The sequence below is a fragment of the Balaenoptera ricei genome, chromosome 10, assembly GCF_028023285.1.
Source record: "Balaenoptera ricei isolate mBalRic1 chromosome 10, mBalRic1.hap2, whole genome shotgun sequence".
NCBI classification, from domain to species: Eukaryota; Metazoa; Chordata; class Mammalia; order Artiodactyla; family Balaenopteridae; genus Balaenoptera; species Balaenoptera ricei.
In genome coordinates, this window is record NC_082648.1 from 85,056,882 (window position 1) to 85,178,777 (window position 121,896).

A 121,896-nucleotide genomic window follows, 5' to 3' on the forward strand; every position below is an offset into this window, starting at 1 on the left:
AGAAAAAATAAATAAAAGAAAAAAATAAATAAAAATGCAGAAACCATTCTTAGTTTACTGGCCATATAGGCCATGGGTAGGTTTTGGTCCATGAGCCATAAGCCTACAGATTTAGGAGTGACTTATTCTAAAGCCCTTTTGGGGGATACTTCTTTGCTTGGCCTGATTGTTTAGAGGGGGGAGGAGGGCAGGAGCCTGGAATCAAATTATCCCATCAGGCAGCCAAATATGCCCAGCCTGGGCAGAAAGGAATGCTTCCCATCAGCAAATCATCTCTAACTCTCTCATATCTCAAGAAAGATCCTTTCTTGAGATGAGCAGAAGACTTGTCTCCAGAGGAGATACTTAAACTGAGACTTGAGAGATATATGGCAAAGGGAAGCAGGAGGTGGAAAAAGAGTATTCCATGAAGAACACTGTTTGGAAGTCTGTACACTTTGCTCTTTAGAAGGCAGTTGGGAATTATACTCTCAGAACTAAATCCCTATGTTACCTCCTGCCATCTTTTGCTTTACCTCTGCTCCTATCTTGTAATAATTCACTCACATCTCCCAATCATGTTTGTATTGTTTATGGACTTTAAGTGTATTATTGTTATTGAATGTTCTTAATTTCAAAATTATATAAAGTATTATACAAATACTTTTTCTAAAAATGAAGTTGCTTTTTCACTTGCATATGTTCTCTGATTCTTTTTTTTTTTTTTAATAGGAGTTCTTTTCCCATTTTTTTTAAAAGTCTTTATTGAATTTGTTACAATATTGCTTCTGGGTTTTTTTATGCTTTGGTTTTTAGGCTGTGAGGCATGTGGGATCTTAGCTCCCCCACCAGGGATTGAACCCACACCACCTGCATTGGAAGGTGAAGTCTTAACCACTGAACCGCCAGGGAAGTTCTTCTGATTCCTTTTTTAATTGGTGATATTTGCCCACTTCAAAGGAGCTTCCCTCTTTATTCATATGAAAAAAAAAACAAAATAAATAAATCATGGCTTGTACGTTTTTTAATGTCTATGTATACTTTATGGATCAGTGAAAAGGAATGGGAGTTAGCTGCATGAAACAACTTGAAAATAAAGCTAAGCCGAATGAGAAAATATGAATAGTTAATTCTAACTATAATCGTCCAGCATACATATGCTTTTTAATTCTCTTACACTAACAAAGAAACATGTGCAACTAATTCTCTATTTATTTACCACAATCCAAAGTCCTCCCACCTTCCATATTCATGGACCATCTTCTTCCTATTACCCAGCTGAGGTCCAAGCCTGCCAACTGGGGGACCAAGCTGGGCTGGATTTGCAGCCAAGAACAGAAGGGGAGTAATTGTGAGATTTTCCTGGACTCAGTAGCTAACATTATCTGACTAAATGTGTCTTCTTCTACATTGGTACCTAAATGCTTTCCAAAGCACTTTTTCTGTTATACCACAGATTACAGTTTTGTAATTTAAACACACACACATACCTAGAACTGTGGTCAGAAGACCTGGGTTTCAATCCTGGTGTGACCTCTTCTTAGCTTAGAAAACTTCTAGAGCCATCAGTCCATAGAGAAGTATAATACATACCTTTACAAGTATATCAGTTTGCTATGGCTGCCATAACAAAGTACCACAGACTGGGTGGCTTAAACAACAGAAATTTATTTCTTCACAATTCTGGAGACTAGGGTCTTCAAGTTGAAGGCAGGTTTGGTTTCTTTTGAGGCATCTTTCTTTGGCTTATAGATGGCCACCTTCTCCCTATGCTTCACATAGTCTTCCCTCTATGTGCATATGTCCTAATCTCTTCTTATAAAGACACCAGTCTTATTGGATTAAGGCCCATTCTAATAACCTCATTTTAACTTATAACTACTTCTTTAAAAACCATATCTCCAAATACAGTCACATTCTGAGGTACTGGGGGTTAGGACCTCAATATATGAATTTAGAGGGGACACAATACAGTCCATAAGAGGGTTGATGGATGTTTTGTGGATCAGATTAAATGAGATTTAAAAAATGAAGGCACTTGACTCTTAGTAGATATGTGATAAATGCCAGTTAAATCTAAACAAGTAATTTTTAAAATATCCATTTTATATTATTATTTACTATAATTTTTATAGTATCCATATCTAATGTAATGTTATCCAGAAACATTTGATGTTGAAGGTAAATTTTAAATAAGAAATCTGTACTTCCTATAGGGATACACAATTACAATTCTGTAATAAAGTAATCCAAAATGCTTGAGTTAATTCCTTCACCGCCTTTGAGAGTCAACAGTAATCAGGGAGAAATTACTTCCCTTCAGTATCCGTGTGATCATATTGCTTATGAGAATCATAAAAATTTTCTCTTTGGGGGAATTCTGAGTATTTTAAACATCCTAGTAATTGGAATTAATTTTACTCAAGGCTTTGTTTCTAAACTAGAGTCAAACTTTTAAGTTTCATAGCTTGACATAGAAATCCAAAATGTGTATAAACGTGTATGTGTATGTATGTGTTTCCCACGCATGTAGAAAAACAGTAAAGTTAGAAAAATACTGTGGTAGTATTAATAAATACATTAATAATCAATAAATACTACATCAATAAATGCATTATTACTATAATTCATACATAAAAGTATATGAAACTCTCAGTACTTTTGCAGGGACCTAGTCTAAACAGGAAAGAGGAAAGATAAGGACCTCCCCAATACTCTCAATCATTGAATTGCTTTTCTTAAAAACTATCAGCCCAGTTTTTTTTGTTTTTTGTTTTTTGTTTTTTTCTTGTGAAACATAAGCATTTAAAATATGTTATAATTTTGTAACTATGGTACAATATTTCTTCATTTTCAACACTCTTGAGAGCTGCAAACCAAAAACCAAATACATACGGCTTAGCCTTCTCTTTTCTCTGAAAGACCATGACAAGTGGCAATTTCTATGTGTTCAGAAACTTAGAAGGCACCTGAGAAGTCTGTGGCAGCCCAGTTTTATGATGATTTTCAGTAGCTGTGAAGTGTCCATTTAATAAACAGGATCACATGCACTAATAGAAAAGTACAGATATTACTTGACTCAAATAAGTTTGCTCTAAGAATATGAATGAAGGAGAACAAAGAATTAAACCATTTACAGAATATGCGACCTGAAAGAAGTATTTCACTTGTATGTTTCCTGGTTGGAATATGTTGTTTTAGGTGAAGGAACCTATAAGCAAAGATGATTACTGCAGCCCAAGTTGATAAGAAAAACATTGTAAACACCTAGAGTCTAGAAAAAAGAAAAAAATGAAATTATTTTCTAGTATCTATAATTATGGAAGCAGCATAGAGAAAATTCCAGAGAGTCCAGGGAATTTGGGAAGGATGGGGAAAGAAAATACTGAGACATTCAAACTGCTAGGGTAGGTAGGGACTCAGCAAACTACTTCTCTTAAAACACTATGAAATGGGCTTCCTTGGTGGCACAGTGGTTAAGAATCCACCTGCCAATGCAGGGGACATGGGTTCGAGCCCTGGTCTGGGAAGATCCCACATGCCACAGAGCAACTAAGCCTGTGTGCCACAAATACTGAGCCTGCGCTCTAGAGCCTGTGAGCCACAACTACGGAAGCCCACACGCCACAACTACTGAAGCCCGCATGCCTAGAGCTCGTGCTCCTCATTGAGAAGCCTGTGCACTGCAACGAAGCCCCAAAGCAGCCAAAAATTAATTAATTAATTTTAAAAATAATTATCAAAATAATTAATTTTTAAAATAATTATCAACATAATTAATTTTAAAAATTATTTTAATAATTATTTATTATTTTTAAAATAATAATTATTAAAATAGTTAATTTTAAAAAACACTATGAAAGAGATCAACACATTAAAAACACCCCCCACATAAAACATTTAAAACTCACTCCACTGTATAACCTTCTTCTCTAGATATACATCACTTTATACTTGTAAGAATGTGGTAAGATAAACAAACAAAAAATCCTCCTCTCCCATTCCCTTTTCCCTTTGTTCCTCACCTTCAGCAACCCATCTCCCACGATAAATAAATAAATAAATAAATCAAGTATCCCATTGCTCAAAGGAGGTACCTGGTAAATAACCTCAAGTTCTCTTCCTGGCTTTTGGCTTCCAAAATCTTAGGCCCTTAAGAGAAGGATGAGGCATTTCAAATATGAAGAGAGGGGGAATTGACGATAACAGGGTTCCTCACCTCACCCCCATCCTGGAATAGAAAATTGAGACCACCCACACCCATATAGCTTAACTACTGGTACTGAGAACTGAGGTCACCTGTGTCAACATGACTTTTAAATTTACTCCAGGAAATTCTTTCCCAGGAAGACAATTCTATTAACCAATAAATAATTTCACTGTTTCCTTCAGGAACTTCCTTAAAATGAATTTATCTTAACAAAATCTTTGCTCATCTGGGTAAATAGCCCCTTTTTAGGATTGTAGAGGGGGGAATGTGCTTTAATGGAGAACTTTGCACTGTTTAGAGCACACTCTTCTGGGTTATGTGATTCTGATTATGTGGAGGTTCTGTGCCTTTCGTTGCCTGTAAGCTACTTCAGAACTCTGTAAGTTCTAGATAACTGATAGCAATGCAGAATAATTCTTGCCTATATACCTGCAAGTAAATTGTCCAATGAATGTCCACTAATGTTTTGGAGTAAAGATCTAGCAGAGGTGCCATCTTATAGGACTAAGGAGGTGTAGTATTTCATCTTCCCATTTTCCTATATTCCTCCTAATTCTTTTTTTAAATTAATTTTTATTGGAGAATAGTTGCTTTACAATGTTGTGTTAGTTTCTACTGTACAGCAAAATGAATCAGCTATACATATACATATATACTCTCTTTTTTGGATTTCCTTCCCATTTAGGTCACCACAGTGCATTAAGAAGAGCTCCCTGTTACTATACAGTATGTTCTCATTAGTTATCTATTTTATACATAGTATCAATAGTGTATATATGTTAATCCCAATTTCCCAATTCCTCCCAACTCCCCATTCCCCCCTTGGTATCCATACATTTGTTTTCTACATCTGTATCTCTATTTCTGCTTTGCAAATAAGATGATCTATACCATTTTTCTAGATTCCACATATAATAAATGCTGGAGAGGGTGGGGAGAAAAGGGAACCCTCATGTACTGTTGATGGGAATGTAAATTGATACAGCCACTATGGAAAACAGTATGGAGGTTCCTTAAAAAACTAAAAATAGAACTATCATATAACCCAGCAATCCCATTACTGAGCATATACCGAGAGAAAACCATAATTCCAAAAGACACATGCACCGCAGTGTTCATAGCAGCACTATTTACAATAGCCAGGACATGGAAGCAACCTAAATGTCCATCAACAGAGGAATGGATAAAGAAGATGTGGTACATACATACGATAGAATATTACTCAGCCATAAAAAGGAATGAAATTGGGTCATTTGTAGAGATGTGGAAGGACATAGAGAAGTTTTGGTCCAGAACAAGAAGTAAATTAAAAAATGTATTCTTCTTCTAATAGTAGATGAAGATAGGTAGAGGAGACAAAGATGATGAAAAGTAATAAATAACTAAATATAGATTTATTCATTTATACATTTTTATTCCATGTGTAAATTATTCTATTAATTTGGTCAAATAATGTACTATATTTTTCAGGTGACTTAACCAACACTTCCCTTAAAAATATACCTATAATTTTAAAGTATAGACATTGTGATCTCAAAATTAGCTGTACAGGCTTCCCTGGTGGCACAGTGGTTGTGAATCTGCCTGCTAATGCAGGGGACATGGGTTCGAGCCCTGGTCTGGGAAGATCCCACATGCCGCAGAGCAACTAGGCCCGTGAGCCACAACTACTGAGCCTGCGCGTCTGGAGCCTGTGCTCCGCAACAAGAGAGGCCACAATAGTGAGAGGCCCGCGCACCGCGATGAAGAGTGGTCCCTGCTCGCCGCAACTAGAGAAAGCCCTCGCACAGAAACGAAGACCCAACACAGCCAAAAATTAAATTAATTAATTAAAAAAAAATTAGCTGTACAAATACATTTTTGATTACTTACACATTCCTGAATTTGTTATAGACATTTGAGATAAAGAGACAACTAAACTCCAAATAAATGAGTTTTACTGGAAACTTTACTGTTATATTAAATTCATAATCCCACAATTCATTGTCTGTTACTCAAATCATGATAGGTATCAAATTATTTACAATATGATTAAGATTTTTAAATATTAAAACTGTACTGCACAGAGATAATTATGTTTTGTAGAATATGGATTGTTAGGCATTTTTAATTGATGCTTATCAGCAACAAGTTATTTGCTGAATAGCAATCCTTTGTTTTTAAGAGAACCCCCCTTAAGGTTTAATGTATACACGTTTAAGATCATTTTGAAGCATATTTATATAGCATAAAATTCACCCATTTTAAGTGTAAAGTAGTATGGTTTTAGTGAGTGTATAGAGTTGTGCAACCACAACTAGAAATAAGTTTTAGAACACTTTAATCAACCCTCCAAATTCCATTATGCCCTTTTGTGGTCAAGCTGTCCCTCACCCCCAGCCACAAGGCAAGCACTGATCTGCTTTCTGCTGTTATGTTTTTGCTTTTTCCAGAATTTCATGTTCATATTTCATATGTGTTTTGTGTCATTTACTTTTTTACTTATCATTATGTTTTTGAGATTCTTCTACATTGTTCTGTATATCAGTAGTTTATTCTGCTTTGCTTGCAGTTGTATTCTGTTGAATGTATATGCCACATTTTGTTTATACATGGACCAGCTGATAGATATTTGAGTTGTTTCTATTGTTTGGTTATTATGAATAATGATGCCATGAACATTTGTGTACAAATCTTTGTGTGGACATATATTTTCACTTCATTTAGGTAAACCCGTAGGAGTAGAATTGCTGGGTCATGTAGTAGGTGTACATTTCAATTTTTAAGACACTGACAAACTGTTTTCCAGTACCTGCACCACTTTGCAATTCCACTAGCAATGTATGAACGTTCCAGTTGTACCATATCTTCACCAACACTTGACGTTTCGGTCTTTTTAAATTAAGAAATTCTAACATGTGTATAGTAGTATCTTACTGTGGTTATAATTTGCATTTCCCTAATGACCAATCAAGTTGGGCATCTTTTTTTGTTAAGTACCTGTACAGATCTTTTTCCTGTTTCTTAAAACTGTGTTATTTATATCATTATTGAGTTGTAAAAATTCTTAATTAGATGTGGACACAAGTCCTTTGTCAGATATATGCTTTACAAATATTTTTTCCCAAGCTGTAGTTTGTCTTTTCATTTTCTTAACAATTTCAACAAGCAAAAGATTTTAATTTTTTTGAAGTCTACTTATCAGTTTTTAAATTTATGGTTCATGCTATTTGTGTGTTGTCCCAAGGTCATGAAGGGTTTTCTCCTATGCTTTGTTCTGTTGGATGTATGTGTTTGCCCTTACATTTAGGTCTGTGATCTATTTTGAATTAATATTGGTTTATGGTGTGAAGTAAGATCAAAGTTCATTTCTTTTCCATGTGGATATACAGTTATTCCAAAAACATTTCTTGAAAAGCCTATTCTTTTCCAATTGACTTTCTTTGATACCTTTACTGAAAATCAATTGACCACATAAGTGTGGGTCCATATCTGGATTCTCAGTTCTGTTTCATTGATCTATATGTCTATCCTTATGAATTCCTTCATTTTTAATCTTGAAGAATGGGATAATGTTTAGAGAAAAATAATCATGTTTGATACCTTCCATTGAAACATACAATTTATCTAAATTTAAATAAAATAATAGGCAAAAAAGGATGATTAATCTTTCTTTAAAATGTATTCTTTACTACAGTTTAAAACAAAAATGATAATTAGATCATTTTGGATATTTTTACTGGATGTGGAAAAAAATAGATGGAAAAGCCTATTGTCTGAGGCAGTAAACTATTATTAACTACTGTGCTGCTTATATTCATTAAGAAAAAATTTCAAATTTAAGAGGGTTATATAAACATGATTATGAGACAGTTGAAGCATAGTAAGAACACACATAGTTCCTTTAAACTGGTTAAAGTCTTCAGCCATGGATGAATTACATCCATGGGTATAAAACATAGTACTAGCTGTGAAAGATAGAAGCTGCAGTTAAATTATTATCACTTAATTGACCCTTTAATCCTGAGGTTGATATCCTATTTCAAGGTGTTTTTTTCACTTTGCCTCTTTAAATCAGAAAATAAAAATAAGATTTCTATGTAAGCAGTTGACATTTTTGTTAACTTAGGCACTTCCTCTCCTTAAAAAAAAATGAGCTACATGTTAAACACTCTTCAGTAGTTTTTATTTGACTTCTAGGATACTACTTTATACTATTGGCCAGATTTCTTTTTAATGATTATTCTTCATTTATTTTTAATAATTTCAGTATTCTCTCATTAGCAATGAATTTTGTGATATGTCCCCCATTACCCTCATATTTATGAGAATTAAAGAGTTTTATTTATACTTGCAAGAAAGTACTTTTAAAAACTTTTAAACAATGCATATTACTTTAAAATCATGAATCCTCTGTTGACTGTCTTCTTTTTGTTTTTGAAGGCTGAAATTAACTTTATGTATTGTTTATACTTTCAGTGCTAAGACTGTTAAGGTCGAGGTGTAAAATTTTTAAGTGATGTGTCTTGTTTACAATGTCCTGTGGTCCATTACCAAAGCATTTGAGAGGAACCACATAATTATGGTCTTAGGGGTTGTCCTATAAATGTACCAATTTTGTTCCATTTCCCTACTATCCTTGTCAATAGAATGGCTAAATATCATCTTTCTCTTTTCGTTTTTATTTCTTTTAAAGGACTTATAAGGCTGTCAACAAAAATGGATTAATTTTGTACTTCTGTCATCATAAAATGTTCAGTCATAACAGAATTATCCTTGAATTGTAACTCATACTTTCACTGTGCAAAAAATTTACTGAGAGATAATGTGCCAACAAATTATTCTAGTCTTAGCAAATCTTTAAAAGTAAATTTCCTGGTTCATGTGGAGTGCTACAGAGCACTGAAGAAGTATGTATATGGTAAAGTAACTTGCCCAGATGCAACTTTTAATGTGTATTACGTGTCTCAATCTAATAATCTGTACTTAGAGTATCAAATCACTCTAACACTGAATCATCTCCAAGTATTATTACCCAATAAAAGCAGTAGTCTGTAAAAAAAAAAACAACATAGTACTAGGTGATGTAATGACAGAATCATTGTCAGTAATTTTGAGAAATGGAGAAGAACACAAGACTTGCCAGAAGACTGAAGATGCACAGATGTTTCCATTTTCAAAACATAAAAAAATAGATTGCAGAAGCTAAAGGCTAATAAGCATGATACTGAAAGCTGGTAAAATTATAGAAGAGATAAAGCATATATTTTATCAACATCTTTTCAAATGACCACTAGAAGAAAAAATAATTTTTTCACCAAAATTATTAAATTACACACCTGAAAATGGCTAACATAGATCCTGAATGACTGGGACTAGAAAATATCTTTTTTAAAGTAAAACAACCTCATACCTTTCTCTGGGAAATCATACAATGGGAAGAAAGAAAATAAATGAAGTAAAAAATAATGGCATCCAAACAAAATTATTTTTAAAATATCATATGTAATTCTACACTTAAAAAATGGAAAATCTTGATGAAAGGTACTAATCTCAAATTATAAAAATTGATGTCTCCTCTGTGCATGGTAAGTCTAGTGACGCCAAGTATAGACTAAGAAATACCCAGAAGTTGAATATATGAGTTTGGAGACCAGGGAAGAGTTAGGGCTAGTTATATGAATCTGGGACTAGTCAGTGCATTTGTGGTATTTAAATCCATGAGACTGGAAGAGATCACCTAGGAAGTGAGTATGGACAGAGAAGACCAACAACTGTAGAAATTCTCTTTTTATTATTTCCATCTTCACAGTGAAATAATAATCAAAGTCATGGGCTTGAGTGGAAGGAGAGGAGAAGGAGTGTTGGAGGTTTGTGGAAAGAGGAGGGAAGCATAAAATAGTTGAAGAGTAGACCTGTGAATATAGAGGGATTAGGAGGCAGCCCTGATGGCTTAGGAGTGATCGGTGGCCATAAATTTAAAGCAAAATCAGCAGAAGGATCAGGAAAAGAAACAAGAATTATTGAAATAACTGAGGAAAACTTTCAGTGTTAGAATTGAATCTGCCAAGTTAAAATGCCAAAGGCCAAGAAAAATAGAGACCAACGTCTATACATGCTGTCGGGACATTTTAAAATTTTAGATATTTAAAAAAATATTGCTAGCAGGACTTCCCTGGTGGTGCAGTGAATAGGACTACTCTGCCCTCCCAATGCAGGGGGCCTGGGTTCGACCCCTGGTCAGGGAACTAGATCCCACATGCATGCCGCAACTAAGAGTTCACATGCCACAACTAAGGAGGCGGCAAGCCGCAACAAAGGAGCGCACATGCCGCAACTAAGACCTGGCACAACCAAATAAATAAATAAATAAATATTTTAAAAAAGTATTTCTAGTAATCAGTCAACAAAACAAGTTATATTTCAAGGAACAAGAATCATGCTGACCTCATATTTCCCTGAAGAAGCAATGGAATAACATATAGAGTTAAAGTTGTATACCAGAAAATTTTTAGTTCCAAGAAATAGAAAATGCAACACAACTAATATAAACAATAAAGCAGATTTATTATCTAACATAAGAATTTCTAAATTGGCTCTGAGATTGGTTCATTTAGTAGTTTAAGGATCTAAGTTCTTTCCATCATTCTTTGCCAAGCTCAGGGGGATCAGTCTTGCCCTGAGTTAATCATCCTCTTGTTCATAAGGTGGTCCTGAAGTTCCAGGCATTACATGTAGACATGACAACATCAAGCAGAAGAAGAATCTCACTGGTTAGTGTTGTGTCACATACCCATTCCTAAGCCAATCACTTATAAGGGCAATGCAGTTGGCTTAGTATCGTGCGTGACTGGGTGGAGAACGATAGATTACCCAAACAAAACCAGAGTTCTCTTAACAAGGAAGAAGGAGAAATGGCTATTGGGTAGGCAACGAACAGTGCCTCTTTCATGAGAGGGAGAAAATATTGAAAATATTTTGAATATATGAAAATATTTCATGAGAGGGAGAAAAACCCGAAAATAAAAAACCCACTTAAAAGGCACTAAAAGGCTTCCCTGGTGGCACAGTGGTTAAGAATCCATCTGTCATTGCAGCAGACATGGGTTCAAGCCCTGGTCCGGGAAGATCCCACATGCCACGGAGCAACTAAGCCCGTGTGCCACAACTACTGAGCCTGTGCTCTAGAGCCCGTGAGCCACAACTACTGAAGCCCGCGCGCCTAGAGCCCGTGCTCCGCAACAAGAGAAGCCACCGCAATGAGAAGCCCGCACACCGCAACAAAGAGTAGTCCCCACTCACCACAACTAGAGAAAGCCCACGCACAGCAACGAAGACCCAACGCAGCCAAAAATAAATAAATAAATAAATTAAAAAACCCAACCCACTAAACTATGAGTTTTTATGAGGACATATTCTCAGACATAAAAATACTTCGAAAAACTATACTACCCATATACCTGTCCTGAAATTTTTTCTTGAAAATATTGCAGATGACTGAGAGAAGAATCAAAACAACTCAAAAAGGGGAAATCATGTTATGAAAGAGCTGGTAATCAAGTAAAACAAAGTTAAGTCTAATTACTTGTTTTTGATAAGTATCTCTGCAAATTATATTAAAAACCAAAGGCTTAAATGACATTTAAGCTGCTACCTGAAAACAATATTTAGACAGGTGAAGAATTGGGAGAAGAGCATTACAGAGAGAAGGAACAACATGGGAACATTTCTTTAAGGCTGGAGATAAACACAAGTTAGATGAGGCAGGAGTCAGATTGTGCTGAGTCTCATGAGCCATGTTAGGGATTTGGAGTTTTATTTTAAGTATATTGAAAATCGGTGATATATTTTAAGTAGAGGAATGACATATCTGCATTCTATTTTAAGAAGATCATTCTGGTTGCTCTTTAAAACAGCAGATGGGAGGCAGGGCAAGGATGGAAACTGAGAGGCTATTGAAGGTAAGAAATCATATTGCTTGGACTGGGAAGAAGTGTAAATAAAAATGGTAAGCAATTGATAAATTGGAAATATGTGTAGAGAGACTCAATAGGACAAGCTGATGGATTGCATGTATATGAGGATAAGTTGAGGGAGATTGGAGAAACAAAGATCCAAACTTTTGGCTGAGTGGGTGGTAGTGCCATTTACTAAAATGAGAGATACCAAAAGATTATCATGTTGCATCTTAACGTGGGGAGAAGAGAAAGGGAAAGGGGGACCAAGAGCTCTATTTTGAACATTGTAAGTGTGAGATGCCTATGAAACATCCAAGTGAAGATGTTAAGAAGTTCAGAATAGTGGTCTGAGCGGGAGATATATTTTTGGAAGTCTTGGCATATAGAGATATTTAAAACTACAGTAAATGAATGACATTACCTAAGAAAAGAAAAATGAAATTCCAGCACACAAAGGTTGGATAGAGAATAAGAAAATAAAGGAGATATAAAAGAAACAAGCAATGAATTAAGAGGAAAACCAAGACAGTGTTGGAATCATGGAAGCCAAGAGCAAGAAGGGAGTATTCAGTTGTGTCAAAAATTGCAAAAAGTCTCATAAGTTGAAGACATGCACATTTTCATTAGATATAGCAACATAGATGCTAATGATAACAAAAACAGTTTCAGTTGACTAGTGTTGGTGGGGGTGGAACTTCAGGTTGCAGTGGAATTGAGAATAAAGAGAATGTGAGGAAGTGGAGACAGCTTGTTTTAGATAACTCTTCTGAGAAGTCTGGCCATGAAGAAGATTGGAACAATATCTTGGAGATAGACTGGAGAGACACAAAGGCTCAAGAGAAGTTTTTTGTTTTTTAATTTAAGGATGGGAGATACAAGTATATATTTTTTTAAAGATGTATTATTTATTTATTTTTGGCTGCATTGGGTCTTAGTTGCTGGCACGCGGGATCTTCATTGAGGCATGTGGGCAGGATCTTTCGTTGTGGCCCACAGGCTCTTTGTTGCTACGTGCGGGCTTCTATCTAGTTGTGGCATGTGCTGTCTCTCTTCTCTAGTTGTGGCGTGCGGGTTTTCTCTTCTCTAGTTGTGGCGCGCAGGCTCCAGGGCACGTGGGCTTAGTAGTCGTGGTGTGCGGGCTTAGTTGCCCCATGACATGTGGGATCTTAGTTCCCTGACCAGGGATTGAACCCTTGTCCCCTGCATTGTAAGGAGGATTTTTTTTTACCACTGGACCACCAGGGAAGTCCCCACAAGTATATGTTTGAATGCTGATAAATGATCTGATAGTAAGAGTTTGAAGATGTGAGGGAGATGGGGTTTAATTGAAGGAGTGTCTTCAGAAGACTTTAAACCCATCATTAGATTGAGAGAATGGAATTTTGGTATTTTCACCAGTCAACATAGTTATTGAGTGCTATGTGCCAAGCTCGGTTCCAGGCACCAGTGCTGTGAGAATGAAGAAGACAGCCAATAAACCTTCCCTCAAAGATTGTAATTTCTAGTGTGGAAGAATGAAAACATGTAAACAAGCAAATGAATATACAAGATTATTTTGAATATTGATAATTGCTATAAAGCAGTCAAGAGAGAGTCCATGTGTTAGAGCCAGACCATGCTCTGCAAGCCTCCGTATATTATCCATCAGCCAAAATCAAATGGGGGCTTCCAAGTCTTATGGGATCCAGGCAAGACTCCACTTCTCTTTCCTTTAAGACTCATAGCCTCACCACTGCCTTTATCTCTGGGACCAAAAGAACAAACATCCTTATACCCTTGATCCCTATTTATGTCATTCATCACAAGCCATGGTCTCCTTACACATCCCTCACTCTCCAGCCATTAATCCCTGTACTGATCTGTACATCACCTTTCCTGATTGAATCTTCCATCCCTCTCCAGCACCCAAAACCTTTCCCCCGTGAGTCCTTCTGGAACTCAATTATCAGCAAAATCACATTTCCTTAATGTCTCCTTTAAATATTCCTTTTACTGACTTTATCTTACTGAAACCCGTCTCTCTCCTAAGTCCCCTGCTTCAGGTAGTGGCAGTTTTTCCTTCCACAGTCTTCATATCACAGAACCTGGAGGTGGGGTAGGTGTTCTGTAATTTATTAATGTTTCCAGAACATTTTCCCTCCCTCCTCTTTTGAAAAACAGTCACCTTTGAATCTTGTACCATCAGACCACAGCATCCATTACCCACTCTTGTTGACGTTACCTTCCAACCCCACAGTTTACTCCTCCTTGATCCTTGAACATTTTAGCTCCTGGATCACTTCACTCTCTCTAAGACTCCTCCTGTCATTAATCTTGGGGATTTTAAGATTCTCACTGATGAATCATCCAACGCCCTGCCCTCTCAGTTCTTTGGTCTCCCCACTTCCAATGACATTGCTTTTCACTCTTTGTTAGCTATGCATTCCTAAAATCATTTTATTAATAGATCTTTCATTACCATTAATTAACCTCTACATAATCTCAATTTCAAACATCCTATCCTCCAATCTCTACCTTATTTCTAGAATCCCAACTCCAAACACCCTTCAGTACTATTGGGATCTACAATCCATTGATCCTACCACTATTTTATCATATCTTACCCTCTCATATCCTTACTTCTCTCTCTCTACTCAGGTATTATGGGTTGAATTGTGTCCTTTCTAAAGATATGTTGAAGTCCTAGTACTCCCCAGTACCTGTGAATGTGATCTTATTTTAATATAGGGGCTTTGCAGATGTAATCAAGTTAAGATGAGGTCATTAGCGTGGGCCTTAATCCAATATGACTGTTGTACTTATAAAAAGAGGAAAATCTGAACACTGACACACAAAGGGAAGACAGCCATGCAACAACAGAGGTAGAGATCTGAATTATGCTACCGCAAACCAAGGAATGCCTGGAGCTACCAGAAGCTAGAAGAGGTGCATGGCCCTGCCAACACCTTGATTGCACACTTCTAACCTCCAGAACTGTGAGACAATACATTTCTGTTATTTTAAAGCACTCAGTTTGTGGTGTTTTGTTACAGAAGCCCTATGAAACCAATACCCCGGGTTAAACTATTGATATATATGGTCAGATGATGACATCATGATAAAAGTTATTAAATGGCCTAATGATGAAATCATTCCCGTGCATACACTCTGAGTTCCCTTGCCTTTCTCTTACTTTATTGTACTTGGCTAAACAATAAACCCTGGTTAAATCCCATTTTCAGCTTTCTTCATGACCACAGTTGCACAGTAAAACGTGGCTTAAGAAAAACACGCAACCATGTTGATCGATCTTACTTAAAACACATGGTGATTAAATGCAACTGGACCTGAATGGTGCTTGCAATCATATTGTCTTTCTCTACTCCATTCATTCTTTCTCCTATAAAACTATTTCAGGGACTTCCCTGGTGGTCCAGTGGTTAAGAATCTGCCTTCCAATGCAGGGGATGTGGGTTCGATCCCTGGTCGGGGAACTAAGATCCCACATGCCGCAGGGCAACTAAACCTGTGGGCCACAACTAGAGAGCCTGCATGCCGCAACTACTGAGCCCTCGCACTCTGGAGCCCGCACACCACAACTAGAGAGAAGCCCAAGAGCCGCAATGAAGACCCGACGCAGCCAAATAAATAAATAAATCTTAAAAAAAATTAAAAAAAAAAACTATTTCATATCTCTCTCTCAAAATCTCCAATAACTTCTCCCTAATCCTCATTCTTAGTAAATGTCCTCGCTATTACAATAACCTTCATAAGAAAATTTCCACAAGCTCCCATGACATCATCTCATCTATGTGAGTTTGTCCCCATGTTCTTTGCCTTCTATCCATGCTCTTGGCTAAAACCAGCCTTTCCCTTTACACAATATACTATCCCCTCTTCCCTAATTAAAGAAATTGCTCTAAAAATGTCCTTTCCCTCCTCTATCATAAAACTTTCCCTCCCTACCAGATCATTTCTATTAGCTATTATTTCTCCCTTCTTAAAAAAACTAATCAACCACCACTTTTTCTTCCACTTCTCTTCCAGCCATAGCCCTCTCTATCTCCTTTTCTCCACAAAATAACATTTATTTCAGTTTGCCATGACAGTTGCAGTTTACACTTAATTATTTAATTAAATCTTGGTTTAATTATTAATAGTGCCCTTTTCAAATGTGTTCCAGTTTGGATTGTAAATTACATAGCTAGCTTACCTTTTGATGTAAAACTCCTTGAAAGTGTTGTCTGTGCTCATTCTATCCAATGTTTCACCTTTCATTCTCTCTTGTGCCCCATTTCAAAAAGGTCTTGTCCACACTACTCCACTGAAACTGTTTTCAAGGTCACCAGACATGTCCTTATCCTTAAATCTGATTGTCAGTTTTCACTCCTCACCTTTTTGAGCTTTGAGCAGCATTTAACATAGCCAACCATTCCCTCCTTCTTAAACAATTTCTTCATTTGGCTTTTAGGGCACCACTTTCCGGTTTTCCTTCTGTCACTGCTTCTTGGTCTCCTGTCCTGGTTCTTCCTCACCTCTATGAACTCTGAACAGTGGATTGGCAAACAGCTCAGTCTTTAAACTTCTTCTGCTTTTTATCTATAATCATACCCTCCTTACTCTTCTCCCAAGCTACTTAGGGAAGGAACTAAAACCCATCTCACGTCCCCCACAACACACACTCAGAGTAAAGAGATGATCAAGCCACAGTAGGTGGTTCTTAACTTTGTGTAAGGAAGAGAGTTATCTTCAGGGATTGCATTTTGCTGAATATGGGTGTGCATCACAGCTGAATGGTTCAGGAGCAGAGAAGCTGAACACTCCACTAGGCATCTTGTTGTTGTTATTTGTGGGCGACAGTTACTTTATTATAGAAGAAACAGATGTAATAAAACAATAAGTTATTATACAATGACAACATCACCATTTTAAAATCTCTAATGAAATAATGGATATAGGCAGGGACCACCAATCACTACTAAAGCCATTAGGTGAAAAGTCGATAAGAAAGTATAAATTTGAGAGATTAGGCTAAGAGAATTTGAATCCACTAAGGAAAGTAAGTATCACTAAAAGTGGGGTAAACAGGCTTTATGTGCATTTGCTGTGATATAATATGAAGTATACAGGGCCACCTATAAAACATTCTTGCCAAAAAGAAAAAGAAAAGAAAAAAAATAAAAACAAGGACCTGAATTCAAGCAAGACTCTAGCTCTGACTTCCAGTTTTCTGGTTTATTTTTTTAAATCTTTATTGGACTATAATTGCTTCACAATGGTGTGTTAGTTTCCACTGTATAGCAAAGTGAATCAGCTATACATACACATATATCCCCATATCTCCTCCCTCTTGTGTCTCCCTCGCACCCTCCCTATCCCACCCCTCTGGGTGGTCACAAAGCACTGAGCTGATCTCCATGTGCTATGCGGCCGCCTCCCACAGCTATCCATTCCACACTTGGTAGTGTACATATGTCCATGCCACACTATCACTTCATCCCAGCCTACACTTCCCCCTCCCCGTGTACTCAAGTCCATTCTCTACATCTGTGTTTTTATTCCTGTTCAGCCCCAAGGTTCTTCAGCACCATTTTTTTTTAGATTCCATATATATGTGTTAGCATATGGTGTTTGTTTTTCTCTTTCTGACTTACTTCACTCTGTATGACAGACTCTAGGTCCATCCACCTCACTACAAATAACTCAATTTTGTTTCTTTTTATGGCTGAGTAATATTCCATTGTATATATGTGCCACATCTTCTTTATCCATTCATCTGTTGATGGACACTGAGGTTGCTTCCATGTCCTGGTTATTGTAAACAGAGCTGCAATGAACACTGTGGTACATGACTCTTTTTGAATTACAGTTTTCTCAGGCTATACGCCCAGTAGTGGTATTGCTGGGTCGTATGGTAGTTCTATCTTTAGTTTTTTAAGGAACCGCCATAATGTTCTCCATAGTGGCTGTATCAATTTACATTCCCACCAACAGTGCAAGAGGGTTCCCTTTTCTCCACACCCTCTCCAGCATTTATTCTTTGTAGATTTTTTGATGATAGCCATTCTGACTGGTGTGAGGTGATACCTCATTGTAGTTTTGATTTGCATTTCTCTAATGATTAGTGATGTTGAGCAATCTTTCATGTGTTTGTTGGCAATCTGTATGTCTTCTTTGGAGAAATGTCTATTTAGCTCTTCTGTCCATTTTTCAATCGGGCTGTTTTTTTTTTTTTTTTTTTTGATATTGAGCTGCATGAGACGCTTGTAAATTTTGGAGATTAATCCTTTGTCTGTTGCTTCATTTGCAAATATTTTCTCCCATTCTGAGGGCTGTCTTTTCATCTTGCTTATGGTTTCCTTTGCTGCACAAAAGCTTTTAAGTTTCATTAGGTCCCATTTGTTTATTTTTGTTTTTATTTCCATTTCTCTAGGAGGTGGGTCAAAAAGGATCTTGCTGTGATTTATGTCATAGAGTGTTCTGCCTATGTTTTCCTCTAAGAGTTTGATGGTGTCTGGCCTTACATTTAGGTCTTTAATCCATTTTGAGTTTATTTTTGTGTATGGTGTTAGGGAGTGTTGTAACTTCATTCTTTTACATGTAGCTGTCCAGTTTTCCCAGCACCACTTATTGAATAGGCTGTCCTTTCTCCTTTGTATACTCTTGCCTCCTTTATCAAAGATAAGGTGACCATAGGTGCGTGGGTTTATCTCTGGGCTTTCTATCCTGTTCCATTGATCTATATTTCTGTTTTTGTGCCAGTACCATACTGTCTTGATTACTGTAGCTTTGTAGTATAGTCTGAAGTCTGGGAGCCTGATTCCTCCAGCTCCGTTTTTCTTTCTCAAGATTGCTTTGGCTATTCGAGGTCTATTGTGTTTCCATACAAACTGTGACATTTTTGTTCTAGTTCTGTGAAAAATGTCATTGGTTGTTTGATAGGGCTTGCATTGAATATGCAGATTACTCTGGGTAGTATAGTCTTTTTTACAATGTTGATTCTTCCGATCCAGAACATGATATATCTCTCCATCTGTTTGTATCATCTTTAATCTCTTTCATCAGTGTCTTATAGTTGTCTGCATACAGGTCTTTTGTCTCCTTAGGTAGGTTTATTCCTATGTATTTTATTCTTTTTGTTGCAGTGGTAAATGGGAGTGTTTCCTTAATTTCTCTTTCAGATTTTTCATCATCAGTGTATAGGAATGCAAGAGATTTCTCTGCATTAATTTGTATCCTGGTACTTTACTAAATTCATTGATTAGCTCTAGTAGTTTTCTGGTAACATCTTTAGGATTCTCTATGTATGGTATCATGTCATCTGCCGACAGTGACAGTTTTACTTCTTCTTTTGCAATTTGGATTCCTTTTATTTCTTTTTCTTCTCTGACTGCTGTGACTAAAACTTCCGAAACTATGTTGAATAATAGTGGTGAGAGTGGACAACCTTGTCTTGTTCCTGATCTTAGAGGAAATGGTTTCAGTTTTTCACCATTGAGAACGATGTTGGCTGTGGGTTTCTCATATATGGCCTTTATTATGTTGAGGTAAGTTCCCTCTATGCCTACTTTCTGGAGGGTTTTTATCATAAATGGTGTTGAATTTTGTCGAAAGCTTTTTCTGCATCTATTGAGATGATCCTATGGTTTTTCTCCTTCAATTTGTTAATATGGTGTGTATCACATTGATTGATTTGCATATATTGAAGAATCCCTGCATTCCTGGGATAAACCCCACTTTATCATGGTGTATGATCCTTTTAATGTGCTGTTGGATTCTGTTTGCTAGTATTTTGTTGAGGATTTTTGCATCTATGTTCATCAGTGATATTGGCCTGTACTTTTCTTTCTTTGTGACATCTTTGTCTGGTTTTGATATCAGGGTGATGGTGGCCTCAGAGAATGAGTTTGGGAGTTTTCCTCCCTCTGCTATATTTTGGAAGAGTTTGAGAAGGACAGGTGTTAGCTCTTCTCTAAATGTTGGGTAGAATTCGCCTGTGAAGCCATCTGGTCCTGTGCTTTTGTTTGCTGGAATATTTTTAATCACAGTTTCGATTTCAGTGCTTGTGATTGGTCTGTTTATATTTTCTATTTCGTCCTGGTTCAGTCTTGGAAGGTTGTGGTTTTCTAAGAATTTGTTCATTTCTTCCAGGTTGTCCATTTTACAGGCATATAGTTGCTTGTAGTAATCTCTCATGATCCTTTGTATTTCTGCAGTGTCAGTTGTTACTTCTCCTTTTTCATTTCTAATTCTATTGATTTGAGTCTTCTCCCTTTTTTTCTTGAAGAGTCTGGCTAATGGTTTATCAAAATTTTTAATCTTCTACAAGAAGGAGCTTTTAGTTTTATTTATCTTTGCTATTGTATCCTTAATTTTTTTTCATTTATTTCTGATCTGGTCTTTGATTTCTTTCCTTCTGCTAACTTTGGGGGTTTTTTGTTCTTCTTTAATTGCTCTACGTATAAGGTTAGGTTATTTGAGATGTTTCTTATTTCTGAAGGTAGGATTGTATTGCTATAAACTTCCCTCTTAGAACTGCTTTTGCTGCATCCCATAGGTTTTGGTTCGTCATGTTTTCATAGTCATTTGTTTCTAGGTATTTTTTGATTTACTCTGATTTTTTCGGTGATCTCTTGGTTATTAAGTAGTGTATTGTTTAGCCTCCATGTGCTTTTATTTTTTACAAATATTTTCCGGTAATTGATATCTAGTCTCATAGCGTTGGGGTCGGAAAAGATACTTGATACGATTTCAATTTTCTTAAATTTACCAAGGCTTGATTTGTGTCCCAAGATATGATCTATCCTGGAGAATGTTCCATGAGCACTTGAGAAGAAAGTGTATTCTGTTGTTTTTGGATGGAATAGCCTATAAATATCTATTGAGTCCATCTTGTTTAATGTATCATTTAAAGCTTGTGTTTCCTTATTTATTTTCATTTTGGATGATCTGTCCATTGGTGAAAGTGGCGTGTTAAAGTCCCCTACTATGATTGTGATAACTGTCGATTTTCCCTTTTATGGCTGTTAGCATTTCCCTTATGTATTGAGGTGCTCCTATGTTGGGTGCATAAATATTTACAATTGTTATATCTTCTTCTTGGATTGATCCCTTGATCATTATGTAGTGTCCTTCTTTGTCTCTTGTAGTAGTCTTTATTTTAAAGTCTATTTTGTCTGATATAAGAATTCCTACTCCAGCTTTCTTTTGATTTCCATTTGCATGGAATATCTTATTCCATCCCCTCACTTTCAGTCTGTATGTGTCCCTAAGTCTGAAGTGGGTCTCTTGTAGACAGAATATATACAGGTCTTGTTTTTGTATCCATTCAGTCAGTCTATGTCTTTTGGTTGGAGCATTTAATCCATCTACATTTAAGGTAATTATCAGTATGTATGTTCCTATTACCATTTTCTTAATTGTTTTGGGTTTGTTTTGTAGGTCTTTTCCTTCTCTTGTGTTTCCTGCCTAGAGAAGTTCCTTTAGCATTTGTTGTAAATCTGGTTTGTCAGTGCTGAATTGTCTTAGCTTTTGCTTGTCTGTAAAGGTTTTAATTTCTCCATCAAATCTGAATGAGATCCTTGCTGTGTAGAGTCATCTTGGTTGTAGGTTTTTCGCTTTCATCACTTTAAATATGTCCTGCCACTGCCTTCTGGCTTGCAGACTTTCTGCTGAAAGATCAGCTGTTAACCTATGGGGATTCCATTGTATGTTATTTGTTGTTTTTCCCTTGTTGCTTTTAATATTTTTTCTTTGTATTTAATTTTTGATAGCTTAATATGTGTCTTGGCATGTTTCTCCTTGGATTTATCCTGTATGGCACTCTCTGTGCTTCCTGAACTTGATTGACTCTTTCTTTTCCCGTATTAGGTAAGTTTTCACCTATAACCTCTTCAAATATTTTCTCAGTCCCTTTTTCTCTTCTTCTTCTGGGATTCCTATAATTCAAATGTTGGTCTGTTTAATGTTGTGCCAGAGGTCTCTGAGACTGTTCTCAATTCTTTTCTTTCTTTTTTCTTTATTCTGCTCTGCTGTAGTTATTTCCACTATTTTATCTTCCAGGTCACTTATCTGTTCTTCTGCCTCAGTTATTCTATTGATTCCTTCTAGAGAATTTTTAATTTCATTTATTGTGTTGTTCATCAGTTTGTTTGCTCTTTAGTTCTTGTAGGTCCTTGTTAAACGTTTCTTGTATTTTTTCCATTCTATTTCCAAGATTTTGGATCTTTACTATCATTACTCTGAATTCTTTTTCAGGCAGACTGCCTATTTCCTCCTCATTTGTTTGGTATGGTGGGTTTTACCTTGCTCCTTCAACTGCTGCATATTTCTCTGCCTTCCCATTTTGCTTAACTTACTGTGTTTGGGGTCTCCTTTTCACAGGCTGCAGGTTTGTAGTTCCCATTGTTTTTGGTGTCTGTCCCCAGTGGCTAAGGTTGGTTCATTGGGTTGTGTACGCTTCCTGGTGGAGGGGACTAGTGCCTGTGTTCTGGTGGATGAGGCTGGATCTTGCCTTTCTGGTGGGCAGGTCTGCGTCTGGTGGTGTGTTTTTGGGTGTCTGTGACCTTATTATGATTTTAGGCAGCCTCTCTGCTAATGGGTGGGGCTGTGTTCCTGTCTTACTAGTTGTTTGGCATAGGGTGTTCAGTACTGTAGCAGCTGGTCGTTGAGTGGAGCTGCGTCTTAGCGTTGAGATGGAGGTCTCTGTGAGAGCTTTCACTGTTTGACATTACATGGAGCTGGGAGGTCTCTGGTAGACCAATATCCTGAGCTCGGCTCTCCCACCTCAGAGGCACAGGCCTGACACCCGGCTGGAGCAGCAAGTCCCTGTCAGCCACATGGCTCAGAAGAAAAAGGAGAAAAATAGGAAGAAAGAAAGAAAAAAACAAAAGAAAATAAAATAATTAAAATAAAAGATAAAAAAATTATTAAAAAGTAATAAGAAAAAGGAAAAGAAAAAAAAAAAAAGCATGAAGACAGCAGCCAAACCAAACAACAACAAATCCACCAATGATAGCAAGGGCTGAAAACTATACTAAAAAAAAAAGAACAAAAAACGAACAGACAGAACCCTAGGACAAATGGTAAAAGCAAAGTTATACAGACAAAATCCCACAAAGAAGCATATACACACACACTCAGAAAAAGAGAAAAAGGAAAAAAAATATATATATATATAGAAAGGAAGAGAGCAACCAAATCAATAAACAAATCTACCCATGATAATAAACTCTAAATACTAAGATAAACATAAAACCAGAAACACATTAGATGCAGAAAGCAAACCACAAGTCTACAGTTGCTCCCAAGCTCGGAGAAATTTCCCTTTCTCTTCTTTGTTCTCACAGCTCCTGGGGTTCAGCTCTGGATTTGGCCCCGCCTCTGCATGTAGGTCACCTGAGGGCATCTGTTCTTCGCTCAGACAGGATGGGGTTAAAGAAGCAGCTGCTTCGGGGGCTCTGGCTCACTCAGGCCGGGGGGAAGAAGGGGTATGGAATGCAGGGCAAGCCTGCAGCAGCAGAGGCCAACATGACATTGCAACAGCCTGAGGTGCGCTGTGTGTTCTGCCGGGGAAGTTGTCCCTGGATCATGGGAACCTGGCAGTGTCGGGCTGCACAGGCTCCCGGAAGCGGAGGTGTGGAGAGTGACCTGTGCTTGCACACAGGCTTTTTGATGGCTGCAGCAGCAGCCTTAGCATTTCATGCCCATCTCTGGCATCCGTGCTGATAGCCACAGCTCGAGCCCATCTCTGGAGCTCATTTAGGTGGTGCTCTGAATCCCCTCCCCTCCCACACCCTGGATCAGTGGTCTCTTGTCTCTTGGGCAGATCCAGACTTTTTCCCAGACTCCCTCCCGGCTACCTGTGGCGCACTAGCCCCCTTCAGGCTGTGTTCACACAGCCAACCCAAGTCCTTTCCTTGGGATCTGACCTCCGAAGCCCAAGCCTCAGCTCCCAGCCCTCACCCGCCCTAGTGGGTGAGCAGACAAGCCTTTCAGGCTGGTGAGTGCTGGTCGGCACCAGTCCTCTGTGAGGGAATCTCTCCACTTTGCCCTCTGCACCCCTGTTGCTGCACTCTCCTCCATGGCTCCGAAGCTTCCCCCGCCACCCCCCATCTCCACCAGTGAAGGGGCTTCCTAGTGTGTGGAAACTTTTCCTTCTTCACAGCTCCCTCCCAGAGGTGCAGGTCCCATCCCTATTCTTTTGTCTCTGTTTTCTCTTTTTTCTTTTGCCCTACCCAGGTACGTGGGGAGTTTCTTGCCTTTTGGGAAGTCTGAGGTCTTCTGCCAGCGTTCCGTAGATTTACTGTAGCAGTTTTTCCACATGTAGATGTATTTCTGATGTATTTGTGGGGAGGAAGGTGATCTCCACGTCTTACTCCTCTGCCATCTTGAAGGTCTCTCTCTTTTTTATTTTTAAAATTCTCAGTCTTGATGGTTGTAATTCAGTATTTTGAGTTTTTTGTTACATCAATAAAACAGTTCTCCTAAGTGGTTGCAAGAAGAAGGTTAATCACTTCACTGTACTCTCTTAAACTCCAAAACGCTCAGGTATATTTCTTCACCTAAACAATCAAATATGTCTTCACATAAAAGTGAAGAATTAAAGTCAAGAATGAGAAATTTTACTTACCATTCAATCAGCTTAATATAAGTTATTGGAAAGAATGAATTGACTTTTGATTGGTGACACAAGCAAAATGAAAATAAATCCTAATGTATAAATTATTTACTATTGCCTTTTAATCTAAACGGTTTCAAAATCTTTTAAAACCCCGATTACGCCTCTTGGTGATTTAGTGATACATTTTTTTTTTCTAAGACTAGAAAAAACTATCCTACTATACAAATAGAAAAAAAAGACATTTAGTTGATTTCATATTTCTTAAAATTTTTCTCGTAAAAGAGTTTCAAATCCTCAGTCCTACCAGCCCAGTAGTGTGGGCAGCACTTATATTGAATTTCAATATTGTAATATTAACATGAATTTCCCTCCAGTGTACAATGATCTATTAGATAATATCTAATGGTTTATAAAAATCATCATGCTTACATTTTTGCTTCATGTTACCTTAATTTTTGTGCTTCTCAAAAAAGCAGCAAAAATTTTTTTTAAATGTCAAGTATTATAGTTTAATGAAGAAATCAGTGTTTAAAAACATTACTTCTTTAATGTTTCTATATATATCCTGCATAATTCCAACTTTGAGTATTTTATTCTAAAAGGAAATTGAAACATAGCTCAAAATTTATTCTCTTTAGCATCCCTGGGTGCAAGGTAAAATGAGACTGTTAACACCTTAAGGATTTAGGCACAACTGATCCTGTGTATCAATTTCTCAAAATTGAAAACTATTTCAGCCGCTACATTTTTGGCCTTATTTCCACTCTGTTTAGCTGACAGGACTGGCAGATCTCAACAGCCACAACACCATATGTTACAATCAAAGCCAGATGACATTCTGGCACTGCAGTGGCTGTATGAATCAATGTGCTAATTTTCTCTTTTGTGATGATTTGTGATAAATCACCTAGAATTTCAGGTATTTAAAATTCAGAAGGACATAATATGGCAAATTTCTCCATTCTCCATCTTTTTCTTTCCCTATGGACTCAAGGAGTCTGCCACTTTTAATAACTACGACCTCCTACTTTTATGCCTATGTTCCATTTCCCCTCAATCCAACTGAGAGGAAGAACTCAATACCTGAAAGACATCTTTGATACCTCATCCATTCATTTTATTCTTTCAACAAATTTATTGAGAACCTACTATGTGCCAGGCACTGTATGAGGCACAAGGAATGCAAAGTTGAACAGTGACAACAAAAACACACACAATTCCTGTCCTCATGGAGTTTACAATGTAGAGGGTCTACATTAATCAAAAACATATTAAATTACAAAGGTGTTCAATGCTAAGTAGTGGTATGTGTTCGTGTGATAATGTATAACAGTGGGTCTTACTCTGGTGAAAGAAATTAGGGAATGCTTCCCTGAGGAAGTGATGAATGAGCTGAGATCCAAAAGACAAATAGGAATTAACTAAGTGATGAAAGTACTTCAAGCCAAAGGAATAGCATGAACAAAGGTTCCTATGGTGGAAGAGGCACCTTGATTCTCACTTATTCCAGACAGTTAAAGTGCAATGAGGGTAGAACACAAAGAAAGTGAAACATGGTGCAAAATGAAACTAAGAAGTAATAATAATAACTAACCTCTATTAAATGCTTTTTAAGGTGATGTGCCAGTCATTGTTTTAATGTTTTGAGACATTAACTTTTTCAACGTTCAGAATTATAATATAAATAGTGGTCCTAATACATAATCTCATAGGCAACATAAAATATTTTTGTTTTAATCATAAGAGCAATGAAACGCCATTAATGTGTTTTAAGCTAGAGGTGAAACTGGGGGTAGGTGGGTTGCCTTGATTAAAACTGCACTTCAAAAAAGAGAATTCTCCCTGCCTATAAAAATGAATCAGGAAGGACAGAGCAGCTTAGGAAGACCAGTTAGGAGTCGACTGCAGTAATGCAGGTAAAAAGTGCTGATGGTAGCTTAGATTAGGAAGGTGGTAAGTGAAGAGAAGTAGACAAATTTACAAGGTAAAATAACAGGACGCAGTAGTGAACTGATTTGGGGGTGGGGGGTTGCAGTTAGGGAGAGGAAGGTGTCTAAGAGGAGTTCTAGGTTACCAGCTTGGAAACCAGGGTGATGGTGGTACCTTAGATTGGATACGTTAATAAAAACTTAAAGAGGAAGTTTTAACCCCTGTATTGACAAGTACTGAATAACAATAACTACAATAAAAATCCAAAAGGAGTTTCTGGTTAATTTTTTCACATATATTTGCCTGCAATCTTATATAGCCATTCTTACATGGCTTAAATAAAAATAATGTTTCATTACAACTAGTGTCACATGGTGATCTTTTGAATTCTAGGATAAAATGAGAAAAGAAAAAAAATACAAGATGCCAAGAAAATGTTGTTCACATACGTAAAATTAAAAAGGAAAACACAAATATCATTTTCTTCCCCTGATTATTAACATCTCTGCTAGGGACTTAGCAAAGACATGGCAACTTTATATCTAATTTGTGGTCATTTAAAAACTCTGGTAAGTTTATTACAAGTTGATTCCTATATTTCTCACACAGCTAAAAAGGTTGAGGTTAACTTAAAAAAAATTCTCCCCTTATCTTTTAAATAGTTTGAATAATACACACATCATACACACACACACTTTAAAAGTATTATTATTTATGTTTAAAAGAAAAACAGATAAAAGACCAACAAGTGATTCCTTTCTCCACCTCAGGAAAAATCTGTGAAATAAGGAATAAGATAAAATAAAAGCATATAATTGGGATTTAAGTAAAAAGAGCAGGTTATTGTGGTTTCAGTCAAGTCAGTTGTTCTGTCTGAGCCTTAAGTTTTTTATTTAACTTTTAAAATGTGAATAATACCTACCTCCCAGGTTTGCTGTGGGAATTACATAATGCTTTTGGAAGTGTTTTATTAATTTTAAATCTCTATAAAAATAGTAATCACTATAAATTTTTAAAAGTCTAACAAAGCATACAGAATATTCAGATCCACATTAATTATCATCTCTACTGTTTATATCATTTTCTTGAGAAGGCCAAGTAAATTGAAAATAAGAAAAACATTCAGCATCTGTAACACTAAATAATTATAACACATAAATTTAAAATTCATATAGAGCAAATAGCTCAAGTCTGAGAAACACTGCAAGCTCTGAAGAAGTTAATGTACCATCAATCCTGCTTTTCTATAATAGAGACTGCTTTTGTTGACTATATACCTACAGATCAAAAGTACTCTACTAAGGATATAAGCTATACATTTAAAATATTTAATTAGACCTTTGCTTTTAATCTAAAACTATATAATAGTCTTAGATTAAAATGGTTTAACAGGATTTTTAAAACACTCTGAGGTAAAATAATAACAATTTAACTTGTTCTTTGCTGTATCCTTAGCTCCCAAAACAGGGTCTGTATTTTAAATAATGTTAATTAAAATGGACATTACAGAAAAAAAAAAAAAGGCCAGTACCATTTTCAATAAAATCTAAAATCACTCCAACACTTAATGTAAAATGAAACATGTATTTCCTTCCAAGTACTTAGATAGAGGGATGGCTATATAAGTCATGCCAAACAAGCAAAGCACCATAAAGTGTCCGAACATGGTTGAAAATTTGAAAATTTTCAAGTATCTTAAAGAAAGAGCAGTCCAGCTGTTTCATGTTCTATCTTGGTTATATTTATGTTTAAGAATGTGAATTTTAAAATAGACCCCACTTAGTTTAATTCTATCAGAAATATATTTTAAATTGTTAAAAGCCTCTGTTTCTTAAATACTCAAACTTTTATTTCATAATGCATGATTGAGATTCTCTCTCGTGTTGGTTTCAAACTTAAAAATCCCTAGAAAATAGAATTCAAAATTTACCAGTTTTTCTTATTATAGAAGATAATATATATAAGTCACATAGAACTTTAATCAAAACTAGCATTATAAATTTGACATGTGCAAACATCCACCTGTTGTGATACTACAGGAATGGTATGAAATTGTTTTATGTACGTGAAAAGAAAATTCTCTGAAAACATTCCCTTCTTTAAATAGAGGAAAGATGAAGGTAAAGAACTAATATAAATAGTATTAGTTAAAATTCTTACAGTTACAAATGCTGCTAAATTTAGCAGGATAGTTAAATTACTCTTTTACTTCTAATGATAAACGTTTAAAGGAATGTACAAATAATGCTTTTTAAATCAGTTGGCCATATACTCTAATGTCTTGCTTTTTTACAGTTTGTGCTTTTTATTTTAACATTTGTGCCATCTTCTTTGTTGAAAATTATAGCTTCAACTTACACAGTTTACCCATTACTTAAAATGATTCTTTTTCACATTTTCAAGTTACTTCATAAGCGCAGTAGGGTGATGATTTTCTAGAATTTTCAAACCCAGCCATTAGATATTTATTAATTTGATTGGATTTTTTACAGTAATTATAGATTTAAGTACATAATTTTAATAACATTTAAAATGTAAGCCTCCTTTTATTTTACATTAGCCCTAAAAGCATCTGAATCTTTGTAAATAATAGTAAATTATTAACAAATAGTGATAAATAGTGGGAACACATAGATTTTAATTTTTCTTTTTAAAAAATGCCTATAATGTAATATCAAAATTAGGAAATGACATCTTCTATTCATTAGGCAGGTAATTATCTTACAGTATGCGTTGACTTCCCTATATCACACCAGTTTAAAAGAGGGTTAAACCCCAAAACACAAAACAACCAAAAGACTGTAATGCCCGTACCTAGTATTTTCTAAACTGGCTTTGGAATAGTCACCACTTCATCACATTCTATTTCATTTTATTGTCTTTTCATGAAAAGGAAAGTCTTCCACTAATTGGTAACATCACATTATAAATATAACCACCATACTCCAGAGCTATAATTTAAGTTTCTGACTGCCACTCCTGCTATTCAACTGTCATCTTCTTTATGTGATGGAGAAGAGCATCTTTTTCCAAGTGAGCCTCTGCAAGAGCTGTTTTAGCTTTAGCCAATTCCTGTTTAAGAGATTCATTCTCTTCCATGAGCTGAAATGATAAATTTGGAAAATAAGAAAACTTAACCATTTTCAGAAAACACAAACTCTTTATATAGTATCAAAGGTATGACACATGAGTCAGTAAAATTACCCAATGCTGGTGGGGATGCACTTAAGCTGAAAACTGCTTTGAGAAGTTATTTGGAAACACATACCAAGCACTTAAAAATGTCCATAAGTTTTGACCCAGCAATTCAAAACACTAATTAACTTCTAATTTCCAAATCTAATAGTGATTTTGTTTAATTTCAATTTCTCTTAAGATGCTGCTGACCTCACCACTCCTTGTTAAGCCTCTCTCCTCTTTTGCCTTTTATGCTACAGTTCCTTCTTGTTTATCCCTCTCTACCTATGGACTTTTCATCTCTTCCTCAGCTGTTTAAGAACCCTTAAATTTTTCATATTCTATTAAATTCCATAATTGGTCGCCTTCTCTTACCACTGGAGCCACTCTCTTAGATGCTCTCATCTACTCCTGTGGTTCCAATAACTATAGATAGCCTGATCCAGCACAAGCCTCTATCTTGAGCCCCAGACCCACATTCTGAATATCTCATTAGACATTTTCATCTAGATATCAATAGGTCTCCCCTCATTAAGACTTGGTTCAAGCATTTTATCCTCTTAGAACCATTCCCTAACCCCTAACCAGGAAGATGTGATAAAACTTTCTCCACAGGAAAACACATTTACACAGATATATTAAAATAAATTCGTTCAATTTCAAAGAGTTCTCAGACCTTTTAGTACCAGCTTATGAATGCTTGCCTTACAGACCAAGTTGGGTATTTCACTATATTTCCCAAACTCTAGTACATATAACACATGAAACAGTATGTTCTGACTACCATTTACATGCTCCTGTCTTTCCCACTAAACTTTGAGTTTCTTAATAGATAGGGAGTGGTATACTGTTACAATTCTATATCCTTAGCTTAGAGTTGACATCCAACAAATCCTGTTAAACAGGTGAATGAACTCATTCTGTGGTTCTATCATAGAGAATTAAAATTCTGCTGGACAGAATTTTATAACAGCAAAAAATAAGAAGCAACTCAAATATTAACAAATGTTAAGAGGAACCTTTAGAAATGACAATACATCCACACCCATATTAATCTGCCACTAACAACAAATATGAAGCATCGACTATACTTGAATTAAAAAAACAAATAAAATACATATATGAAGCATACGTAGCAATATGGAAAATATCTGTTAAACAATGTTAAGTAAAAAAAAAATACAGTTATATACACTAGAATAGTAATTGTTTAGAAAAATTATGGAAAGAGCCTGGGAGGAAAAATTAAAAAATACTGATAACACTGTAGGAGGTTACAATATGTTAGAGTTGTTTTAAAATATTTTTCCAAAGTTCTGAAATATAACAATACTTTTGCAACTTAAAAATAAGACAACAAAATGAATATATCTTCCAAGAAGCCTTCATAGATTCCAGAAACTGGCACTGTCCCACAGTTACTCCTTTATCTTCCATCAGACTACAACCTCTGTGAAGGCTGGGAATGTCCATACCTTGCTCAACACTGTATCAACAGCATCTAACACAGTGCCTGGCATATAACAAGCACTCAACAAATGTTAAATAAGTAAATAATGTCTGAACTATTTAATATTTATTTTAATTGCTGAAACTGAATGAGAATGAACTAGTTTTTCCATTACCTGTTCCCTAGTAAAGTCAAAGGAGCACTCAGGAAAGTTGACTGACCGAGAAGGCCAAGGAACCTCTGGGCTCGTCTGAGTGGCTTGAGTGACACTGCGTTGTTTTTTCAGATCACACTTTCCACTGGTAAGCAGCACTGAATCACTTTTGACATCTTCTTTCAAATCATTTCTAGAGTTAAGCATCTGAGAATCTAATACAACAAATAAATACTCAGATAACATTTCTAAATACTTGATAAATCTTAAGTTCTCTTGTGAAAAACTAATTTAAAAATGAGTATCTCTATTAGTAGGAAGACATTATGAAACAGAAAAACAATAAAGTCAATAAAAGAAAAAAGCTCATTCATTGAAAAGATGAACAAAATCAAAACCAAAAGCTCATCTGTTGAAAACATGAATAAAATTGATAAAACCTTAGACGGACCAAAAAATAAAAAAGGAAACAAATTACTAGAATCAGAAATGGAAGAGGGGACGTTACTATCAACCTAACAGAAATAAAAATAATTGTAAAGGAAGACAGTGAAGAACTGTATACCAATAAATTAGATAACTTAGATGAAACAGAAAAATTCCTACAAAGACACAAGCTACCAAAATAGACTCAGTAAGAAATAGACGCAAATACAACAGGTAAAGAGATTAAATCAGTAATCAAAAACAATTGATGGTGCTTCAGGTATAGCCAGATACTGGAATTCATATGATGTCCTCAGGAGTGTCAATTTAGGAACCTGACTCTCTCTACTTCTCAGGTCCACTTTTCTTCTCTTCTGGATTAGTTCAGTCATATGATGGCAAAGGTAGCCTCTGGTGACCCCAAACAAGTAAGTTTTACAGCCTGTGACCCCTTCTCTCTCAGTGACCTTTTCAATTCACAAAAAAAGACTCAGAATGCTTGGGTCACAGTCCATTCATGTATCACTCAGTGTCCCAAGGGCTGAAATCTTTTGATCGGCCCTGCTGGGTCCCATCTCCATTTTTGTGATAGGGTCATATGATTGCTAAGTCCACCAAAATCATGTGCAACAGTCATGATAGAAAGGCAGTTCACCATATCAAATTATATTGAGCAGACAAAAGAGTAATACTGCTCAAAATAATTTTTCCCCTTAAAAAGATTTCCAGAAGGGGTTAGCTAAGTCAAAGAACAAAAATATTTTTTAAAGCTTTTGTTCATATTGCCAAATTACCCTCCATAATGGTTCTATCAATTTTACCCCTATTCTGTATGTATAAAAATGGAGTAGTTCCATCATCATGGATAAATGACATCAAGTTGAGTTTTAGTCTGTTCTTGGGTTCATTATATTACAGTGGTCTCAAATCAGAAACTACTTTTTACAATATTGTCCTGTACTGATTATGTTTTTAGTAGTATTAACTAGGAAAAAAACTACAAAAACTGTTGTATTGGTTCAGACTAGCATACGATTCAGCTTGGCAGTGACTATAAGAGAAATCCTAAAGTACTATGCCATGGAAAAGCCAAATTCTCCACTCTTTCAACCTCAAAAAATTAGTAACACCCCTAAAATTCTACTTGTTTACAAATTTATAACATACTTTTGGTTTTCAAACTTTTAGAGGAGCAAAACTCTTCTTTTAAATGAAATCTGACATAGAATGCTAATATGAACTAAAAAAAAAAAAGCTGAGTTATATAGGCTGTAGTGACGAAAATAGAGGGCCCAAGGCCCATTCTATTTAGCCTATATCTCACTACTCATGGGATTCTAAGAATAATGAAAAAAACACTGACCAAACAATTCTGAAACCCATTTTATTTCAATCACTGGGAAGTGGAATGAGGAGAGAAAAGGGAAGGAGAGGAAAAGAAGAGAAGAGGAAGAAATATGGGAAGAGAAAAAGAAGGAATGAAATAGAGGAGGGAGGAGAGAGAGCTAGAGAGTGGAGGAGACAGAGGAGTGAGGATGGGAAAAGAGGAAGAGGGATGTAGCTGTAACTGGAGATAAAGATGGAGAGTTAGCTGTGAGTCTGTTTTGCATATACACTCATTGGTAGTACCTTTTAGATTCCACATATAAGTGAAATCATCAGTATTTCTTTTTCTCTGACTTATTTCGCTAAGCTTAATATTCTCTAGGTCTACTCATGTTGCTGTAAATGGCAGAATTCATTCTTTTTTATGGTTGAGTAATATTCCACAGTGTGTGTGTTTTTATATATATATATATCTCATATCTTCTTTATCCATTTGGGTTGCTTCCATATCTTGGCTACTGTAAACAGTGCTGCTCTGAACAGAAACAGACTCACAGATACAGAAAACAAACTAGTGGTTACCAAAAGGGAGAAGAAAGCAGGCAGGGGCAAATGAGGAATATGAGACTAAAAGATACAAACTACTAGGTATAAAATAGATTAAAATAGATAAACAACAAGGATATATTGTATAGCACAGAGAAGTATAGGCATTATCTTGTAATAACTTTTAATGGAGTATAATCTATAAAAATACTGAATCACTATACTGTACACCTGAAACTAATATAATATTGTGAATCAACAATACTTCAATTAGGAAACAAAAAGAGGGAGAGATAAGTAGGGAGGAGCAGGTAGGAAGGGAAAAGGAAGAGATAAGAAGGGGAGGAAGGGGGAGGAAGAGGCAGGAAGAAGCAAGTGTAAAGATGGGAGGGACTGGAAAGGGATAGGAAAGGAGAGAACCTGTAACTGACAAGGGTAATTGGAGTCTATTACTATAGAAAGACATATTTCCTTTTATTTACTTTAAAAGAACTTCTTTCTAGTTTTTAAGACAAATTTTGATGAACAAATCCATGCCCCTCATGGATGAAATGTGCATCTTATGACAATGTACATTTTTCCCCTAGCATAGGCTCTGCTAGTTATTTTCTAGATCTTGTACCTTGGACAAGCCATTCAACTTACCTAAACTTTAATTTCTTCATTTGCAAAAAGGAGATGATAAGAATACTTGCCTTAATTATCTCAAAGGGTTATGGTAAGAATTAAGTGTTAATATTTAATGTAAAAAACTTCACAAACTGGAAAGTATTATTCAAATATTAATTGCTGTTAGTACCACAGTTGGTGTTCAAAAAATATCTGACTTTAAATCTAGGTTTTAACAGTTCTCTGTTTATTCAGACAGAAGATGTCTATTCATTTATCTTCTCTGAGTGTCATACAGGCACTCTTCCGAGTTTAGGTTTTACACTTTTCTTTAGGTTTAGTAATTTAAAAATTCTTCCCTCATTCCCAGTGAGGAAGTATTATGGCAATGATTCTAAGGCTGTATATGGCAAAGAGCTGTTCATCACAGACCTTTAAATATACAATGCCCCATCCTACCCCCAACATTCCAATATAATCTATTGGGAGGTACTCCCTCACAACACTTTTGCTGAGAGTCAATGTCACAATGGCCACTGTCTCAGATGGGAGTATGCCAGGTCCTAGGTGTGTTGGGTGCAAGACATGTTGAGAGACAGGACACTACTATTAAAAGTAATTAACAATAGATGGCATAGGATATACACACATACCATATATACACACACACACACACACACACACAACAAACATTTTCCGTCTTTTTCTCTTATAATAGTGTTATTAAGTTACTCAATTAGTCATATTTCACTGGAGCAACAAGAAACTGTAGTATACCTTTTTAATTTTCTGAAAAATTATTTTAACTTTCTCTTTACTGAAAAACTAGTCTTTCCCAAGAAGTGAGGAGTACTATGATAAGTGGCAATAAATAAATAAATAAATAACAAAAAAACACCTATTCCTTCATGATGAACTTTTTTTTAATCACATCCAGAGCAGCTGCAAGTATACTTCATAGTACACTAAAAGAACAGGAAGGAGTAAAGAAAAATATTAGGTAAGCTGCTATTATCACAGCAACAAACACCTAAAACTAATTTTTGAAACACCTACTAGTCAGATTATTCTGAATGCTCCTGTTTCCTAAATAAATTTGTTTTAAGGGAGAAAAACTCAGCATACCTTAAAATTTCTTTCCTTATTTTTCTTTTTTGGCTGTGCCACGTGGCTTGCAGGATCTCAGTTCCCCGACCAGGGATTGAACCTGGGCCATGCAGTGAAAGCACCGAATCCTAATCACTAGACCACCAGGGAACTCCCATACCTGAAAATTTCTTAAAGAGCTATTTGAGAAAGTAGGGCCATTCAAATTATTAACCCAAAGTGCTTCAAAATTCTAAGAAGCAAATAAAACTGTTAAATACTTGTTTATCATGGCTAATATATTAATTTGAGTCGTATTTATGATACATTATCATACAAGCTTTATGTGCGGTACATTAGACTATGTTATATTACGTACATCATACACTAAAGACCCTCATACAATTCATTTCCACATGATAAGAAAAATAACATAATGTAATCTGCTTCATGATATTGCTCTTAGGAATACACTGAAATAAAACATGAGACACTCTGTATAAAACAAAGCATACTTGCTTATGCTTAAAACATGTTGTTCTTTCCAGAGACAATGGAAAACTACTTTAAAATAAATTGTCTTAAATTTTGTACAATGCTAATATCCTGAATAACACAACAAACTTTTCCATCGTCTCAATGAGCTTTTGAAAGGTACATCAACAATTTACAGGACTTCCCTGGTGGCGCAGTGGTTAAGAAACCACCTGCCAATGCAGGGGACACAGGTTCAAGCCCTGGTCCGGGAAAATCCCACATGCCACAGAGCAACGAGGCCCGTGCACCACAACTACTGAGCCTGTGCTCTAGAGCCTGCGAGCCACAACTACTGAGCCTGCGTGCCACAGCTACTGAAGGCTGCACGCCTAGAGCCTGTGGTCTGCAACAAGAGAAGCCACTGCAATGAGAAGCCCATGCACAGCAATGAAGAGTAGCCCCCACTGGCCACAACTAGAAAAAGCCTGTGCACAGCAACGAAGAGCCAACACAGCCAAAAATAAATAAATAATTTTTTTTAAAAAGTAATGCTTAAAAAGAAAAATTTACATACATGAGTACTGCTGCTAAATTTAAATAATACCCTGAGTTTTGATTCCCACTTAAAGAAAATCTAGGATATGCTTTTCTCTAACATTTCATCACTACCTAAATGGCTTTGCTGAAAAGATCCAAGTGTCACTGTAAAAACATGAAATAAGAAAAATTATATTCCTAAAATGTAAAACATTTGATAAGGAGCAAGAGTTTTCAAAAATGTAAGAAATGAAGTGTATAAAAATGTGACATATTCTGAAAAGATAAATATGTGATTTTTTTTTTTTTTTTTTTTTTTGGCCACACCGCGGGACATGTGGGATCTTAGTTCCCCGACCAGGGATCGAACCTGTGCCCCCTGCAATGGAAGCGCAGAGTCTTAACCAATGGACCGCCAGGGAAGTCCCTCATATGTGACTTTTTTTTAACCCATACAACTTTAAAGACAAATCCAAATGGAGTTTCCATATTGAAATGATCTTCATGCAAATATATGCCCTTGCTGGACCAGTGATTCACTTTTGCCTTAGCTACTACATTAAAATACAATTCACAATTGGTAAAATATGTATTGATATTTGACTAATTATAAAATATAGATAAGAAATATAGGGGAAAATACAGAGAAAATTTTTTCAAAGCACCTTGATTTTAAATTAGTTTTTACTCATTAAATTGATGTCTGTGTAATTCTTTATTTCTCCATTATGTGTATGCAAGTGGATATTTTTCTTCAGATATTATAAACCTCTCATTTAAAACAAATATTTGTTTTTGCTTTCTTTAGCAAATAGTAATCAATCTCACTCAGTTGCCAATAAATCCCCAAGAATTAGAGCAAGGATTGTTTTAAATTTTGTCAAGTATAGATATTTTATTTGGGACTTCCCTGGTGGCGCAGTGGTTAAGAATCCACCTGCCAATGCAGAGGACACAGATTAGAGCCCTGGTCTGGGAAGATCTCACATGCTGTGGAGCAACTAAGCCCGTGCGCCACAACTACTGAGCCTGTGTGTCACAACTACTGAAGCCCGTGAGCTTAGAGCCCGTGCTCTGCAACAAGAAGCCCACGCACTGCAACGAAGAGTAGCCCCCACACCGCAACGAACACCCAACGCAGCCAAAAATAAAATAAATTAATTAATTTTAAAAATATTTTATTTTCTGCTACATTTTTATGTCAATGACAAACTTTATTGCACTGATATCAGAGAAATGGCCTGCATGAACTCTATGTTTTGGAATCTGTTGATATTTTCTTTGAGACTGAATTAATAGAGAAGTTTTATGGGTATTTGAAATTACCCGTTTGTTGAATTCAAATATATATATATATATATATATATATATATATATATATATATATATATATACATACACACACACACATATTTATATTTATGTATCTATATTTGTACTCTGAGAGGCATGTAAAAGTTTCTCTATGATTGTAGCATCTCAATATGATATGATTCCATTTCTCTTTACTTCAAATAGGTTTGCTTTATATTTTTTAGTTATGTTGTTAGATGGATAAAGGTTTATGACTGAGGTATGTTTTGGGGGATCTTTTATCAATATGAAATCTCTCTCTGAGGCCAATGACTTTAAGAGCACCTCAATAAAGAAGATATATAGATGGCAAATCAGCATATGAAAAGATGCATACATCATATGTCATCAGGGAAATGCAAATTAAAACAATAGCATGCCACTACACACCTATGTAGAATGGCCAAAATCCAGAACACTGACAACACCAAATGTTAGTGAGAACATAGAGCAACAAGAAATCTCATCCACAGCTGGTAAGAATGTAAAATAGTACAGTCATTTTCTTACAAAACTAAACGTACTCTTAACCATAAGATCCAGCAATCACACTCCTTGGTATTTACCCAAAGGAGCTGAAAACTTATGTCCACACAAACACCTGCATGTGAATGTGTACAGCAGTTTTATTCATAACTGCCAAAATATGGAAGCAACCAAGATGTCCTTCAGTAGGTGAAATAAACTGTGGAATATTCAGACAATGGAATATTATTTGGCTCTAAAAGGAAATGAGCTATTAAGCCTTGAAAAGATATGGAGAAACCTTAAATCATATAACTAAGTGAAAGACGCCAATCTGGGACAGCTACATACTGTATGATTCAGGTCTGACTCTGGATATCTCTTGAAGGTAGAGCTGATAGATTTTAGGTGACCTACTATTTTTTACTTCAAAGATCAGGTTTTTAATTTTCAAGGATTTCTAACTGGTTATTTTCCATAAAAGCTTGTTCTTGTTTTGAGTTCAAAATCCTATCATCTGTCTGAGGATATTAATTATATTTCTTTAAAAGTCTCAACTTTTCTTCAGCACTCTGGAGCACTGGAGCACTCTGCTCTGCTTTTTGTGTAAGACAGACCTGCAGTTTTGGGATCTAAAGCATCTGGGAGCAAGAGCCATACAGCAAACCTAACTTCTCACACCTGAGCTATCTTCACCTGAGCTTTTACCATTAATGAAAATGACATTTTGATCTTTCTTGACCTGACTTCTATGTTTGCTGTAGCTGTTCCCCAGCTCCAGAGAGGAAGGACTCTTCAGTCAAGAGTGCCCCACAAACTGCTTCTACCTCAGCAATAGTCTTCTCTTTCATGGTTTCTGGCTACAGATTTTTCTGGTTCGCCTCTTATCAGTCCCTCACATTTCACCCTCAAGTAGCTACTAACAAAGTGAGGACTAGAACACCTAGGTCTACCAACTCAAGCTCTTTCCACTACTCCACACTACCTTAGAAGACACAGTCCTTACATGAGGAACCTTAGAAATCTTGCTAGAATGGAGATACAAGCACTAAAACAGAACTAAATACATAGCAATATACTATAAGTAACTAATGTATGGAGAATAAGTACTCAAGAATTTTAAGAAGTCACATCAAGTTATAGAGAAGGGTTCGTTGAAAAGGAGAAGCTTGAGATAAACCTGGAAGGACTTCATTCAAAACACATTTGTAGAATAGATACTAAATCAATTGTAGATGAGTTATTCCTGAGCTAGAGGTTCATACATGGATATTTTAACACAATGTCCTCAAAGTGTCCCTAAATCATCTACTACTACATATGCACACACATATAAAATAGTATATAAAAAGTATGAGTGAAAAAAAAAACAATCGGCATACTAATAATGTCAAATTTCAGTTAAATGTTCACTTAAACTGTTTTCATATATACCTCTGATATGAAAAGAGCCATCATCATTTCTCTCTACCACAAGATGATCAATATGAACAGTTACAGGAGCTGGTTCAAGGGATACTGTACTACTACGAGGACTGTCATCCTACGGGAAAGAGAAATAGTATTGGCATGTTGTTATTAAAGTAAAAGATAAAATTAATCATCTTCAATTAATCATTTTCTTAAACACTACTTCAGCCAATAATATTCTTAATGAGTTCGAAATATATCTTTAACATGCTTTAGTTCATACAGTGAGAAAACTGCTCATTTTATTTTGATATTTTCTAATTTCTATGAAAAATCTCTACATTATCACCACAAAGACCAACAAGTTCATATTTCTAGACATGAATCAAAGTCCAGGTAGGCAAAGTGAACATTTGTAACATGAAAATATAAAAATATTTGTTAACATACTTTTAAATTTATTTTTGTGTTAGAAACTTGTATCTTCATTGGCATCACTGTTGCAACAGTTTCATCTTCCAAAAAATGTTGAATATTCATAAGAGAAGATATAAGAAACTCAGTGCTAAAGTTTTCTATATGGCACTGCAGAAAGCCATTCTTTTCTGCAAGCAAAGAGTGTATTACAGCACCAGGCCCACTTTCAAATCTCAGAGTAATCTCAGGAGAGGATTTAGAATGAATTACAGCTTTATGATCTGAAACTGTGAAAAAAGAACAAATAAAAATTATAACTTTGTAGCACTACTCAAAAATGTCACTCTCAATTATTTGTCATTAAGAGGTACTGTCACTTTGTACAATGTTAAAGCAATAATAAACTTTTAATATTTACACTTAATTTATATTTACAGTACATATACCACATGTACCCAACCCTAATTTTCCCAATTTCCATTTTTATAGACAATCTTTCTACTGTAATGATGCTGCCTTGTCTATACTTTTCTAAAATATTTATTTATTTATTTATTTATTTTTGTCTGCGTTGGGTCTTCGATGGTGTGCATGAGCTTTCTCTAGCTGCGGCGAGCAGGGAGCAGGGGCTACTCTTCGTTGTGCTGCGCGGGTTTCTCACTGCAGTGGCTTCTCTTGTTGCGGAGCACGGGCTCTAGGCGTGCAGGCTTCAGTAGCTGTGGCACACAGGCTTAGTTGCTCCACGGCTTGTGGGATCTTCCTGGAGCAGGGCTCGAACCCGTGTCCCCTGCATTGGCAGGCAGATTCTTAACCACTGTGCCACCAGGAAAGCCCTGTCTTGTCTATACTTTTATATATATTTTTATTTTTTGGTAACATGGAAAAACAAGCCATGATATAAATCTGATGATGCATAACTCAGATATTTTGAGTGTGTCTGAGTGTGTACATATCTATACATTTATAATGGACAACTGTCATGAAGAAACAGTCACGGCATTTAAAGTGACTCAAGTCATTTCTCAAGTAGTGACAAAAGCCTAACGTTTTGTACATTCTTCACTAAAATTGGGCCCTTAAATAACTGGAAAAGCAAATAGAGAAGACACTATTAAAATGTTACTACTAGAAGACAATCTTGAAACTAAAATAATAGCAAAGGAAATATATATATGTTTATGTTTATATTTATATTTACATTTATTTATGCCTTGGCCTTGTTCCAAAAAAGAATTTGAGGTGGCTTACAGAGCTATAAATACTTGAGTTCAAAACAAATTTCTTTAATTTCAATAAACACCCATAGAATATCTTTAAAAATAAAAGTTCCTAGTGGAACTACTAAAGTGAATTGGCCCTCATGGTAACTATTTTGTTTATTTTACATTACCTAGCTCCAAAAAGAATAGGAGAAAACATGCACATGGTATAATCAGATTAAAAAAATAAGTAGGGAATGGAAAAGTAAAGATAGGTGGTAAGATTATTAACTCAAAATACATTATTTAAATTTCTGTGCCAAAGGTAGACCAAAAATAACTTCCTAGCAGCAAAAAGAAAAATACGATCCGTTTCACAATTCATAGAACCCGTGAGTTAAAAACAAACTGTTCTGGAAAGGTGAAGCTGTTTCAGTTATTGAGGGTCAAAGTTATCTGTCCCATGGGCCCTCATAAGAAGACCCCATTTATCAAATTCATGATGGAAAGATGTTTAATTTTCCTCAGTATGCATGTGAATACTCTAGTCTTACAGAAGTCAAATGTATATATATTTATGAAGGGGAGAAAGGTGCAAGAAATTAAAGATACGTATATTTATGCACCAGGGATACATCTCCACATGCAACATAAAGTGGAGAGTTGTTTTTAAAACTTTTATTTCAGGTAAAAAATGATATTTAATTAATGTTAGCACTATTTATTAACAATTCAAAATAAATAAATAGTATAGATACTAGAAAAGATCAAAAATACTCCTAGGGAATCCCCTGGTGGTCCAGTGGTTAGGACTCAGTGCTCTCACTTCTGGGGCCTGGGTTCAGTCCCTGGTCGGGGAACTAAGATCCCACAAGCCGCGTGGGACTTAGCTGCCAAAAAAAAAAAGACTCCCAAAGAATTCTTTAAACAATTAAGAACTCGATATTTTAATTTTTTAAAATAGAAGGTAAAAGAAATGGTCACAAACTGATCATGGTTAGTGTTCTTTCCTGTACCAAGAAAAACAAGAGTTAACTAACTTGTCTATTTAACAGTAAGAGCAATTGAAAACAAACAATTTGGTAAATGTGATTTTATTTTGCCTTTTATCTATCTATATATCTACATATGTCTATCTACACACACACACACACACACACACACACACACACACACACACACACTACTCACTCCAGGGAGCTGAGAGCCATAAATAATTTCAAACAAAAAAGAGTATTTAGAACAGAGATAAAACAAAACAAAATTCTCATTAGTCAAAAATCACTCCTGCTTATTACCTTTTATGCCATGAAACTTATATTAAGGTCTTCCTATTAAAGGAATCCAAAGTCCACCCATTATAGAAAAACAAAAACAAACAAAAGCAAAAACAACTTTGCAGTTTTAACTGTTCATGTCAGAGTGACAGTGTATATAAACTGTAGATCAAATACAATCTTTGTTCATATGGCTTATTAATGTTTTAAATGTTCAAGCTAAACTATTTTTTTCTCCTTTTCCCTTTATTCTCTTTCCCTTTCCTTTCTTTCTTGTTATTTTGTTTATTTTTAAACAACCAAGACAGCTGTGAAAAAACAAGGTATTAGACAGCACTGACTGTATAACCCATACATATAAGGCATTTCAAAATGATTTCTTCCGTTAGGAACAATATGAAACAAAGTAATAAGTGGGACATGGTAATAAGTGGGCTATAAAGAGAAGTAAAAAACTGTGCAAAAAAGTGTTTGTGTTGGGTATAGAATAGGGTCTAGCTTTTGAAATTTTACGTTCAATCTTTTTTTGTTGATCTTTCATTGACTACAAAACCTTTCCAACTATATACTTATCTTCCTCCATTTTGTATGCTATTGGGATTTACACTTGCTAATATGAAATTCTTGAATTTTTTTTTAGGAGATACATTGTAAACTGCAAGGCCTACACATAGAAAAAAGCCAGGAGCCAATTTTTTTCTATGATGCTGGTTTATAGACAAATGGCACATTTACTTGCAACTCCAAGGATGTGAGGTGATAGCATACTTATTTAATATCATGCAGGACTATATGTATTTCAACATGTTATATATCAGATATAGCATTCTGTGTATATAGCAAAGAAAAATATTCCAGCTCAGTGACTTTTCAAAAGAACACTGTCATTTAAATTTCTTAGTATAACTATTTTAATAAATTCATTTCTTTAAATAACTGAAAATCGTGAGTGATAATTCCATATAAAGTTTGAGAAAGGGACAGTTTAATGTGGTATTCCTCATCATACACTGTGTATTTTGTCACTTATATCCCTCTATGTCTAAGTGAATGTGTTGATCTTAGAATGAAAAACCATAAGAACAGGATACGTGATTTTACCAAATATCAAGTAACATGCCAGACTCAGGAAATGTTTGCTTATAAGCAAGATAATGGAATACAAAAACTGACACTTATTCTATTGTGGAACTAACTTTGACCTTTTAGGATTACTTTATCACTCTTTTAATACAGAAAAGATTTTAGTTTTCTCAGACCTATCATCTCAAAGAATGGGACGACTGAAAAAGTAAAAGATGAACTTAACAGCAGAAACAGAAAGAAATGAGGGAGTACCTCTTCAACAGGTTATGTTTCTAATAACTTAAAGTACTTTAGTGAAATATGGTAATCTGAAAGAACAAATCTCTTGCATTATTATAAATAAATGTCATTTTCCTTGAATTCATTTATATCAAAGACAGAATTGCTGATGAGTCATATGGATAAAAAACAAAACAAGTTTAGGCTTCCTTGGTGGCGCAGTGGTTAGGAATCCGCCTGCCAATGCAGGGGACACGGGTTCAAGCCCTGGTCCAGGAAGATCCCACATGCCGCGGAGCAACTAAGACCATGCTCCACTACTGAGCCTGTGAGCCACAACTACTGAAGCCCGCATGCCTAGAGCCCATGCTCCACAACGAGAAGCCACCGCAATGAGAAGCCTGCGCACCACAACGAAGAGTAGCCCCTGCTCGCCACAACTAGAGAAAGCCCCCGCACAGCAACAAAGACTCAACTCAGCCAAAAATTAATTAATTGATTAATTTTTAAAAATTAAATTAAAAAAAAAAGTTTAAATCACATTAAAGTCTTACCTACTGGACGATTACAAAGGTAATGCCGTAGACTGATATTGCCTAACTGATCTGGTGTCACTTGGTCCACTTGAAGACAGATTTCCATATCTTCCCCTCGGATGTCAATTTCTCCATTAACACCAATAATTTTAAACACCACAACTGACATCTAATAAGGATTGCATAAATAATATTAGAATACCAAATAATTCAAAACAAAATTTAGGAAATAACACAGGACACTACTATAACCTCTAAAAATACAACTGTGACTTAATAAACCAAAAATATATTTGTGATCAACAGAAAGCAGTTATTGCACTACAGTGATAAACTTCTACTTCCTTTCTTCCTACTTAGTCAAGAGAATATTTTTTGGTCACAAAGATTAATTATATGACATTTCTGTGTGAAATTATTTTCACTAAAAGCTTAACTTATTTTCTAAGTCATCCATAAGAATATTTCGCTGGGTGAAGATGGCTTAAAATAAACCAGTAACATTTCTTTTGTAGACAGCCCTTCATAAGGACTGACCACCATCTTTACTATCAAACTTTTTCAAAGTGTATTTAAATTGAACTAAAATAAAGATCAAAATATAAAGAATTGAAAAAAGAAACATAGAACCTTCCCTCCTCAATACAAAAAAAAAAAATTAGAAGAGTGAAATTCAGAGAAAAACAATTCAGTAAGAGCAAAGGAAAAATTTCAAGAGTAGAAAGAGCAAAGTAAATCACCCACAATCTAAGTCAATTCATTTTACATATTAATGTCTTTAAATGTGTACATATTGATATGAGATAAAGTTGGTGGCATTTCTCTTCATAGAATGTCTCAAAAGATTACCAGGTCATCATGATTTTCTTGAGCACCCTCTGAATTTGTACTGATGGCATCTGGAGAGGTTTCACCATAATTCTGTAGGTTTGCACTGGCATTTGCCCGATCTGCTGGGCTCTGGTAATTTGTAGTTGAGTTCTTTTTAATACCTGAAATAATACAGAAATAAACTACTAAATTAAAATCAGTTTACACATGGTCCAACAATGTTACATTTATCTAACCAAAACAGACTATTTCTTCAACACTTTGTCAAGCACAGCCATGTTTAAAAGACAATAAGCAAAGAAAAATTAAACTGTGGTTAGTTAGCAAATAATAAGAAATAACTTCCCACAATAAAATGTTAGAGATACTAAACCCTAAACTTAGACGGTATGAAATCTACCACAGCCGACCACAATCTGTGTTCTTCCCATTGCAGGTGTGGTGCTGGTGTTACTAGCAGGTTCCTGGTCAGCCAGTTTTGCCTCCTCTATTCTACCCGACATTCAGTGGTCCCAGTCTGACCACTTCATTTCCCTTTTCAGTATCCTACGGTTCTTCATCTACATGAAGTTAATGCTACTACTGTCAATGTGATTGTTCTCCATCCTTATCAACCTGCCTTAATTTCTCAACATGCTATATTTCAATATTTCTCAAACTGTCTGTGGTAAAGGGCAATTAAAAAAATTTTTTGTGTCCATAACACATCAATACTTTTTAAAAATACCATAAAAATAATTATTGAAAATGAATCGAGAGAAATCAGAAGAACCAAAGACACAAAACAAAGCCTCAATTTTTTTTCACGTCAATCTTGCATGGATTCTGACCTTATTTTTTAAAAAAAGCTAATAATTCTGAATATGATTTCAAGGATTAATTCACTGAATGATACAAGCAATCAAGTTACTCTTTCACTAAATCCTTTTGCTTAAGCGATAGTATTTCACAAAGCTTTACTTTGTTGTTGTTGTTGTTGTTAGAAACATCTTTATTATAAGTCTTCATAACACTTCAGTGCATGCATTATAGAATGAGTATCACTTCCATTCACTGAAACAACACTCTGCTGAATGCAGCCTGCAAGTAGCTGGTTAAAAATTTCTTTTTTTTTAGATGTACATTATAATTTGATATCTGTATACACTACAAACTGATCACCACCAAAAGCCTAGTTTACCATCCATAACCATACAATTGATCCCCTTCATCCATTCTGACCATTCCCCTACCCCCTTACCCTCTGGTAACCACCAATCTGTCTTCTGTATCTATAAGCTTGTTTTTGTTCTGTTTTCATTTGGGTTTTTTAAAAAATATATCTCACATATGAGTGATATCATATAGTATTTGTCTTTCTTTGTAATAATTTCTTATTATATTTACTGCTATATAATTAGGTTCTAACCCAGTGCCTGACAAAACAGTAGGTGCTCAATAAATTATTTATTGAATGGATGAATAAAATGATTTTTAGGGCCAGGGAAAATGCATAAATACAACTGTGGTATGAGGAGATAATAAACTCCCATTTCACAGGGAGTTCCTAACATTGCCAGAGGTTAAGATTTCACAGATAAAATAATATTTAAGCTAAAGTAAACAGAAAGAAAAAAGAGCACTCTAGGCACAGGTACAAAGGCTAAGGAAGTTTGTCATAGTGAAGAGATTGACAGAAAGACTGAAATATACTATTGTATAATTAAAGTGTAGTAAGCATGTGGGAAAACAGCAGAAAAGGTAAGCTGGGGCCATATCACATGGAGCAACTATCAGTAATGTTAAGTTTTTTAAACTTAATAGTCTTATAGTTGTTAGAAGTTATCAGGACTAAAATGGAAATTGACATGATAGTATATACATTTTTAAAAGAATATTCTGCCTGTGGAATGAAGTATGAACAAGAAATTGACAAGAAGAGAATTGGGGAGACTAGTTAGAAGCCTGTGGTGGAGTGGTACTCCAGCTACGCATCTGTTCGTTTATAAATATGTATGTATATTCAAAAATATGTACTCACAATATACCTATGTATGTATATGTGTATGTGTATATATATGTGTGCATTAGTGTGCATATGTATAAACATACATGTATATAAAAACACATAGAAAAAGGTCTGGAATTATGTCAATATATACCAAAAGACAGTGGTAATTACTTCCGGAATGGGGAATGGTATCAGGGCAGAGTAAGGGTGGTATTAAAGTGATATTCTAGATATTCCCATGACATCTGATTTTTTTTTAAAGAGAAAGTATTCATATATTTCTTGTAAAATTAAAACAAAACAAAAGAGAACTCAGAAAAAACAAGTCTTTTCCCAATGAAAATCAATTCCTTTGACAGAAAATTATTACAGTTCAGAGAATAACGAATGTACAGTCACATATCGTCCAAGTGTTACACATAAAATTAATGCCCTTGTATTTTTCAAGACCCTAAAAACAGCCTACTGCTGGAATCTATTCTAAGACAGTTATTAGAAATGAAGACAAAAATTTATGAACAGTGATATAATTATAGCATTTTATAGCTGTGAAAAAACTATAAACAATCTAAACATCCAGTATCAGGGAAACAATTAAAAGGTCAGGGTACATTCTTATGACAATTTAATATAGACAAGTGATAAAAAGCAGGTGGAAAAACCATATATGTGATGTAATACCAAATATACATATATGTGAATATATATATATATATACATTTATAAGATAAATTATAATTGATATCTCTAGATTGTGGGACTTTTGGGTTATTTTATTTTCCAAATTGTAGTTGTTTATATTTTCCAAGTTTTCCACATTGAGTGGTAGTCACTTTTATTAATTATTTAATTTTCAGAAACAAGAAAATCACTGATGCTTTTTAAGAGTAAGTAGAGATATTTTCTACAGGAACACTGTTTTTGAAGCATCATTTGATCATAAAACAGAAATCCTCTATTAAAGTAGAATTTTAAGCCATAAGGGGGCAAGGGAACTAGGCAATAGAGCTATCTGTGAATCTAGAATAGATTTTTATGACCCATATCAGTAACTTGTCTACATTTAACTGGTAAAGTATGCTGGAAAGGGGATTGCTATGAATTGCCTATAAAAGTGTTGGGTTAAGGCTTTTAGTTTACATATAGTAATCATTTCCCAAGTCTGGGGTACTAGCATAGCATACTGGTTGGTTAAAAGCTGAGGTTCCTGAGTCAGACTAGCTGAGTTCCAAATCTGCCTCTATTACTTCCTGACTGTATATTCATTTCTCTAAGCTTCAGTTTCTAAAGCTATGAGCCTTTCCTTACCTAAGCTGTTTTCAACTACATCAATAGGTTTATTACTCTTCATACACAAAGTAATTCACATTTGCCTCTGGTCTCTTAAGCTTCAGGGTCTGTGGCAACTATTCTCTGGCTTTGGTCCATGGTTTTATTCCTGTTCACAAAGTCCCCAATGCCTTAGTGATGGGGATGCATCTAATACTAAGTCATTCCTAGTGGTCTGTACTAGGGCATTAGTTGCTTCTGAATAAAATAGGGGAATCATGTAGTTCCATCATACACTATCATGTATGAAAGAGAATTCTGGTTATGGGAATTAACAGATCCAGTCTGGAAAAATTCCAGTCATAGGAGCACATAGTTGAGAATTCATCATGCAAATTAAGCCTACCTAATCAAAATTCCAGATATAGGAGTCCCTGTGATAGAGGCTAGTAGAATTAATGTTGTCTGCTTTACGATCTAAATGACTGTATATAAATAATTGCTGGATGTCGTCCATAAAAAGGAAGGGAGTATCTGGTCAAAAGAAGCAACGAAACAACCATTAGAAAGTTAGGTACAATGCTCTTTGTATTGTGCATGTATGTGTGTATAAATAAATAAGTCTTTTTGGGCTGTGATTGATTATTGAATATAAATTAAAAAACTTAAACACCACTTCTAAGATTTGTGTATATATAATATGAATTCTTAAACTGTATTGCTTTACCTTTTTCCAAAAATATATGACTATCACTTCCATCACTTTCTAACAACTGTTCTTCCAATATCATGCTGTCAAGTGAAATGGTATCCAGTGAGGTTTGTGAGGGGCTTCTTCTCATGTTCTTATAAGAAACAGAGAGTGGAGCCATGTTGGGTGGGTAACGTTCCTTAGGCTTTCTGCTGTTAACAAACAAAATTATCAGAAAATCATCATGTAAAAAGAAAAGAATTCTTTCTAAAGAATACTTCAAACAAAATAAATATATATTTATATAGTATACACAATTTTTAAAATTATATAAACTTAAAGTATTTTCATATTTTGAAAAACCTACTCTTCCATGTGTTAACTCTAACAATGCCATATTTATCATGGTTTTCTGTCTAAAGCCAAAATATACTCATAAGTACATGCACATGTGTGTGCGCGCATGCATGCACACACACACACACACACACAAATAAAACCCCCCACCCCAAATTCTACACACACACACACACACACACACACACATATACACACACAAATAAAACAAACCTCCCACCCCAAATTCTAACAGTCAGTTGTTACCTTAAAGATGACTGTGATTTAAGTGTTCTGACTGTGGGTGCTTCTTCTTTACTGATTTCCATGTTCTCAGAGAGTGAAACTGTTTCTGGAAGCAAATCTTCAGCTTTAAAGATTGACTCTATGGTTTCATTTCCTTTACTAGTTAAACTATTTGAAAGTATGTTCTGATTACCACCATTATCAAATGACAGCATACTTGAGTCTTCTCTGTAGTTTAAGACACTATTTGAATCTGTATAAGACGAATCCTTTTTGCCACTTGTTTCTGATCCAATTTCTCCTGAGCCACTTTTGCAAACAATTCCACTACTTCCATCTTCGCTTATTTTCCCTAAATTTTTATCTGATAAATAATCCAGAAAAGAAATACCTTTTTGCAGATTTGTATCACTAGCTGATTTAAAAAGCAAAGAATCCTTCAAAGGGACATGGCTAAGGTCAATACTCATAGATCTGTTGTCTGACATATGATTAACAGTTACACTTCTAATTTGTTTTATACCACTATTAACTTGTTTTCTTTTTGAAGACAAAAATTCTCCATTTTCTGTAGGCAAATAATCAGGAACCACTGGACTCACACTTTCAGAAACAGGAGACTTAAGACTATTTGCTTTATCTACTGGATGAAGCAAAAGAGCCACTTCCGCACTTTTAAGTAAAATTCCAATGCAAATGGATGTCTGACTAGCTGGATTGCCAGTCACAGCTTCTACATCTTTCCTTAAATTCTCTGAAAGCAAAATAAGTGACTCGTGGAGGAAAAGCAGGAGCAGATACTGGTAGTGATTGATCTGCATACTGACATGTTTATGAATGTGAACCAGGACATGAATATCTGCATCTGATGATGAAGAGGAAAATCTTAAAAATGTATCTGAAGGTTTCTGACTACCATTTGTCAAGGGATCAGACTCTGTACTATAATACTCCTTCAAGAGCTTTTTCCGCTTCCATCGGCCAGTCAGATCACTGGACTCACTTTGTGATGTATTTAGAGATATCTGATTACAAGTCTGCAGCAATTTTTGTGACAATGCATACCTTTTTGGTTGACAAATCCAGATGGAAAGAGGGAAAGAATCTACAAAATTTATTGGTCGTCCTTTTCCACTTTTCATCCCTTCATAATCTATCCAAAATTGAGAAAAGTACACAGCCCAAACATCCGTGGCAGCAGAAGTTTTAAGAGTGTATTTATTCAACTTAGGAGTAACATTTCCTTTATAAACTTCATGCAGTTTGGTATCTTGTTCATGAGCATGTCTCTGGAAGATTGGATGCAGAAGATTAAAATTGTCACCAGATTTGGGGAAACTGGTATATGTTTTACTGAAAAAATCACAATCTTTGAAGTCTTGAAACAAAGCTTCTAAATCAGAATGTCGACAGTTTGAACAGTATCTTGTATTTGTAGCAATCATTTCTGAACTCTGAATAGAAATTGCATGTGGTTGATCTTGATGACATTCAGAAGATTTCATTTCAGAAGGAATGACAAACTAGAAGAGAAAAAACATTAATCTAGTCTGACTTACAAATCCATATATCTTGAAGATAAAACAATCAAGAGCATGACTTGGTTCAGGAATTCTTTTTGACATTTCACCCCAAAACACTAATTTTCTATCTTCACATAAAATACTCTCCCTCCCAAATCTTATTAAACCAAATGAAAAAGGCTTAAATGATTAACAACTAAGAAAAGAAACAAAGGAAAAAACCCCATAAATAATGAATAAAGTACATAACACACATATACATATTTGTAGACAATATATCACAAAATAAAAGGAACAAAACTGAATTAAATCAATTATTAAATGCTTACTATGCCCTGTGTATATATACGCCCTGAGTAAATAAGAAAGCACAAAGTTTGGAAAAGAGAATTTTTTGTTATGATATTTTAAATCCAAGTGATTTGGAGGATGACTAGATAAGTAAATGGAATGACTGGATAACTGTCATTAGAATCACTTATCTGGGAGAAAACTATTAATAAAATGAACTTAGGAGTATAGGTCAAACTATTTAGTAAAATTATTTTCTACAGATAATTAAGCCCAGTCCTCAAAATATTCACAACAAAGAGTTCAAAGTGACTGATTTTAAAACTCAAACTGCCCATATTCACAAAATGTAAAGATCATTATGTAATTGTGTTTTAAATTATAATTATAAATGTTATAAAGTGTGTCTCTTTATATTGAATATTTTAAGGTCTTTGAAACGATCTTTAAAACATTTCTGCAATGCAACTGTTGAGTATTATTAATCTCATTTTACAGAGAAGAAATTAAGGGTATGTAAATTTAGTCTACCAGCAACAGAGATAGAAACTGAAATATCCATCCATGCCCAAATCTTACTCTATTTACTACACTATACTGTTTTTTTTTTTTAATTTTAGCTTCCTTCCTTTAAAGTTTAAATATCCATGGAATTCTGATTATCAACTACTTGGCTATAATGAAACACAACCTTCTATTATCTTTGGATATTAATAACAATAAATGTAACAAATAAAACCCAGATATAACTTAAAAGCGTCACTGTATTATTTACCCTTCTTAAAAAATTTCTATCAGCTCCAGTAAGAAGTAGAAAAAAAAAGATATTTAAATTTATTTCTACTGCTTACCTCCAAATGGATGAGCTCCACTAAGAAGTAGAAAAAAAAAAGACATTTAAATTTATTTCTACTGCTTACCTCCAAATGGATGAGCAGGGGGGAAAAAAAAAGAAGAAAAGTAGAAAACAAAGAAAAAAAACAAAAAAAAAAAAAGAAAAAAAAAAAAGAAGAAAAGTAGAGAAAGAAGGGGTGGGGAAGGGCGGGGAAGCAGTCTCTTAAAGCTTCCATAATTGAAAACTGAAATTAAAATTCAAATTTCAAAAACAAAATTAATATTGCAATGAAGTTGACTTATATTTGAGCACCCATCTTAAATCCTGGAAATAACTTTTCTTCTGTAAAAATGGTTTTGTTCTCACAGCCACTTGTTTATATGGTACCTTTAGCATTAAGCCATCAACTCGAATATCAACATGCTCATCAGATTTTGAATTGTCATTCAACTTGTACACAGCCATAAACTGATTAAGACTCTGTTTTAAATCCAACAGAAACTGATTTAACCATAGAATACTTCTTTCATCCACAGTAAACTGTAGTGCATTCAGCTGGCTATAAAGGTTGGGAGATGGAACTGTGGAGAAAAAAAATTTTTAAAGATTTTTAATAAACTGATAGTTCTAAATCTTCCCTGAGAACACAAAATACATTTTAACCAAGTTTTATTCTCCTTAAATTAAGATTAAAAGGTTTTGCAATGTTATTTACAAGATTAAAGTGATACTACCTGTAGATGATAGCAAACACATTTGGAGAGACAGAAAACATCTTTCATTGCTTCACTAATGGAAAAATATGCAGTTTAAATGCAAATCAATTAAGAAAATGGTAATAGGAACATACATATCGATAACTACCTTAAATGTAAATGGATTAAATGCTCCAACCAAAAGACATAGACTGGCTGAATGGATACAAAAACAAGACCCGCATATATGCTGTCTACAAGAGACCCACTTGCGACCTAGGGACACACACAGACTGAAAGTGAGGGGATGGAAAAAGATATTCCATGCAAATGGAAATCAAAAGAAAGCTAGAGTAGCAATTCTCATATCAGACAAAATAGACTTTAAAATAAAGACTATTACAAGGGACAAAGAAGGTCACTACATAATGATCAAGGGATCAATCCAAGAAGAAGATACAACAATTGTAAATATGTATGCACCCAACACAGGAGCACCTCAATACATAAGGTAAATGCTAACAGTCATAAAAGGGGAAATCGACAGTAACACAATCATAGTAGGGGACTTTAACAACCCACTTTCACCAATGGACAGATATCCAAAATGAAAATAAATAAGGAAACACAGCTTTAAATGATACATTAAACAAGATGGACTTAATTGATACTTAAAGGACATTCCATCCAAAACCAACAGAATACACTTTCTTCTCAAGCACTCATGGAACATTCTCCAGGACAGATCATATCTTGGGTCACAAATCAAGCCTTGGTAAATTTAAGAAAATTGAAATCGTATCAAGTATCTTTCCTGACCACAATGCTATGAGACTAGATATCAATTACAGGAAAAAGTCTGTAAAAATACAAACACATGAAGGTTAAACAATACACTACTAAATAACCAAGAGATCACTAGAGAAAAGAAAGAGGAAATCAAAAAATACCTAGAAACAAACGACAATGAAAACACGACAACCCAAAACCTATGAGATGCAGCAAAAGCAGTTCTAAGAGGGAAGTCTATAGCAATAAAAACCTAACTCAAGAAACACCTCAAATAAACAACCTAACCTTACACCTAAAGCAATTAGAGAAAGAAGAACAAAAAAAACCCCAAAGTTAGCAGAAGGAAAGAAATCATAAAGATCAGATCAGAAATAAATGAAAAAGACATGAAGGAGACAATAGCAAACGTCAATAAAACTAAAAGCTGGTTCTTTGAGAAGATAAATAAAGTTGATAAAGCATTAGCCAGACTCATCAAGAAAAAAAGGGAGAAGACTCAAATCAATAGAATTAGAAATGAAAAAGGAGAAGTAACAACTGACACTGCAGAAATACAAAGGATCATGAGAGATTACTACAAGCAACTATATGCCAATAAAACGGACAATCCAGAAGAAATGGACAAATTCTTAGAAAAGCACAACCTTCCAAGACTGAACCAGGAAGAAACAGAAAATATAAACAGACCAATCACAAGCACTGAAATTGAGACTGTGATTAAAAATCTTCCAACAAACAAAAGCCCAGGACCAGATGGCTTCACAAGCAAATTCTATCAAACATTTAGAGAAGAGCTAACACCTAACCTTCTCAAACTCTTCCACAATATAGCAGAGGGAGGAACACTCCCAAACTCATTCTACGAGGCCACCATCACCCTGATACCAAAACCAGACAAAGATGGCACAAAGAAAGAAAACTACAGGCCAATATCACTGATGAACATAGATGCAAAAAACCTCAAAAAAATACTAGCAAACAGAATCCAACAGCACATTAAAAGGATCATAAACCACGATCAAGTGGGGTTTATCCCAGGAATGCAAGGATTCTTTGATAAATGGAAATCAATCACTGTGATACACCATATAAACAAACTGAAGGAGAAAAACCATAGGATCATCTCAATAGATGCAGAAAAAAGCTGTCAACAAAATACAACACCCATTTATGATAAAAACCCTCCAGAAAGTAGGCATAGAGGGAACTTACCTCAACATAATACAGGCCATATATGACAAACCCACAGCCAACATCGTTCTCAATGGTGAAAAACTGAAACCATTTCCTCTAAGATCAGGAACAAGACACAGTTGCCCACTCTCACCACTATTATTCAACATAGTTTTGGAAGTTTTAGCCACAGCAATCAGAGAAGAAAAAGAAATAAAAGGTATCCAAATCAGAAAAGGAGAAGTAAAACTGTCACTGTTTGCAGATGACATGATACCTTACATAGAGAATCCTAAAGATGCTACCAGAAAACTACTAGAGCTAATCAATGAATTTGGTAAAGTAGCAGGATGCAAAATTAATGCACAGAAATCTCTGGCATTCCTATACACTAATGATGAAAAACGTGAAAGAGAAATTAAGGAAACACTCCCATTTACCACTGCAACAAAAAGAATAAAATACATAGGAATAAACCTACCTAAGGAGACAAAAGACCTGTATGCAGACAACTATAAGACACTGATGAAAGAGATTAAAGATGATACAAACAGATGGAGATATATACCATGTTTCTGGATTGGAAGAATCAACACTGTGAAAATGACTATATTACCCAAAGCAATCTACAGATTCAATGCAATCCCTATCAAACTACCAAGGGCATTTTTCACAGAACTAGAGAAAAAATGTCACAATTCGTATGGAAACACAAAATACCGCAAATAGCCAAAGCAATCTTGAGAAAGAAAAACGGAGCTGGAGGAATCAGGCTCCTGGACTTCAGACTATACTACAAAGCTACAGTAATCAAGACAGTATGGTACTGGCACAAAAATAGAAATATAGATCAATGGAACAGAATAGAAAGCCCAGAGATAAACCCACACACATATGGTCACCTTATTTTTGATAAAGGAGGGAAGAATATACAAAGGAGAAAGGACAGCCTCTTCAATAAGTGGTGCTGGGAAAACTGGACAGCTACATGTAAAAGAATGAAATTAAAACACTCCCTAACACCATACACAAAAATAAACTCAAAATGGATTAAAGACCTAAATGTAAGGGCAGACACTATAAAACTCTTAGAGGAAATCATAGGCAGAACACTCTATGACATAAATCACAGCAAGATCCTTTTTGACCCAACTCCTAGAGAAATGGAAATAAAAACAAAAATAAACAAATGGGACCTAATGAAACTTACAAGCTTTCGGAGAGCAAAGGAAAACATAAACAAGACGACAAGACAACCCTCAGAATGGGAGAAAATAGTTGTAAATGAAGCAACTGACAAAGGATTAATCTCCAAAATATACAAGCAGCTCATGCAGCTCAATATCAAAAAAACAAACAACCCAATTCAAAAATGGGCAGAAGACCTAAATAGACATTTCTCCAAAGAAGATATACAGATTGCCAACAAACACATGAAAGGATGCTCAACATCACTAATCATTAGAGAAATGCAAATCCAAACTACAATGAGGTATCACCTCACACCAGTCAGAAGGGCTATCATTAAAAAATCTACAAAGAATAAATGCTGGAGAGGGTGTGGAGAAAAGGGAACCCTCTGGCACTGCTGGTGGGAATGTAAATTGATACAGCCACTATGGAGAACAGTATGGAGGTTCCTTAAAAAACTAAAACTAGAACTACCATACGACCTAGCAATCCCACTACTGGGCATATACCCTGAGAAAACCATAATTCAAAAAGGGTCATGTACCACAATGTTCACTGCAGCTCTATTTACAATAGTCAGGGCATGGAAGCAACCTAAGTGTCCATCGACAGATGAATGGCTAAAGAAGATGTGGTACATGTATACAATGGAATATTACTCAGCCATAAAAAGAAATGAAATTGAGTTATTTGTAGTGAGGTGGATGGACCTAGAGTCTGTCATACAGAGTGAAGTAAGTCAGAAAGAGAAAAACAAATAACATATGCTAACACATATGTATGGAATCTAAAAAAAAAAAAAATGATTCTGAAGAACCTAGGGGCAGGACAGAAATAAAGACACAGATATAGAGAATGGACTTGAGGACAGAGGGAGGGGGAAGGGTAAGCTGGGATGAAGTGAGAGAGTGGCATGGACATATATACACTCCCAAATGTAAATTAGATAGCTAGTGGGAAGCAGCCGCATAGCACAGGGAGATCAGCTCAGTGCTCTGTGACCACCTAGAGGGGTGGGATAGGGAGGATGGGAGGGAGACACAAGAGGGAGGAGATATGGGGATATATGTATATGTATAGCTGATTTACTTTGTTATACAGCAGAAACTAACACACCATTGTAAGGCAATTATACTCCAATTAAGATGTTAAAAAAAAAGGATGCAGTTTAATCTAAAACTAACTGTATAAATAAGAGGTATTGTTTTGATTTCTTTTCCTATTGTTACAGTCACCAAGAAGCAAACTTCAAAAACTTTACCTTCTTGGGACTTCCCTGGTGGCACACTGGTTAAGAATCTGCCTGCCAATGCAGGCGACCCAGGTTCGATCCCTGGTCCGGGAAGCTCCCATGTGCCATGGACCAACTAAGCCCATGCACCACAACTATTGAGCCTGTGCTCTAGAGCCTGCGAGCCCCAACTACTGAGCCTGTGTGCCGCAACTACTGAAGCCCACGCACCTAGAGCCCGTGCTCTGCAACAAGAGAAGCCAACGCAATAAGAAGCCCTCACACTGCAACGAAGAGTAACCCCTGCTCGCCGCAACTAAAGAAAGCCCGCGCACGGCAATGAAGACCCAATGCAGCCAAAAATAAATAAATAAATTTATATATATATAAATTTATATATATTTATATATATAAATATATATATTTATATATATAAACAGAAACATCTTATTGGGATGTGGAGGTGCTTATCTCTGAGGATAGTAAGGAAGTGGGTTGCTGAAGCGATCATGTCAAGGGAAGAAAGGGGAGGGAATCTCAAATACAGATTGAGTGATGATGGCAGCCACAGAGAGAACTAGAGAGCAAATGTAGTCCAGGATAGAAGAACCCTGACTGCATATCTGGGATAGAGGAAGAAACCTGGTACACTAAGCAGTAGAGAGATCTAGTTGCAGTTTCTAACAGGGGTCTACTTATGAAATAGATTACTACATAGCTATTAAAGATATTTAAAATGAACTTGTAGAAACTAGGATCATTAAGGGAAAAGGACACGATGTAAATCAAATATGTTAAAGAAACGCATACATTAAAAACAGGACTAACAACACTGTACTTAATGTTGTGGTCTGAAATGCATCCCCTCAAAATTGATATGCTGAAGTTCTAACCCCTAATACCTCAGAATTAACTGTATTTGGAGATAGGGCTTTTAAAGAGGCAATTATGGTAAAAATGAGTTCATGTGGGTGGGCTCTAGTCCAATATGACAGGTGTCATTAGAAGAGCTTAAAAAATGGACACACACAGAGGAAAAACCATGTGAGAAGACAGCCATCTACAAGCCAAGGAAAGAGGTCTCTGAGGAAACAACACTGTCAACACTCTGACCTAGAACTTCTAGCCTCCAGAACTGTGAGGAAATAAATTTGTTGTTTAAACCACCCAGTCTGTGGTATTTTATTATGGCAGCCTTAGCAAACTGATACACTTATGTTAGTAGAAGTTGTCTCTAAATTGTAGGCTCACAGGCATTTTTCAAATTTTTGGCATTTTCTCTTTTTTTTTTTAATATAATGAATGCATGTTACAATTATAAAAAAAGGTTATATATTTTTAAAGTTGGATCACTTAACAGAAAGACGAAATGTGAGGACTGAAAATGGATCCCTATACACGGGGATTCAGTATACTATGTTCTTTACTTTTGTATCTGTTTGAAAATTTCCATAATAAAAAGTTGAAAACAGTTAAATGTAAGCAACCAATTTCACTCCTAGGTGGCTAAGATTTAAATTGCTGGGAAGGAGTTTTATATTTTTATCAGAAAAAAACATATAGATTATAGAATGGGATTATAATTCCCTTGGAGCATGTTAACAAAACTGATAGAAATAAACCTAGATTAGAAGTCTGAAATCCTGGAAACTATAGGCTTTAGTCTGAAGAAAAGTTACTAGTTCAATGAATGAGACATTATTTAAGGAAAACAATTTGGGGGGTGGGTGTTGGAAACAATGGGATTATCCAATTACAGGTAAATAGTTGTGAATAACCTGGGGAGGCAGTGAAATATAGTTGGGGGGAAGGGTAGGAAGAATTTCTATTTAAAAGACCTATACTTGAGTTTCAGCTGCGCCATTTTATTCTTCACAAGGTGCTGAGCAAATGCCTTAACCTATCTTAATTTTCTCATTGTTTCAGTCAAGGAGGTAGAAGAGAAAACAAATTTGAAATACACAAGAGAATACTGAAAAGCATGAAGATGGTGAGGAGATTAGATCCTAAAAGGTCGTTACAAATGAGGATTAAAATGTTAAAATAGTTTGACATCTCTTTCTCCAAAGTAATTTCTTTCTCCAAAGGATATCTTTTTTTTTATTTAACAACAAAGGCATGAGCATCAGAAATTCCCTTTGAAACTAAAAACCTATATTAAGTGAATATTAAACAAACGACCTAAGTAGGTCAAAGAATCTGGAGTTCCACTTTAAAAAAATTTTTTTCCTCAAATAATATAACCTATTTCGTTTAAACACTTTTTCTCAACTATGATTTTCAAACAAAATAATGAAAAGGTACCACATAAACAAAGGCAAATTTTAGTTTGAAGAATTAGATGAACTGAGACAATAGCAAAGAATACAAATGTAGAATCATAAAGTAGCTTACAAATGAAAATTCATGTAATTCAATGTTTCTAACAAAAGACAAGTGCCAAAAGTTGTCTAAGGTATACATCTGGGTATCAAAACCTAGCCTCCCAAATTCTCTATAACTAAAAGGATAACTTCACTATTCATTTTTTAATGAAATAGTTTTATGTAGCTGAAATATAAATGAAGTTTTACTAAAGAAAAAAAAATGACCTTATTCTACAATAACCTCTCATTCATTCTTTCATTTAACAACAGCTACTAAGAACAAAAATGAGTCAAACCTCAGGGATAAAATGAAGCATGAATACTACATGGTTCCTGATATCAAGGATGCTACAAGCTAGTAAGGGAAAAGAACATATGAACAAATAATAAGTAAAAATGCTATACTAGAGTTATATACTAAACACAATGATTACAAGGGTAAAGAACAGTGGACTTTTTTCTTTTTTCACATTTATAATACTCGAAAACTTAGCAAGAAAAAATCAACTTCCCAAGTAATGGACAAACAATAACAAAAAAGGAAACTCTCTTACTTGGAAAATCCTTTCCATCTGGATAGTAATATTCTGTGAATTCTATATAGACAGCTGACATTTCTTGTGGAAGATACAGGGATTTTTTATTGCAAGAAATCATACTTTTGGGGGAGGAACGACATTGTTCTGCTGTAGAGACCTGAAAAAATAATTAAGTGTATTGAAGTAACACTAAACAAAGCCCTTTCCAAAGAATTTATGCAACATGGACAGTACTTCAAACTCTTAAAACTACTTCCAATAATTAATTAATTGCCAATGTAATCTTTATCATATATTTAATTTCATATTAAATTATTTTAAAATAATACCAATTAACTTATTCATAAAACTATAACCTCTTTGGATTCTTATTAATTACAAAGTCAATTCTGTACAATTTTCTTTGCAAACTTACTACTTTGAGCCTTACAATAACAGATAGAAAATTTCTGTAAGACAATACAAATAAGTTAAGTGGCAGAGTCAGGACACAGATCCAAGTCCTCAAGACTAAACTGCTTCCCAACTATGTACTTTATAATAGTTCTTTACCATAATTCATTATTATGAAAAATAATATAATTATATACAGAGCTTTAGTTTAGAATAACAAAAAAATTACAGACAGTGGTGATGGTTGTACAGCAATGTGAATATACTTAATGTCAATGAACTGTACACTTAAAAATGGTTAAAATGATAAATGTTATATCATGTATATTTTACCACAATAAAAATTAATTTAAAAATAACAGTACAACTATAAATGCTCCTGTCAAATAGTTCGAGCTCTTAAATTATTTTTCCAATAGACTATTAGTTTTAAGATTCATGTTACACATTTTTCACTCTCTGCCCAAAACAGTTAATTTATAATCACATCAAAAACTTGTATACTAATTTCTCCAAAGTTCAACCAATAGCATTTTATCAGTTTCATTTATTTATGCTTGTTAAGCAGACCCAGGGATACATCTCAAGGTTATTTTTTTTCATTCATTCAACAAACATGTATATTTCTCATGTGAAGTGGAATGACTCTTCAATGTTTTATTTGTTTCCCCTTGTATAAATTGCTAATCAAACCTTTGATTATTTGTACAGTCTTCATAAATTTAAGTCAGTTCCTTACATTGTCTAATAAGAAGCTTTTCTCTGCATACATGGAAACAAATTCTTTTCAAATCCAGAGTGTCAAGTTATTTTATATAGTAGACAATAGCCTTTTTCCCTTTTCTTTTAATAGTTAAAAAGTTATTCAAATTGGGATGAACATACTATCTTATTTTCTTCCAGTTACTTTTGTTTGTTTTGTTCTGGTGTATTCGTGTATGTGGGATTTCTTTACTGTATTTCATTCTCAATCATATGGGATTATGGGTGATTCCCCTTCCCCATTTCCATATGAATTTATTCAAATATAATGCATTATATAGAGAACATTAAGAAAGAAGCAATTGCGCAATAAGAAAGTAACTCTTAAATCAGGGTATCTCAAAATTGGCACTACTGATATTTGGGGCCAGATAACTTTGTTATGGGGGCTGTCCAGTGCATTGTAGAATGTTCAGCAGCAACACTGATCTCTACCCACTAGATGTCAGCAGCAACCCCCTCCAGCTGTGACAACAAAAATTGTCCTCAGACATTGCCAAATGTCCTCTGGAGGGCAAAACTGGCCCTAGTTGAAAACTACTGAGTAAAATGAAAACTTTCCAGATAAAACTAAGTCTCAAAGACATAGACTTATCAAAATATACAAGAACAATTCACAAATGATAATACATACTTGAAATCCTTTATTTAAAAAAAAAAAAAAAGGGTCATAGTTTTACTGTGTTGGTCTCAAGGGTTGTGATGTTAGACCATGTTGTACCGATTATAGCCTGAATAAGAATGTTAGTATAAATAGGACAGAGTTCTTAGCTATAAAATTATGTTCACAGTATAGTCAATACTTAGTAGTTAATTAAGGAAAAATCGTATTTTAGTTTATTCCACTAAGACCTTTGTGTAATAAGTAATCTGGCCTACAAAGAGAGGTCTGGCCTTTGTCCCTACTCTTGGGAGGTAATTCTCTTTTTTCTAATGTTTTCTTTTTAATTTTTTTTTTTTGGCCGTATCGCATGGCAAGTGGGATCTTAGTTCCCCGACCAGGGATCGAACCTGCGCCCCCTGAACTGGAAGGCAGAGTCTTAACCACTGGACCGCTGGGAAAGTCCTGGGAGGTAATTCTAAAGTCTTGGAATTTCCTATTCATGGTAGACCCCTGAGACCACAACTGATAGTTTATGCTCACAAGATGACTCAGAATGGGACTGACCACACTTGATAGTCTTAGTAGTGTTTAAGTCCACTTGTAGAGACTAAGTTCAACTATGTGGGCAATATTTCATACATACTGTTACATGTTCATCCTGGGAGGTTAATGTGTCCTAGGGACAAGGAAATACTGAATTTGGAGCCCTCTGAAACTCCACTCTATGCTCTCTTCCTATGGCTGGTTCTAATTCGTATTCCTGCCTTGTAATAAATGTGACTGAGTATAACTGATTTCGGCGAGTTCTGTGAGTTTTTCTAGTAAATTCTCGAATCTAAGCATAGTTTAGGGAAACCCCAGAAACTACAGTTGGTGTCATTAGTCTTGTGCAGACTTGGCAGTCTGGCAAACTGTGCCCTTAACCTCACAGTTTGCCTAATTCTGGGTAACCATATAAATGAAAATTAATGAACTGGTATTTTCTATTCTGTCTAATTTAGTCATTTCATAAAACTGGTCAAGATGTTTTTAAATAAAATGGTGGCACTGGTTTATAAGAGTTGTTTGCAGGAGATACTAAAGGTGTTTATCAGAAGATTTAATTTAAGAAATAAAACATACCTGGTATATATTGAAATCTGCAAGTCTAACCACAACAGAACTAGACATTAACTTAACTTTGGATTGTTGAGGTAACACTGTAGGCGTTTTGGAAGTCCCTTTCAGAGTTGAGTCTTTCTCTGTGGGAAACAAAAATTCCTTTTAATTTATAGTAAAATTATTTTTTACCAGTCACTCTTTTATTACTAAGGCAGCTACTAGAAATATAGATGAACCCTAATTTCTCAAACAAGGTAACATATGTGGAAATACTTTATATATAAACTGATATAAGAACATAAGTTATTATGATGATTACTCTTTTATTTTGTGATAATTATTCTTTAAATGGGAATCATACTTATATCACATTGAAGAAACTCTCATACAATAACTTTTGGGTGGAATTCTTGTTAAAAAGAGGAATCTACCTGTCATTTAAGAGTCTGAAATATTCTACGTGGGTATTACTTTTACTAGTCATATTAATTTAAAAAGTGCTTTGATCTATAAGCCTATGATCCAAATGAGGTACAGGCTTTTTAGACATTAATTAAACACCATATTTATTTACAGAAAATATCATATGGTGAACATACACACACATTCACACAGATACACACACCCAATTAATATTAGGGGAATGACATAATGTTGTTAGAGGTAAAATACCTGTTTGTGTGTGCTGGGGAGAGGCATGTGTTGGGGATTCAGGAGGTGAACCTACATCATGATCCTTTACAGCCTGTTTAAGCATTTCAACGTTGCACTCAAATTCATGTAACAACTCGTTGGCCCAACCATTTTTTATTTTGGTTGCATCACTAAAATACATCCAATGATTACAACTATCTCCTGTAAAATGAATAACAAGTATTTCACTGAAAAATGCACACTTTTCATTTATTCCATTATAGCAAAGCTTCTAATGATAAATATTCATTTTCTCAAGAGATTCTTTAATCTTCCAATAAATTTGCAGCTTTCACCTACTACAGACATTAATCTTCCTAGAAAATATGAGTAAAACATTTAGAATGGAGGGAGTGTCAAAAGCAAATAACCTGGGAGGGTTTCTCTCTAGAACTCATCCTTGGTAGAACATCACTCAAAGTTTCAATAAGAAGCAGCATTGCTGGTCAACCTTCACTGAATGCTCAATCCCTGGCATGCCTCCATTGAATAGAATCCCAGTAAACACCATACAGGAAAAAGTCTCTTCATCAGAGATTTGTTGTAAACTGCAGCCATATATATATATATATATATATACACACACACATATATATATGTATGTATATGTGTATATATATATATCACATATAGGATTTTTGGAGGAAAAATTTTAAATCAGGATTATTAGGTTTATCTGTAGCAATTAAGAAAAGTAGTATCTACATAAAAGGGTTAAGAAAATAAAACCTACTTTATGACTAAAAGTTTTACCTTCTAAATAGGAATGATTTCTATGGTAAAAATTATTTTCAGTATATGTAAGTCACTTATGAATCAGGAGGTCAGACTGTAAGACAAAGCCCTTCAAACAAAACTCTAAACAAATAGTACAACCTTTAAATTCTACCAGGTACTGACACACAAATGACAAACACTGGGAAATTGAAATTTGTGAAGAGAAAATTTTTTATCACATTTTAAAAGTTCTAGAAAACTCATTACAGTTATTTGTTTTTTCTTATTTGTATGAATTAAAAAATAAAAAGCCACATATCACCAAAATGCTGAGATGGGTATAAGGTCAAATTACTTAATTTGGCCATAAACATACATATTTTTGTTTTTATTATTTGGGGGGAATGTGCCTATCAATATGTGATTATTAAAGAACCTATTAACTCTTATCTATTGATGAAATTTAGAAAATACAAAAAAGTTTTTAAAAAAAGGTTCCTGGAATCCTACAATTTAACTAAAATCACTGTTATCCTTTTGCTTTATTTTCTTTTTTGATTTTTGAATATATATAATTAAAAAATTCAAAACAGATTAATAACTTGCTTTTGTCATAATTAAGAAAATAGCACAAATATGTCTTCTATATTCTAATTTTTTTAAGTTTTAAATCAGTTTACAATATTTCCAATTTCCAACAATTATATTTACTAATAATCTACATAAACCTCAATATAAGATTCATGAATATTTTCTATGGCAATTATATTTTCTTGGTAAGATACTGCCGGGGGGGAAATAATAAATGCCTTGATCTCTTTTCTCCTTAAAAAATTAAATTAAAACAAAATAATAAAATAACAACAAAATGAAATAAATTGGCTATATAATTTAAAAGCAAGATTTACATCTTTTAAAGAAATTGTTATACGAACCTGCTTTGTGATAAGGATAATAATCTATAGTTAGCTGTGTAAAAGACAGTTGCATAGCCCCTCCAGTAATACGTCTGTTTGACTCTGGGAAAAGAAAAAGATGAAATTGAAAGAGAGACAGAGAAAGAAGTATTAAGCAAATATAAGAAACATTTCACTTACCATACCTGCAGTCCAAGCAGTGATAACTGTCTCTCTGTTACCAAGGTTAATACAATAAGGATTTTAAGAAATGCAATCCAGGGACTTCCCTGGTGGTCCAGTGGTTAAGAATCCACCTTGCAATGCAAGGGACGCCGGTTCGATACCTGGTCCAGGAACTAGGTTCCCACATGTCGCAGGGCAACTAAGCCCTCATGCCACAACTAGAGAGCCTGTGTGCCACAACTACAGAGCCCATGCGCTCTGGAGCCTGCACGCCACAACTAGAGAGAAGCCTGTGCACCACAACGAAAGATCCTGCATGCCACACTAAGACCCAATGCAGACAAAAAATAAATAAATAAATATTTTTTTAAAAAAGAAAGAAATGCAATTCAATCTAGTAAGTATTTATTGAGCCCCTATCCCCTGCAAGGTACTAAGCTAAAAGGTGAGGATACAAGAATAGCAGAACTTTTATATTTACAGACCTAACCATATGCCAAACATTGTTTTAAATTTTTTAAGTGTACTTATTCATTTGCTCTTCATGGCAACCCTATGAAATAGATACCATTAATATTATGCCTATTTTCTAGATAAGAAAATTAAGTAAATAGGCCAAGGTCATACAATCAGTTAGTGTAGAGCTGGTTTTGAAACCAGGAAATCCTAACCACTACCTTATATCATCCTGCCTCTTGTTGAAGAAGCAAGTGAATCTACTAGGTTAGGTAAGTTTTCTAAAGTCACACAGCTATGTTAAGATTGGAAGTATCTAAAACTCTGTTTCTGTTTTGTTATGTCTGTTCATTTACTTTGTTTTTTAGATTCCACATATAAGTGAAATCATACAGTATTTGTCAATAGGTGATTGCCAGAGGACAGGGAGATAGGGGAAGAAGAAAAATAGGTGAGGGAGATTAAGTGGTACAAACTTCCAGTTGTGAAATAAATGAGTCATGGGTATGAAATGTACAGTGTGGGGAATATAGTCAATAATTACATAGTATCTTTGAATGGGGACAGATCATAACTAGACTTATCATGGTGATCATTTTGAAATGTATAGAAATAACGAATCACTATGATGTGTAATAGGAACTAACATAGCACTGTAGGTAAACTAGACTTCAAAAGCAAACAAACTCATAGAAAAAGAGATCAGATTTGTGGTTACAAGAGGCAAGGGGTGGGGGAAGGGAGAATGCGATGAAGGCAGTAAAAAGGTACAAACTTTCAGTTATAAGATAAATAAGTACTAGGAATATAATGTACAACATGATAAATATAATTAACACTGCTGTATGTTGTACATGAAAGTTAAGAGAATAAATCCTAAGAGTTCTCATCACAAGGAAAATTTTTTTTTATTTCTTTAATTTTGTATCTATATGAGATGATGATGGTCACTAAACTTACTGTGATAATCATTTCATGATGTATGTAAGTCAAATCATTATGCTGTATGCCTTAAACTTATACAGTGCTGTATGTCAATTATATCTCAATAAAACTAGAAGAAAAAACAAAAATAAAAACTAAAAAGGTAAAAAAGAAATCCGAAGTAGATGAAAAGTCAGTTTAACTCCAACATAAAAATCAAACATTAAAACAGCATAGACAAGTCAAATACAAATTAGTATAGAGCTATGTACACACTCTCTATATTAATTTGTTAACTGCAATTTATCTCAACTGGCAGAATTTCTAGTACAGATCTACAATCCCTTATTTAAAATCCTTGGAGCCAAATGTTTCAGAATTCAGAACTGTTTTAGATCTTATTAAAGTAATGTACGTATATCTGTGTATACATACATATATATGTATGTATATAAACACAAAACTGCCAGCAGGTTCTGAGGCAGCACTAAGTAACAAAAGATAGTAATTCTGCAGCAAAACTCAAGTATTTACACTAAGTGGGTATAAGAAAGATGATAAATAGCAACGTGCTCATTTAGATGAAGTTTTGCCAGCAAATGAATTCTTTACAAACTTGTGAAAAAGCATTTCAGACCCTTCTGGATTTCAGAATAGCAGAGAACTGATTACAGATCTTTAAGATGAGGAAGCTATTTTGGTGGAGGGGTTTTCTCCTTAAATAACATCATTTAGCTTATTCTATGAGGGAATATAGAGGGAGGAACGTAAAAGAGCTGAGAAAACACTTTTCTCTGTTTTTTTGCTGATGACTTAACCTTGACCCCTCATTTTGTTATTTTGGTTTGTTTTAACTTTTTCTGATTTTCCTTTCAAATCACTAAAGCAGAAGATGCCAACTACAAGCCAAATGACACAAAAGGCAGACAAACAAAAGACAGCAAATCTCTCTCCAAACTCCAAATCTTCCTTACCTTTTCTGCTCCACCCTTTTATCTGGTAGCTGATATCTGGCTGCCCTTTCTGAAAAGGCAAGGTAACTTCTATTGCTAAGTATAGGAGCAATAGAAGTTACAGGGGTTGGTCTCAATATTCACTCTCTCAGCTTTAAAAATTCAAAGCAACAACTTTCAAAGACATAGATTCTGATTCAGGTCTGAGGCCCCACGTTGGATGTCTCCATTTAAAAAAGATTCTCGGGCTTCCCTGGTGGCGCAGTGGTTGACAATCTGCCTGCCAATGCAGAGGACACGGGTTCGAGCCCTGGTCTGCGAAGATCCCACATGCCGCAGAGCAGCTGGGCCCGTGAGCCACGGCTACTGAGCCTGCGCGTCTGGAGCCTGTGCTCCGCAACAAGAGAGGCCGCGATAGTGAGAGGCCCGTGCACCGCGATGAAGAGTGGCCCCCGCTTGCCGCAACTGGACAAAGCCCTCGCACAGAAACGAAGACCCAACACAGCCAAAAATAAATAATTATTTTTTAAAAAATTAAAAAAAAAAAAGATTCTCAGCTTGATTCTCATGCTCACCAAGGTGTGAGAAACACTGTCCTAGAGGCAGGACTACCTGATGAATCCTTCCAACACTTATGGGCCAGAGACACTCTCTGGAGGAGAAACAGAAATGCCCAGCACCTAGAGTATGGAACCACAGATTTTCCAAGTGACCAAGAGCAGCTCCCTGTTAACCCCATTACCTGTGTTTACTAAATAGGGAAAAATAAGAGAAGCAAAAGCTAAAAGGAAAGAAAAAACCCTCCTAACTGGGATTTAGCTTCCTGACCAAATTTAGGGAGGATCTGGAGTAAGGAGACACAAGAAATGTTAAACAGCCACATAGTTGTGTTTATATGCCCATAGGGTCAGAAAAATGTAGATAAACCATCATGCTGAAAATACATGTGCATCGCTTTTCGGCCTTTTGGCTAAGATCAAGTGAAAATACATGTGCAAATAATTATGAATTGAGTGTGGACTAAAATTTAATTTACAGACAATTTCAAAATTATGAAAAAGTTAATTCCAAGGCAAGTCTAATTTTTCATCAACCTCTAAGGATGTCAGTCGTGAAAAAAAAAATTTAATTTTACCATTAGCATTGACAGCTGACAATTAATTATGCTGAGGTACTAACTATTAAAGCAAAATAAAATTTTATACCAATATACAATGCTTAAAATTACACCTTTCATCTACATACCTCAATGAATGATAAAATTATGACTAGTTATCTTAAGGGTACAGACTACATATTGCATACAATAAACAATCCAGATGTGTAGTAAATTCTAGAAAAACCAAAAATAGTTTCAAATAGCAGCTTTTATTATTTATTACCTTTTTCTTTAGCATGAATATCATCACATATGTGTAGATCTAGATGAGAAATCACTAAATGATGGGAGGTTTCTTTAACATCAAAGTCATTGAATAGTTTCACAATTGCATCATTTAGATCAGGAGCATTTGAAGTCTGTGGTGTCTTCACTTGCTGGGTAGATGGGGCTACTGTAGAGCTCTAAAAGATTCAAAACTGCCTTAGCACTGCAAGTTAAATATTTGACATTCCCCACTCAAAAAAACTTAAATATTTTTAGTAATAAAGTCATAAAAAAAAAAGCAAATACATTTTCTTTTGTATCAGTAACTCAGTTTACTAAAATATTTTCTGAATTATGTAGGAATAAAACTAAAACCTAAAAACTGGAGAACTGTAAATAGTTTGAATATGAACCCAATATGTTTTAGTAAATATTTGAATAGCTATATTTATAGCCCTTCCTGTTTTAGAAAATATATTTTTAACTATTAAAGGCAGCTTACTTAAATATTATTAGTTTTATATATTGAAAAAGAAAACAAATGTGAGCCCTGTATACAACAGCTATATACACTATTGTATGTCCTGTAGAAATAAATCATTACTTTGTAAAAGCATTGGTGATATTATTTAGTACTATACGTGTTCTCATGCCTCTTAAGAGGTGTGGTATGTGCTCTGAACTTGGATATCTGAAGAAGCCAGAAAGCAGAAAAGATTCATAACAGATTGTGAGTTCACATTCTTTTCTCCCCAAAGAGAAAAAACAGAATACTGTTGAAGTATAAAGACATCTGTGAACCTCCAACAGCCTAAAATAACTCTGCATACATAAGAATACTGTGAGATGATATGTACATGTTAGCCATAGAACTATACATGAAACTCTGGTAACAATTAACAAAATGAAAACCAGATTTTTTATTAAAAATATTTTAAAATTTTCTAATTAAGAACAGTTTATTAAAAGTATAGTTATTTACAGAAAATTAAAGTACTATATACATATAGCTTGTATACAATATACATATTCTTAATAGTAAGAACTATGGTCATACTGTAAAAGAATTTCAAAGTGTACTTGGTAAATGAGAATCTCTCAGTGAAAATGATTGGGGCCCACAGTATTTAAAGAAAAGCAAAGATGAAATATAGTTGTGAAGGCTTAAATTCTAGGGGCTCAAGTAAGCTTTTTTACTAATTAACTGTTAAACTGATTTCCATCAGAAAAATCACTTTTTCTTATGTTTTCCCCCATCTACTTTCAAAGTCTTACAGACTATTATTTATGTCTATGATGGTACTGTTTTGAAAGAAAACACTCTCCTGTATTTCTTTAATCATGTATCCTCTTTTTCATCAAGACGAATACTGATACAAATAAAAACATAAGCATTAATCTCCCTACAAACACTTTTCTTCATACTGAGGTAATTTAGGTTTTTGGATGCCATTTGTGGGGGAAAAAGTGGGCCACAATAAACTCTTTTGCCTCATGAATAATCTTAAAAAACTCTTAATTTCCAAGTTTGTAAAGCTCTCAAGTTATAAAGTTGAGCAAAGGAAAACTGTCACCTACTTCACTCTCTAATGCACTCTCTTGGTACCTCAAGTGATCAGGACATTCTGTATGATAACTAAAGTAGTGACGTGACAACTACTACCCAAGAAAGAAACTCCAAAGTAATGTGAATGGTTAAGTACATCTACTATAAAATATTATGGTGTGACAAAAAATACTAATTACAAATACTAATGACATGGAAGAAAACTATAGCCATTTGCTACGACATCCTTACTAAAACTAGGGAAAAATGCAGATGCTTAGGCAAAAAATCTGTAAGGAAATACCCCAAAATGCTAACACTGGTTTTGTTATGGTGGTAGGATTACAGAATTTTGTCCTTGTTTCTAGTTTCCTAATCTGTATCTTTATCTAGCTTCCTAATCTACATTCTATTTTATATAAACATATCCACATATTGCACAAGTAAGAGCTACAGTAACATCAACACATTGTCTATTGGTCTTTAATTTCAATTACCATCTCTGTTAATGACATCCTAAGCTACATAAATCCTTACTGCAAGCCTTAACAGACTAGTGTTTATGTCTATGATGGTAATATTGTAAAATATTATCTCCTGTACTTCTTTAATTATTTTTCCCACTCCAAAATGGAACTCATTATTACCTTTTCTCAGCCTTACCTCCCCTAATCAAACCTGCTTCCTTCTGCATTTACTCTATTGGCTAATGGAATTACCAATTATTTGAAAAGTTCTCAACTCTTCTGTCTTCTTTATCCTCAACTGGTGAAAGACTCAGATATCTCTCCCCAATTTGGCTTGTTTTTTCTTCTTTCAAACCATTACCAGAGGTCCAAGTCCACCCCTCCCCTAGAATCACAATCTTCCTACTCTTCAGTCTACCCTCTATAATACCACTATGTCATACTTGACTTTTGTTTCCTATTTAAAAACTTCCACTGGCTTCTGCATGCCTATAGGAAAAGTAAACATATAATGCTCATCATGTCTAGTTGCCACTTACTTCTGCTTAAGCTCAGGCTACCTGCCTAGGAAAACTCTATTCTACGCTATGGTCCAGTATTCTGTTCATCAAACTTTTAAAATTAGGTTCCCTTGAAGAATTATGAAGACATCTTATTGGATAAATATTAATTATTGGTAGAATGATACAGGGTTCACCATCAATTCTCTGTTTGTTTTTATCATTTAAAGCTCTGGGAAACTTTGTTCACATAAATAAGTAGATTAGAATGAAATGAATTTTGTTTTAGCAATGTGACACAATTCTTTGAACTCTTTCAAGTTACATGCCAGGATTCACAAAGTGATCTATTGCAAAAAATTTTTAATAGTCTAGCAGCTGACATTTATTAAACTTCCTTCAACTGTGTTGAAAGCAAAGAAGTGGGAATCACCTAATTTGTTAGTCTGTCATGGGTCATTCACTTCCAACATGGACAGCAATATTTCAAATTGCCTGTCTTATTTTCCAGAAGTTTTTGAGTTAAAACCCTCCCTTCCCCACCCCCCACCCCCAACAAATCCATCAGAGTAAGAAAGAGGATGAGTAAGAACGCCTTTCATTTGTAAAGTAGGATACTAGGATACGAGTAATTATGGAAAGGGAGAACCAGTCTGACATCTTAATACAGAACATTCTCACGTAGCCCAAATTTAAGAAAGAGTACAAATCAAAATGGAAGATGTGAAACAATTTCTTTAAAACTTGGAAAGTTGTCATATATTCACAAGGCATGTGTACCTCACTCTCAGAAATAATGCTCTAGGAACACCAAACCCCTTATCTTTATCAGAAAATACCGGGCTCTTTAACACCATCATACTTTGGCAGATTCTATTTCCTCATCCAAAATACCCTTTCCCTCACCTGGAAACTTCTACTCGTTTTTAAGACTTAATTTCATTATCCTCTTCGTGAAACCTTTCCAAACTCCCCAAGCAGTTGATTAAAACTTCTCTGTGCTTCTCTAATCTCCTCATCCCCATTTTTAATTCTGCACTCTAGCATTTACGTTGAACTGCAATGATTTGTTTTATATTTGATTCCCTATTACACTGAGATCCTTGAGGGCAGGATCAGACAATATTTATTTTTACATCCACAGCATGTAGCCCTGCACCTTATGACAAAGCAGACAGGCAGTAAACAATGTCAATTTGATAGTCACAGGAAAGCCCATGCACCAGCCAGATCACCAACAAGCTATATATCTAAGATGTAATTACTCTGTTTCTAATGAAATAATTCATAGAAGTATGATTTCACAATACCCTTTAAGTCTTTATTGGATAGATATAAAAAGTCAATCGTACTTATAAAATTATCAAAAGACGCTACACTTTGGGATTTTCAATGTCCCTTCTACAAAAATCTTCATGTCAAAGTCTCAGAATTTACTACTAGGAAAGATTAGAAAACCTTTCTCTTTTAAGAAAAAACTAGTACTGCGTCTGATTTTAAGAAAGTGATCAATAAATAGCTTCCCCCATTTTCGTCCCAGCCATCAGACAATTCTAACAGTTTTGTGTTCAACTTCAGCAATTCCCTAGGGCTTTAGTTTCCTATTTTAATATTAATCCTTACATTCTTTCCCTTGACTATAATTACCCAGGTTTTTTCCTTTTGCACTTACTTTAGTAATTTTTAAATTGTATTTTTTTAACTTCCTGAAAAGAAGTATTTATAACATTAAAATACTTTTATGTTATCAGTAACTCTGATGCCAAGCACAGACCTCCAAACAAGGTAAGCACTATATAGATAGAAATACATTTAATATATGCTTTCATATAGATACCATGTAGGTAAAACTAATATAGTAAGATATATAAGAAGATTCCTGGACTCAAAGTATTATAAAGTATTTTGCATAAAGAAAACAACCAACCATTCTGATTTTTAAACCATTTACATGTAAAGTGAAGTGTTTTTCCTATTAACATATGATAGCATACCTGTGTAGGTTCAGGAGCCATACTCTTCCTTTGTTCTGTTGATTTTTCTATTGCTTCACTAAGAGATTTTGCATATTGTACCATAGCCTTCAACTGGGAATCCGTTAAAACCCATAATAAGTCATCCAGCATTAGAACTAACTTTGTTGCAATGACATTGCAGTCCTTTAACTGTCAGGAAAAAATGATTCATAAAATTAAGCCAAGTAATTAAACTTATAATGCACTTGTATCTTTTAAAAATTTAAAATTTTTCAATGGTTTAAATATGGATCCTTCCTTATTCACCAAATATTTATTGAGTTCCTATAATATGGAAGGAATACCTCCTAGCATAGGAGATACAGCGGTAAAAAAGACTGACAGATTCCTGTACTTTAACAGGAACAAGTTATATAGGTACAAGTATTTATATAATTTAATTTTTCATTTATAGCTAATAAATCATGTAATTACCTATGTTAATTCAACCCCAGTTGACCCTTGAACAATACGGGGGTTAATGCATATAACTTATAGTCCGCCCTCTGTATCCAAGGTTCCTCCACATCCACAGATTCAACCAACCTCAGACCATGTAGTACTGTAGTATTTACTATTGAAAAATATCCACATATAAGTGGACCCATGCAGTTCAAACCTGTGTTGTTCAAGGGTCAACTGCAATTCTAGTAGAAAAAGGGGCATTAAAATTAATTAAAGGGACTTCCCTGGTGGTCCAGTGGTAAAGAATCTGCCTTACAATGAAGGGGATGCTGGTTCGATCCCTGGGCGGGGAACTAAGATCCTACATGCGTGGGGCAACTAAGCCCACGCACCACAGCTACCGGGCTCGCACGTCTCAACTAGAGCCCACGTGCCACAAACTACAGAGCCCACGTGCTCTGGAACTCACGGGCCACAAATACAGAGCCCACGCACCCTGGAGCCTGCGCGCCACAACTAGAGAAGAGAAAACCCGCATGTCACAACTAGAGAGAAGCCTGTGCGCCGCAACGAAAGATCCCACATGCCTCAACTAAGACCCGATGCAGCCAGAAATAAATAAATAATAAATAAATAAATCTTAAAAAAAAATTTAATTAAAAACTGAAATGCTATTTTAACCACATTTCACATTTTAGAATATCTGTATTAAGTGTCATACTCTGAAAAATTCTTTTCAATTTAATTTAGTACAGTGATTTGTGTCTAGTACTAGAAAACATATTGCTGAGATTTTAACTGAGCCAAGTTTTTAAAAAAGTCATTACTCCCCCTCATTAAATTTCATCACAATCCACAGTGGACTCTCAAATACTGACATCCTTAAGTAGCTATCTTCCTTATTTATCTAAATTACCAGTCATACCTTAACCTTCTAAAACTAGTCGTTTTGGTTACTAATAGTGAAGACTTTACCGTTTACCCACTCCTGAGCAAGATTCAATAAGGAGAAATAAAATTATAAAACAGTTAATGTTCAATAAATATTTGGTAACTGAGAAATCTATTCAATTTATCAAAAATAAAAATCTGCGGGCTTCCCTGGTGGCACAGTGGTTAAGAATCTGCCTGCCAATGTAGGGGACATGGGTTCGAGCCCTGGTCTGGGAAGATCCCACATGCCATGGAGCAACTAAGCCCTTGTGCCACAACTACTGAAGCCTGTGCGCCTAGAGCCCATGCTCTGCAACAAGAGAAACCACCGCAATGAGAAGCCCGCGCACCACAACGAAGAGTAGCGTCCCACTCGCGGCAACTGGAGAAAGCCCACGTGCAGCAACGAAGACCCAACGCAGCCAAAAATAAATAAATTAAATAAATAATTTTTTTAAAAAGACCCTATTTCCACATAAAGTCACATTAAAAAAAAAATCTAAATATTAAACTTAGAAACCTGAAAAAATGTTATCATTACACTAGATTTCTTCAAATATTGCTTGAGGCACTATATTTCCTTTTATTTTGCACTGTTTTAATATGCCAATATTTCAGCTAAAAAATAATTTTAAATTTCCCATCAATTCTAATAGTTATCACATAAATCAAAAAGGTAACCCTGTTGACTTACTCTTCTTTTAAGTGTGACTCTGATTTTTGATTGGTTGGTTATTAATCGAACAGGAGCACACATAATTTCAAGATGTGAGCTTTGGGTAGCATCTGCCTCTATTCGAATCATCTGCCAATTTATTTCCTTAAAGGTCAAAACCTAAAGAGAATATAGAGATTAGCTTCACTTACACAAAATAGAATAAGAAAAATGTAGATTTGTAAAAACAAAAAAAAAGTTATTATAAAAATGTACTCTTCACTAATTTTCATATGACATTCTAGATCTATCCACTATGCTTTAATTTTTTTTAATTGTAGAATTCCAAATTCAGTAACACATCTTCATAATTATATTCATCATCTGTAAAGCTGTTAACAGTTTTATTCTAAGTAATTTAATTTTAATATAAAGCACAAAGAACATTTGAATTATGTAACCAAGAAGAATTTAAAAAACATATTTTAGTTATGTAAATTTAAAATTCAATTCTGAGAAGCTAAGAAGTTAAAATAGGACTCATTAACTCTGTAAGTTGAAAAATTACAGTAAAAACAATAAAATATGCACATTATATAATTAAATAATTAAAAGTAGTACAGAGAAAAGTATAAAGGGCAAAAGTAAATCTAGTAGTATGTGAATATAGGCAACCATAAAAGTAATTATTTTAAATATACTTTTTTAAAATTTATTTATTAAAAAAAATTTTTTTTTTAACATCTTTATTGGAGAGAGTGGCATGGACATATATACACTACCAAATGTAAAACCGATAGCTACTGGGCAGCCGCATAGCACAGGGAGATCAGCTTGGTGCTTTGTGACCACCTAGAGGGGTGGGATAGGGAGGGTGGGAGGGAGACCCAAGAGGGAGGAGATATGGGGATATATGTATATGTATAGCTGATTTACTTTGTTATAAAGCGGAAACTAACACACCATTGTAAATATACTTTTGTATTAATCAATGACTAAAACATTTTTTAAACAAAGAGAGAAAAGGAAAAAATCTTTACCTCTCCTCTCTGTGGATCTTGAATACGAGCAAATCTTAAATCTCCATGTTCCCAGTTCGCATTTACACTATAGATCCGTAGCTGGGAAAGTTCAAAGGATGCATTGAAGGCTTTTGCTCCAATGCGGATGACAATGGAATTTACAGAAACAGTAATTCCCTCAACTACTTTTTCAGCAAAGCCGTATTCACTGGGAAAACAAAGCAGAACAAAATATAATGCACTAAAACCAAAATAAAATCATTAGAAGTGAAAAGGTTTTGTTAATATTCTCACACAAGTACACAAACTGCCATAATAGTGTTCATTTTTGTTTAACAAAACACATTTTGGTTAAAACAATAATCTAGTCTGGTTACATGTAAGTTACAAAAAAAAATGTTCTTCTCAAAATGATAAAAGGTTTTTAAAATTGGAAGTTACTCTCTAAATTATTATAATCACCTTCCAAAGTTGCCTATTCTCAAAAAGCATTAGTGCACACACTGGCATCAATGAAGTAAGTAAGAGGGCTAAATTCTTAACACAAAGAAGGTTGCAGAGGCCAAGTGGAATCTCATAATTTAGAAATAAGGTCAGAAAAAGTTCACATTCTCTAATTCAATTCAGCAAATATTGAGCATCTACGATGGGAACGATGCTAGGACATAAAGAAAACCAAAGTAGAGTTGTGGCATTACAGGGTTTGCAAGTTACCTGGGTAGGAAAAAAAACACATATCCTAGCAACTGAAACATGAGGCAGTCTGTAATTAAGTGTTTTTAAAAAGGAATCATCAGTACACTTGGTAGAGGAAGAAACTGTTCATAGTTAATGAGAAATATATCCAGGAAAGAAAGATGAACTTTCCTCAAGGAGGGATGAAAAGGAAGGGAAATCTTAGAATAGGGAAAAGCATGAGCAAAGACATGGAGAATAATAAAGTAAAGGTCACATTTCAAGAATGATAAGTACAGTATGACCTGAATATAGACTATCAGTATATTTTGACAGGGGGGTGGTGAAAGTTTGCCAAATTGGCACCTTACTTCAATTATGACCATTATTCCTAAATCTATATCACTATCCAGATCTCTTGCTGTAACTTCAGATGGTAAAATTCAAATGTCCACCAGATAGCTCTACCTGGCTGCCTCTCACACATTTCAAAGCCAACATGCATAAAAGTGAGGCCATCATTTTTAATGATCATGCACATTGCTCCTCTATACCTATGCTATGCTTCTTGATTTACTATCTTAATGAATAAATAAAATTACTCATCTTTTCTAAAATTTAGATGACTTATCTTTTAAATCAGGATATACTTTGTAGGTTACATGTAGATTGCATGAAATAATGCGTATGAACCACATCGCCCATCTCTGGACTCATGATACTGAAAAAGATATAACTGTTATTTATAGTATTATAAATAGCAGTATATTATTATTAATACTATTGGAAGTCTCTGAGCCTCCGTTTCATCATTTGTAAAATGAAAATCATACCTACTTCAAAAGGTTGCTGTGGTCCTTAAGTGAAATGGTATATGTGTAGTAATTTATACAGTCCTTGGCTTGACTGAGGTAATTTTGTTATAAAAAAAGGTGGTTGTCTACCTGGGGTTTAGAAGATTGAGAACTGAAGAGGAAGAGCTCATCAGCATCCTAGGGAGGAGTTGCTGTGATCCTAAGGACAAATACTGGTCACTTAGACAGAAATATTCCTGGAGTTGGAAGAATATTTCTATTAATATTATCTGAGAATACCCTTTGGAATATCCAAATCCATCTACTCTAATCTATGCACATTAAAAAGTGCTACAATTGTATTGGACGATTTACCATCAGAAGGGTGAAGGCTGACTCACTGACTAATGTCTACATGTTTCTGGTTTATGTCATCCATTATAAACTAAATTTCAGTTTACAAATGAGTCTCTTCTGAGTTTGGTTAATCTTCACATAGATGTTTATCTCCTTCTGTGAAGTGATAAAATCAAATTTCTGAACTTACGAAGTTTACTAGACCATCAATCTGTGGGAGCATTGTTAGCCTACAGGTTCTGCACAGAAGGAAGGGCCACCCTGTTAATTGTTAATTTCCCTCTATTTTAATCTCTTAGCTAGAGATAAAATCAAATAGATCAGTGTTTCCTTAAATTGCATGACTATAAAGAATTGTTGAAAATACATATTCATATTCTTGATAACCATTCTAGACCTGATGAATCATAACTTTAAAAGAGGAGCCTAAACAACTCTGAATTTCATAAGCACCCTAAATGATTGCTACAATTAGTCAAGTCTGGAAAACACAGAAATAGATTAACATACTACCACACAATATAAGGACTACCATCATGTGATTACAAAGCCAAAATTATAAAGCTTGTTGATACCATAAAAACATGAATTGGGAAGAAAACTATCAACTACACTTAGCATACAATAAGAAAATACCTAATTTCTGCCACACCTAATTAAAATAAATCATTTGTTTATAGCAACTTTCCTGATCTTCTTTTGCCCTTTTAATAGTCTTATAAACATCTCAAATTTTTCTGAGTCTAGCCAATTTTAAGATCAACTGCTCCAACCTACTCTATCTAACCTGAAATCATAATCTAAACTTTAAAATCTCAAATTGCTAGAAAATACATAAACTACAAAGAAGTTCATGTGAAAGCTCTTCTCCCCATCACTATTACATATAGTCCAAATATAAACTGTATATCTGATAAATCTGGCCTTCAGTCAACTCTCAGCAGTGGATGGATCACCATTTGATTCCCACGTGAAAAGCCACTGATCAGACTGCAGGTATTCTCACAGAATGCATTAATAAATGGTGGCTCAACCTTGGTGAAAGAGGAGGAAAATATGAGAGTGCAAGAAAGAGAGTATGTGTGTGTATCTGTATGTGCATGTTCATTCTCAAGAAGAGTTTATCACTGGTTTTATACAGCAGCTAGAATACTGTAAATGTTCAGGGCTGCTATGTTGTACAACTTGAGGAGGCACTAATCACATTAAAATCAATGTAAACTTTTTACGTGAATAGCTGCACCATCCAAAAATAGTGCAGAAAACCTGTTTTGAGGAAATGATATATAATACAAGATCCAAATTTACTGAATGCAAAGATAAATAGGCAAGTTTTTGAAGATCTATTTTTTAAGAACTATTCTAACTTCTCAAGGCAGCTTTGTGAAATGCTCCCCATGCTCCTACTTTATTAACATCTGATTTTTATCTATCAAAATTCAATCTGTGTAAAGTGTGAGCATTCTATATTTAATGAATTTTAGAGTAATCCGAAAGGTCTATAATTTTTTAAGGCATCAACTTAACTCTTAAGAGTCATAAAAGTTCCACTGATGCATAGAACAAATGTTATACAGAGAATGTATTCAGAGACCAAGTAAGAGACTATCTGGTTTAGAATGCCTAAGCTCTTCTTTCATTTTCTGCTACTGCTCTGCATTTGATTGATCATTAGTATTTAATATCAAGGAAAGCAAGATGAATAAAAGAGGCTAAAAATCAATTCTGCTACTTTTGCAATGTATTTACTGAAACTGTAAAATGTTTGATGGGAGAAGTGACTAAAATAGAGACTGAAGTTAGGAAATTTTACTTTATGTCCCATTACTGCAGATAACGGAAAAAAAAATTCCCTTTGCCAGTCATACAGACTAATGGAAATAGCTTACCTTTGTCCTGAAGCAGTTGCAATTGGTGATGGGCCATTTGGGTTTCGTGGTTCTTCACATGTACTCATTTCCATTATTACTTTATCCAAGGACTAATAAAAATATATTAAAAATGTAAACATTAGATATTTTATTTTATGTATATTATGTAGATATTATTTAAGACTATTTTCTCTTTCATTTCTTTAGGAGCAAAGAAAACAGTAAGTAAGCAGAGTCATTTTAAATGTTTCTCTAGAGGTCTAAAAAGAGAAATACTAAAAAAAAAAGTGCTTAGTCCTTTCTCAAGGCACTTATTATCTGGTGGAAAAGCTTATTACAGGAGTATAGGAGAAAAAAACTATAAGAAGTAGCCATATACTGCTGAGATCATCAGGTTTTACAGACGTATAATCGCTAATCCAAGAGTGTACTACATTATTAATTGATAAATTAGGTTATTTATTAATAAATAGGACTAAACCACCTCTAAAAGCTTAAACCTGAGCTTTAATTAAAACCTGGGCTAAATAAAATAAATAGAACTAATCTAAAACCTGAGATTTAAGATGTGTAACTACGAAAAAATGAAATATGCAAGAAATATGAAAAAGTAAATACTCTCATAGTAAAAAACTTTCTTTCTCAGTCTAAGTTTTTTCTTGAAGGAAGATCAAATGTCCTTAGTAGTCACTAACACATCTCCAGTCATTCTTCATTCTCTATTTAATATTGCACTTATTATCTGAAACTGTCTTGTTTTGTTTACTTGTTCGTTGTCAGTCACCTTGTAAAAATATGTTCTCTCAGGGCAGAGGGGAGGTGCTCAGTAAATATTTGTGGTATGAATGAATCAATAAATGACCAAGTGATCAGTTTTCCTTAAAAAGTGAAGTATATTAAAGAACGTATTATATTAGATCAGTAAAAGCAGAAACACAGAAAGTCTGGACCAAACTTTATTAAAAGAAGAATCCCATAAATAAAGTATAATATACCAATAAAAAGTTAAAAGATGCAATAAAACATACCAACTTACAATATAATATTCTAGACCTGAAAAACTTTAAAGACCCTCTCATTTTAAAGTTCAAACTTCTCATTTAAGGACTGAGAAAACTAAGTACCATCAAAATAGAATGAAAGTTAACTAGCAGAGAAGCCATGAGATTATGTTTCTATGAGACAAAATATTAATATTAGCAGAGTTGTTAGATTATATGCATATATAAGTGTTTACTTCTGAAGCAATTCAGAACTTACCAAACAGATGGGATGTGTTTTCAGTTTTGTCCATGGTATCTACAAAAGAAAATTTTTCTTTCTTTAAAATAAATCATTAAAAAAATAATGTAAAACAGTAATCGACACAGATGCTCTCTTAACATAGTGATAGACATACCAAATTATATCAGATGACTTTTTTCTTAAATTGCAAAATAATAAACTGAGCAATTCATTCATACTCTTGAAATCAGCTGCACCTATTTTATATTAAAAAAGACTACTAGCCTTATTTTCTTGGTCATCTTTTTAAATAAAAATTTGGGGTTCTCTTAATATCTTTTTTCCCCAGTTCTGAAAACACATTTTAATTTTGTAGTTGAAGAATTCCCAGCAAAGCATAATCAGTGTTTTGTTCATTTAACAATTTTTTTAAATTCTAGAATTCCAACCAATCTCCTTGTAGGTATTCAAGACAAATACAAAAGTGAGACCATTAATGTTAAATGCAAGTAACGTCAAATAAATAATGTTCAAATATATCCTGCACTAAAAATGTCATATTTTTGTAGACATTTGGGTTTATGGAGGATAGAACAAAAATTAAAGGTTACCATCAAAGGATACAGCAACCTTTCCACAGTCTTTTCTTTGGAGCCCAATTTTAATTTTATGAAAAGTTAGCATGCAGTATTTCTACTGAGTAGGCTCTCAAACTCTCTAAGTAGGCTCTCAGGCTCTCTAAGCCTAATCTTTAAGAGAAGGAAATGATACGACGTACGATTAGAGCCAAAGATAATAAGAAAGCTTAAGTTTTAATAAGCAGAAATAATATTAAAAGAAAACTTTAGAAACCTCAAAATAAAAAACAAATGAGGAAAAGAGACAGAATTTCAAATAAAAGTATAATGTCCAGAATAAGATAACTTATCAGTCCTTATGTGTTCATTTGAAGTAGTGTTTACTTACTACAAATTTAAATTGTCCCTTTTGACAACAAATCGTGTGAAAAAAATTTTAAATATGTACCAAATTTAACAAATTATTTTATTAGTAAAGCATCAACAATTTTATTTAGATATTAATATTAAATTTTAATAAAAATTAAAATCTATAAATTAATAAATATATATTAGCATTCAATTAAATTCAAAAGGCACACATTCATGCAATTATTTATACAAGGTATCTGTCTTTTAAAATTATGTTAATAAAAATGCTTCTTTTCAGAATTACCTAAAACAAAATATTTATTTTAAAAGATAGGGATGAAAAAAAAAAAAAAAAAAAAAAAAAGATAGGGATGAAATAAATAAAATGAAAACAGAAAATGCCTTGCACAGATATCAAAGTCTCACCCTAATTGATGCTTTATTACAAAAAACTTTGTTGATAGCAAGCCATGTTGGCAAATCCAACATATTCTGGAGCACCTCTTCATCCAACTCCAAATTCTTCAGTTCACCTTCTCCTTTAAGGGTACTTAGATTTATCTTGTCAGGAGATAAATTTTTGGTAAATCTGAAAGAGAATATATATTGACATTTATTTTAGTGTTAGTTACTGTACCCCTGAGTTGTTCTTGCAAATATACAGAGCATTAAGAATGTAACAGCAGCACTAAGAAACACAAAACCACAATGATAGGCTCTACTCTAATCCATGTTTTTCAATGTGGTTTTGTTATTATTGTTTTGATCTCCCTTGTCCATAGCTCTCTTACACAAAGTCTACAGTATTTTTGGTACACATTTAAATATCTTATAACCAGATACAACCAAGCTCTAGTTCTTACTGTCTTTCAAATTTATGAATACTTAGTTAGTATCCACTATTTTTCAGGAACTATGCGAGGCTTTGAGCCATCCCCTACAACATTTTGTTCACTTCGCTACAGGCAATATCACAGAAGTGGATATTCCTATTTTGCTAACCAATCTACAAGTAAGGTAAGGAAATGAGGTGGCCCTTTAGAAGTAGTAGCAGCAGCAGCTGCCACCACTGCCATTTGTCATGCCAAGAGCTTAATGAAAGTGCCAAAAGTCACCTAGGAGACGGGACCCTGAATTCTAATTAAAGAACTCAAATTCTCTATAATGATTTAAAAAGAAAAGTTCTTAAACTCAAAAGAAAAGATTGAAAATAATAATAGTTAAAATAACAGTGAACATTTTCCAAGGGTTTATTGGATACCAAGCTCTTCTCTTTGAGTGCATGCGTTACTAATTTTCATGATAACCCATTAGGGTCAATACTATTTTCATTCCCACTTTTTTTTTTTTTTAATATTTATTTATTTATTTGGCTGCACCAGGTCTTAGTTATGGCAAGCGGGATCTTCATTGCTGCGTGCGGGATCTTTAGTTGCGTCGTGCGGGATCTTTTAGTTGCAGTATGCGGGCTCTTAGTTGCAGCATGTGGGATCTAGTTCCCTGACCAGGGATCGAACCTGGGCCCCCTGCGTTGGGAGTGTGGAGTCTTAACTGCCGGACCACCAGGGAAGTCCTTATTCCCACTTTTTACAAGAGTAAATATAAAGAGAAACTAACTTATTTGCCCAATGTCACAACTAATAATGATGATAATAGTAATAACAATAAATTACACATGCACTTTAAAGAACTTTCGTATATATTAATTCTTAACACAACCCTACAAAATAAAAAATTGCTAACTTTACCCAGCCTTACTTTTTCAAAAGTGAAACTATTGACAAAGTTAACTACTGGCTAACAAAGGAGTTATTACCCAGTCTTCTACCATTTTTCTGATATTAAATATTAAAGTAACAAAATGTACCGGGTTATTTACATGCCCTACACATCAACAAGAATCAATATGCATATGCTTCTGCACTGACTCTCAACCAGAATTTCTTGAGCCAGATCTTATCTGGATTCATATCTTCTCACAAAATGTCAACACATTGACTTTGTCAAGATAAAGTTCATATTTAACCCATATTTGACCAAAGATGCTGAGTTGTTTCACACTTACCACCAATCATGTTTCATTAAATAATATGAAGTTTCCTGAGAGGCTGCCATTTCTAATCATATAGGAATGACCTGCCACCGCCTCAAGGCAGAATATTAGTGCAGAAGGGAGCATTCAGTAAGTACTTATTGAGGATTCACTATTCCGACACATACACTGGCAAGCAGTATACTGAAGGTTTTTGCCTTTCTGAAATGTTCAGTTTAGTTGGTGAAGAGTGAACACAGTAGGGGTTCTTAATCCAGATCTTCATTGAAATAGGGACTTTTGAGCTGATATCTAAAGGATGAGTAATAGAAGTTAACTAGGCAAGGAAAAGAAGGGGGCAGGAAAGAAAGCGTATTCCAAGTAGAGGGAATAAAACATATAAAGGTTCTGAGGCAGGAGGGAGCATGGTATAAAGTGGAAGTGAAAAAAGATCAGCATCTGGAATGTAGCAAGAGAGCCAAGGGAGCAGTAGATAACACTGGAAGGACAAAGAGAGGACTGATTACACAAGGCCTTGACTATTTTATTCATTCATTCATTCATTCAATAAATTTTAACTGATATCTATAATTTAAAAGGCACTAGGCAGGGTGGGCTTCCCTGGTGGCACAGTGGTTAAGAATCCACCTGCCAGTGCAGGGCACACGGGTTCGATCCCTGGTCAGGGAAGATCCCACATGCCACAGAGCAACAAAGCCCGTGCGCCACAACTACTGAGCCTGCGCTCTAGAGCCCACAAGCCACAGCTACTGAGCACACGTGCCTAGAGCCTGTGCTCCGCAACGAAGAGTAGCCCCCGCTCACCACAACTAGAGAAAGCCCGCGCGCAGCAATGAAGACCCAATGGAGCCAAAAATAAATAAATAAATAAAATAATTTTTTTAAATAAATAGATAAATAAAAGGCACTGGGGATTTGACAATAAACAAAATAGATAAAAGTCTCTTCCTTCATGGAGCTTAACTGGGGGGTGGAACACAGAGAATTAAGAAATAAGTTAAACATATAATAAGTCAGATTCACAGTGAAGAGGTACTTCTTATAGTTGAAATAAGAAATACAAATTTAAGTATATTATTTAACCTCACAAATGTAAGCAATGGAAAAGCTAACAATAGTGATATAATTTATTAGGTATTGTAGGTCGGGAAAATTTGGAGTGGTTAATTTAGTAAAATCCTTACCTATCTTGGCAGAAAGTGAGTATGCAAGATCTAACACTGATACATCTAGAATGAACAGCATAAATATATAATTTAGAGCTAGTAGGGTAACAATGAGGTAAATGCGACTGCCACTGGGGAACAAGATTGGAGGGATCAGGAAAGGATGGGTTGGAGGCTTGTTGCTTTTTGTGTTCAGCCTGCTTGAATTCATTCATTCATTTATATAACAAATATTTGTTGTGTGCCAAAAATGTGCCAGACACATAAATGAAACAGATGAGTGGGGGAGACAGGGTATTTTCTAACACAACAATGCCAAAATTTGAAACTGAATATTAGGCAGCCTTGTTCTTAAAATTTTTTTATTAGGTAATTGAGGCCAACATTTTGCTCCCCTCTTCTCTTACCCTTCCTCTTACATTGTCATTCTGTAACACAAACTTTTCAGTCAGCTGGTGGCCACACCCAGTCTTGTTTTTTGGTGTTGTGGGGAACTTATGAATGGGGCAGTAAAGGAGAACTCTTACCTGTCCTACCTTTCCCCTCCAATGGCATGGCTAGGAGAGGCCCCAGGATTTCTGTGGAGGGGATTTGTGGTTGTGGAGTTCCAGGTAGCTATGAGACACTGCAGTGAGCTGAAGCAGCAAGGATGATAAGCACACTGAGCAGACTACTTTGGAGCCGGAATGAGAAAAGCTGTCTCTTCTGTATATATGCAGGTACCAGAGTAGTGCATACAGAACCACCTGGGAGCACTTAAAACACTCAATGCCCAGGCACAACCCCCTCCCTTCCCACCCTCACCACTACCAATTAAATTTAAAAGTCTCTGGCAAAGGGACCTCAGGCACATGATTTAAATCATTAACATACAGTTCACAAGCGATTTCTGCACAAATGATTGAGTTAAAAAATTAGAGCTTCAAACCACTTTTCATTCTGATATTCATAATATAAAGTCCAAGAAAGAACAACACTCACTTCCTTGACCTTATAATACATAGTTATAGTGTAAATAGAAAATGTATGGCTTTTATTTCATTAATAAGGTTAATTCTGTGGTCAAAAGGCCCCCCGCCACCAGCAAACATACTAGTTTACAGTTCTAATCTCACCTCTTACCCTCAGTGTCCCCATGCTGTTCTCCAAACATACCAGGCAAGCTCTCCTCCTTAGTATTTTTCACTGGCTGCTCCTACTGCCTGCAACACCATTTCCACCATATCCATAAGGCTAAGTCCCTCACCACCTTAGAGTCTACTCAAATATTACCTCCTCAATGAGGCTGCTGATGAAACAAAATTATTTTAAGGCAGGAAAAAAAATTTAACGTGTAATTTTCTCTGCTGTTTGAGCCACTATACCTTCTCCTTAGTGTGCATTGTGCATCTGCATTATACATTAACTAGATTCCCTAAGAAGATGTAGGAATGCCTGCACACACACACACACACACACACACACACACACACACATCAATTTCCTGTTGGCACCAGCAAGGAAATTCCTTAGGAGATAGCATTCCCTCCTTAATCATGTAAGGGGTTATGATGACCCACTACTCACTTTGTTGAACTATGTAAACTGTCAATGTCACCTTGATGTTTAACCCTTTGATGTATAACCCTTTGTCTCAAAAACTTATATAACTGTGCTTTGACTTCTCATGGGCAGAACAGTCCTCAGAGCTTTCTGAAAGACTATCTCCCTAGTTATAATTTTCAGATTGGCTTGAATAAAATTTTCCATTTCTTTCTTAAAAAAAAAAAATTAAGTCAGATTCTGATAACTATGGAAAAAACAAAGCAAAAGTAAGATAGGAGGTGCAAGCAGAGGACCTTTTAATTTTTAAAAGAGTAGACAGGAAAAGCCTCATTAAAAAGATGACATTTGGGCAAAGATCTGAAGAAAGCCAAGGAGCTAGCTATGCAAATATCTGGAGGAAGAATGCTCTAGGCAGAGGAAAAGCTAAGGGCAAAAACTGAGGTAGGAACATGCTTGGCAGGTCTGAGGAATAGCAAGAAGGCCAATGTGAGTGGAGGAAATGAACAAGGGCAAAAATGAAAGGAGATGAGATTAGAGAAATAACAAGGGCCAGATCATGTGAGGCCTTTTAAGCCACTCTAAGGACTCTCTGGCTTTTACTCTGAGTAAAAATGAGAGTGATTGGAGATGGTTTTTGACAGGAACAGGGATTTTTAAAGGATCGCTCTATTGAGAACAGATGAAAGAAGGACAGGGACAGAAGCAGGGAGCCCAGACAGAAGGTTACTGCAATACGACAGGTAAGAGAAGATGCTGCCTTGGACCAAGATGGAACAGTAGCAAGTGGTGAGAAGGGAACAATTCTAAACATATTCTGAAGGTAAAGGCAACGGGATTTGATAATACAGATTGAACTCAAGGATGGCTCCAAGGTTTTTGATCTAAGCAAACAGAAGGATAGAACCACCATTTATTGGGGTAAAGAGACAGAGGGAGAAATAAGCTTGGGATTAAGGATCAGAATTTAGGCTTGGAATAGTTTAATTAAGAGATGCTTATTAGATATCCAAGAGGAGACACCAATTAGGTAGCTGGATATTCAAATCTCATTCAGTAGTTGCAGATACAAATTTAATAATCACCAATGTTATATATGGTATTTACAATTGCAAGATGGAGACAAAAAATGAAATGGCTCAAGGACTGTGGTCAAGGACCACTAAGAGGCCAAGTAACCAATAAAGGAGATTAAGAAGGAAGGACCAGTGAGGTAGGAGAGAAATCGTTTTTGTTTTTTTCCTTTTTTGGGTGAGAGAAAATTCAGCAGGCTTGTATGCTGACGACCATGATGCAGAGAAAAGAAAACTACTGATGGACAGACAACGGGTGGAATAAAATCCTTGATTAGAAGACAGCACATAGAGTACACAAGAAGAGGGATTGGCTTTGAACAGTTTTGATTTTGGAAAGCATATTAATACTCTATATATGCAAAAAATAAAATAAGAAAAGAATGTGAAGAGGGGAAATACCTAAAACTGAAAGCGACCTGAAACGAATGAACCTAATTGTATTAAAAAATACTGTAACCATATTCAAGGGGAAGATAGGAGGAAAGGACAGAGGGACAGATGGACAAAAACTAATCTGATTAACTCATGAATACAACATTTGACTATATATCCTTGGTGTTGGGCAAGGAGGGGTGATTAGTGGAGAAATCAGGCAACATCTTAATGGGATATGGTACAAGAATGTTCATCTCAATGATATTTACAAAAGGAAAAAAGTGAAAGCACCTAAATGTCCATAATAATTCCTTTAATTATGATACATTATGCCTACATATATATCAAGCAATACGTGTTTAGAATTATATAAAGAAATGGTTATACTATAGTGCCTGGTGAAAATTCAAGGTTCAAAATTATATACTGTGATTTCAATTATGCAAAAGTGGAAGATGGAAAGATTAAAATGTTATTCACAAGAAATTCTATCTTCAATTTAGTTCATACCAAAGGGACAACATGTGCAAGGAACGTGGACCTTAATTAAAGTCAGACAAACAAATCTGAATTCTAGTTTAGCCACCTACTGTGACACCCCTCTGCCTCAATTTCCTCATCTGTAAAATGGAGAAAATAATACCAACTCAAAAAATTTTAGTGAGGATTAAAGATAATATGTAAAGTATCTGATACAAAACAGATAATTAAGAGTTCTCTTTCTCCTGACCTGCTTTTTATTGAGTTTAAATTATGAAGGCATTGATTATAGTTTTAACAGGAGCAATATCAAAAGTTCAAGTTTGGGGGGACTTCCCTGGTGGCACAGTGGATAAGACTCTGTGCTCCCAGTGCAGGGGGCCCAGGTTCGATCTCTGGTCAGAGAACTAGATCCCACGTGCATGCCGCAACTAAGAGTTTGCATACCGCAACTAAGAATTTAAATGCCACAACTAAGCAGCCCATGTGCAAGGAACCAGCAAGCTGCAATTAAGGAGCCCTGGAGCCGCAACTAAGAAGCCTGCCTGCTGCAACTAAGACCCAGCGCAACCAAATAAATAAATAAATAAATATTTTTAAAAATAAATTAAAAAAAAAAAGTTCATGCTCCAGAATTCCCTTGTAGTCCAGTGGTTAGGACTCTGCACTTTCACCACCGAGGGTGCGGGATCAATCCCTGCTCAGGAAGTAAGATCCCTCAAGGGGTGCAGCCAAAAAAACCCCAAAAAGTTCAAGCTTATCCAAATAGGACTTTTAAATGGCAGAGCTGTGGAGCTAATCTTCAAAACATATTACTACTGCTCATCTATTAAAATATTTTAAAGAGGAAACTGAAGATGTATTGGTAACTGTCACATCCACAGCTATTAGAAAGTTGGTTTCTTATACTGGGTAGGCCATGGACATATCAAATTATTTATCTTCTATTATTCATACATGAGGCTTTCATTTAACATGTATTTCAGTTTCACACAAATATTTCCCAAACATTTATTAATATAATTATGTTCCTTCCAAAAACAGAGACAGGAGGATGGTTTTTCAGTCACATTTGTTAACTTAATTGATAGAGGAAAAGCACACTTTCAATAAGTGTACACTAGGTAAACAAAGGGAAGAAAACCCACAAAATAACATTAAGGCATGGACTAGCTATGTGTCTACCTATGCTTTGTCCAAGTGTTGCTATAGGCTCTTTGGACTAAATTGCCATGTGAAATCTCCAGATAACTGTATTATTCTACTAAATATTATAATTGAGAAGGGTTATGATACTGGGCCTGATCCTAAAGAGAATAAATTATTATCTGAAGTAAACCTCTTCAGTTCACTAAAGACTCATATAAAGCTCTAAAAATTATATAAACATTTTAAAACAAACTTTTAAAAAAATGGTAGAAATCTAGGTCAATGAATTAAACTTCTAAATAATTAATTATTTGGTGGAGCTAGGAGTGGGGTGGGAGAATGGAAGCATGAAATCTATATAAAACCAAAGTAGACATGTTAAAGACTCAAAATGAGGATAAAAAAGAAAGCTGGTTGACTTGAATATGTCAAAGTCATAACAACTGTACAGAAGAAAGTCGTAACACATAATAAAGATAAAATTGGCACAATTCTTACTGAATTTTTTATTTTTAAAATTCAGAACACACAATAATGTTCCATTACTATGTACATTATGGCATGTAAAGAGGTTTATTTTAAAATAAACATGTGTTCTTTATTTTAACATTAGTATTATATGAAATAAATTCTAATGTGGATGTATATATTTTATTGGTTAACTATATTTTTAACAATGTAACAATTTTAAAGCTACCTTAAAGCATGCAAACAGGCTTCCATTTTTCCAAAATCTTCTTTAATTACATGTAATACATGAAAATAAATTTACTAGGTTTTTCATTAGTAACAACAAAATAGCTAAGTAGAAGAATAAAATTTCCAGGCAAATGGAAAGGAAAGGTTTGATTTAGATTACACATTTTACAGTTAATACATAATTAGAGTCTAAATTATGTGCACAGCACTGTACAAGGTAAATATTTAGGGCAAAACAAAGTAAGTCAGTCCATATAATCAAGATTTATAATTTGCTTACGGGAACACAGCACAAATGCACGAAAAGTCAAGAATCGCAGCTCTGCAAGAAGAAAAATGCCGCTTAATACTTAACCTCTCGTGGATGGACCTAGAGTCTGTCATACAGAGTGAATTAAGTCAGAAAGAGAAAAACAAGTACTGTAGGCTAACACATATATATGGAATCTAAAAAAAATAAATTAAAAAAAATGGTTCTGTAGAACCTAGGGGCAGGACAGGAATAAAGACGCAGACGTAGAGAATGGACTTGAAGACATGGGGCGAGGAAAAGGTAAGCTGGGACGAAGTGAGAGAGTGGCATGGACATATATACACTCCCAAATGTAAAACAGATAGCTAGTGGGAAGCAGCCGCATAGCACAGGGAGATCAGCTTGGTGCTTTGTGACCACCTAGAGGGGTGGGATAGGGAGGGTGGGAGGGAGACCAAGAGGGAGGGGTATCGGGATATATGCATATGTATAACTGATTCACTTTGTTATATAGCAGAAACTAACACAATAATGTAAAGCAATTATACTCCAATAAAGATGTTAAAAAAAAAATTACACCCCCTCCAAAAAAAAATACTTAACCTCTCAGACTTCCCTGGTGGCACAGCAGTTAAGAATCTGCCTGCTAATGCAGGGGACACAGGTTTGATCCCTGGCCCAGGAACATCCCACATGCCGCAGAGCAACTAAGCCCGTGCACCGCAACTACTGAGCCTGTGCTCTAGAGCCCGCAAGACACAACTACTGAGCCCGCGTGCCACAACTACGGAAGCCCAGGCGCCTAGAGCCTAGAGCCCGCAACAAGAGAAGCCACCCCAATGAGAAGCCTGTGCACCACAACGAAGAGCAGCCCCCACTTGCCGCAACTAGAGAAGGCCTGCGTGCAGCAACGAAAACCCAATGCAGCCAAACATAAAATAAATAAATTTTTATTTATTTATTTATTTATTTATGGCTGCGTTGGGTCTTGTTGCTGCGTGCGGGCTCTCCCCAGTTGCGGCGAGCAAGGGCTGCTCCTCGCCGCAGTGCGCGGGCTTCTCACTGCAGTGGCCTCTCCCGCTGCGGAGCACGGGCCCCAGGCACACAGGCTTCAGTAGTTTTGGCACACGGGCTCAGTAGTTGTGGCTTGCGGGCTCTAGAGCGCAGCCTCAGTAGTTGCGGCGCCTGGGCCCAGCCACTCCGCGGCATGTGGGATCCCCCTGGACCAGGGCTCGAACCCACGTTCCCTGCACTGGCAGGCGGATTCTCAACCACTGCACCACCAAGGAAGCCCAAAATAAATTTTTATTAAAAAAAATAAATAACCTCTCTATGGTTCAGTTTCCTCATCATAAAATGGTGATAATAATAATACCTGCCTCATGGGGCTGTTTTGAGGATTAACTGAGTTAGAACATGGAAAATGACAGGAATTGTCTCTAACACAGAAAATTCACTGATGTTTAAAAACAAAACAAAACAAACACCACCACCCCCAAAACCAGAGCCTTTCTAATAAACAGACTTGTTTAAAAAAAAAAAAAAACAGAAAAGAAAATTCAGTGAGTGTTACTTACTATTAATATGAAGATGCAGGTTAAATAGGAATATGAACAACACAGAGACATTACATAACCAGTGATTAAAATTTTCTAAAAATGATTTCTGGCTTGATAAATCACTAAGTATACAGTAGATCATAAATCAGAAAGGTATAAATTATATATCTGATGTTACTGTAAATTTTAGTCATGATTTATTTGAACTTTCATCAGATCCATTTTATAGCTGTATCATAAAAACAAAGATCATAAAGTTTTGCTAAAGCAAACTGAAACAGATTTGTGAAATGAACCATCTCTAGATTAAATATAGTATTTGGGGGTGGAATCATAAAATCTTAGTGCTAAAAACAATCTTAGAACATAGCTTATAAACCCTTTTCTGACCTACTTACCTTCTTCCACAATTACTTCTTTGTATTCAGATAACAGCCCCTCCCTGGGACATTCTTTTAAAACTTCATCAGCTAATATGCATTTCTTGAATTATTCACCTTGTCCTGAAAGTATTTATGGTTCCTATTATTGTACAGGTTGTTAGAGATTCACATCAATGCCTACTATTCTTCTAAACTTAAGAAGTGGCAAAAAAAAAAAGAAAGAAAGAAAAAGTAGCTATGCTACTTGATAATATTTTTCTCAAATAACAGTTGTAATTAGAAATAATCATTCTCATTCTGATATTTCATGCTATAGCATGAAAAACTAGATTTTACAGGGAATTTTAAAATGCATGTTAAATTGTTTAATATAAAAGTTTAAAGTAGGCACACTTAATCTGAAGTTCTTGGATGGGCTTCAAGGAGTCCAAGATACTTCATAATATTTTCAAAGGGGATTTTTGGACACCGAAAAGGCTAAGAACCATTGCTTTAACGTAATAGGATTAACTGTAACCATCCAGAAAATAAATTACAATACTGTAATTTGATTATTAATATCATTGTTGTTTGATTTAATTAACTTATTATAAACAAACACCTCTCAGGGTGCCTACTCAGTTACCACTGATTCTGTCTTCCCAGAGAAAATCTATAAACATAGGGGAAAGGTGCATACCTAAGACATGTTATATACTTCCTTGGTTACAGTTGATTTGATCTAGAGAATGACAAGGCATTTACACTCTTCAATCAGATTTCTTCCTTCAGAAATTTAAAACTAGAACACTACCTTAGGATCAAACTGACAAACAATAAAGGAGCAGAACTGAGAAACACAAATCCAACATTTAAGAACTTAAAGATACCATAAAGATTCTTAACCCATCATTGTTCTATTCTCTCCAGTTGGGCCTAACTAAAACCACTGAAATGAACTAGTAACTGAAATCACTAGCTAGTATCTCAAGACTGTGCACCCCTACAAGCATTACATTCTCACTGCATATGAAAAGATATAAAAAGAACCAAAATCTTTATGTAAGCAAATCTAACAACAGCTTCAGCTTGACTTTATTAAAAACAATATTTCTAGAAGAGAAAATACCTAAAGACCATATGGTAAAGTTGTACGAGAGAACATGTTACTGGAGCATGTTCCCAAAATCTGATAGTCTGCCAAGTCCTTTGGCTAAAAACATTAAGTTATTAATCTGCACCTAATTACATCCTTTCACAGACCATGGGCTTCATCATGCAGCCATAAAGATTCCTCCACTTAAAACTAAGAAACAAATGAGGTTTTTCTAAAGAAACCCCTATTTCCTTTCTGCCTTACCCAACACCATTTTCTCACCCCAGTTGTACCTCCTTTAATCTGGCAACCTCCTCTTAAGGCTAGTTGCCTTCTTGCCCCACTCTATGCCTCATTATCTTCAGGCTCAAGAAGTGAATTAGTTAATTTCAAAATTTTGGATATGAGATCAAGAAATAGACTTTACAATCCAGTACACACATACGAAACAATAATTTCTCAAAGTGATAGTTTAATACAGTCTGATATTTTCCATTCTATTTCCTCCTTTCAAAATGGTGATCGATTACACTATTTTCACAAGGCAAGCTATGACCCAGTTTAAGAAACAATACATAAGAAGTACATACATCATGACCAAGTATTTATTCCAGTAATGAAGGTTGGTTTAACATTCAAAAATCAACTAATGTAATTCACCATATGAAAAGTAAAATCACATCATGATCTCAATAGAGGCATAAAAAAGCACTGGACAAAAGTTAACACCATGCATGGAAAAATAATTCTCAATAAACTAGGAACAGAAGAGAACTTCCCCAAAACTACAGGGACTTGTACAAAAACCCTACAGTTGCGATCATACTTAATGATGAAAGACTAAAATGCTTTTCCCCTAAGACAGAGACAAGATAAGGATGTCTGCTTTCACCACTTCTATTCAACATTGTACTGGAGGTTCTACCTGACACAGTAAGGCAAAAAAAATAAAATAAAATAATAAAAATAAAAGGCATCCAGTTTAGAAATGGAATAAAACTGTGTAATTTCCCAGATGACATTATCATCTCTGTAGAAAATCCTAGGAATCTTAAAAAAAAAACAAAACAAAACTACCAGAACTAATAAGTTTAGCGAGGTTACAAGATATAAGACCAACATAAAAAATAAAATTAATTAAAGATACAAAAGCCATATGAAAGAGCTCCCAATGGCCAAAGCTGGAAAAATCTGGGCAACAAAATAAATTAAATATTATTGGATTATAACTCAAAGTATAAAATAAATATACATGAGTCTACACAGATAAAAAAACATGACTGAATAAGTAAATAAGTGGGAGAAAACAGATTAATCTCCCATACAGAAAATTTTTAAATAACTTAATAAGATATTCAAACCTTAGGGAACTGGAGCAGAACTCCTCACTCATTTTGTGTGTGCTGCACATAGTACTTCCTTCCTTCCAAAACGTACAGTATGAAAGTGGGGAAGAGAGTAATTTTATAGTGGATAACCTGACAAACACTACATCAGCCAGGTGATCAAGGTCAATGTCAACAATAAGAGCTCTAAAGACACATACAGACTGAAAGTGAGAGGATGAAAGAAGGTATTCCATGCATATGGAAATCAAAAGAAAGCCAGAGTAGCAATAACTATATCAGAAAAAATAGACTTTAAAACAAAGACTGTAACAAGAGACAAAGAAGGACATTACATAGTGATCAAGGGATCAATCCAAGTAGAAGACATAACAACTGTAAATATATATATGCACCCAACATAGGAAAACCTAAATATATAAGCAAATATTAACAGACATAGAGGAAGAAATTTACAGTAACACAATAATAGTAGGGGACTTTAACACCCCACTTACATCAATGGACAGACTATCCTGACAGAAAATCAATAAGGAAACACTGTTGTTAAATGACACATTAGACCAGGTGAACTTGATTGATATTTAGAGAGCATTCCAACTGAAAGCAGCAGAATGCACATTCTTTTCAAGTGCACATGGAACATTCTTCAGGACAGATCACATGATAGACTACAAAACAAGTTCATTAAATTTGAGAAGACTGAAAACATATCATTTCCAACCACAATGCTATGAGACTAGACATCAACTACAAGAAAAAAAAAAAAAAGCACAAACGTGGAGGGTAAACAATATGCTCGAAACAACCAATGAATCACTGAAGAAGTTAAAAAGGAAATTGAAAAAAAACCTGGAGACAAATGAAAACAAAATGATCCAAAATCTATGGGACTCAGCAAAAGCAGTAATAAGAGGGAAGTTTACAGCTATACAAGCTTACTTCAGGAAACAGGAAAATCTCAAACAACCTAAAGAAACTAGAAAAAAGAACAAACAAAACCCAAAGTTAGTAGAAGGAAAGAAATTATAAAGATCAGAGCAGAAATAAATGAAATAGAGGCAAAAAAAATAGAAAAGATAAATGAAACAAAGAGCTGGTTATTTGAAAATTTAAACAAAATTGATAAACCTTTAGCCAGGCTCTTCAAGGAAAAAAAGAGGGCCCAAATCAATAAAATCAGAAATAAAAAAGAAGTTACAACTGACACCACAGAAATACAAAAGATCATAACAGATTACTACAAACAATTATACATCAATAAAATGGACAACCTAGAAGAAATGGACAAATCCCTAGAAATGTACAATCTCCCAAGACTGAATCAGGAAGAAATAGAAAATATGAACAGACCAAGTACCAGTAGTGAAACTGAGTAAGTAATTTTTAAAACTTCCAACAAACAGAAGTCCAGAACCAGAGGGCTTCAAAGGTGAATTCTACCAAACAGTTAGAGAAGAGTTAACACCTATCCCTCCAAATTGTTCCAAAAAATTGCAGAGGAAGAAATACTTTCAAACTCATTCTACAAGGCCAGCATCACCCTGATACAAAAACCAGACAAAGATACCACACACACACACAAAAAAAAAAAAAGAAAGAAAAAAGAAAATTCCAGGCCAATATCATTGATGAAGATGGATGCAAAACTCCTCAAGAAAATATTAGCAAACCAAATTCAACAATACATTAAGTGTATCACACACCATGATTGAGTGGGATCTGTCCCAGGGATGCAAGAATGGCTCAAAAATCCACAAATCAATCAATGTGATAAACCATATTAACAAACCAAAGAATAAAATCATATGATCATCTCAACAGATAAAGAAAAAGCTTTTGATAAAATTCAACATGTGTTTATGATAAAAACTCTCAACAAAGTGGGTATAGATGGAACATACCTCAACATAATAAAGGCCAAATATGACGAACCCACAGCTAACATCATACTCAATGGTGAAAAGCTGAAAGTATTTCCTCTAAGATCAGGAACAAGACAAGGATGCCTACTCTCCTCACTTTTATTCAACACAATATTGGAAGTCCTAGCCACAGCAATCAGACAAGAGAAAAAAAATAAAAGGAATAAAATTGGAGAGGAAGAAGTAAAACTGTCAGTTTGCAAATGACATGATACTATACATAAAAAAATCCTAAAGACACCAAGAAAAAAATACTAGAACTCACTGATGGATTCAGTTAAGTTGCAGGATACAAAATAATATACAGAAATTTACTGCATTTCTATACACATATATCAGAAAGAGAAATTAAGGAAACAATCCCATTTATCATCGCATAAAAAAGAATAAAATACTTAGAAATAAACCTACCTAAGAAGGCAAAAGATTTGTCCTCCGAAAACTATAAGACAATGATGAAAGAAACTGAAGACAACACAAACAGATGGAAAGATATACTGTGTTCTTGGATTGGAAGAATCAATATTGTTGAAATGACCATACTACCCAAGGTAATCTACAGATTCAATGCAATCCCTATCAAATTACCAATGGCATTTTTCACAGAACTAGAACAAATAATTTTAAAATCTGTAAGAAAAAACAAAAGACTCCGAATAGCCAAAACAATCTTAAGAAAGAAGAACAAAGTTGGAGGTATCACACTCCCTGATTTCAAACTACACTACAAAGCTACAGTAATCAAAACAGTACAGTACTGGCACAAACACAGACACATAGATCAATGGAACAGAACAGAGTCCAGGAATGAACCCACACTTACATGGGCAATTCATCTACAACAAAGGAGACAAGAATATACAATGGGGAAAAGACAGCCTCTTCAATAAATGATGTTGGTAAAACTGGACAGCTGCATGCAAAAGAATCAAACTGTACTAATTTCTCACACCACACACAAAAATAAATTTAAAATGGATTAATAAAGACTTAAATGTAAGAATGGAAACCATAAATAAAACTTCTATAAGAAAACATAGGCAGTATGCTCTTTGACATTGGTCTTAGTAATATTTTTTGGATATGTCTCCTCAGGCAAGGGAACCTAAAGCAAAACTAAACAATGAGACTACATCAAACTAAAAAGCTTTTACAAAGTGAAGGGAACTATCAACAAAATGAAAAGGCCACCTATTGAACGAGAGAAGGTACCTGTAAATGATATATCCAACAAAGGGTTAAAACAGAAAACAAAGAACTCATACAACTCAATATCAAAAAACAAAAACAAAAACCAATTAAAAACCGGTCAGAAGAGCTGAATAGATATTCTCCCAAAGAAGGCAGACAGATGGCCAGAAGGCACCTGAAAAGATGCTCAACATCATTAATTATGAGGGAAGTGCAAATCAAAACCACAATATCACCTAATACCGTAAGAATGGCTATTATCAGAAAGACCACAAATAACAAGTATTAGAAAGGATGTGTAGAAAAGGGAACCCCCATGCACTGCTGGGGGGACTGTAAATGGGTGCAGCCGCAATGGAAAACAGTAGGTAGGTGCCTCAAAAAATTAAAAACAAAACTACCATACAATCCAGCAATTCCACTCTTGGGTATTTACCCAAAGAAAACTGAAACACTAATTATAAAAGATACACGCACCCCTATGTTCATTGCAGTGTTATTTACAATAGCCAAGATATGGAAGCAACCTAACTGCTCATCAATGGAAAATTACTCAGCCATTAAACAGATACTGAGAATAAACAGGTGGTTGCCAGAGGGGAGAGGGGTAAGGAAGAAGAAAAATAGGTAAGGGAGATTAAGCAGTACAAACTTCCATTTGCAAAATAAATGAGTCATGGGTATGAAATATACAGTGTGGGGAATATAGTCAATAATTATATAATATCATTGCATGGGGACAGATGGTTAACTAGACTTACCGTGGTGATCATTTTGAAATATATAAAAATATTGAATCACTATGTTGTGTAACAGGAACTAAAATAGTGCTGTAGGTCAATTATACTTCAAAAACAAACAAACTCACAGAAGAGAGACCAGATTTGTGGTTACCAGAGGGTGGAGGGAGGGGGAATTGGATGAACACAGTCAAAAGGTATAAACCTCCATTTATAATACAAATAACACTAGGAATGCAATTTACAACATGATAAATATAATTAACACTGCTGTATGTTATATATGAAAGGTGTTAAGAGAGTAAATCCTAAGAGCTCTCATCACAAAGAAAAAATATTTTTTTCAATTCTTTAATTTTATATGCATGTAATATAATGGATGCCCACTAAACTTATTGTGGTAACCATTTCATGATGTATGTAAGTCAAATTATTATGCTATACACCTTAAACTTATACAGTGCTGTATGACTTCAGCACAATTATATCTCAATAAAACTGGAATAAAAAAATAACGATAAAACATGCTGATAATATGTACCCTTGATATGACAATAAAAATGCCACTTTACCTTTGTGGTCTTCTTGCCAAAAACCCATAACCCATTCGAATTAAGAGAAAAAGATTAGACAAATCCTGTTTGAGAGACACTGAACAAAATATCTGACCAATACTACTCAAAACTCTCAAGGTTATCAAACACAAGGAAAGTCTGAGAAACTGTCAGAGCCAGGAGGAGCCTAAAAAGAAATGATGACTATATATAATGTGGTATTCACAATGGGCTCCTGGAACAGAAAAAGGACATTAGGTAAAAAACTAAGGAAATTTGAATAAAATATGTGCTATAGTAAATAATAATTTATTAATATTGATTCATTAATTGCAATAAATGTACCATACTAATGTAAGATGTTAATAATACAGGAGATGGGATATGGGATGTATGAAAACTCTCTGTACTATCTTTACAACTTTTCTACAAATCTAAAAGTATTCTAAAATAAAAATCATTGAGCTGCACATGGAAGGTTTATCTCAATAAAAAGTTACTGCAATAAAAGTATTGATTGTGTTTCCATATACTAGCAACAAACAATCGGAAACTGAAAATTTTCAAGTACTGTTTACATTAGTACAACAAGTTTGAAATTTTTAGGGATAAATCTGACAAAGGGTGTATAAGACATACTGAAAACTACAAAATATTGCTGAGAGAAATTAAACAAGACAAAATAAAATGGAGAAATAAAACATGTAATAGATCAGAAGACAGTAATGTTAAGATGTCAATTCTCCCCAAACAGATTTATACTTCCCAAGCAAATATCTAGCAGGCTTTTTGGTAGGAACGACAGGCTGATTCTAAAATGTATATGAAAATGCAAAAGACCTGGAATGTCAAAATAACTCTGACAAAGATTAATCGAGTTGGAGGCCTGTACCACCAATTTCAAGACTTATTTAAAAGCTACAGTAATCAACACAGTTTGATATTAGTGTAAAGATAGACAAATAATCAATGGAACAAAAGAGAGTCCTGAAATAGACCCAAGTTTATAGTTAGCTGATTTTCAACAAAGGTGCAAAATCAATTCAATGAGAAAAAGATGATATTTTCAATAAATTGTGTTAGAGCAATTGTATAGCCATATGCAAAGAGAAAAAAAAAAAAAGAACCTTGACACTTACCTCACATCACAAATAACAAATTAACTCTAAATGGATCACAGACTAAAACCTAAGAACAGAAACTACAAAACTTCAGTAAGAAAATATAGGAGAAAATCTTGCTGACTTTGAGCTTGGCAAAGATTTCTATAACACAACAAAAAATTCACAAATCAAAAAAAAAAAATCAATAAGTTATACTTTATCAAAATTAAAAAATCTGTGCATCAAAAGACACTGCTTCTGGGACTTCCCTGGTGGTCCAGTGGTTAACAATCTGCCTTCCAGTGCAGGGGATGCAGATTCAATCCCTGGTCGGGGAAGTAAGATCCCACATGCCACGGGGCAACTAATCCTGCGCACCACAACTACAGAGCCTACACACCACAACTACTGAGCCCACGCACCACAACTAGAGAGAGGCCCGTGCGCTGCAATGAAGAGCCCACATGCCACAACAAAATCTCCTGCATGCTTCAACTAAGACCCGACGCAGCCATAAATAAATAAATAAATAAATAAATAAATAAATAAATATTAAAAAAATAAAAAAAGACACTGTTTCTAAAGAACAAGCCACAGACTGGTAGCAAATATTTACAAAACATATGTCTGAAAAAGGACTTGTATCTACAATATATAAAGAACTCTTACAACTCAAAAATAAGACATCCCATTAATAAAATAGGCAAAAGATTTAAACAGACCCTCAAACCAAAGAAGGCATACAGGTGGTGGATAAGCACATTGAAAGATGCACAATATCACCAGTCAATAGGAAACTACAAATTAAAAACCACAGTCAGATACCACTACTTATCCACTAAAATGGGTAAAATTAAAAAGACTAACTATACTGAGTGTTGGTGAAGATATGGAGCAAGTGGAACTCTCATATACTTGCTGGTGAGAATATGAAACATACACTTCGGAACCACTTTGGAAAGCTGTAAAGCAGCTTCTTAAAAAAGTTATATATGTTGCAGAGAATTCCCTGGCAGTCCAGTGGTTAGGACTCCATGCTCTCACTGCCGAGGGCTGGGGTTCAATCCCTAGTCTGGGAACTAAGATCCCACAAGCGATGAGGTGTGGCCAAAAAATTTTTTTTAATTAATATATGTCAGGAATTCTCTGGCAGTCCAGTGGACTTGGCACTTTCACTGCCAGGGCACGGGTTCAATCCTGGGTCAGGGAACTAAGATCCTGCAAGCTGCATGGTGCAGCAGAAAAAAAAAAAAGAAAAAAAGTTATATATGCACCCACATATAACCCAACCATTCTAATCCTACATATTTATTGAAGAGAAATGAAAAGCATATGTCCTCACAAAGACTTATACATGAATGTTCACAGCAGCTTTATTTTTAACAGCCCAAAACTAGAAAGAACCCAAATGACCATCAACAGGTAAATGGATAAAGAAGTTGTGGAACATACACAATAGAATATACTCAGCAATAAGAGAGAATGCATAGCACTCCCTCTTGCGAGAGCACCAGAATCACAACTGACTGCTGAATGATCATTGACAGAAAGACACTGGAACTCACCAAAAAAGATACCCCACATCCAAACACAAAGGAGAAGCTGCAATGAGACGGTAGGAGGGGCGCAATCACAATAAAATCAAATCCCATAATTGCTGGGTGGGTGACTCACAAACTGGAGAACACTTATGCCACAGAAGTCCACCCACTGGACTGAAGGTTCTGAGCCCCACGTCAGGCTTCCCAACCTGGGGGTCCGGCAACAGGGGGAGGAATTCCTAGAGAATCAGACTTTGAAGTCTAGCAGGATTTGACTGCAGGACTTCGACAGGACTGGGGGAAATAGAGACTCCATTCTTGGAGGGCACACACAAAGTAGTGTGCACATCTGGACCCGGGGGAAAGAGCAGGGACCCAACAGGAGACTGAACCAGACATACCTGCTAGTATTGGAGGGTCTCCTGCAGAGGTGTAGGGAAAAGGGCACTGGCAGCAGAAGTTCTGGGAAGTATTCCTTGGTGTGAGCCCTCCCAGAGTCCGCCATTAGCCCCATCAAAGAGCCAGGTAGGCTCCAGTGCTGGGTCACCTCAGGCCAAACAACCAACAAGGAGTGAACCCAGCCCCACCCATCAGCAGACAAGCAGATTAAAGTTTTACTGAGCTCTGCCCACCAGAGGAACAGTCAGCTCTACCCACCACCAGTCCCTCCCATCAGGAAGCTTGCACAAGCCTCTTAGATAGCCTCAGCCACCGAAGGGCAGACAGCAGAAGCAAGAACTACAATTCTGCAGCCTGTGAAAGGAAAACCACATTCACAGAAAGAGAGACAACATGAAAAGGGAGAGGGCTTTATACCAGATGAAGGAACAAGATAAAACCCCAGAAAAACAACTAAATGAAGTGGAGATAGGCAACCTTCCAGAAAAAGAATTCAGAATAATGATAGTGAAGATGATCCAGGACCTCGGAAAAAGAATGGAGGCAAAGATCGAGAAAATGCAAGAAATGTTTAACAAAGACCTAGAAGAATTAAAGAACAAACAAACAGAGATGAACAATACAATAACTGAAATGAAAACTACACTAGAAGGAATCAATAGCAGAATAACTGAGGCAGAAGAACGGATAAGTGACCTGGAAGACAGAATGGTGGAATTCACTGCTACAGAACAGAATAAAGAAAAAAGAATGAAAGGAAATGAAGACAGCCTAAGAGACCTCTGGGACAACATTAAACGCAACAACATTCGCATTAAAGGGGTCCCAGAAGGAGAAGAGAGAGAGAAAGGACCGAGAAAATATCTGAAGAGATTATAGTCAAAAACTTCCCTAACATGGGGAAGGAAACAGCCACCCAAGTCCAGGAAGTGCAGAGAGTCCCAGGCAGGATAAACCCAGGGAGAAAACACGCCGAGACACATAGTAATCAAATTGACAAAAATTAAAGACAAAGAAAAATTATTGAAAGCAACAAGGGAAAAATCACAAATAACACACAAAGGAACTCCCATAAGGTCAACAGCTGGTTCCTTGAGAAGATAAACAAAATTGATAAACCTTTGGCCAGACTCATCAAGAAAAAGAGGGAGAGGTCTCAAATCAATAAAATTAGAAATGAAAAAGGAAAAGTTACAACAGACACCGCAGAAATACAAAGCATCCTAAGAGACTACTACAAGCAACCCTATGCCAATAAAATGGACAACCTGGAAAAAATGACAAATTCTTAGAAAGGTATAACCTTCCAAGACTGAATCAGTAAGAAATAGAAAATATGACCAGACCAATCACAAGTAATGAAATTGGAACTGTGATTAAAAATCTTCCAACAAACAAACGTCTAGGACCAGATAGCTTCACAGGTGAATTCTATCAAACATTTAGAGAAGAGCTAACACTCATCTTTCTCAAACTCTTCCAAAAAAATTGCAGAGGAAGGAACACACCCAAACTCATTCTATGAGGCCACCATCACCCTGAAACCAAAACCAGACAAAGATACTACAAAAAGAGAAGATTACAGACCAATATCACTGATGAATATAGATGCAAAAATCCTCAACAAAATACTAGCAAACAGAATCCAACAACACATTAAAAGGATCATACACCATGATTAAGTGGGATTTATCCCAGAGATGCAAGGATTCTTCAATATACGCAAATCAATCAATGTGATAAACCATATTAACAAATTAAAAAGAAAAACCATATGATCATCTCAATAGATGCAGAGAAAGCTTTTGACAAAATTCAACACCCATTCATGATAAAAACTCTCCAGAAAGTGGGCATAGAGGAAACCTACCTCAACATAATAAAGGCCGGATACCACAAACCAACAGCAAACATCGTTCTCAATGGTGAAAAACTGAAAGCACTTCCTCTAAGATCAGGAACAAGACAAGGATGTCCACTCTCACCACTATTATTCAACATAGTTTTGGCATGGCAATCAGAGAAGAACAAGAAATAAAAGGAATACAAATTGTAAAAGAAGAAGTAAAACTGTCACTGTTTGCAGATGACATGATACTATACATAAAGAATCCTAAAGATGCCACCAGAAAACTACTAGAGCTAATCAATGAATTTGGTAAAGTTGCAGGATACAAAATTAATGCACAGAAATCTCTTGCATTCCTATACACTAATGATGAAAAATCTGAAAGAGAAATTAAGGAAACACTCCCATGTACCACTGCAACAAAACGAATAAAATACCTAGGAATAAACCTTCCTAAGGAGACAAAAGACCTGTATGCAGAAAACTATAAGACACTGATGAAAGAAATTAAAGATGATACCAACAGATGGAGACATATACCATGTTCTTGGATTGTAAGAATCAATATTGTGAAAATGAGTATATTACCCAAAGCAACGTACAGATTCAATGCAATCCCTACCAAATTACCAATGGCATTTTTTACAGAACTAGAACAAAAAATCTGAAAATTTGTATGGAGACACAAAAGATCCTGAATAGCCAAAGCAGTCTTGAGGGAAAAAAACGGAGTTGGAGGGCTTCCCTGGTGGCGCAGTGGTTGAGAGTCTGCCTGCCAATGCAGGGGACACAGGTTCGAGCCCTGGTCTGGGAAGATCCCACATGCCGCGGAGCAACTAGGCCCGTGAGCCACAATTACTGAGCCTGCGCGTCTGGAGCCTGTGCTCCGCAACAAGAGAGGCCGCGATAGTGAGAGGCCCGCACACTGCGATGAAGAGTGGCCCCCGCTTGCCACAACTGGAGAAAGCCCTCACACAGAAACGAAGACCCAACACAGCCATAAATAAATAAATAAATAAATAATTAATTAATTTAAAAAAAAACGGAGTTGGAGGAATTAGACTCCCTGCCTTCAGAGTATACTACAAAGCTACAGTAATCAAGACAATATGGTACTGGCATGAAAACAGAAATATAGATCAATGGAACAGGATAGAAAGAGATAAACCCACGCACCTACAGCCAACTAATCTATGACAAAGGAGGCAAGGATATACAATGGAGAAAAGACAGTCTCTTCAATACGTGGTGCTGGGAAAACTGGAAAGCTCCATGTAAAAGAATGAAATTAGAACACTCCCTAACACCATACACAAAAATAAACTCAAAATGGATTAGAGACCTAAATGTAAGACCAGACACTATAAAACTCTTAGAGGAAAACATAGGAAGAACACTCTTTGATACAAAACACAGCAAGATCTTTTTTGATCCACCTCCTAGAGTAATGGAAATAAAAACAAAAATAAACAAATGGGTCCTAATGAAACTTAAAAGCTTTTGCAAAGCAAAGGAAACTACAAACAAGATAAAAAGACAACCCTCAGAATGGGAGAAAATATTTGCAAATGAGGCAGCTGACAAAGGATTAATCTCCAAAATATATAAATAGCTCATGCAGCTCAATATTAAAAAAAACAAACAACCCAATCAAAAAATGGGCAGAAGACCTAAATAGACATTTCTCCAAAGAAGACATACAGATGGCCAACAAACAAATGAAAGGATGCTCAACATCACTAATCATTAGAGAAATGCAGATCAAAACTACAATGAGGTATCACCTCACACCAGTTAGAATGGGCATCATCAGAAAATCTACAAACAATAAATGCTGGAGAGGGTGTGGAGAAAAGGGAACCCTCTTGCACTGTTGGTGGGAATGTAAATTGATACAGCCACTATGGAGAACAGTATGAAGGTTCCTTAGAAAACTAAAAATAGAACTACCATACGACCCGGCAATCCCACTACTGGGCATATACCCTGAGAAAACCATAATTCAAAAGAGTCATGTACCACAACGTTCATTGCAGCTCTATTTACAATAGCCAGGTCATGGAAGCAACCTAAATGCCCATTGACAGGCAAATGGATAAAGAAGATGTGGTACATATATACAATGGAATATTACTCAGATAAAAAGGAACGAAATTGGGTCATTTGTAGAGACGTGGATGGATTCAGAGACTGTCATACAGTGTGAAGTAAGTCAGAAAGGGAAAAACAAATATCGTATATTAACGCATATATGTGGATTCTAGAAAAATGGTACAGATGAACCAGTTTGCAGGGCAGAAATTGAGACACCAATGTAGAGAACAAACGTATGGACACCAAGCGGGGAAAGTGGCGGTGGGTGGGGGGGGGGTGAGATGAATTGGGCGATTGGGATTGACATGTATACACTGATGTGTGTAAAATAGATAACTAATAAGAACCTGCTGTACAAAAAATAAATAAAATAAAAATTTTAAAAAAAGAATGTCGGGGCTTCCCTGGTGGCACAGTGGTTGAGAGTCTGCCTGCCAATGCAGGGGACACGGGTTCGGGCCCTGGTCTGGGAGGATCCCACATGCCGCGGAGCGGCTGGGCCCGTGAGCCACAACTGCTGAGCCTGCGCGTCTGTAGCCTGTGCTCCGCAACAAGAGAGGCCGCGGTGGTGAGAGGCCCGCGCACCGCGATGAGGAGTGGTCCCCACTTGCCGCAACTAGAGAAAGCCCTCGCACAGAAACGAAGACCCAACACAGCCATAAATAATAAATAAATAAATAAAATAAAAGTAGTTCTTCCCTTTAAAAAAAAAAGAATGTCTATATGTGTAAGACTGAGTCATTCTGCTGTATAGCAGAGATTGGCACAACACTGTAAATCAACTACACTTCAATTAAAAAAGGTAATAATAAAATATGGAAAGAGAATGCAGTGCTAAAACTGGCGTGAACTCTTACAAAAAGTAATCAGACAAAAAGTCTGAGTGTGGGGCAGAGAATACTCCTCTATATTAAAAGAGACTAAAAAGACCTAACAACCAAACATGTGAACCTTGCCTCTTGAACTGAAATAAAAATGCTGTAAAGACATTCTTGAGACCAGTAGGGATGACAAGACTGAATGGCCGTTTATCTCCTTGGATGTGATGTGGAGCTCTAATGGTATAGAGTGGGGTCTCTCAGCCTCAACACTTTGGAGACAGAAAATTAATTCTCTCTTCTGGGACTTTAGCAGCATTTCTGGCCCCTGCCCACTAGGTGTCAGGAGCACCACACCCGTTCAGGGGCAATAACCTGAAAAGTCAGTGCTGGTTTAGAATTAGAAATGAAGGTTGCATCACATCATGAATTTACTACAGAAACACCTTAAAATGGTTAAATGGTGAATTTTATGTTATGTGAATTTTTTCTCAATTAAAAATGTAATTAAAAAAACAAAAGACAGAGAACGCATAGGGCTTCCCTGGTGGCACAGTGGTTAAGAATCCATCTGCCAATGCAGGGGAAAAGGGTTTGAGCCCTGGTCCGGAAGATCCCACATGCCAGGGAGCAACTAAGCCCGTGCGACACAACTACTGAGCCTGCCCTCTAGAGCCCATGAGCCACAACTACTGAGCCCACGTGCCACAACTACTGAAGCCTGCGCACCTAGAGCTGTGCTCTGCAACAAGAGAAGCCACCGCAAAGAGAAGCCAGAGCACCGCAACGAAGAGCAGCCCCCACTCGCCGCAACTAGAGAAAGCCCACGTGCAGCAACGAAGGAGGCAAAGGTATACAATGGAGAAAAGACAGTCTCTTCAATAAGTGGTGCTGGGAAAACTGGACAGCTACATGTAAAAGAATGAAATTAGAATACTCCCTAACACCACACACAAAAATAAACTCAAAATGGATTCGAGACCTAAATGTAAGACCGGACTCTTAGAGGAAACTCTTAGAGGAAAACATAGGAAGAACACTCTTTGACATAAATCACAGCAAGATCTTTTTTGATCCACCTCCTAGAGTAATGGAAATAAAAACAAAAATAAACAAATGGGTCCTAATGAAACTTAAAAGCTTTTGCACAGCAAAGGAAACCATAAACAAGACGAAAGACAACCCTCAGAATGGGAGAAAATATTTGCAAACGAATCAACGGACAAAGGGTTAATCTCCAAAATATATAAACAGCTCATTCAGCTCAATATTAAAGAAACAAACACCCCAATCCAAAAATGGGCAGAAGACCTAAATAGACATTTCTCCAAAGAAGACATACAGACGGCCACGAAGCACATGAAAAGATGCTCAACATCACTAATTATTAGAGCAATGCAAATCAAAACTACAATGAGGTATCACCTCACTCCAGTTAGAATGGGCATCATCAGAAAATCTGCAAACAACAAATGCTGGAGACGGTGTGGAGAAAAGGGTACCCTCTTGCACTGTTGGTGGGAATGTAAATTGATACAGTCACTATGGAGAACAATATGGAGGTTCCTTAAAAAACTAAAAATAGAATTACCATATGATCCAGCAATCCCACTACTGGGCATATACCCAGAGAAAACCATAATTCAAAAAGACACATGCGGGGCTTCCCTGGTGGCGCAGTGGTTGAGAGTCTGCCTGCCGATGCAGGGGACACGGGTTCGAGCCCTGGTCCGGGAAGATCCCACATGCCGCGGAGCAACTAAGCCCGTGCGCCACAACTACTTAGCCTGCGCGTCCGGAGCCGTGCTCCGCAAAGAGAGGCCGCGACAGTGAGAGGCCCGCGCACCGCGATGAAGAGTGGCCCCCGCTCGCCACAACTGGAGAAGGCCCTCGCACAGAAACGAAGAACACAGCCAAAAATAAATAAATAAATAAATTAAAAAAAAAAAAAAAAGACACATGCACCCGAATGTTCACTGCAGCACTATTTACAATAGCCAGGTCATGGAAGCAACCTAAATGCCCATCAACAGACGAATGGATAAAGAAGAGGTAGTACATATATACAATGGAATATTACTCAGCCATAAAAAGGAACGAAATTGAGTCATTTGTTGAGACGTGGATGGATCTAGAGACTGTCCTACAGAGTGAAGTAAGTCAGAAAGAGAAAAACAAATATCGTATATTAATGCATGTATGTGGAACCTAGAAAAATGGTACAGATGAGCCGGTTTGCAGGGCAGAAGTGGAGACACAGATGTAGAGAACAGACATATGGACACCAAGGGGGGAAAACTGCGGTGGGGTGGAGATGGTGGTGTGCTGAATTGGGCGATTGGGATTGACATGTATACACTGATGTGTATAAAATTGATGACTAATAAGAACCTGCAGTACAAAAAAACAAACAAACAAAACAACTAGTACTAAACTTTCATTGGGTTATTTGTATGGAAATATGTTAATATAAATGTTTCAGACATTACATGAAATTTCTAAAAATCTTATATGTTCTGGTATAATGTTATAAGTCATAATCCTAGTTATTACTTTAAAATGTATATCTCAGAAATAACTAATTTTCTTGTCAACTGCATTATTATGAACTTTCATCAAATCTTTAACCATGGTCATTTTTAAGTCTTTTGTCATTTACAGACAGTTCTGGGTGTACTCTGATGCTTTTGCAAATATGTTCCTATAAAAGGGTTTCATCTTCAAGAAATTCATGGAAAAGACTCTGACAAGTACAGGTTTCTGGTAACTGACTGTACTGCTGAACTGAATGAATAAGCATTTTCAGAACTCTAATGGAAAACTGATGAATTCATAAAAGTGCTAACAAAAGATCAAGATAAAAAAAAAATTAATTACATGGGACTGAGTGAACTGATGAGGATGAGTATAATTTTTGTGACTTTCTGTTTGAATTAAAAAAAAAATCCCACAAGGACTCAGAGGCAAAGAATATACAAATCAATTTTCACTGCAAAGTAAAGGAGCTGTTACAGTGGAGGATTACTGGACTGAATGTCAATATTATGATATAGTATGAGTGTGTTTCATGTTTGGTAATTGCAATTATTGTTGCTTTTGTTGTGGTCATCCATGTTCAATGCTTGGTGTCAGTCTATTTATCTCTTGTAAAAATAAAATACAGTGTGCGTGTGTGTGAAAAAAAAAAAAAGACCCAACGCAGCCAAAAATAAATTAATTAATTAATTTAAAAAATATTATAATTAACATTAAGTACACAAAATAAACTCAAGTCCTTCAGTGAATTGATCAAAACATCCTCTTCATCAAAACAGCCTTCATACCTCATTAATTAAATTAGACTATGATGCTTAACACATTAAAGAGTAGATAATGCTAATTACTATTTTCAAATAGCTGACTATAAGTTATAAAACTCACTCATGCAACATCAGAAAGAACTGGTTATAGCTTTAAGTGCACTGCCAAAGCTTATATACTAGAAGACATTCTAAGAGAATTGCATGAGCCTGTAGCTACATGGTACAAAAAAAAAGGGGGGGACTTCCCTGGTGGCACAGTGGTTAAGAATCTGCCTGCCAATGCACGGGACACGGGTTCGAGCGCTGGTCTGGGAAGATCCCACATGCCGCGGAGCAACTAAGCCCGTGAGCCACAACTACTGAGCCTGCGCGTCTGGAGCCTGTGCTCCGCAACGGGAGAGGCCGCGACAGAGAGAGGCCCGCGCACCGCGATGAAGAGTGGCCCCCACTCACCGCAATTGGAGAAAGCCCTCGCACAGGAATGAAGACCCAACACAGACAAAAATAAATAAATTAATTAAAAAACAAACAAACAAACATGAAGTCGGTGCCTGACAAAAAGAAGAAGAATTAGAAAATATTCTCAAAGTATCTTTATGTGGGGCATAATAAGTGCTTGCATCTACAGAAAGAAAAAAAAAATGGGGAATAGAAGAATTACCTGAGGGCAGGAAATTCAGACAAAAGGTCCCTACTCGTGGTGAAAGCAAGTAGTCAGTTGCCAGGGTTTCTTAGACTCCTCTGGTACTCATTTGGGTGATTATGAAACTCACGGCACACCAATCTCCACCACAGCCAGCAGGGATCGCTGCAGGGAATGGGTACACAGGGGACACAGAAGGGAGCAAGTTTAAGGGAAGGAAGAGGAAAGGAATGATATGATAAAAATATTTAGCTCTGATGCACTTTAAAGAAAATACAGTTGTATTTCACACTGGATTAACTAAAGGCAAATGCTGCTTAAATTCTAAGATAAATTAATCATTTATGATTTTCTTCATTCTCTCTACCACTGGTAGCACTACTACTCTATTAAATCAGTGTTTTAAAATTTTTATAGTAAAAATAATATTTAACAAAAATGAGATAGCTATGTTGTACAAAAGTTATACAAAGACTGGACTGTACAATTCAACATTAAATGAAACCAATTAGCACAAGCACTCTAAAAGACAAGCAATCTACAAATACAAATTGTCAAAATTTTAACTGCCGAAAGGCCCAGTTAAAACTATAATCCTCATTTCATTTCATAGAGAATACTAAAGAGTAAAGTTACCTATGAAAAATAACCCACAAAACCAAGAGATCCAGCAATAAACTACATCTATATACTCAAAAGTAAATTGGAGAAGTAAAGTATTAGAAAAAAGTTTTAATTTAAATTTTTTGGATATGAATCAACTTTTTAATCCTGCCAAAAATGTTATCAGTTTTATGAATACATGTATTTATACCCTATGTGTTCTATGAAGGCCAAAGTAGTATAAATCTATTTCTCCAGTCAGCTAAAAATGTTTCTGAACAACTACTATGTACCACAGTACTGTGGCAGATGCTAAAGATACAATGGTGAATAACACAAGCATAGTTACTGCACTCAGAACTCAAAGACTATCAGGGTTATTCTACCCTTAAAGAGATGATAGTCTATGGAACTAATAAACATGAAGCTTTTGTTTTAATAAATAGACAACAGTAGAGGAAAACAACACAATGCTATGATAGCAGTGGCAAAAGGAGCCAGAGATTCCTCTCTTAATGGTATTTTTGGGTAGAAAAAGAGTACATTATACATATAGCTAACATGAAGTCTTAAAGGATAGACTAATATAGAGATTCAAAATTTATACACAACATTCTCTTTGGCTGGGAGAAGTCTCAAAGTAAGTCAGTGAATTATGAGACAGATCAATAGTAAGTCTAATGCCTGAAAAAAAACCCCAAACAAACAATAAATTACCATATCCTGAATCAAATTTGCTCAGCTCTTAATTTTGTTTTAATAACTTGGTCTTGATATGATAACTGCTCATATTTCACTCGTGGAAATAGTCATAAAGCCTTTCACTTGTAACTTAGGTTCAATGTGAGCTAATACCAACTTGTAAATACCAATATTTAATAAATGTTAAATTACTCATCCTAAGTAACATAATATGCAGACTTTAAAACATATAAACTGATAAGAGATCAACTTACTAAGGAAATGTTTAGACTGGAAACTGCAGTATTAAGGCAAAGTGCAATATTGCAAAAAAGTGATATTGCAAAAAAATTATGCAAGTAAAAAGAAATAAATGGAGAAATTGTCCTTCCCCAACTTTAAAGAATTGCTGAGTCAAAAGACTATGTTTCCCAAGCTTCAAAGGACTGCAAAGTCAAAGTATTCCCAAGTAATAAAAGAATCTCCTAAGGGATATTGCAGGAGGATGATAAAACACCATAAAAGAGTAATAAGGGAAATGCCAAAAACTAAAAGAAAAGCAAACTGTTAGGTGGGAACAACAGCCTGAACAGGTAGTATAGAATAATCAAATTATAAGGGTGCTGGATCAGTGACTTAACCACTCAACACTACCTGTTAAACCTTGGGAAAGTCAAAAACCTCAATGTTTCCTGAAGTTTTCAAATCAATCTCCTAAAAGTAACTTTTCCAAGAATCAATATCTGGTTATAGTTGTAAATTAATGTGAAAGAAATAGGCACCTTGCTCAATTTCAGATGCTTCTACATAGCGTACTTAATAGAAAAAAAGAAAAATCCACTCCCTAAAATTCAACTCACAATTCACTTTTCTGTAATTATCTATTGCATAAGCCAAAGGATAACCACACACACAAAACACTGACATTGTTGTTGCCCGACTATAAGAGGTGCAGTCTAAATTAGCTTACAAATAAAAGGGATCTCCATTAAGATATTTAATAGGCATCCAAATTAATGTATCCAGAGCCAAACTCCCGATCTTCTTCCATAAGCCTGCTCCTCCTGCATATCTTCTCCAGCTTAACTAACAGCAACTCCCATCTTGTCAGTTGCTTATGTCAAAGTCATCCATAACTGTTCTCTTTCTCAATGCACATCTTATCAGCAAATCCTGTGGCTCTGCCTTCAAAACACATCTAGAACCTATGTATCCCAACAACTCTACTGCATCCACCTAGCCCCAAGCCAATATTTTTCTCATCTGGATAGTTGTCACTTTTCACTGGGCTCCTTCTTCTGCCCTTGCCCTCCTATTATTTATTTCCCACTTGGCTGCAGTGATCAATGGCTCAAAGCCTTCCAGTGGCTTCTAATCTCACTCAGGGTAAAAGCCAAAGTCACTACAAGGTCCCACAAGATCTGGTCCTTGTTTTCTCTTTGATCTCATCTTCCTCTACTCACCTCACTCCTCACCTCACTTCACCTATATTGGCGGCCTCGATGTATTTGCCAAAAAATGACAAGTAAGCTTCCACTTCTGGATCTTTGCATTTGTTCCCACCCCCACTTTCAGGTCTCTTCTCAAATAACATCTTCTCAATTAAGCCTTCTCCATCACTAGATTTAAAAGTGCAAACTTTGTCCCCGCCTCCTTGCACTTCCTATCCCCTTTCTGTGTTATTTTTTTCAACAGCACTTACCACAAATAGATATAATGTACTTCACTTATTCATTTAATTACTCTCAGCCTTCTCTGATTAAAATGTAAACTCCATTGAGGGCAGGGATTTTTGCCCAGCACTATGGACCAGTACCTGGTACAAAGTAGCACTCAGTAAATATTTGCTAAATAAACAACTAGTATATATAGCATTATTGGAGTAAATCAGCATTACTGGAGATTATTTTTAAAACAATACAATTTAAGTAACCAAACATTACTTCAAAAGATCCCCGAACTTATAAAAGTAAATTTATTTATAATCCTAAAAGGTAATATTTAACTCACTCTTCTCCCAGTTGCCTCATCCAAGTAAACCAAATCTCACAAATTTGATATGGCAGTACAGTTCTAGAAATAGGTTACATTTAGTGATCCTATTCATGCTTCTTATGCCAGAATAGGAATCACTGAAATTTTCCAAGAGCTGAGACCATGTATCTCTAATGCCTAGTTCTCAATAACCTAGTACACATAAACTCTCAAAAATTATTTATTGAACTTTAAAAGTGAAAAATGTAAATAATTAGCCTGTCAATAATTATATGAAATTATAATTTGAGAAAATAATTTCTTTTTTTAAAGCTTTTTATTTTTAAAAAATTTATTTATTTTATTTATTTATTTTTGCCTGCAGTGGGTCTTCATTGCTGCGCACGGGCTTTCTCTAGTTGCGGCGAGCGGGGGCTACTCTTCGTTGTGGTGCGCAGGCTTCTCACTGAGGTAGCTTCTCTTGTTGAGGAGCACGGGCTCTAGGCACATGGGCTTCAGTACTTGCAGCACGTGGGCTCAGTAGCTGTGGCTCACCGGCTCTAGGGCACCGTCTCAGTAGTTGTGGCGCACGGGCTTAATTGCTCCACGGCATGTGGGATCTCCCTGGACCGGGATCGGACCCGTGTCCCCTGCATTGGCAGGCGGATTCTTAACCACTGCGCCACCAGGGAAGTCCTGAGAAAGTAATTTCCAACAGTCTAAATAATCTATGTTGTATTTCCTTTTAAGAATGTCCGATACAAGAACAATTATAGACCCAGTGGTATTCATCTCCAACTACATGCACCTTAACTTCTCTTCAGCGATGCACTTCCATGGCCTTTTCTGATACCTTGCCCTAAACTAGGCTTACTCTAAAATCTTAAACTTTAACATATATGACACTTTCAGAAAAAACATCTAATCCTTCCAGTTTTCTCATTTGCTCTTCTCAACTGCTCTTCTAGTAGATAAAATTTCCAATCTTTTGAGGGTTTTTTCCTTTTCTCCCCAGGCTATCATCGGCTGCCCCACCCCCCTTCTATCCTTATATAGCCTAAACCATCCCATCAATACACTGTGAGGCACTCGAACCTCGCTTCACTTTGCCATTCAGTCACAAGATCATGCAAGCCCTCAACCCTTCCTAATCTCCTCAACAAATATTCCAAATATTTAACAGTCTTCTCAGGCCACCCTCCCTTTCTACTTGTTCCTTCCGCTTTGTTTAGGGAGCATGTCTTGTTGAGATTGTCAAGTAGTTTCTCTTACCTAGATCCTTGGAGCTGACCTGTATCCAAGCCCTTCCCAAGTCTGTTTCTCTAACCTTCCCATAACCTCTGTGGTATACTGATATCCTTCTACATTACTTTTCTACTTAAGTTAATCAGAGCCCCTCTAGAGACTCTATGTTTCCACCCCAGACAACTGCTCCTGAACCCTGGACTCCAAACCAAACTGACAACCATGCACCTTTAGTGATCATGTCCCTCTTTTGTCAGGAACTCTTTATTAGCAGTCACCTCCTGGGATGAAGTTCAATTTCAATTTCCTTAACATAGCAAATGAGGCCCTCTGAAATCTAATTTAGTTCAGTGCCTATTAAAGACACCAAATGGAGCAGCAAGCCTGACTCAAAATAGTTCTCCCCATGACCATATTTTTGCTCTATAACCCTTTGCCATTGCTAATTGATCCGTGGATAAACAGAACTGGGCCAAACAGATTCTCTCTCCTAGGAATCTGAAATTTGACAGGAGATCAGATTGGGAGTTATGAGAGATGGGACAGCACCCTAAAGCAGTGGTTCTCAACCAGGAGCAATTTTGCCTTCCCGGGGACATTTGGCAAAGTCTGGAGATACTTTTTCACTGTCAAGACTGTGGGAGTGCTATTGGCATCTAGTGGGTAGAGACCAGAGATGCTGCTAAACATCCTACAATGCACAGAGCAGCCCTTCACAACAAAGAACTGTCTTGTCCAAATGTCAATAGTGCTGAGGTTCAAGAACGCTTCCAATTAGGCCCTAGGAGTTGTTTAGTTCCAGATTCTGTGACCCACCCCAAGAGCTTTCTGTTACATTTCCTTTTTCAGCCTAAGTTAAACAGAACAGGTTTTTGTTGTCTGCAGACAATATAATCTTAACTGGCATAGTACCCTAGTTTAATAATCTGACATACATGTGTATACTTTAAACCAGTTTCTCAACCTCAAAACTATTGACACATAGGCCAAATAATTCTTTTTTGGGGGGACTGGGCTGTGCACTGTAGGATGTTTAGCAGCATCCCTGGCCTCTACCCACTAGTCAACACCCCACCCCCACCCCTGCCAAGTTGTGACAATCAGAAATGTCTCCAGACATTGCCAAATGTCCCCTAAGGGGTAAAAACACCCATATTTGACAACTACTACTTAAAACTATACAAAGACTGCACCCAGGTGTGGTGTATGTCTGTCCTGCCAACCCCCCAATAAACCTTGTGCCCAGCATAATATGCCTTGAGCCAAAGGAGTAGTGGGGAGCATGTGTATCTAAATCTTCCCCACCCCTTTTCAGGTCCTGGCTTAAATGTACCCCATCTTTGATCTTCTATTCCCCGCCCTCTGCCTTTGCTGGAGCACGCATGTACACATACCCCAGTAACAGGTAATGAGGCCTTGAGCTGAAAGGTAGCTCCTGCTCTTATTTCTTTTCTTACACTTGTTCTAACTTTTCTTTAGAAGTTTCCATTTCCTTCTGAAAAAAATACTCTCCTAGAGAAGCCTCCAAAACATATTTTATGCTGGTGATGGTATGAAAGATCAGGGTAAATTCTCCTTCAAAGGCTTTTCCTGTTTCACTTCTCTTAAAATGTAACTACTCCAACCCCCATATCCAACACACACACACACACACACACACTAACTCTCCCTCTTCAGTACTGTTTTCATTAACAATGAAAGAGATGCTTGGAATACAAACTAAACAATTAGGCAGGGAACAAGTATATAGATTTACACTTCTCAAATAGTTCAGCATTTGCTTAAAGCATTTGTTAATCTCTTAAGAATAATTCCCCTTTCATACTTTTCCAATATACCAGTTTCTTAAGCCCCTATATCTGAGTAAACCTGGTTTTAACCTTACAATTTCACCATACTTCAATCTCAAGGCTCAGAGTAAGCACTCTCTTTCTCCTGTTGCTTCCTAGGTAGTCTTCCTTACTGGAAGACCCCTTATATAAAGGGTCATTTTCCTAGTCCTTCCTTTCTAGGACACCGGCACCACATTTATTCAATGATTCAATTGCCCATTATTCCCTAAAACCACAGGAAAATTGGCCATGCCCAATATCTGCAATAATATTGGTGGCTTATAGTCTTGCCTTAGTTAAAAAAAACAGCAATGTGAGGGAGAGTCAGTTCATTGTTGTCATTCATGCATTCATTCAAAAAATAGTCGTTGAGTGCCTACATTATTCTAGACTCCAAAAAACAAACAACAACAACAAAAATCCCTGTCCTCATGGAATTTACATTCAGTGGAGAAGACAAACGAACTGCAAATAAATAAGTATATATTATGACAGATGAGAATGAACGCTACAGAGAAGAGTATGGTCAGGTAAGCCCTCCATTAAGAAGGTGCCATGAGTTCCATTCACTGGCCATAAGAAAGGTATTGGAAGGTAATATGTTCTAAGTATTTCCTATCAAACTGTGTTCCAGATGATTAGATCAGTATAGTGACATCTTCATTACCGAATAACCTGTAAAATTAAGCTTGACCCAGGTAATTTCAAAAGTTCATTCCTACTTGAGTAACTATAATTTATCACGACATCCATCATTATAGATGACAAATGACAGCAACAGCAGTAAGATTAATATTTTAACCAAGAATATGAATTTGATGCTCTTCAGTTCATCTGACTTAAGGAAGTTTTGAAATGTGAAATAACTGAAAACTCAAGTGCTTCAAAAACTCATCTCAAAAAAATCATTATTATTTACAACACAGCTATTAAAAATCATACAGATTAAAAAGTAATCCTCGAGAGTGGCATTAACATATATACACTATCAAATGTAAAATAGTTAGCTAGTGGGAAGCAGCTGCATAGCACAGGGAGACCAGCTTGGTGCTTTGTGACCACCTAGACGGGTGGGGCAGGGAGGGTGGGAGGGAGATGCAAGAGGGAGGGGATATGGGGATATATGTATATGTATAGCTGATTCACTTTGTTATACAGCAGAAACTAACACACCATTGTAAAGCAATTATATTCCAATAAAGATGTTTAAAAAATAAATAAAACAAACAAACAAAAAAGTAATCCTCAAGGCTCAATTCTGAATGTGTCTGTTTTGTGAAGTTAGCCATTACCTTTACAACTAATTTTTAAGAGTCCTTCCAAACTGGAGTTCTACAAGAGAATTAAACTCTAATGCCCTAAGGCACTCAATGACTGAACAAACTTTTCCCCTATGCATCTAGAATGGAACTAGCTAAGTACTATCATCCTTGGGAGAGTGAGAAAATAGAAATTCAAATCATTTTCTATAGGTCTGAATTTTCTTGTGGGAACTGAGTATGAGAAAGGCTGGAGGACATCTGATAAGTCAGATCTTACTTAAATCATAAAAAATAATAATAAAGATAAAATCTTCCAAAGTGAGATAATTCATTATTGGACTATATGGACAATTTTAAAAGAAACTTTCCAATTAGTGATAATGTTAAGAAATGTAGATTCATAAATGCTGCTATAATTTGTTACTTTAAAAAAATATATCTTATTCAATGTTATGAGTGAGGAAAATATTTGCTGAATCACAGAAATAATGGTTTTGTTCCCTAATATATAACCTGTGGTATACAATGATTTGGAAAATCAAGAATTGTACTACGAAAGTATATCATCACACCCAAGTGTTTTCCTAAAATCAGTTAAAATTAATCATTAACTTACAGACAAATAACAGAGAAAAGGGTCATAACTAAGCACTTTGAATTCGCTGTTAGCAACTTGCAAACAAGATCCTACATTTAGCCTGTGTCTTGAGACAAATATGGAGAAGTCAGGGGCAGTAACAAACTGCCAGCTTTACTGAGTCATGATTCTGACTAAAACCGCGTTACGAAATGGAAAGAATGACAAGTCTTGGGTTTATTACCACAGATGTTGACTCCCTGAATTTATGGGTCTTAGATTAAAATAAAGCAAAAAACAAAAACAAAAAAAATTGCTTTGTACGAATGATGTGGGGCTAAAACGACTCCAGAAAGAACTCTCCAAAGCTGGTAACTCTGATTATTTACCTAAAACAAATCCTAACTGTGCAAACAGGCACACCCTCTAATGCATCAGACTGGGAACGGCGAGGTAAGGTGAATTCAGAACAATAACAAGGTTAACAGTTCAGTGAGAAAACAATTCTCAGCCCTAACAGTCCACACTGCGCCAGACGCCCTCGGTTAACGGAACCCATAGCTCCGAATGGAGGCGAGCAGACATCGGGCACCTGGGTGACAGACCATCTGCAGCCTCCGCGCAGGACCGCCCGAGAGGGGTCCTCCAAACGCCCCCAGACGCCGTGTCGGCGACGATCCCAGTCCGCAGCCTCCCCCGGCAGCCCAACACGCTCCTCCGCGAGCCAGCCGGGAGAGAGAACCCGTCCAGGGGCGAACCCATCCAGGGACGAACCCGTCCGGGGGCGAACCCGTCAGGACACTGACTCGTGAGGCCAGTCCTGGGCGCCGCAGGCGACGGGAGATCCGGGGCAGCGACCTCTGCCCGGACTGGAGCGGGGAGCCCGAGGGTCGCCTCCCGCTCGGCTGCCAGTCCCCGCCGCCCCCGAAGCCGCAGGTTGCCTCTAATAACCGACTAGGGCGGAAGCGGACTGGCGCCCACGCCCGAGGCTCTGACTGACCTGGAGAGGTGCTTCAGGATCTGTTTCTTGATGAGCCCAGCCATGGTGCCGAAGCGGGGGGCGCCGCGCTCTCTCTCCGTTCCTCACTGCCTCCTCTCTTCGTGGCCGTCTCCTCTTTGTCTGGGTTAACCCGGCCGGAGGAGAGGCGCGTGAGCACTCACGCCCGGGACAGACCTGAGGCCCCGGCCGAGGCCACAGCCGCCACCGCTGCCGCCAGGGACCGGGAGCATTGCGCTCAGGCAGCCGCGGCCACCGCCGGCGCCATCTTGGCTGCAGCATCACCTAAGAGATCTGGGGGAGGGCCGGAGCGGGACGGGCTCGGGGCGGGCTCGGGGCGGGGTGGGGCGGGGCAACGCAGGCTCCGGACAGGCTCTTGCTGCCCCGCCTCCGCCCCTGGGACTAGTGCGCTGGTCTTCTGCTGCCCTGACGCTGTTGGGTGCTTTGACCCCCAACCCAGAAGCTTCTTGGGTTTTAGACCTCCGTCACCACGCTCTAGTCATGTTCCCGTCTCCATCACTGAGTTCTTCATCCACATCTTCTCTTTTTCATGTCCCTGTC

At 35.8% G+C, this 121,896-nt stretch overlaps 1 protein-coding gene across 1 annotated transcript; it reads right to left on the bottom strand.

The window, feature by feature from the left end:
- Window positions 1-25,861: 25,861 nt before the first annotated feature.
- BLTP3B (bridge-like lipid transfer protein family member 3B) lies at window positions 25,862-121,621 on the bottom strand. The gene is given in 22 exon segments (XM_059936740.1): window positions 25,862-29,649; window positions 29,651-29,758; window positions 31,459-31,652; window positions 39,697-39,805; window positions 40,123-40,376; window positions 44,425-44,575; window positions 45,256-45,398; window positions 49,224-49,399; window positions 49,791-51,292; window positions 52,806-52,999; window positions 60,421-60,562; window positions 63,287-63,405; window positions 63,938-64,120; window positions 65,611-65,694; window positions 69,473-69,653; window positions 73,964-74,134; window positions 76,017-76,157; window positions 77,018-77,207; window positions 80,715-80,806; window positions 81,957-81,995; window positions 83,276-83,438; window positions 121,339-121,621. Coding segments are annotated over 22 exon segments (4,422 nt in total). The 5' UTR covers window positions 121,383-121,621; the 3' UTR covers window positions 25,862-29,607.
- Between the last annotated feature and the right edge of the window lie 275 nt (window positions 121,622-121,896).